The following is a 144,179-nucleotide window of genomic DNA, read 5'->3' on the forward strand; positions in this document are numbered from 1 at the left end:
GTTACAAACATAATAGTCTAGTAGGTAGAAGGGGGGGTCTGTGCACCCCCCCTGAAATCAACTTCTAATCAGTCTCTATATCAGAAAAAATGCGTAGAAAACGATTAGCTATGTTAAAAAATTCAAAAAGTGTCCCACGTATCATTTTAATGCAAATTTATGCAAATTAGTGTCGCCATTACAGAAAAATACAATTTTCACTATATCTCAACCAATACTGCAGATAACTGCACAAATAAGATATGTAGACCCATTATGAGGGTCAAGGATAATTACAAAAAGAACTCAAAGATAAAGTAAATGTATACATGGTAACATGTTAACCTGCAAATTCTTAAGTGCCTGTAATACCAAGAATTTGATTTGTCACTATATCGAGTTCAACGTTACACATTAAGAGGGACTCTTGATGGCAATTTTACCATATTGGTGCTATATTTGTGACCAAATGACTTTTACCACATCCATCATCCATCATCCTCGCTTTCAATGAAATCATCAAAGTCAAACTCGTCCTCTTCTTCTTCCTCATCTTCGCTGTCTACCTCTTCATGATCTCCACAGTCCAGTCGATCAACCAGAGAAGCTGGTAGGACAGGACCACAGGACCACACCGGTTCCAACAGTCCTTCATCAGTCAGCGACTCAGCGTCCATCCCTGTCCTTCACTGTAGGGTTTTGGCTTTTGTTTGAGGGTTCATGAGCTCGCTTGTGCAGTGCAACTTTGCGCTCGTCTCCAAGTCTTCTTTGCCAGCTATAACCATACTGAGGAATCGGATGAGGTCAGCAGGTAGGAACCTCTCAGAAGTGAGCTCCTTGTCGTTGACTGTTGGGGGCCACGGAAGGTCTTTGGACTCATTGAAAGCCTGTAGAATATTGCAACGAAGAAGGAGAGCGACGTCTTGGTACTTTTTCGCGCTTCCGAGAGTGTAAGTTCGTGCAATATCGTCAGAAACAGTTATTTACGAACTGTACACAAGCCAGAATGAAATTGCATCAATTTTGTCATGATCGACCTTTGTGTAGGAGACATGGTCTTTGATTGGGTCCTTGTGTGGGCGTTTCAGCAATTACACAGAGCGATCGTTTGAGTTCTCATATCCATTCCTTTTCAATTCTTCGACAAAGAGCAAGCGCAATAGGCTATGAGCCAGACCCCCCAAATTGACTGGTCGGTACCATACAGATGGAGTAAGGCTCATTGTGATTTTTAGCAAGATATATGTACCCAGATATGAAAAAAAAAGTGATAGCAGTGTATAACTCTCGGCCATCTCTGTGTTATCACCCGAAATATTATTATACGCCTGCTTCGCTTCGCCAAAAAATGTGTTATTTGCTAAAATTGGAATAAATATGTTTTTAAGGACCACAGAGTGCCGAGATCGAGATCGAGATCGTATTTGTTCGAGAGATCATGATAAACCTAGAGTGTGGAGCAAGTTTGCATGCATTGTGAAATATAATGTAGCTGATGTTACAAACCTACTTTAGGATACTAGCTAATACCAAAAATTACACTGAGATACCAAAAGTAGTAGACGAATAAACCTAAAATGTTCAAAAGCTATGTTTCGTTCCAAAATATCAAAATTAGGCAGGTATGGTTGAACATATTTTGAACTTTGCCAAAATATGTGCCCCAAACAACCACCATATTACAAAGTAATGATATATTCCAATGCAGTGGTTCCTTGCGAAGATTTTGAGGGGTCAAATGTTACTCTGGGAGTTTTCATTTTTGAAATATTGACAAAAATGTACAATGTGAATTCTGAACTCGAAGCGATTTCGACCACTTTTTCACTAAATTTAACATATTTTTTGTCATTATATCAATATTTTGATAAATAACCCCCACAAATGTTCTATATTTCTATTACTATATTAGTTGGCATCCAGTATGCAAATTATTGGCACTCTGTGGTCCTTAAAAACATATTTATTCCAATTTTAGCAAATATCACATTTTTTGGCGAAGCGAAGCGGGCGTATAATAATATTTCGGGTGATAACACAGAGATGGCCGAGAGTTATACACTGCTATCACTTTTTTTCATATCTAGGGACATATATCTTGCTAAAAATCACAATGAGCCTTACTCCATCTGTATGGTACCGACCAACCCCCTTGGCTCATAGCCTACAACGAAGATAACTGTAAGATGTCATTGTTTTGGACGACATGAGTTTGAATGTGCTCCAGTAGTGCGACGAATGCTTTCTGGTTGGTGGCCGACACGCGAGCATGCTCGGTACTATTTGCTTCTTCGGCTTTATGAACCCTGCGCTCGTAGTTAGCAAATGCTGTGCGGAAAGATCTTAAGCATGATGGATGATGTTTGGCCTCAACAGCAAAGAGATCTTTGCCTTTCACTCGTCGATGAAGTTGAACCAGACCCATTTTCTCGGCCCGTGATTCAATTTGCTCCCATGCATTTTTTTTGTTCTTCCAAGATGAGAAGACTTCAGGTCGCTCAGTTTTGCGGTTTCCACCTTTAATCTCCACTTTGTCACAGAAAATGCACTGGTGGGAAGTTGGGTCCACCGGAAGACAATCTACGAGGGGAGTGATTCCTCTGCGAAGTTGATGCTTCTGGTTGTGTATCATCTCCCAGTAGATTGAGGTTAGCAGTAAAGCGCTGATGACACCGATGGTGATACCCAACACTTTCCAAATCATCAGGAAGGGTTGCAGGTATCTGATCGCACACTGATTGCATGCGATATGGAGACTCATGTGATTGGCAGAGACGTCGGTCCCGGATCTTATGAAGCTGCTGTAATTTTTCACTTGCAGTTCCTTTAACTTTACTGAGGGGTGTAAAACTACCATGATCAGACATGGATGGCACATGAATGATGCATGTAGGCAGAGAGTGCTCGGAAACTGCAGAATCGTTTTGCTCACGTTTTATTTTGGGCATGATCACAATACAGTGTGCATTCGTCTTTCATCATTGCTTACCTGGAATTTAAAAGAAAAGGTACGTATAAGTATTAATTACAGATTTGTAGGCCTAAATTTACTCGGCCATATAAGTTTCTAAAAATTCAAATCGTGAATCGCTGACCTACCGATGAAATAGGACCCCAAGCTCAGCCTAAGTCATCTGATGCAACTTGTGCAACCTAATCCTATCAAAATTTTATGAAACACCTAACAGTATTTTTTGCTTGTTTGTTTGTTTTGTTCCTTTTTTTTTTCAAGTTCTGTGACCCTCAAAACATGGGTCTATGGACTTTCTTTGTGCGTTATCTATATTATAATAGCCGTAGATGATTCTGTCTGTCTGTCTGTCTGTCTGTTGGGCATCTGTCTGTCTGTCTGTCTGTCTGTCTGTTAGGCGTCTGTCCGGGGTGTGGCTTACTCGGTTTTCAGAGTAGCTCCACCCATTCTGGGAGTGGCTTCATATAATTATAAACAAATATCCACCATTTTATTAACTCGCATAGCTTTGAGGCCTGTTTTGTAGGCCCGTGGTGTCTTTCTCTCTCTCCCAGTTTTATTTCAAATCAAATTCGATATATCATTTCATTTTTCACATTCGCTAACATAGTGTTACGGGTCACGGACAAGATGTTACTTTGGGCCGAGCGGATGGTCAACCGCGACCGTTACAGGATCCCCGATTAGCCCGACTCCCCCAACGTTGACCAATCGCGCCACAGGTATTCAATCGGGAAACCTCTAAAGCGACCGAATGTAAAGAGGAAGAGAGAAGAAGACAGAGTACGGAGGAATAACAGGATTTATTATACACACAAGCAAAAAGAAGGAGCGATCAAAGTTATTTAAAAGCAATGGATGGAAGAAGCAGCCACACAGTGAATCGTTAGCTTATACTATTCAATTTACTTGAAAACCCCAGGACAACATTCAAGACAGACGACGTTCACACTTACACGGGGGATATTGCAGGCAGGTATGGCTTGAGGATGGATGGTTGTTTTGGGAGGCAATGGAGGGTCCAGCGTGGATTGCTGCCTGGCGCGTCCTTTTCGTGGCCTGCGGCCCCTTAGCTGCCCCCTTAGCTGCAGCGCAGCTGGTCACACGATGGCTCGCACACACCTGCTCGTTCAGGCGTCTTCCTTCTCCCCAGCAACAACGAGCGACAGCAAGCAAGAGGACGGGGTCAGAGCAAGAGGGTGGAGTGCGTCCCGCGGCGGCTTATATTGGTTTCTCACCGAACCTTCGCGCACTTTCTCGGGGGTTCCCGCTCCACCCTCTCTTAGCCAAACCCCTTGTTCTGAGTTGGATGAGCGGGGCCGACTTACTCCTCCCCCCTATGACGAGGGGGCGACCCGTCTTCTCTAGCCACTCCCCTTGTTCGTAATGGCCGCAAATGGCGAAAACCGGTCAGCAACTGCAGGTAAGGCGCCGTCACGTTGCACAGCAGTTCAGTACTGCAATAAACGGTTGCTGTCAAAGCTCAAGTGGGGGAATCCCTGGCACTTGAGCTGCCATGGATCATCGGAGGGGCCTACGCTTTATTTCGTTTGATGCAATGCAGAGTCAATCTAGTGGGAAACACATATTTAGCCTACATAGAATAAGGAAATAAACTATTTAAAAAGATATATCGTGGCCTGTGTGTAAGTTTCATGGAATTAACTAGGAGGACGGCTGCGACCATTATTTACATTACGAGTGTGTTACACACAACAAAACCATACTTTTCACATTCGTTACACTTTCTCCAAAATTGTTACACTTCTCAAAACCGTTACACTTCTCAAATTCGTTACACTGCACCCTCCTTTCTTCAGGCCCGTGCTCGGGCCTACAAAACTTTAACTTAGTGTGACACGTAGGTGTAATTCCCTCTACAATTAACCTGACCCTGAGTGTGACGATTTTAAAATACAAATAAGTATGTCCCCCTATTGCATTGCACCCTGTCTAACAGACTCAAGCCCACAGCTAACCGAATTACGGAATTGTTCTCAAACTATACATTTACGGTGGGGAGCATTATTTACAGTAACGTTATTTCTTATTTACAACGCAACCTAGGACCTGTGTTTTTTTTTTCTTTTTAGGGAACAAGAAAAAGAAATTCCTGTTGGGAGGGAGGAGACAACACGCATTGCATCGATGCACCAGTACCAATACCACCAAAGCACCCAAAAGCACCACCAAGCACCACAAAAGCACCAAAAGCACCACTCGATGCACAGTCACTGTAGTGAAATCGTATTCGTACTGAACCCGGGGGTGATGCTCGCTGCTCGTTGACACCGCTAGGGGCGTGACTATAAGACCCGCTGCTGCGGACGGTGCTCCGAGACTTCTCCTGTGACACGTTACATCTGGTAGACTCGCTAACGGTACGCCAGCATAGAATATCCAGCTTGCTTGCATTGAATGTTATGAATGGTCCCATGTGATGCCACATCGTATACTTATTGCATTTCCTGCATTACAGGATGATGTCATGATCTAAATGGAATTAAATCACAAGTTGGACTAAAGTTGTGTGGACCTGATTGGTTTTCCACAACAGTCACCACTGTTCATAATAAACACAACAAAACAACTGGTGGTGGTCTTCTCTTTCTCTGCTGGGCCGATGTTCTTCCCGACGTCTTCTGGCTTCATGCGGCCTACTTGGAAATAATAAAAAGCACAACTTGTGTTCATTTTTATTTAGGGCCTCAGGGGCCAACTAAGGGTGGTCCACCTGTTTGGCATAGGTGCCGCCTTACCGAGGTCCGCAAGCAAGATTCCCTGGCCACTATGGCCGGTCTCCAACAGAGGTGCCCTGCCCCAGAACCTGGGGTCCATCAAGTGGTACTTGGCCGCAGAACAGCGGCCCATAAAGTGGTACATCAACGCAATGCATGCTGGTTCTGAGAATCTCGTGTGCACAATGGCCATCTCACGCACGCTCCCTCGGCGCCCAATGGCGCACAGGTCCTCAAGTGGGAGACAAAAGGGGGGAAGACAAATGAGCGAGGGGTAAGGTCACAAGGGTACACGTCAATAAAGGCAATGCAGGGTGAAGTGCGTACGGAGAGCGAAGTGAGAAAAACTCGTCCCTACCGTACGTCACCCCCCCTGTCACCTACACTACCCTTGCTCTTACCCCATATTTACAACAATTTACACCTTTACAAATCCGTCGCTACTGTCACGTCTTCCCCTTATTTCCCAGACCAAATTCGTCTCCACAATCCCACTATCCAAAATTTGCCATCATCAATTCATCATCAATCCTCATAAGGAGGAAGAGATGGAACATCAAGCACAATGTCACACCCACGTCATGATGCATCTCACAATCCAAAACATTTGCATCAAAAATAATTAAACATGGCATGGTGCGGAGTACCTGTCACCTCAGGTGAGTGGATGCAGATGGTGCGAGGAGACTCCAATCCTAACTATCCTCTAAATGACTTTAACACACTTTACACTACCCAGGGTCTTTCCCTGCCAATCCATTGGCCAACTTACACTATGGGTTCTAAAAACCAAATTCCCATTGACCAAACTGTGGTGCTTCTCAATTTGGGGTCTCACTCCCCCGATTCATCTCCCGGTGCCCTTGCACAATTTACGGGCTGTGACGTGTAGCTCTCCCAGCAGGTCTACCCACCTGCACACCTCCCCCACTGCAGTTGCCTCCCGAGCTTACCTGCTCCTCACCCTAACCTATCTAGCTGGGGAAGGCCCCTCCTGGCTCTGTCACCCCACTCGGTGCCCTCTGGCACTGGGCTACCCGGGTCCGTCCTCCGGATCCTCGGGCCCCATCCACAACAACTACTACCGGCTCCCAGAGCCCACCTGCGGCCTCACCTGGCCGACATCCTCACAGTGGTGGAGTGCCCAAACCAACTACACACACGAACAGGCTACACGCCCAGCCATTTCCACAACACTAATGCACCCATCCAAACATCATTCTTCCAACCACACCACAGATGCCAATATCCAACCACAATTTACCTATACCCTCTACCTAACACTTACACTACCCGCCCCGGGTATTCGTGATGGGGGTCCACTCTTCCCCCATTCACACCTTCGCACCATCCACTCCACTCCACAATTTCCATCATACTCACTCCACGACCATCCATTCCAATACTCCATACCATTTATTCCATACACCTGTTCTCCATTCACCTGTCGTTGCACACCTGTGCAATCATACCTGGTGCCACCTGCACCCTCCTTTCTTCCTGGACCATTTGGTCATCACAATACACATCACCATCACTCACTCATACACTGCTCCATCCACCTGTCCAGTTGCACACCTGTTCAATCCTCAAACACACGGCATCATCTCAGCTAACTACTCCCCTCTGAAACTTGCGCTTCCCAGTCGTCCCTTTAAACTATTGCGCTCCCTCGTCATTATAATCCACACTAATCTACCTGCGTCCCCACTACAGGTATCCTTTCACTAACTAATCTTAACGTTACCTAATGTCATCTTCTAGGTCCCTACACACAATATCCTAACCCCCCCCCCCCCCCGGGCTAGTTTTCACTGCCATACACCCCATAATCTATAGCGCATTTGCCCCCCCCCCCCCCCGTGAGGGATGACAGAGTTGCCATCCCACCACATCGGGGAGGTCCTACTATCAATTTGGCACACCAAATTTCAGCCAATCAAAAATTTTGCCAATCATCTGCCAATCACCGTACCAATCATCAAATTTTGCCTTTTTCTAATTTTGGGTCCAAAACACTAACCTCATCACTCGTCTCCTTATTAGATCCTCTCGGTGCGCCAATTCCCTTCTAAAGCTCGGCTTCGTACAGCCGAGCAATGAATGCGGATTGTTTTGTGCCAGCGGCTGGATACGTCCCGCATTCGGGGCAGGGGCGGGGGCTTACCCGGGCCGAGATCCCACGCACCACCTCGGCGTGGAGCCATCCAATGTCCCGATCTCGACCTGCCAGCACGTCTCAACAAAAAGTGGTCGCCATGACGACCCTTCCTATCGAGCTGCCCGCTCCGCCTAGTTGAGCACGGACGCGGCCGTTCCAAGCGAGGCCCAGCGTGGATCGCGTACGGCGGTCCTTTCGAACCCGCCGTGGCTCGGATCCCCGCTGGTTCTCGCGGCACGCGAAGCCCGGCACGCACCGAGGGCCCGACTCGGCTATAAGTCGCTCTAACCACTAACCCGGTTACCGTCGATGCCTCACCTGCATGCTTACACGCATACGCTACCCCTTTCTTGCTCATACATCCAGCTATTCCCATGCTCCTCGTCATTGCACCTTCTCTTACACACCTCGGTACACTCATTCCGCTCACAGACTTGGTCACACACCTGACCACCGAACACTTTTGCACACACTCGTCGCTCGCACACCTCACCAACACACCTCTTCGCGCCCCCTTCTCGGTCACCTCCTCTGTGACTATCACAGGTGTGCTCTCACTCGCACACCCAACCACGTGCCTCACTACCAACTCAAGTGTGCATTCCCACACACGCTCTACCATTCCAGGTGTGCATCCTTCCATGCCAGGTGTACATCCTCGCTCGCCTGTCACAACTAACTCACGCTCCGTGCCACTCTCACTACTTTCACCTCCACTCTCGGTCGCGCACTCTCCCTTACTCTCGACAGCGCACTCTTTCCTCATGCACCTGTCCGTTACACACCTTTCTCGCGCACACTCTTGCGCACACTCTCCCGTTACACCCTCTGTAACACTCACCACAGGCGTGCATTCCCCCTTACTCTTGACAGCGCACTCTTTCCCCATGCACCTGTCCGTTACACACCTTTCTCATGCACACTCTTTCGTTACTTCCTCCGTAACACTCACCACACCGCGCTTCCATGTGCTCCCTCGCACACGCGCTACGACCGACTCACTCTCGACAGCACACTCACTGGTCGGCGCGCACTTTTTCCTCACACACCCCATGGTCGGGCATTCTCGCACACCTCTTCTTTCACACACAAGACCTGTCGCACACTTCACCAACGGCCTTTTACGAACACCCGGGTCCACAACAACCCCCAAGCCGACTGAAGCTCCCCTCACATCATGTACATTTCCGATTATATCGCCACTCACCTTGGCACCTCGTCTCCGCACCTCCTTTGCCACCAGCAACATCTTTATTTGGTTAGTGAGCATCACATTATGAGTTGAGCACCGACCTTGTACCAATTCCATTACCTCCTCCTGGATTTCTCTCTTAGTTTCTGTCCGTCTCTTCTTAATTTCACTCACCTCTTCTTCCACTTCCTCTAATTTTTGCTTCACCTCTTTTATTTCCCAGTGCGTCTCCTCAAGTTCGTCCTCTAAGACTACCTTGACCGTTTCTATGTGCGTCCTCACCTGCCGGTCGTTCGTTTCCATTACCTCTGTCACCTCGTCCACCCTCATTGTCAGCCCCTCACGTACCATCTGACATTGCCTCTGTGTCGCTATCAAGTCATTTTTAATTTCTTTTTGTGTCGCCTTTAACCCTCCGAGTACTGCAGTGTTCCTTTGAACCTGCTCCACTAACTCCTTCTGTCCCTCCGTCAGCTGTTCCACCTCCTCCGTCAGGTCCTCTATGCCCCCTTGTAACCTCGCCGTATTATTTCTCACCTCTTTCTCCATACGCTTTTCGCCTCGCTTTACCTCCTCGCGTACCCCCGAGACCTCCTCACTTACGCCTCGTCGTATCCCCTCTTTCATCTCCTCCATCTCTTTGGTAGATGCCACCCTCATCTGTCCCAATTCATCCCTCTGAGCATCCAGTTTACTTTCTAACCCGATTTGCACCTCCTCTATCTGGTTCCCCATTCGTTTGATTTCCCGGGCAGATTGTTCCCCTATTTCCCGCAATTTGTCTTCCATCCTATTTTCTAACCCCATTAACCCATTTTTCACCTCTTTTATCCCATTGTCTAACCCCTCAAATTTTTTTTCTAATCCCTCTATTCTACTCCCTAACCCTCCGATCTGGGCCCCCATGTCCTCCCTCAATTTCTCGCTATTGGACCCCATGTCCTCCCTCAATTTCTCGCTATTGGACTCAATCCTTTGTTCTAACCGTTGGCTATTGGCCCCCATGTCCTCCCTCAATTTCTCGCTATTGGACCCCATCCTTTGTTCTAACCGTTGGCTATTGGCCCCCATGTCCTCCCTCAAATTCTCGCTATTCTGGGCCATAAGGGCCTTCATTTGTATAAAAAAAAGGTTCAAATCCACCAGCGGCGCTGCTACGGTTGCGGGCGCCGTGGCCATGTGCGAGGCGCCATTTTGCGCGCCCGTAACCTCGTGCGCGAGGCCGCCATTTTGTGCGCCTGATACTCCCTCAACCACATTGCCATTGCTCTCCTCCTCCCTTTCCTCCACATACATTTCCCCGAGGTCCTGGGTTACCCCTAACCCGTCTATCTCCCCCACCGACATCCGATCGCCTTGATTGTCCATGGCGCGATCTCAAAATTCGGGTTTTATAAAACAACGCAATTTCGGCAGCTCGTAATTTTGACCAGACTTTTTTTTTTTTTTACATGTTTTTCAAATTTGGTTCGGACCTCGTATCCCACTCCTAGACACCAATTGTTACGGGTCGCGGACAAGATGTTACTTTGGGCCGAGCGGATGGTCAACCGTGACCGTTACAGGATCCCCGATTAGCCCGACTCCCCCAACGTTGACCAATCGCGCCACAGGTATTCAATCGGGAAACCTCTAAAGCGACCGAATGTAAAGAGGAAGAGAGAAGAAGACAGAGTACGGAGGAATAACAGGATTTATTATACACACAAGCAAAAAGAAGGAGCGATCAAAGTTATTTACAAGCAATGGATGGAAGAAGCAGCCACACAGTGAATCGTTAGCTTATACTATTCAATTTACTTAAAAACCCCAGGACAACATTCAAGACAGATGACGTTCACACTTACACGGGGGATATTGCAGGCAGGTATGGCTTGAGGATGGATGGTTGTTTTGGGAGGCAATGGAGGGTCCAGCGTGGATTGCTGCCTGGCGTGTCCTTTTCGTGGCCTGCGGCCCCTTAGCTGCCCCCTTAGCTGCAGCGCAGCTGGTCGCACGATGGCTCGCACACACCTGCTCGTTCAGGCGTCTTCCTTCTCCCCAGCAACAACGAGCGACAGCAAGCAAGAGGACGGGGTCAGAGCAAGAGGACGGGGTCAGAGCAAGAGGGTGGAGTGCGTCCCGCGGCGGCTTATATTGGTTTCTCACTGAACCTTCGCGCACTTTCTCGGGGGTTCCCGCTCCGCCCTCTCTTAGCCAAACCCCTTGTTCTGGGTTGGATGAGCGGGGCCGACTTACTCCTCCCCCCTATGACGAGGGGGCGACCCGTCTTCTCTAGCCACTCCCCTTGTTTGTAATGGCCGCAAATGGCGAAAACCGGTCAGCAGCTGCAGGTAAGGCGCCATCACGTTGCACAGCAGTTCAGTACTGCAATAAACGGTTGCTGTCAAAGCTCAAGTGGGGGAATCCCTGGCACTTGAGCTGCCATGGATCATCGGAGGGGCCTACGCTTTATTTCGTTTGATGCAATGCAGAGTCAATCTAGTGGGAAACACATATTTAGCCTACATAGAATAAGGAAATAAACTATTTAAAAAGATATATCGTGGCCTGTGTGTAAGTTTCATGGAATTAACTAGGAGGACGGCTGCGACCATTATTTACATTACGAGGGTGTTACACACAACAAAACCATACTTTTCACATTCGTTACACTTTCTCCAAAATTGTTACACTTCTCAAAACCGTTACACTTCTCAAATTCGTTACAATAGTTTTAGACTCGGTTGAAAAAAAACGGGAAGAAAATCCAATGAAAGTTGCCGTTTATAGAACGAAATGAATTCTCAAACGCCTGTAACTTCAAGGCCATTGAGTCTCTCTCACTCCTTTATCTCCAATCTAACACCATATGATTTCATTTTTATCGATGGTTTTAGACTCGGTGTCAGCAATAATTGAGAACATTCCACACACGCGGGAAAATGCAGAGATATATTTTTAAAAATCGCGTCATGGTGTATCATACACCGCCCAACATGACAACGACGGCAACGTATCGATACATATTAAAAATTCGATATATCATTTCATTTTTCACAGTCGCTAACATAGTTTTCGACTCGGTTGAAAAAAAACGGGAAGAAAATCCGATGAAAGTTGCCGTTTATAGAACGAAATGAATTCTCAAAGGCCTGTAACTTCAAGGCCATTGAGTCTCTCTCACGCCTTTATCTCCAATCGAACTCACCATCATGGTTTTAGACTCGGTGTCAGTAACGCGGGAAAACGCAGATATATATTTAAAAAAATACACCATATCACCGCCCACAGCCAACAAGTATCATACACCGCCCAACATGACACAGACGGCAACATTTCGACATTATCGCTTTTTCTTTAAACCGAGTGAACCGAGCCGAACCGAATAAATTCACCGTTTACTTTTGATGACAGTCGTCACAAAACGACATATATTTCTTTGTTTTTATTTCATTCAACATTATTAGCCGGAAGTAAAATATGGTTCAGGAAATTACCGAGATATTTCTTCGTTTTTTTATTTATTTGTTAATTGAAATGAAATTGTCATTGAAATGTTTAATTTTCACAATGTAATTTATTTGTCATTTGATGATACACTTCCTTTTGATACAATTGATACACTTTCGAGACACTTCCTCTTGACTCGTGACAATTCATGCGTTGCGTGGAAACTTCCATTTCCAAAATGAATGACACAGTCGATGAAGAACGCAGACTTGAACAGGATGCAGCAAGAAAACGAATGAGAAGGGCGAACGAGTCCGTCGTCGAACGTCAATGCAGACTTGAACAGGTTGCAGCAAGAAAACGAATGAGACAGGAGAACGAGACAGTTGAGGAACGTGAACACAGACTCGCACAGGATGCTGCTGCAACAACGATGAGGAGGGAGAACGAGACAGTCGAGGAACGTGAACACAGACTCGCACAGGATGCTGCTGCAACAACGATGAGGAGGGAGAACGAGACCCTCGACGAACGTGAACACAGACTCGCACAGGATGCTGCTGCAACAACGATGAGGAGGGAGAACGAGACAGTCGAGGAACGTGAACACAGACTCGCACAGGATGCTGCTGCAACAATGATGAGGAGGGAGAACGAGACAGTCGAGGAACGTGAACACAGACTCGCACAGGATGCTGCTGCAACAACGATAAGGTGCGAGAACGAGACCGTCGATGAACGCCAACACAGACTCGCACAGCATGCTGAGCAACAAAGACGTTGGAGTGCTCAGCAAACATATACAACCGCAGCCATAATGAATCCGGCCGAAGTATCCGATAATATTGTTCAAGAGCATAATTGCGGTCCAATGACGTCACCATGTGTGTACTGTTCTGCACACCATTTCACAAATGAATCAACAGGACAAGGGGATGGATTTACACTGTGTTGTTCCAAGGGAAAAGTTAAATTGCCTCCACTATTTGCCGTACCTGCTCGACTGCAACAACTTTATCAGGGCGACGATGGAAAATGTCGCAACTTCCGAGACAATATCCGGAATTACGATTCGGCATTAGCTTTTGCATCAATGGGTGCTCAGATCTCATCTCCTCCAGGAAATGGACCGTACTGTTTCAAAATCCACGGTCAAATTTACCATCGCTGTGGTCCATTACATGTACATGGACAAGCACAATTTGCACAATTATTTATTTTGGATACAGCTCAAGCTACAAAGGAACGTATGAATCGACCTGAGAATCACAGATGTTTGCAAGAATTGATGGCAGAACTGCACAACATACTATCTGACGTTAATCCTTATGTCACATGTTACAAGACTATGTTCGAGCATGAACAGGAAGAAATCAGGAAAGCTGTCCTTGAAGATCGCCTCCCTTCTATAGGAATGAAATAGGAATGAAAACTGCCACCTGCACTCTTGACCCCATCCCCTCCAGCTTTGTCAAAGCCTCCCTCCCTGCTCTCTCTCCACTTATCATTGCAACAATAAACTCCTCCCTGTCTACAGGCATCGTCCCACCTTCCCTCAAAATTGCTGCTGTTACCCCCATTCTAAAAAAACCTGGTCTAAACCCTGACACCCTAAACAACTTCAGACCCATCTCCAACCTACCATTTCTGTCAAAAGTTTTGGAACGCGCTGTAGCCACTCACCTCAAACATCATCTCTCTGCCAATAACCTGTATGAAACATTCCAATCCGGATTCCGCTCCAACCACAGTACTGAAACTGCTCTCCTCAAAATCACCAACGACCTTCTCCTCTCCTCTGACGCTGGCAACCTCAACATTCTCGTCCTCCTCGACCTCAGCGCTGCCTTTGACACCATCGATCACACTATCCTCCTCACCCGACTTGAATCCACCTTTAACGTTACCGGCACTGCCCTCTCTTGGATTAAATCATACCTCTCTGACAGATGCCAGTTCATCTCCATCAATAACTGCAAATCCCCCACTGCTCCCCTCCCCCAAGGTGTCCCCCAAGGTTCAGTTCTTGGCCCCCTCCTCTTCGTCCTTTACCTGTCCCCCCTCGGTCACTTAATCCGCCGTCATGGTCTCCAATTCCACTGCTTCGCCGATGACATCCAGCTTTTCATCTCCACCAAGTCCGTCTCCACCGACACCCACTCTATCCTGACAAACTGCATCACTGAAATAAAATCCTGGCTTCAAATCAACTTCCTCAAGCTTAACTGTGATAAATCTGAAATAATCATCATTGGCCCAAAAACGCTCACAAAATCCACCCATAACTTTGCCCTCAACATCGACGGTATCCCAGTATCCACCTCCCCTCACATCCGGAATCTTGGCGTCATCTTTGACCAAACCCTTTCCTTCAACAAATACACTAAACAGATCACAAAGTCGGCCTTCTTTCACCTGAAAAACATTGCCCGTCTCCGCTCATCCCTCTCCTCCACGGCTGCAGAAACCCTCATCCACGCCTTCATCACCTCCCGTCTGGACTACTGCAATAGCCTCCTCTATGGTTCACCCTCAAAAATCACCAATAAACTCCAATACATTCAGAACTCCACTGCCCGTCTACTCACCCATTCCCGGACCCGTGACCACATCACCCCCGTCCTTTACAAGCTTCACTGGCTCCCCATCCCCCAGAGAATCCAGTACAAAATCCTCCTCTTGACATACAAAGCCCTCCATAACCTGGCCCCATCCTACCTGGCTGACCTCCTCTCCAGACACACTCCCACCCGCAACCTCCGCTCTGCTGGTACCAACCTCCTGACCCCCTCCATCCGGACCAAATTCAGATCCTGGGGGGACAGGGCCTTCTCCATCGCTGCTCCCACCCTCTGGAATTCACTACCTCACACCATCAGAGACTCCTCCTCACTCACCACATTCAAAACATCACTAAAGACCCACCTGTTCAACACTGCATTCAACATTCAACCCACAGCATTTAACCCCTGACTAACTCTTCTCCTTCTCCCTCCTTTTGCTTTAAATATTTCCCTATTGATTCTTGTCTTTTTGCAATTGTTGTTTTCATGTATTGTTATGCATTATGTTTGCCACTCTGTCAAAGCGCCTTTGGGCTTCTGGAAAAGCGCTATACAAAATAAATGAATTATTATTATAATTATTATTATTATTCTACCTTGGAAATGCATTTTCGTCGACTGTGTGCAGACGACCAAAGACGTTACAACATACCAACTGCTGATGAAATTGCTGCTGTCTTCGTTAGTGGACAAGATGGTGAACCACCTGCAAACAGGGATTTCCAGGTTCATTTGCATGACCAGGGCTTACACAATCTCTCTCCACTTTCCTCTCACATTGATCCCATGACATATCCCATTCTCTTTCCACATGGCGAGCCTGGATGGATGATAAACATGCCTCACCAGCGACAGACTGCGGTTCGAAACAAGGTAACTCATCGTGAATTCTATGCCTACCGACTGGCTATTCGAAATGAATTCAGCACTATCCATTCTTCGGGGAAATTGTTCCAGCAGTATGTTGTCGACGGATATTGCAAGGCAGAAGCAAATCGACTGCAATACTTCAAACAAAATCAGGAAACCTTTAGAGCCATGGAATACAGAGGACTACTGGACCACGTCCAGAACGTTGCTGCTGATAACCAACGTCCTGTCGGTCGTATCGTCATTTTGCCGTCGAGTTTTGCAGGGAGTCCAAGAGCTATGCAGCAGAACTACCAAGATGCTATGGCCATTGTTCGCAAATTCGGAAAACCAAATCTTTTCATCACGTTCACGTGTAATCCAAAATGGACAGAGATACAAGGAAACATCGGGCAACACCAACGCGCTGAAGGCAGACCAGATTTAGTGGCACGCGTGTTTCATCTGAAATTAAAAGAGTTAATCGACGATATAACGAAGAAGCACATGTTGGGCAAAGTACGTGCATTTCTATACGTCATCGAGTATCAGAAGCGTGGCCTCCCGCATGCCCACATATTACTCATGCTGTGCCAAGAAGATAAAATTTGTACCGCTGAAGACATTGACAGAATTGTTTCCGCACAAATTCCTAATTCAAATGAGTCACCAGAGATCCATTCCTTGGTGAAGTCTCACATGATACATGGTCCGTGTGGCACTTTAAATCGCCATTCGATTTGTGTGAAAGATGGAGAGTGCAGTAAAGGCTTTCCAAAAGCGTATGCTGCAGAGACACTTGCAAGCATAGATGGCTATGCCCTTTACAAGCGTCCCCCAAATGGACCCACCATAACCGTTCATGGAACCGATGTTGATTGCCAATATGTGGTCCCATTCAATGCTTATTTACTGAAGAAGTACAGAGCACACATCAACATTGAGGTTTGCGCAAGCATAAAGAGTATAAAGTACTTATTTAAATATGTGTACAAGGGACATGACTGTGCCAGCATCGAAATTCGAGAGCGCGGGAGAGTGGAGGTGGACGAAATAAGACCTATTTGGACTGCAGATATGTCAGTGCCCCAGAGGCAGCATGGAGACTGATGGAATTTGAAATGCACAAACAGTCCCATTCCATCACCAGACTTGCGGTACACTTACCTGAATTGCAGACTGTTGTGTTCAGGGATGGTAACGAGGAAGAAGCCATTGTACGACATAGGGGTACAACACTTACAGCTTGGTTTCAGTTAAACCAGAGAGACCCTGAGGCACGAAGTTATCTGTACCATGACATTCCAAAATATTACGTATTTGAAGATGGACGAAAGACATGGAAACTTCGACGCCGGGGCGGCAACAAGGTTATCGGACGCATGGTTTCGGCAAGCCCTATGGATATTGAGCGCTTTCATCTTCGTGTACTCCTGCTGCACTGCCTTGGTAAAACATCATTTGAAGATCTCAGAACCGTAGATGGAGCAGTTTGTGAAACATACAAGGATGCAGCCAGGAAATTACATTTAACAGAAGATGATACAGAATGGGACAGGTCCTTAGCTGATGGAGTTATCTTTGCCATGCCACAACAATTGAGATCTCTTTTTGCAACCCTATGCATATTCTGCACACCAACAGACACGTCGGCACTGTGGGAAAAATATAAAAACGACCTTTGCGAAGATTTTGTGCACAGCGGCCATATCTTGGAACAAAGTATTTTCATGGCATTGCGAGAAATACATTCCTTCCTCCTGAGACATGGACAGACCTTGGAAGCATTTCAGTTACCAGTACCTCCAGACACTGTTGAAGATCTTTCGAGCGATGATTATCAGTATGTACCGGGAGATGAACATGAAAAAGGTGAAAACAACAGACAACTACTAAATGATGACCAAATCAAAATTGTAGATGAGGTCCTACAGGCCGTTCATTGTAGGGACCAGTACACAGGCAACCGGTTGTTTTTCGTTGATGGACCGAGCGGAAGTGGCAAGACCTTTCTCTATAATACGCTTCTGCACATCTTGCGAGGCCAGTGTCGTTTGGTTCTTCCAATGGCGTACTCGGGCATTGCAGCAACATTGCTAGCAGGGGGCCGTACATCGCACCATCGATTTAAATTGCCAGTGCCCATTTTGGAAAACTCCACATGCAACATATCACCTACGAGTAAAGATGCAGATGCTCTAAGGAAGGCCAACCTATTCATTTGGGATGAAGCACCTATGGCTCCAGCATATGCTTTAGCGGCTGTTGATCGATGTCTCCGGGATGTAACCAGCAACAACATTCCTTTCGGTGGAAAGGTCTTACTTCTTGGTGGGGACTTCAGGCAGGTTTTGCCCGTTGTACCTCGCGCTGCACCTGCAGCAATCATCACCACATGCATCAAGCATAGCAAGTTGTGGCCAAAGTTCAAACAGCTGAACTTAAAATCAAACATGAGAGCTAATGACGACGAAGAATTCTCAAAATGGTTACTGTCGGTTGGAAATGGGACTGTGGAAACAATTCCTGACTCAGATTTAATACGACTGCCTGATCGTATCTGTGTAGAAGACAACATTTCTTTAGCAGAGGCTGTTTTCGGTAATTTGAACGAAATCCATTCAAACTATGATGCGCTGGCACAACGAGCCGTGTTGTGTCCAAAGAATGAATCCACATTTGTGATCAACGATGAGATACTGGATGCATTTCCTGGGGAAGAAAAGACGTACTTCAGCGCTGATTCCATTGTCTGTGATGACCCTGAAGAGGCACTAAATTATCCTATGGAATTCCTAAATCAATTAACTACTTCTGGAATGCCATTGCACAAACTTCGTCTCAAAGATGGTGCTGTCATCATGTTACTCCGTAACTTTGATCCGAAACAGGGACTGTGCAATGGTGCAAGATTGGTTGTTAAAAGATTGTTGCCAAACATAATAGATGGAGAAATAATTTCTGGCAGTCACAAAGGAACACGCACATTTATACCCAGGATTAGTATTGCACCTTCCGATACAACACTACCATTCGTACTCAAACGCCATCAATTTCCAGTTCGTGTGGCATTCTCTTTCTCAATAAACAAGAGTCAAGGTCAAACATTACACAAAGTTGGGATTTACTTACCAGAACCCGTCTTCAGCCATGGCCAATTATATGTTGCATTGTCGCATGCTAAACGATTTGAGGATGTCAAGGTAAAGGTAGTCAGTAATGGCCAACAGGGAAAAATTGATGGCCACAGTGGAATCTTCACCCGTAATGTTGTTTACCCGGAGGTCCTGCAGTGACACCATTCAGGCAACAAAAGGAGGGCACGAAGGAAAATAGTTAATTACTCCGACACATTTAGTTGCGGTGATTGAAAAATCACCGGACCATTGTTGCTGTTTTGATGCTTTTTACTGCTGTTTTGATGCTTTTTCACTGCTGTTTTGATGCTTTTTCACTGCTGTTTTGATGCTTTTTCACTGCTGTTTTGACGCTTTCCACTGTTGTTTTGATGCTTTTTCACTGCTGTTTTGATGCTGTTTCACAGCTGTTCTGATGCTTTTTTGCCGTTTTTTTAAATATAAAAATCTCATTTCAAAAAAAAAAATTCCAAAAAAATCTCAATGATGACATATAATTCACCGAAAACGTTGAAGCAACCGCATAATATTACGGTGATGTTTAACTCTGAGTGAGAATAGTTCTAAATTTTAAAAACTTTCTTCTGATATTTGTGATTTATTTCAAACAAACTGTATTTCCCATCTACACGGGCATGTATTCCTATTAACGTTATGTAAAGTACATAAATTGTGTGGATTACATCATTTGTGGATGTGATCAATTATTGCCAGTAACCATTTTATATAACTGAATGTGCAGGTGCAGCATCTAACTCAATATGTCGAAATGTCACACACATCCATGCCCGTGGGATTCCCACGGGTGACCCCGCTAGTGTGTAATATTGGCCAAGATATGCCAAAAAATTAATTTTTTGCTGATGGCGGCCCTTATTTGCATATTATGACGTCATGGAGACATCTGGTCACTTTAAGAATTGTTTAATCATGATCTTTGACCCTCAAAATGGGTCTAGATGTCTTATTTGTGCAGTTATCTGCAGTATTGGTTGAGATATAGTGAAAATTGTATTTTTCTGTAATGGCGACACTAATTTGCATAAATTAGCATTAAAATGATACGTGGGACACTTTTTGACATTTTTAACATAGCTAATCGTTTTTTACGCATTTTTTCTGATATAGAGACATTGATTAGAAGTTGATTTCAGGGGGGTGCACAAACCCCCCTCCTACCCACTAGACTATAATATGTCTATATCTATAAGTATTTGCTTTGGAGGCGTCTTTCTTGTGGTACGTTAGGTAGGCCTACTTTATCACAGCTCGGTGCTCCAATTTCTCCATTTTGACTGAACATATGGGGTTTCCCTACTTTGAGTCCACGCTCTGAAATACCTACAAGCAGAAAGATAAAGTCAGCATTGTTCGATCGTATTCAATGAACCTACGCCATGATCGTGCCAAGTCTCAGTGTCTCACTCCCGCTTTGTTGAATCTCGCGAGAGTAGGAAAAGAGTACAACAACAATTACAACATCAGGAAGCTGACCGCAGGATCATGACATATGATCCGGTAACAACACATCTTTTCCTTTCAGCAAATATTGCTGGGATATCAAAGGTAAACAAGAACTATGATGAAACAATATGGCAATGCTTCTTTAGATAGTGTTGAGCATTCAATTCAAATCAAAACAATATAATTCACTTCAATTGGCAAATACAATTCCAAGCTAATTTACCAGGTTATTAAAATGGCAGTCATCTTTGTGTTAATTAACACTGCACTTATTAGTCGGATGACAACTTTATATCTCTTCAATTAATCTGGCATGCTTATTGGAGATCCGAGTACTGTGTCTCAGAGCTAGTACAGGCATTTGCTCCTGCACCTGATGTTGCGCGAGCACCTGCTGGGTGGCTGGTCCTGTTTGCTCTCCTTGCGGTGGTCGCCGTTCCAGCTCCCCAGCAGTCAACGACAACTCCTCAATCACAAGCCACCTAGCCTGCGCTGGGAAACACTCCTTGGTAGCCAAGAGATGTCGCCTGTTTCTTCGAAAGATTCGTCCATCATCAAGCTCCACCTCATATGATCTGGGACCCACCATCCGCAATATTCGGCCTTGGTCATCCCAACGGCCGTTGTTCCTCACACGTATGGTTTCCGTTTTTTAGTTCTGACAGCTCCTTGCCTTTGATAGATCGAGGCTCAGGGCGCTGCAACTCTGGCTTCCAAGCTATTGTTGGAAGGCGGGTTCGGTTCCTTCCCATGAGTAGTACCGCCGGTGACCATCTGTTTTCTAACGGGGCATCTCGGTAGGCTAAAAGAGCCAAATATGGATCCTCTCCTCGCTCTCTTAAGAAGTCTCTTCACAATCTTGACTCCACTCTCAGCCATACCATTTGATTGGGGATAGTAAGGGCTTGACATGATTTGCTCAAACTGCCAGTTTAGTGAGAACGTCTTGAATTCAGCACTGCAAATTGTGGTGCTCCATCACTCACCACTTGGCTTGGGATCCCTTGACATCCAAAGATAGACATAAGGTGGATGATGACCTCCCTGCTAGTCTCTGACAATAGCAAGGCTACCTCCTGGTAGTTAGAGAAATAGTCCATCACCAGCAGATATGGCTTACTGGCTGTGATGAAAATCAAAGATGTCCACACCTACTCCAATCCTGAAGTTTAATGCACTTGAATTTGACACATCTACAGAAAGGTATAAAACATTATGAAGCAAGCATTCTCAACCATCATAAGACAATGGCAACCATCATAATGCAATGGCGAGTACACGACATATTTGTTTATCATTCTTACCAAACTTGAAGCCAGACTATGCAGAAATGAATCCCTTCCTTCCAACAGGTGTTTATATAGAGAGTGAACAGACGCGTGTGGACGGGTCATGGAACTGCATCTTTAATGAGTGGTCAGGGAGGAGGGGCACTGCTCGGAGATGTATTTCTTTGTTTCATATCACACTGGCATAGTAAAATATGTCACACCCCACCTTGACCCAGGCTTTATTCGGCCTTTCATGCGGCTGATGTGGTTCTGCACACTGAGCACTGCGGTGTTTCAAACACACATCACAGCAGCTCACATAGTCATCAATCTGACCATTCATGTCTGGCCAATAAATGGCCTCCTGTGCCCGTTGTTTACACTTTTCCTTACCCAGGTGACCCTCGTGAATCCTGCCAAGCGTACCACTGCGCATGCTAATAGGAATAACGATTCGCTGGCCTTTCAGAAGATCTCCATCAACTTCACTCAGTTTGTCCTGAAATGTGGTGTAAGGCTTCGGACACTGCATACTCGGGTCTTTGATATAGCTGATCACCTGTTGCAAGATGGTATCCTCTGCAGTTACTCCTGCTAGCTCAGCCCACTTAGCCCCATAAACTGGAAGATTCTTTCGGGCCATGCAGACATGAACTTCTACATCTGTTTCATTCTTCCTGCTCACTGCCTCTGTTAAGCAGGCACGACTCAGTGCATCTGCAACTACCAGGTGTTTTCCCAGTATATATTGCTACTGCAGTTCATACTTTTGCAGATGTAGGAGAAGTCTTTGAAGGCGAGGTGGCGCTCCCCCAAGAGGTTTGCCTGCTATTGTAATGAGAGGCTTATGATCTGTTTCTGCGAAGACTTTCTCGCCATAAATGTATGCATGGAATCGTTCACAACCATACAGAACACCAAGCATTTCTTTTTCAATCTGTGCGTAATTAGTCTCTGCCACAGTCATTGACCTTGAAGCATAGGCAACGGCTAGCCAATGTCCCTCTTTCTCCTGCAGAAGTACTGCTCCGAACCCATTCTTGCTGGCATCCGTCGACACCTTGATTGGCCTTTGTGGATCATAGTACTGTAGCACAGGCTCCTTTGTCAATAGCTGTTTAACGTCCTGCCACTCCTTGGCATGCTCGTGGTTCCACTGCCAATCTGTATCTTGTTCCAACAACGATCTGAGAGCGGTGGTGCGGGCTGGCATGTTAGGCAAGAACCTACCGACGTATGTCACCATCCCAAGTGCTCTTCGCAATGCATCTCTGTCCGAGGGTGTGGGCATCTTGGTGATCGTTTCCACCTTAGCTGGATCCGGTTGCACTCCCTGAACTGTTATTCGATCTCCAAGATACATAATCTCAGTCTGCCTGAAATAACACTTACTGTATCCAGGTTGAGGTGAAGTGCCACCTCCACTAAGCAATCCAGTACTGTCTCCAACCGTGCATCATGTTCCTCAGCTGTGCGTCCCCACACAATCAAATCATCTATGAACACTTGACACCTGGCAAATCTTCCAGTAGCTGGCAAGGTTTCTTGTGAAACACTTCTGGAGCAGACGAGATACCCATAGGCATGCGAAGATAACGATATCGCTCACATGGAGTATTGAAGGTTGTCAATTTGGATGAGTGCTCATCTAATTTGATTTGATGTAACGATACTGCTGCATCCATCTTCGTGAAGAACTGCGCTCCCGCAAGCTCACTCAAGATTTCCTCTTTGGTGGGCAGCTGGAAGTGCTCTCTTTGAATCTCTTTATTCAAGGCTTTGGGGTCAATGCACAATCTTATTTTCCCATTCGCCTTTTCTATTATGACAAGTGAGTTTACCCACTCTGTAGGCTCACTGACCTTGATAAATCCTTCTTGCTCTTGTCTGTCAAGCTCTGATCGGAGCTTCTCCCAGCAGGCAAAAGGCACACGCCTTGGTGCATGGATAACTGGTTTTGCGTCCTCTCACAGTTGAATCGAGTGCACACCCGGAAGGTATCTTCTTCCAGTAATTGGTGCGTCTGTTGCACCTGCTCCCTGAGTGTAGTTGCTCTTGACTGTGAGCATAAGGACTCTGTGGCTACCATGTACACCCGTTTCACAAGACCCAGTCTGAGACAATCTTGGCACCCCTGTAGTGCAGGCTGGCCATCAGGAACAACTTCCACGTTGGTAGTGAATGACTGCCTCTTGTGCTCAAGCTGCATGTGGCATATACCTAGATTAGGTATGGGTTTGCCATTGTATGCTTTCAGAGTCACTGGGCTCCGCCTCAGATATGGCTTGGGCTGCAGACGCTGATAGTCCCTATTACTTCTAATAGTGGTGTCAGCTCCAGTATCAAGCTTAATGCGTACCTGGTATCTGTTTATCACTACCGGCACGATCCAGGCACTTTGTTTCTTTTGAGTGAGACACAGCTGTCTTAGCTGGTACTGATGTTACTGTCCCAATGAACAGATCTGTGTCATTGTCATACAACTCCTGTTCTACCACATGGACAGTTCCTTTCTCCTTCTCTTCTCCTTTTCGAGTGACACTGTGCCTGAAAGTGATTTGGCTTCTAACAGATTCGACAAAGTTTGCCATAAGCTGGGCAGTTGCGTGCTGGGTGTTGCATACCACATTTTCCACAGTTACCCCCTTGCTTATGGCTATGACTGCTAACAGCTTTTATGCCCCTGACTCCTGGTTCTGTCTGCTTCCTGATTTCTTCTCTTTTCGCTTTGTGCCAATGCACAGCATGTACCTGTGCAGAGTGCTGACTAGAGGACAGAGCTCGAAGCTGAGTTTTGCTCGCCTTCACTGCATAACAAATATCCAGAGTCTTCTGTAGGCCAAGGTTCTCTTCCCTCCAGAGTCTCTACTTCACTCGTTCATCAGACACCCCAAACACGATCATATTCCTGAGATTTTTCTCTCTCTGGTCCCCGTACTCACAGTTGTCCAGCTGTGTTCGCAAATCCTTGACCCAGTTGTCAACAGTCTCCCCATCACGCTGACCACATTGCCAGAACTTGTATCTTTCAAATACCTTGTTCCGTCAGGGCTCACAGTATGTATGAAACTTCCGGAGAACCACTTCCCAATCATCGGGATCCTCCTCTTCTGAAAATATGAAGTTCTTTTGAATATCATGCGCTCAGCGCCAGCACAGTGCAGCAAAATGGCGACTTGCGTTTTCCTTGACTTTTGGACAAACTCTGCAGCAGCATGATACGTCCGAAAAAGCTGCTCCCAGCACCTCCAATTCTCCACCACATTCCCCGTTGTAAAGGAGAAAGTTTCCGGTGGTTTAAACGTATTCATTTTGCCGAGTTCATACAGTACGTGGTTTCTGAACTTCTGACACCATGTTGCGATCGTATTCAGTGACCCTACGCCATGATCATGCCAAGTCTAACTCCTGCTTTATTGAATCTCGCGAGCGTAGGAAAAGTGTACAACAACAATTACAACAGGAAGCTGGCCCCAGGATCAGGACATATGATCCGGTATCAACACAAGCATGACCTGTCATAACAGCAAGGATAGATATTTGTACACTATGACTTTCATCATCCAACCATAACTACAAGTAGGTTTCAACACAAACAAACAGATCACCCCTCGGCCCTTGTACCATAAACCGCCAAATTCAGCACTGTACGGCGAAGATTCGGGTCCGCACGGCGAAGATTCGGCTCCGCACGGCCAGCATTCGGCTCCGCACGGCCAGCATTCGGCTCCGCACGGCCAGCATTCGGCTCCGCACGGCCAGCATTCGGCTCCGCACGGCCAGCATTCGGCTCCGCACGGCCAGCATTCGGCTCCGCACGGCCAGCATTCGGCTCCGCACGGCCAGCATTCGGCTCCGCACGGTCAGCATTCGGCTCCGCACGGCCAGCATTCGGCTCCCCAAGGCCAAGATTCATCTCCGCACGGCCAAGATTCATCTCCGCACGGCCAAGATTCATCTCCGAACGGCCAAGATTCATCTCGGAACGGCCAAGATTCATCTCCGCACGGCCAAGATTCATCTCCGCACGGCCAGCATTCGGCTCCGCACGGCCAGCATTCGGCTCTGCACGGCCAGCATTCGGCTCCGCAAGGCCAGCATTCGGCTCCGCACGGCCAGCATTCGGCTCCGCACGGCCAGCATTCGGCTCCCCAAGGCCAAGATTCATCTCCGCAAGGCTAAGATTCATCTCCGCACGGCCAAGATTCATCTCCGCATGGCCAATATTCGGCGCTGCACGGCCAAGATTCGGCTCTGCACGGCGAAGATTCGGCTCCGCACGGCCAAGATTCGGCTCCACACGGCCAAGATTCGGCTCCGCACGGCCAGCATTCGGCTCCGCACGGGCAGCATTCGGCTCCGCACGGCCAGCTTTCGGCTCCGCACGGCCAGCATTCGGCTCCACACGGCCAGCATTCGGCTTCGCACGGCCAGCATTCGGCTCCGCACGGCCAGCATTCGGCTCCGCACAACTAGCATTCGGCTCCGCACGGCCAGGATTCAGCTCCGCACCGCCAAGATTCAGCTCTGCACGGCCATGATTCGGCTCTGCACGGCCAGGATTCGCCTCTGCATGGCCAGGATTAGGCTCTGCACGGCCAAGATTCGGCTCTGCACGGCGAAGATTCGGCTCTGCACGGCCAGGATTCGGCTCTGCACGGCCAGGATTAGGCTCTGCACGGCCAAGATTCGGCTCTGCACGGCGAAGATTCGGCTCCGCATGGCCAACATTCGGCTCCGCATGGCCAACATTCGGCTCCGCACGGCCAGCATTCGGCTCCGCACGGCCAGCATTCGGCTCCGCACGGCCAGCATTCGGCTCTGCACGGCCAAGATTCAGCACTGCACTGCCAAGATTCAGCGCTGCATAGCTAAGCTGAAGCAGATATCTTGGACTGGAGTTAATGAAAAGGATTACTCAAGAGATGGACGCAATGTGTACAAGGAGTGCAACAAACAACACCCGAGAAGTCCGAAAGCACGATTCCTCCTTGGACAATATTTGTGCGTGCATACTTCTCCAAGAAGGAAGCGAGCTCTGTGGTGAATGGCCTGGAAGCATTTCCTTTGAACACCAGAATTGAGATGAAGCTAGGCCAAAATTAGCTGTGTTTGAGTGGTGGTGATAGCAGAGAACTTTATAAACTGGAACTTTGCTAGAGATGAACCACAGACGTAGTCTGCCATGTGAGCACTTTTGATGAAGGTCATATTCCAGAATGAGATAAGGCCCTGTTCCACAAGCAATTTCTGATACATCGACACCATGACACACAGCGGCATGTCGGTCGGGGTTACAGGATTATTCAGCACTTTTGTGGAGTTAACTGCACAATAACATTATTCGAGAAGCAGAAATATTGCGAATGCAGATGATAAATCATGCTGCTTCAGAAAAAGGTTGAACAACAATAAACTTGAAGGACCTGAGCTGCACTGATGCCTTCTAGACCATGATCCCATGGTCGCCAGAGACCATGGCCCCATGGTAGGAGACCATGGTCCCAAGAACATTTACATCTTTAGATGAGAAAGTAATTTTTGTTTCCAGGAAGCATGCTGGTGAGGAAGAATAGGTGGATGGGTGAGGGTTCAAAATCAATTTATCCTGTTTCGAATTTATTACCACTTTTTGAGGGGTTGTCAGGATGGTCTAGAGGTACACATACTCAGCTATAAACTGTCGTCCCGATATTTCACAGGCAGGGTGATTCATCAATGTGTGTGTCATCCCTCGGATAGATGTTAAATAGCCATCCCAATTGGTGACATTAGTTGGTGGCCGTTAAGGATCCCACGGTACAAGATCCCACACGAAGAGTAGACGAGCTATTGCTGGCATGCTCAACAAATTGCAATTTCCTGCCTTGACTACTGCTGGGAAGGCAATGGCAAATTCCTGCACTAACTTTAGTCGAACGTCAAGCCTGGCCAGCCGGTTCGTGAAAGACTTGGGCCAAGCTTCCACCCAGCCAAGCCCTACAAGAACGTGAGAATAATTGTGGCCATTAAAGAAGAATGCTCGGATATCTTTATGCATCGAGGGAGCAAAGTCAGCCAGGTGTATAATTGCAAGGAAAATGTTTCTATTAGCTTGTATGGAGTGTTCGTCGTTCTAAGTTCTAAAATTGCGAACGAGTTATAGTTCGGACTGCAGAAGGGACACAACAAACAAAAAAGGAAGACCCACAAAGCAAAAGCGCAATTATTTCCGAGTTTTAATACCTTGCAAAAATATTGACTCAAAGACTCAAAAAACCAAACCATTTGGCCACACGTACGATCTTGGTCAAAGATGAACACTGACCAGCCAGGTGTCATGAGATGAAGGTATAGATAGCCGGGTCTCCGATGGCCAGATCGTTTACCTTGGTCTTATGGTCCACTGCAGGTCTTTCGTCATTCCACTGATTTGTCACTCCACTGATTTGTCACTCCACTGATTTGTGGGAGGGCATTGAAGATGAGTAAGCACAAAATCAGTGTTCATCTCTGATGAAGATATAACCGAGTCTCAAACATTGGACATTGGGCCTTGGCCCCATAGTTTGTTCAAAATGAAAAAATAACTGCGACTCCAAAACATTGGACATTAAGGCATAGCCCCGTAGTTTGTTCAAAGTTTAAAAAAATAACCGTGTCTAAAACATTGGACATTGGCCTTGGCCACATAGTTGGTTCAAAATTTAAAAATAAGAGTCTAACACATTGGGCATGGGCCTTGGCCCCATAGTTTGTTCAAAATAAAAAAATAAGAGTCTAACACATTGGACATGGGCTTTAGCCCCACAGTTTGTTCAAAATTAAAAAATAACCGAGTCTCAAACATTGGACATTGGGCCTTGGCCCCATTGTTTGCTCAAAATTAAAAAACTAACCGAGTTTAAAACATTGGACATTGGGCCTTGGCCCCATTGTTTGTTCAAAATTAAAAAATAACCGCGTCTAAAACATTGGAAATTCGACCTTGGCCCCATAGTTTGTTCAAAATTAAAAAAAAAAAACCGTGTCTAAAACATTGAACATTGGCCTTGGCCACATAGTTGGTTCCAAATTTAAAAATAAGAGTCTAACACATTGGGCATGGGCCTTGGCCCCATAGTTTGTTCAAAATTTAAAAATAAGTCTAGCACATTGGACATGGGCTTTGGCCCCATAGTTTGTTCAAAATTAAAAAATAACCGACTCTCAAACATTGGACATTGGGCCTTGGCCCCATAGTTTGTTCAAAATTAAAAAACTAACCGAGTCTAAAACATTGGACATTGGGCCTTGGCCCCATAGTTTGAAATTTAAAATGAACTAAGTCTAAAACATTGGACTTTGGCCCCATAGTTTGTTCAAAATTAAAAAAATAACCACGTCTAAAACATTGGAAATTTGGCCTTGGCCCCATAGTTTGTTTGAAATTTAAAAATAACCGCGTCTAAAACATTGGAAATTTGGCCTTGGCCCCATAGTTTGTTCAGAATTTTAAAAATAATTCGGTGTTGTCTGCATCTTCTGCCCTGCGGATCTCACTATTGTGGTGATTATTGTACATTAATATAATTATGATCCGGATGCAATTGCACCTGCTCACAATATAACCACACGCGCTATTGTGCATTGACTTAATGCAATAAAGTATTTAAATATATAAAAAAGACTTAATTAGCACCTCTCCACATAATTTTAGGTCTGGAAAAGTGGGGTTGGGGCAGTTCAGAACCAATTAAGGCATTGGTGAAAAAAGTTGAATATGAATTAGTCCCTCCCCCTCTTTTCCAACATGACCAATCAATCATCCATCCCATATTCCCCAAGCCTCCCCCTACTCCTTATCTACACTACACCTTCCTCTCTCTCCACCACCTTCCATACAAAAATGTCCATTTTAACTACAATGCTGAGACAGGTGCTGTGGAATATATTTTTTTTAGGATGAGTCAACATCATGTCAAACTGGATATCTGTGATCACCCACGACTTGCCCTTGGCCCGTGATAAAAAAACAGCCAAAAAGTGACGTTATTCTGGGCCTTGTAAAAAACGACAATGTAATTGAACCCACTGTCTGCAAGCTCACTTCGTGCTTTTGAGGAAACAAAGGTGGTGGGTAATATTCAATGCACCGATCTGTCGGATTTCATGCACTCATGACTGCCCGTTTCAGACCATCGGTCCTGCCGAAGCAGTTACCGGTGCCCAGAATAACCCCGGGACAAGTGACCACCATATCGCAGGGAGTGGTGGTGTTTCGTGTGCAGCCTGTGGCTGTTGGATGCATCAACTCCTGGGGGTGCGGCTGTGCTGCTGATGCAATGCCCTTTGTTACCAGTCAGCTGGTCCTCATTTTGCCGACTTGGAAAGGATAGCAGGTGAGTCAACCCAGCTGGTGTAAATTAAACAGAATAACAGGTGCTTGAACTCAAGACCCTGAGATCTCAAGCTAGCCACCTTAGCAACCGTTAAGCCAACACCAGGCTAATGCATTTCAGAGTCACGTACATCGAGAGTCGAGACAGGAATTGGGCTGAAGTGTCACCACCATAACCGCAGAGAAATAGATCGAATCAGGAATTGGGCTGAAGTGGCACCACCATATCACAGTGAAATAGATTGACCCAGGAATTGGGCTGAAATCGCACCACCATAACGCAGTGAAATAGATCGACCCAGGAATTGGGCTGAAGTGGCACCACCATAACCGCAGTGAAATAGATTGACCCATGAATTGGGCTGAAATCGCACCACCATAACGCAGTGAAATAGATCGACCCAGGAATTGGGCTGAAGTGGCACCACCATAACCGCAGAGAAATAGATTGACCCAGGAATTGGGCTGAAATCGCACCACCATAACGCAGTGAAATAGATCGACCCAGGAATTGGGCTGAAATCGCACCACCATAACCGCAGAGAAATAGATCGAATCAGGAATTGGGCTGAAGTGGCACCACCATAACGCAGTGAAATAGATCGACCCAGGAATTGGGCTGAAATCGCACCACCATATCACAGTGAAATAGATTGACCCAGGAATTGGGCTGAAATCGCACCACCATAACGCAGTGAAATAGATCGACCCAGGAATTGGGCTGAAATCGCACCACCATAACGCAGTGAAATAGATTGACCCAGGAATTGGGCTGAAGTGGCACCACCATATCACAGTGAAATAGATTGACCCAGGAATTGGGCTGAAATCGCACCACCATAATGCAGTGAAATAGATCGACCCAGGAATTGGGCTGACATCGCACCACCATAACGCAGTGAAATAGATCGACTCAGGAATTGGGCTGAAATCGCACCACCATAACGCAGTGAAATAGATCGACCCAGGAATTGGGCTGAAATCGCACCACCATAACGCAGTGAAATAGATCGACTCAGGAATTGGGCTGAAGTGGCAGCACCATATCACAGTGAAATAGATTGACCCAGGAATTGGGCTGAAATCGCACCACCATATCGCAGTGAAATAGATCGACTCAGGAATTGGGCTGAAATCGCACCACCATATCGCAGTGAAATAGATCGACTCAGGAATTGGGCTGAAGTGGCACCACCATATCACAGTGAAATAGATCGACCCAGGAATTGGGCTGAAGTGGCACTACCATATCGCAGTGAAATAGATCGACCCAGGAATTGGGCTGAAGTGGCACTACCATATCGCAGTGAAATAGATCGACCCAGGAATTGGGCTGAAATCGCACAACCATAACGCAGTGAAATAGATCGACCCAGGAATTGGGCTGAAATCGCACCACCATAACGCAGTGAAATAGATTGACCCAGGAATTGGGCTGAAATCGCACCACCATAACGCAGTGAAATAGATCGACCCAGGAATTGGGCTGAAATCGCACCACCATAACGCAGTGAAATAGATCGACCCAGGAATTGGGCTGAAATCGCACCACCATAACGCAGTGAAATAGATCGACCCAGGAATTGGGCTGAAATCGCACCACCATAACGCAGTGAAATAGATTGACCCAGGAATTGGGCTGAAGTGGCAGCACCATATCACAGTGAAATAGATTGACCCAGGAATTGGGCTGAAATCGCACCACCATATCGCAGTGAAATAGATCGACTCAGGAATTGGGCTGAAATCGCACCACCATATCGCAGTGAAATAGATCGACTCAGGAATTGGGCTGAAGTGGCACCACCATATCACAGTGAAATAGATCGACCCAGGAATTGGGCTGAAGTGGCACTACCATATCGCAGTGAAATAGATCGACCCAGGAATTGGGCTGAAATCGCACCACCATATCGCAGTGAAATAGATCGACTCAGGAATTGGGCTGAAGTGGCACCACCATATCACAGTGAAATAGATCGACCCAGGAATTGGGCTGAAGTGGCACCACCATATCGCAGTGAAATAGATCGACTCAGGAATTGGGCTGAAATCGCACCACCATATCGCAGTGAAATAGATCGACTCAGGAATTGGGCTGAAATCGCACCACCATATCGCAGTGAAATAGATCGACTCAGGAATTGGGCTGAAGTGGCACCACCATATCACAGTGAAATAGATCGACCCAGGAATTGGGCTGAAGTGGCACTACCATATCGCAGTGAAATAGATCGACCCAGGAATTGGGCTGAAATCGCACCACCATATCGCAGTGAAATAGATCGACTCAGGAATTGGGCTGAAGTGGCACCACCATATCACAGTGAAATAGATCGACCCAGGAATTGGGCTGAAGTGGCACCACCATATCGCAGTGAAATAGATCGACTCAGGAATTGGGCTGAAGTGGCACCACCATATCGCAGTGAAATAGATCGACTCAGGAATTGGGCTGAAATCGCACCACCATATCGCAGTGAAATAGATCGACTCAGGAATTGGGCTGAAGTGGCACCACCATATCACAGTGAAATAGATCGACCCAGGAATTGGGCTGAAGTGGCACTACCATATCGCAGTGAAATAGATCGACCCAGGAATTGGGCTGAAATCGCACCACCATAACGCAGTGAAATAGATCGACTCAGGAATTGGGCTGAAGTGGCACCACCATATCACAGTGAAATAGATTGACCCAGGAATTGGGCTGAAGTGGCACCACCATATCGCAGTGAAATAGATCGACTCAGGAATTGGGCCGAGTGTCACAACCATATCGCAGAGTGATGTAGATCGACCCATGAATTGGGTCAGTGTCACCACTGTATCACAGTGACGTAGATACACTAGGAATTGGGCCGAAGTGCCGACACATAATACAATGGTCTCCACTGCTTTTCGGAAGGTGCAGTTGGATCTTTAACGTCCAACAGCTAATATTAGCAGAGGGGACACTCGACTTAATGTCCCTCCCAAGGCAGACACTTCGGTGCGACACCACGCCCGAAAAAGAGCCAAGATGGATGTTTACAATCGGGTTGGGAATTAAACCCAGACAAGACAGCTCAAAGGTGAGTACACGACTCGAGCTCTACAAGGTTATTAATTCACAATTCATTTCATTTATACTATACAAGGTGATGCCGAGGAGTATGGCGGAGACCGTCACGGGAATACCTTGTACTTATTGTTGGGAAATATCAGGTGCGCCCACGTTGTGCGGACAAACCCCACCGAGTCGAGGGCCACGCGGTCAGGAGAACCTCGTCCCTTCTGGTCACACTGTGCCTATCGGCCGGCCTCGAAGACCGAAAAAGTGACTATGTCACCCTAAAAAATTTTACATTTCGGTTTAAATTTAAAAAAATTTCGGGTGACACCGTCACAATTTCGGTCTTCGAGGCCGGCCGATAGGCACAGTGTGACCGGAAGGGACGAGGTTCTCCTGACCACGTGGCCCTTGACTTGGTTTGTCCGCACAATGTGGGCGCTTTCAGGATGAACTTTAGCCGGGGAGCGTTTGGGCGCCCCGGTCTGATACTGCCGCCCACGCGCAGAACAACTTGTGAGTGCACGTGGGTCCCGGCGGTCCCACTGGCCTAGCGCTACCATGTTTAGACAGCGAACTCCGTCCCCGGGCACCACGTCTGACTCTCTTATTCAGGGAGCATGGCGACGTGGGCACGGTAGGACACCCGCGGAGCCCCGGCGGACCAGGGACGCGCGAGCCTACGCGTTAGCGTGCTACGGCGGAATCAACGGCTTCGGTCACGGCCGGGCCGATACTCGGCCCGGTCGCCCGGAAATTAACTGGTTCGACGCCCGCGCTAGAGAGGTCGCGGGCGACTGAGATGTATTAACAAATAATTAATTAATTTGAGACGTCCGATTTCTAGTGTTTGGAAATTTGGAAGAGCTTGACCCTAGCCTTTCCCTTGCGAGGGCAAGGAGGAACTTAACACTTGACACTTAAGCTTAGTTTGAAGTACACCCTGCCAGCGCTCCCGGTGGGACGGCAGGGCAACCAGAAGGGACGAGGTTCTCCTGACCACGTGGCCCTCGATCTGGGAAGCGAGAGGCGTTCCATTAGTGGACGCGCCCCTCACGCCCGACTTTTGGGCGGCCCCGGCAACCCGTTTGGTTTGACGTTCCGTGACAGGCCCCGCACCCCCACCTCCGGGCCGACCGGAATGAATCCCGGTGTCCCGATCCGAACCTTCAGAGCGGGCCGGCTGGGGAGTGCCAAGCACCCCGTACCTGCACTTTCCGTCCCTGCGGTCCCAAATACCGGAAACACCCGAATACCACTTTATTCGACAAAATGAGGTGCGGCCTACAGCCTTAGAAAACCAACCCTAAATAAGTCAATACCTCCAACGAGAGGGTGGTGGGAGGGTGATGGGAGGGTGATGGGAGGGCGATGGCAGGGTGATGGGGGAGGGTGATGGGGCAGGGTGATGAGAGGGTGATGGGAGGGTGATGGGAGGGCGATGGCAGGGTGATGGGGGAGGGTGATGGGGCAGGGTGATGGGAGGGCGATGGCAGGGTGATGGGGGAGGGTGATGGGGCAGGGTGATGAGAGGGTGATGAGGGAGGGTGATGGGAGGGTGATGGGAGGGTGCAATAATCCGGTGCAATAATCGAAAACCGATTCAAAATGGCCCCTAGCTATGATTTTCCACGATCACATTTTATTTTCACCACTTCAAATCGACCGAATTTCACCAAATAAGATACCACATTCGATGCACTGATGTCATTTTTACGGCAAAAGTGAAAACAGATTTTAATTTGGAAATAAAACGAAAGCGTGCACAATGGACCCATTCGTGCCGCGGTGACGTCATCGCGCTTTCATCTTAAAAGACATTTGATATGTTCATATTTTGATATAAGCCTTAGAAAACCAACCCTTTTGAAGTCAATACCTCCAACGACACAGGTGCGCATTCGTGCCGCGTGACGTCATCGCGCTTTCATCTTAAAAGACATTTGATATAAGTTAATATTTTGATATAAGCCTTAGAAAACCAACCCTATATAAGTCAATAATGTTTGTTGTTGCACCAATAATAATGTTGCACCATTCCCGGCTTGTAATGTCGTTCTGGTCCGATCTGTCAACAACGTTGGCCTGGCCCATCAACATTTCAACAATGGCACGACCTGCTGTATTTTCAATTCTTGAGGACGTCCCCCACGTCTCAGTGGTCTTGGGAAGGCGTCACCTGAGGCAAAGGTATCAGAAACAGCTGGCATCCAATCATCGGCCCAGCCTGGAGGTCCGTCAGCACTTCACCTTTTGGCGTTTTGATTACAACTGTTTCACCAACTCCTGCTCACCTTCATATAAAAGTACGTTGCTTTGCATTGTGGGAAAAATATTGCACACAAGTGTAATTGGCTACGTTTTCTCAATAATAATGGGAAAAATTTGTACATCATGTTCCTGATAGGTCTCATACAAGGTTTTTATTCTTTTTATAATTATTTGCTGGACCAATTTATTATTTATTTATTATTTATTAATATTAATTTATTATTTACTATTGTCACCTGTTCTTGTGAGTTGGTACATTGGTTCTCTATAAGTGACGATTAAATTCAAGTTAAGTATGTAGGTTCAACTAATACATTTGGTGCAATAATATATTCCGTATAAAACAAGAATGACTGCACTGTGGTCACAACCTGCAACATAATCCGGTAACTAACGGGCCGATTGGGAAATGCGCATTTAATGCGTTTTAAAATAATTAACTCAACACCTCTCATCCATGTCAGCCTCTGCCACAGTTATGTCAGAATGAGCCGATTCATACAACGGACACGGATTATTTAACTTTAACCTAAATATGGGCTGTTGAAAAATTCCATAACGTGTTTTTTTTTTAGGGAGGCACCTATGCTGACAACCTTTAATAAGCCTTACTAATATTTTTTATTCGACATATGATTAGACTTTTCGGGGTACCTCATCGTGAGTAGACCCAAACAAAGCCAATGGAAATCTGACGCAAGAAACCTGGGCAGTGTATAGTCAGCGGAAGGGTACATGCCTAATGTGTTAGGCCCACCAGAAAACCAAGACGGCGACCATGTTATATCATCTGGGTGTCATGGTGGGTGGAGTCAAGCGACAGATATGGGTGGAGTCTAACAGCTGTCCGACCAATGAGTGTACATGTCATAAATCTACCCCAAACAACAACCACGCAGAGCTCGTGTAGACCTGCGACATATGTAGTTTCAACCCCCACCTCAACCATTTCCTTAATCCCCAACCCCTCCATGACCTCTCTCTAATCACCTTTGTCTATTTTCTCTCCTCCACTTCTACACCCTTGTATTCCTTTCCCAAGCCACCCCCAATTCTCATGTTATACTGTGTTCTTCGCTCATATGGAGCACAAGACTGCGGGGTAGCGTCATTGGCTAAGGGCACGCTGTGCTGCCCTCTGCTGGTTAGGGCAGAAATTTGGAATTTGTTCAGGGTGCCGGCGATAGCTCGCCTACTCTTCACGAAGAGTGTGCACGCGATGTGATTTCTGCCCAGTGCTCTTAATGTCAAAGTGAAGCGATTCACAGAAGCGCGGGTAAACGGCGGGAGTAACTATACGCACCATCCTCATACCGCCTTGAGATGCAAAATTAATGTGGACTCCCGGTGCTCCTCATTTTACCTGCACTGTTTTCCATCGGTGCTAGGTTTGAGATTGCCCGGAGCATTCGTACTGTATATATACTGTATATGGGACTGGCATAAGCTTATGGGTACCCCAATTTAGAATAGGCACACCGTATCCCTGTGCATCGTAAGAGCGTGACCAAGGGTTGGCGTCAGGAAGGGCATCCGGCCATAAAAACATTGCCTCAAACAGGGAACCATGGTTGTCATGGGGCCCGCAAGGCTAACCCCCGCTCCAGCGGGGAAAACGGCCTTAAAACGATCATTCATTCATCTATCTATAATTCCAGTAATCTCTGTTTGTACGTTTGTCTGTGACCGCTGTTTCTCGACAACCACGGGTCCGATATACTTTTAACTTGCCAGGTATATTGCTGGGGACCCGAGGATGTGCCTTTTCAAGGTTTCATATTAATCGGACAATTACTTACCGAGCTATGTCCAAAAAACGATTCAACCAATCAGAGAGCAGCGAACTATCGCGTGTGCCGAACGTGGCGGACACACTCTGCCTCGGATGGCACATTTGAGAGCGTATTCATTTATTTCACGTTTGCAAACTATGTTGCCGCTATGTTGGCGTTAAACTATGTTTTAAAACTAATAAAAACCATTTCATCTAAATAGAGGGGGGGGGGGGGGGGGGATTGTCACTGTACTCGCAAGCCGTTCGCCTTGGCGTTGCGAATGGACCAACACATTTCATGAACCAAACCATTTCATGTAAAGCGTTCGCCGTTCGCTTTGGCGTTGCGAATGGACCAAAACATTTCATGAACCAAACCATTTCATGTAAATAGAGGGGGGGATATAATTTTAGATATAGATATAGTACGGGCATGCCCTAGTCTATCTATAATTCCACTAATCTCTGTGTGTGTGTATGTTTGTATGTTTGTTTGTGACCGCTGTTTCTCGACAACCACGGGTCCGATATACTTGAAACTTGCCAGGTATATTGCTGGGGACCCGAGGATGTGCCTTTTCAAGGTTTCATATTAATCGGACAAGTAGTTACCGAGCTATGGCGATTTAGCCGTTCGCCGTTCGCTTTGGCGTTGCGAATGGACCAAACCATTTCATGTAAATAGAGGGGGGGGGGGGGTTCTGTGGTCGTTGCGAATGGACCAAACCATTTCATGTAAATAGAGGGGGGGGGGGGATTGTCACTGTACTCGCAAGCCGTTCGCCGTTCGCTTTGGCGTTGCGAATGGACCAAAACATTTCATGGACCAAACCATTTCATGTAAATAGAGGGGGGGGGGGGGATTGTCACCGTACTCGTACCCACGTACCCACGTACGGGCATTGCACCCACGTACGGGCATGCCCTAGTTCAATAAATGCCGACAAGACGGGACGCCAGTCTAATGTCCATCTGAGGGAAGACGCACACATTGATGAATTACCATACTGTGAAACACCTGAATGACAGTTTATAGCTGGGTTGTGATTCAAACACAGGATAGACAGCTTAAAGGTGAGTGCGAGTACCTATCCCGTCACCCTACACTATGTTGAACTCCCTTTAAAGGTCTACAATTCCCTCTTAACCAAAAATTTACATGATGAACCCAGTCGAGCAGCAGTCAAATCCACCAGTTATCTGGACATGCACAAATAATACTAATAACAATAGTTGTCAATGTGAACCAATGCAAGAACAACAGTATCCAAAAATCGCACCCGTCTCCGAAGGAAGTGGTTCAGTTTGGCATTTTAAATATGAAATAGGCAAAGCCTAGAAACGAACCACACCCTTTAGAACTACCCTTTATAACCCATTAGAATTACCCTTTATAACCCATTAGAATTACACTTTTGAACCCATTAGAATTACCCACTACTAATGAGATACCCATGCTGCGCACGGGTGGGAGGCCAGAAGCAAACAGGCAATGCAGATACAGTGAATGCTAAAGCATGAAACCAATAAATTCCACATTCCTGTAGCACCTTCAGTCGCCCATCAGACATGGACAGCAAGTTCGTGAAGGACTTCCATGAAAAACGTACCCGTTCGCAAACAAACGGGTGCGTTCACGTATAGAAACATCGATCGTGGGTCCGTGGCGGATCTGCATATGGCGATCCGCAAAGTTCACGTTCAGGAAGTGGAAACCATCACGGCATGTCGTCATTCACTTGAACTCGATATCTCTTTTTTTCATTCCAAACAACATAACTCCAATCACAAATTAATCACAAAATAAACTTTTAACAACATTGTTAATGTTTCCTTCATTGTAAAAACTACCAAGTCAACAGTTAAAAGGATTTTGAGCCAAAAGGTGTTACGGCCTTGACAAGATTGATGGAGACAGCGATGTTTGCTTATACACCGCCCAATTAGCTACGTGGAATTCTCTCATGTAGGGATTAAACCCATGTCGTTTGAACTTTGGCCAAGGTCATTATTTACTTTTAATGATGTTTATATACGAATCAAAAAGACGATAATTGGTTTTGGGTCGTCCTTTCCACATATCTCGTGGGATTGTGAGTTGGAGAGACAGCCGTGATGGCGGGGAGGGGGTTGGCATTCTATCAAGCAGGGATTCAACCCATGTCCTTATAAAAGGTCTTTGTCCGAGGTCACCGAGTCCGATCGGTGCAGCTGTGCAGTGCAACAGTGCAGTGCAGCGATCGGTGCAGCCGTTTGTGCGGCACCTGGGAAAATAACGTTATGCGGGAGTCCAAACCTGAAAATGCTGGAGGCCAAAGCTGAAATTGGAAAAACAATATAGGTTATTTTACTCCAGGAGATCCCAGGATTACCCACCCAAAATATCGTTGTGATCGGTACAGCCGTTTTTGCGGTACCTGGGAATGGACGGACGGACGGACGGACAGATAGATGGATGGACATTTGGTGAATTATAGTAAGATAACCCTTTAGAACCCATTATAATTACCCTTTATAACCTATTATTATTACCCTTTAGAAAGCATTAGAATTGGCCATTATAACCCTTTAGAACCCATTAGAATTACCCTTTAGAACCAATTAGAATTACCCTTTAGAACCCATTAGAATTACCCTTTAGAACCCATTAGAATTACCCTTTAGAACCCATTAGAATTACCCTTTAGAACCCATTAGAATTACCCTTTATAACCCATTAGAATTGCCCTTTATAACCCATTAGAATTACACTTTCGAACCCATTAGAATTAAACACACCGAGTTAAAAAGATTCTTCATTTTTGACGGATGGATGTATGAAAGGACATGGCCAAATATTGAGGCAGGTTCACCACTTAAAAATAAAAACTGATAAAAAGTCCCCTTTTCCTTGCAGTGCAGCTTAGTATCCGAATGTGAACAGGCCATATGCGCATGATGCGAACTACAATTACGCAGTCAACAGCAGTTTGTGGTTTCCTCTACAAAGTTTACCCCCACCCCAACAATTCTGCCAACCTTACACTGGATACATCACGATTCTCCGACGGAGCGACCCCTCTCACAGCGCATGCATGCAGCAGCATAGCGGGGACCAAACGTGTGGTATTCAGAAGTTTTTTGAAAAATCTTTCCGTGCTTTAAGAACCAGCAGTAAGCTGCACACCTCCCGGTGCTGCGAATTGCATCCTGCTTAAAATATCATTTAACCCCCTTGGTTCAGGCAGGAGGTACTGAAGTGCAATGTCCAGGTTATGATTGCAAACGCGCTATCAATTTTGCATCACGCCGTTTATATCAGGTAACCGCTCGCGAACACATCGCTTTCGAACTCAAGCTGCGAACAAACACTGGCTTTTCCATGAAGCTCAGCTGGAGGCTACCTGGATAGTCCACGAGAAGGAGCAGGAGCAACACATTAGTTTGGACAAACTATTATACCTGTGAGAAACAAAGACGTACAGGAGGTATCAGTGTTTGGGAAACTTCCAAGTTTGAGGTGGTGGCAAAATGCAAACCGAACACTTTCCCCATCTAGAGGTCAAAGAACAACTTACCCCACGCAGTGTTTACGTCTATAATTAAATTGAAATTAATGGTTTAAAGGTCGTATAAAAAAAAGAATTTGTAAGCTTAGCACTGTTGATGCAGTCTTATACACCACCTCATTTAACATGCCCAAGTACTGAAAAACTGGAGGTTTTTGGAAGCAATAAGGGCATTTGTGTACTACAGTATTCAAGGATATAAATTAAACAGCATTCAAGTACAATTGAATAAAATAAAATAAAGATTTTAAAGGTTGTAAAAAAAAAAAAAAAAATCCAGAAGTTTACCGCCGTTGATGCAGGGTCTATTACACCACCTTATCTAACACGTTACATGCATTCTCTGCACCTGTTTTTTGTCCTTTATGATGTCTTAAACAGTAAGTTTCCTGTTTGGAATGATTTTCAGTTTTGTTTGACTGCCAGGCAGAGTAAAAACAATGATTTCACTCCTCTCTGCGTAAGTGCATTCGGGACGAATTCAGAGCCAAAGTAATGCTAAACTACAGTTTTGTTTTCCGATTATTGTTCCGATTCATGTTCAACATATAACATTCAATTGAAATCAAGTTGTTCCTCGATCATAAACTGACATTTATAGACGGGCGGACAGACAGACAGACATGAAAAAATTGGTTAACCCCGCTTTTCGCTTCACGTGCATTTTTCACTTCACGCTTTTCGCTTCAATTTGACATATACGGTAAAAACCGGTCTGTGTAATACTGTAATATGCAGGACATTTCAATAAAGTTGTGACAACACTTGACTGGTACCAGAGAGGTCATGGGTCCAAATCTGGCTGAAGATCACGATAAATGATTTGGACTCTAAATTTATGGAAACAGAAGTATTCGCTTAGATGGGCAGTAGAAAACTAGCTCGCTTGCAAATGACCGTCAGGGAAATGACCTTCTTATTTGTCCCCTCGGGAGGTTGGGGAGGAAGATAAGGGAGGGGATGGCTTGGCATGAGCACCAAAACAAACCAAAATTTTTTTTTTTTTAACTATCGAGGGTCAAAAACTAGCACAAGTTACATTGGAATTTTCACATTTAACCTCAAAACTACATGTTTGCTCCAATCAAATCGCAAGCACTCACTGTCCGACACAGTTCTTCCGGTGCGATGGAAATCCAACAATTCAAGTGCAACAATGCACAAGTGCAACAATATTCTTGCATGCCTGAATATGCAAGAAGGGTGACAAAATCCCCCTTTGGATCGTGACCTCCATCATCAGATGGTCATATGGGCAGCAAAATAAAATTATGGTGGGTTGGCTGCAAACGGCAAGATTACTTTGTAAATAATGGGCAATTATTGGGAATAAAAACGGTGAGATGAAGCATGTACCAGTGCACATGAAACATCCACGATTCAATTAGCACGAAAGGCCAAGGGAAACAACAAAATCTAATTTGACATATATTTACAATGACACAGCAAAAAATATAAATGAATAAATATAAAAATTAAACAATGCAAGTGCTTTATTTTCTCAAAAACGATTCTGCAACAGGCAGTTTCCAAAGAGGTGTGACAATCCGGGATGTCAATTGCTCAAAAGCACGTTAAACCCGGGATTTTCAAACACGAAATGAAAGTTATCGATTCATAAATGTTTCAACACAACAAGATCTGTTCTCTTTTGAGGTGCACAAAGATCGAACATGATGAAGGTAACCAAGCATTTTACAATTGCTTTTTGTATGCTTTGGAAAATCCTACTGCGTAACCTCGAGAAAGAGAGCAAAGAAACAACGAAATGTGAAAAGACTGCAGGAGAATATATATATATATACTCCTGCAGTCTTTTCACATTTCGTTGTTTCTTTGCTTATATATATATATATATATATTCTCTCCCACATTGAAAAATATGGCAAGGAAGCTGGTTCTCTGAGGAACAACAGAGGGTGGAGCACCTTGTCATCCAGGCACGCCTGCCCAACCAGCTCTGCCTGCCAAACGTCTGCCATGCTGGCTCTGTCTTCAAACCAGATGGCAGTACAAACCAGGCCTTCAAGGGCTTGCTGACAAAACCGCCACCTCCGGCAGTCTAAAGCAATTGATTGCGCCACAAGGGCCGGGGCATTTCTCCACAAAACTACGCAGTGTAGAAAATGGGTTTGCAAAGTTGGTGGTACACGGATCAAACATACCCTTTTAGAAGTCCACAGGAAAAGAAGGAAGATGCGTCATAACCGAGGATGGTGGAAATCAGCAGGGGTGGGGGGGGGGGGGGGGGGGGAGGTAGGGAGGATGGGTGGTGGGAGGGGTGTGTGTGGGGGGGGGGGGGGGGGGTGAATGAGGGTACTCAGACTTCTTCAGAAAAAAGTCCAATTCAACGAGTCCGATTCAGATAGAAACTCGAAAATAGGAATAAGAGAAAATAACCTGAGAATAATTCAGGATTGAAGACTTTCCCATTGGAATGCCAAAAGCTTGAGCATCCCAAGCAAACAGCTCCATCAGTAGTCAAATCGTTCGTCATAATGTAGAGCAGCAAGTTGAGCTGAACATTGTGCACGGATGCCAGTCAATGTCGAAGTGAACGCCAAGACGTCACTGTTTGCACAGAATTAGGTTATGGAGAAGGTCAAAGGAATTTCCATCGGGCTGCACACTGACCAGTTGACCGGAATCCTTCAGCACCTCCAGAAAGCCCATAGAATCGAGCTGGACCACCGATGCTTCTGGACCCTGTTGACCACCAAGTCGCACCCGTGCACCACTGCCAATATAGGGAGGTTGAAAAAAAACATTAATATTCAGGAGGTGAAAAGCATTTATTACGACAGAAATATAATTCGAAACAATTATGAGCAGTTATAATAACAGACAAAACAGGGAAAGGTAATTTGGCTCAAAAAGTGCCAAACAAAGGATTACCATGTTACCAGCCCACCATCCTCCACCTTTTTGTTTATTGTATTCAACATCTCCAATGCCAGTTCTGCTGTTTGTCGAACGACAATACTGCAATAACATGCCAACCCTTCAAAAGCAAACCTGTGCAGCCATCGAGAATAGTAGAGTGGCAGAATCCCGTCGGGCCCTCGAGATTGGAAAATCTCCACCAACTGCTCCAGGCTGCTCACGGTGCCAGCCACCAGGTCCTCGACTGCGAGCGGGGAGAGTGCTGTGCCATGCTCCTTGTTGTGCCAGCTCACAGCTTCATTGATGCTTGTTGTAGGGCGAGAGTTACTTACGTTCACTCCGCAGCCTGCGTGGGACGAGACCACATGACTCACAAAACGGCTTCTCAGAAAGCCGTTCAACCGCGAGAGGCATCGGTACAGTCTCCAGTTGGAATCCCTCAGTTACAAGCAAATCCATTTGGAGAATATTTTAAGCAAAAAGCTGTTAAAGGCTGTGGCCCATATGTTTTGCTGAAACATCCAGCTGGATGAGGACCAAATGTCCACTTGGCAGATTTAATTACAACCACAGAGGAGTCGGAGGTTGGACCCACCAATTGCAGCGTGGAACGTCGAATCCATCAAGGACGTCGTCACCAGGACTCCTCCGATTTTCACTGTGCTCCCGTAATACACATCATTCGGCCATTTTATCTTGAGTGCTACATCCTGGAAAGCAAAAATCCCACCACGCCAAGTTGTCTCATCCTGACACCCTCTGATAAGCAATAACTTCTCCAGATAATCGAGCTAAAAATTTCCATCATTAAATTGGCAGAGACAGAGACAATGAAAGGATCGACAAATTTCAGCATGCATGCATATTAAAACTTTGCACAACTGCCTCTGCTTCAGAGAATTTTGCTGGAAGGTTTATGAACTTGCATGGAAACATCACGGCGCTCGGTTAACACGTTTCCAAAATGTGAAGATTTGGAGGCAAAAAAAAAAAAATCGTTTGGCAAATTCCAATATCTAATGGCAGCCCTCAGGCTATGCTGATGCCCTCGACAGGGAACTCGCCGTCTTGGGAATTGTTAAATTATCTACGGAACAGACAATCAAAACCAGACGCCTCCCCCTCCCCCAAAGCCATTTAAAAACTAGAGCTTCCAGGGAAGCAGAACTCAACTGAACTGACTGGACAACTTTAAAGTAGGTCAGTTGTCTGGACGTTAAAGTCTTAACGTCGTTTCGGGGCTGAAAACAATATGGCGGCCTATGGCGGCCATTTTGTGACGGATTGGGTTGGAATGCAATGGCAACCGTCCTTGTGTGGTCAGGGTTAAACATTCTAAGTTTGATCAAAACCTGTTAATATTTGTGGACGCTAGAGTGTTAACGTCGTTTTCATGACCAAAAACAAAATGGTCGCTTAAGTCCGCCATTTTTCAACGGATCGGGCTGAAATGTAATACCAACCTGGTCCTTGGGGTAAAGATGCTGCATGTCAAGTTTGATCAGAATCGGTTGGGATTTGTGGACGCTGGAGTGTTATCGTCGAAAAGTTAACGGACGACAGACGACAGACGACGACGACAGACGATAGAGGCCGGAGGGTTCAGTATGTGATGAACTCAACTGGATGAGTTGTCCAGTTGGCCAGATGAGTCCAGTTGAGTTAAAAATGAGATTTTGAATTTGGCCTCCAAACTAATCCAGGTCCAGAGAGAACCGGGCTAACAATGCCCAGGAATTAGGCAAGATCAAACCTCACCTCGTATCCCGGGCTCGTTCTCACAGCTTGCACGACCGCCAAGGCCACGAGGTGCTGCAGGAAAGGCAACCGTTGGCCCAGCCGGGAGTTCAACGGTATGGATAAATACAGAGTAAACATGGCACTGCCAACAGGACTGAGCCATACATTTCCTGCACGGCCTGCCAGCAAATAAGGCAAACAGCAACGGAAGAATCGAGGGGTTGGGGAGGTGGGTAGGAAAGGATGTGTAAAAAAGGGGGGGGGGGGGAGTGGAGAAAGGAAAAGGCAAGGTTGTAAGAAATCACAAAGGTTCAAATATAAAATGGGGCAGGTGGTGGTGAAAAAACATAAAACATTTATTTATTTATTAATTTTGGTTTGAAAATTCACACACACATCCACAGGAGACAACACTGGACTCGACTTCAAACACGGCCACTGAGCTTGGTAGACATGACTTCACTTCCCAGAGCACTCTGGGTACCATCAACGCGATCTTTTTATGACCTCACTTTCCTCTCCACACTCAGCAGGGCAATTTAGAAGGAAATTCCAACTCAATCCCCATGGATGCTAACCAATGAGGTTTGCTGATGCTCTATTGATGCAATATGCACAAATTCTGGGGGAGTCAAGCAAGGAAGCAGCACGCACCGTTATTAAAGTCTTTGGTATGATTCCGTTGGGGTCGTAATGACAACCATTATGCACAGAATCCATTTTTTGTAATCCAGAGCAGAAATAAATAAATAAATAAATAAATAAATAGTAATAATACAGACAGCAAAACATCCCAAAAAACAATTACATTACTAAGGTACGCCTGGGAGCCCAATTTATATCCCGACTAACAGCAACGTGAGTGATTAGCAACTCACAGCACTCAAAAATGTGATTAGCCCCCTCCCCCAGCTTGAGCCAAAGATTCAAAACGGTTTGATATTGTCCTGTCATCTGTGATTAACACCTTAAAGGTCCACAGACACGGAATCTCACTCAAAATGCATTTGATGTCATCCAAATGAGTCTTTTTATGGTGAATTCAAATATGGCATTGTTTTTTTGTATATTCACTCTGAAACATTAAAAATGAAAGAAAACCGAACCACTTGGGAACGCCCCTAAAAATTCTGCCCCATACCTCAAAGCCGATGACGTAATCCATGTGACGTCACCTCCAGAACGCAGCCTGCTCGCAAGCATGCTCCACGTGCATTTGCTTGATACAAATCAAACACTTATTTTAACTCCAATTTACATTCTGTTTCCACTTTTAGTGAGAAGTAGGGGTCTGTGCAACCATTCATTAACTTTATTTGGTGCAAATCGGATAATTTTTAGCCGAGTTACCTCAGACCGTGAGTTGTTATTTATCTAATTCACACATAGTTGAATATGTGCAGGCCTCTCCACGGAGCGACCTTACGGGCTTGTCAACGAGGCGAGGCGTGACACACATGTGTCTCAGCATACCTCAGATCAAGATCAAGCAAATCAAAAGTAGAGTTCGTACAAATTACACGGAACGGATCGCGGGCCGAAGCATAGCGAATTGAGATGGCATGGACTTCGTTCTGGAGGTGACGTCACCGGTCATGTGACCTGCGGTTCGCTGAACTCCACTTTTTTGAGGGGCGGGGCATAGCAAGTTGTGAAAAACACGACAAATGTTCAAAATATTGGTCTAATTATCCTATTGTTGATTTTAAAAAAGAAGCATGGGTGATTTCTTCACTAGGAAGGTCAAATTAATATATAAATAACCAGAAACTTTTGAATTACATGGGACCTTTAATTCCGAAGCGCGTAACCAAAACTGGCGATTGGTCTGTCGTGTGCGGGTGAAGGAACCAAAGTGCTTACCTCAGACGGAAGTCACACGGGTTGATTCCCGAAACCCGCGAACAAATAAACACGACACAACAAATAAAAAATGCCACCATAATGGTTCAATGAAAGAAATGCACAGAATAAAAATGAAAGGTGAGGTAGACTAAAATTCTCGAACGTGAGGATCCTCCAGTCAGACGCTAATATGAACAAGGGGGAAGAAAAAATAAAATAAAATAAAATGTTTGATTGAGTCAGACGGTGCTCAGCTCTGGTCCCAAAATGCTTCCAAAGGGCTTGGTGGTCGTTGCAGTCACCCGCACGGGAAACGCTCTAACAATGGCGCCGAAAACGACCAGGTATGAGCAAACAATCCAATGGCCCTTCCTTGCTTCCACCGCCAAATGAGATGCGGCTTCCAGCTCCCCAGAAAAGCACCACAGTCGAACAACACCCTCCCCCTCCAACGTTGCAAAGGTTTCACAAAGCTCCGACACGTCTCCTCACAAGCGCACCCAAGACAACAGTGACTGCTCAAGACGAAAGCCAGAACTAGAGAGAGCGAGTGAGAGATTCTTCTTCTTTCCTGCTCGAACCTTCCCTGCTCTCTGACGTCACCCGACCAGTGGCTGAGCTCCGTCGAAACGCCCCATGTCCTCTCGACCAATGACAAAGCTTGGGGCATGGCCCATGACCCTTTTGAGGCGGAGTTTAGCCGTTGATCGAGAATGTTCGGCTTCTGTCAGAAATTCTGCCGGTTATGGTGGGTGAATGGGCAGTTTTGCATGGCTGGCCTTGTAAATGTAAAAAAAACAAACAAAAAAAAAAAAACGTGGGGAACAGTCACAGGAGGCAATCACAAACTGGGGGGAAACTACCTTAATTAACCCCCATCTAAATAACACTGCTCCACCCGCCGTGTGAAGACAAACAACCTTGAGCTCCAGTTCCCCTACTTAATACATCGAGATGTCTCCCACGCGTCCATGGCCCATGCCATACCTATACAATCCTGCCTCCACTATGGTGTCATCCTCTACCCCCACAAAACCACCGTTTAGAGGCCATTTTTCCCCGCAAGGCGGGGGTTGGCCTTTTTCGGGCACCGTGGTTGTTGTTGTTTTTTGGTCCCCTTTTTGAAGCAATGTTTTACGGCCGGATGCCCTTCCTGACGCCAACCCTTTTTGTCGCCTTTTTACGACAAACAGGGAATTACCAGTGAACTGGTACTCAATTAGCCGACCTCGGAAGGATGACAGGCTGAGTCAACCCCCCTAGCGTTAATTCAGCGATCGACTGGGATTCGAACCCAGGATCCTAGGATCCTAAGCTGGCACCCTAGCTGCTAGCCCAACACCAGGCTCCTCTACCCCCACAAACGTAACAATATATTTAACCATTTAAGATCAAACAAATCACATTGACTTTCCATCAATAAATCACCTCCCTCACCCCCTTCCTCCCCAACTCTCCCTCCAAAAAAACAAGACTGCTGCAATGATTATAATGCTTCATTCCATCGTGTGCTGAATTTGATGGCTCCTGGTCTGGAGGATTCAATAAAAACGTATTAATGAATCGCCATGTAATCGCCGTAACTACATGAAATACAAGTCAGATAAGGATTCTTTAAAAGGGTCCTCTGCATATTATGTACCCAGATCAAATTATATATGGAACATTCATACAAACCGATTCACTGCAGTCAATAGTCACCCACCTCGACCCTTTGTCTGCTGTGTCGCAACCACCACCAATCCGTCTGTAGGTAATTGATGTTCCAACCTGTGCAGCGGGTTTTTCCAGGATAAGCACACAATACACCACCTGCAATTACGTAAACATTGCCACGTTTAAAGGGTTAATCAGGTGTCAAGGCTCACCCGTCAAATAACTCCATTGTGCTGCTGATCACTTCGGCGTACAGTAGCAGCTGACCGAGGTGCTGTGATCGCAGCAAAGTGAAGTACTTCTTCGGGTCAAAGTGCGTAGGTTGAAAATCATCCATTTCCGTGACCACAGGGACAGCAGATGACAAGGAAATGGCCGAGCCTGGCTCACAGGTAGCCATAAACTTCAGACGAAGCTTCTTGCCACAGATTACCTCTCCGGTTTCAAGCTTTCCACCCACACATTTGAGGAAGGTCGATTTTAGCCTCTGGGTGATGAGAAACACAAAGAAAGTCAGAGTAGGATTCGTCCAAAAAAAAAAACTAAAACAAAAAAAAACTCACCAACTTCCATTATTGTACATCTTCAGGATGATCATGTGATGTCTTTTTTAATAACTGGAAATGGAATTGTACAATCTTGTATTCTTCATAGAAATGAAAACGATGAAAGAAAGAAATAAGAACGGTTCCATTTTAAATTAAATATTTTAAATAATGCGCTCAGGTACATGCAGGACAGAGAAAAATCGCCACCAGACCAATTTATTTGTTAGTCTGCTTCAAACCCCACACTTCCATGGCATTGGTACTCATTTGCTGCATCTTTGCTTCACGTTTCAAAAAACGAGCTGGAAAGATGACAACAGTACATTGAAGGCATGCAAAAAAAAAAAAAAATTGGTATCAAGTGTTCATGTTCATTACAAAAAACCACCTTTAGGGGCCATTTTTCCCCGCAAGCGGGGGTTGGCCTTTTTCGGGCACCGTGGTTGTTGTTGTTTTTCGGTCCCCTTTTTGAAGCAATGTTTTATGGCCGGATGCCCTTCCTGACGCCAACCCTTTTTGCCGCCTTTTATGACAAACAGGGAATTACCAGTGAACTGGTACTCAAATTAGCCGACCTCGGAAGGATGACAGGCTGAGTCAACCCCCCTGGCGTTAATTCAGTGATCGACCGGGATTCGAACCCAGGATCCTAGGATCCTAAGCTGGCACCCTAGCCGCTAAACCAACGCCAGGCTTTATGAAATGTTCATTACAGACATATAGTTATACCTTAGCCCCTTAGCTGGAGTGGCCATATGCCGAGTTTGGGGTGATTTCCATTAAAAAACAAAACAATACAGACAGATAGGTAGGCAGATACTACTGTTGCTTTATGAAAGATGGCAAATTGTTGAGGCCCGGATCACTGGTCCCACACCTCCTGACACAGAACCACGACCCCCTCCCCCATTCCCCCCCCAACATGGCAGATGTGTCCAGCTAGAAGAGGCTTCCCTGTTTTGGTTTTCGTGTTAGAGGAAAAAAAAAAATGTTCCCATGTATACAGGATATACAGTCACGTGAAAAAGTAAGTACACCCCATGTAAAGTTTTGACTTTTTCAACATACAGCTATTTGATCTTCATTTCAACAATATTGATAGATAAAAGTGATATAATATAACAAATATCATGAAACATTTACATTTTGTAGTCTATTGTATAATTTAAATTAACATGAATGGAAATTTCACATGTGGAAAAAGTAAGTACACCTCATGAAATGTTTAAAAAAAATCTTTTTAACATATGTGGACATATCAATATTTGATCTTCATTTAAACTATCTATAGATAAAGGTGATCTAATGGAACAAAAAACAATGAGAAATTGACTTTGCAATAACTTATTCAACAAAAAATTGTTGCACAGCATGCACAATTACATGCACAGCTCGTTTAAAATCCCCCCACAACATCTCGATGGGATTTAGATCCAGGCTTTGACTTGGCCATTCCAGAACCCTCCATTTCTTTCTTTTCAGCCATTCCTTGGTGGATTTACTGGTATGTTTAGGGTCATTGTCATGTTGCAAGGTCCACCTTCAGTTGAGCTTCAACTTTCCAACAGATGGCCTCACATTATCCTGAAGCACCCTCTGGTACAATGAAGAATTCATCGTGGATTCTATGATGGTGAGCTGCCCAGGCCCTGATGCAGCAAAGCTGCCCCAAACCATAATATTTCCACCACCATGCTTTACAGTTGTAAACTGTAAAGCCTAGGTGTTCATTGGCAAACTTTAGTCTTGCCCTGATGTTCTTTCTGGACAGCAAAGGTTTCCTCCTGGCACACCTCCCATGTAGATCAAATTTGTGCAGCCTCTTTCTAATGGTAGACTCATACACTTTGACATCAACAGTGGCAAGAGCTACCTGTAGGTCCCGTGATGACATTCTGGGGTTCTTAGAGACTTATTTCAGCCTCTTGCGGTCTGCTCTCGGGCTGAACTTGCTGGGGCGGCCTGGCCTGAAGAAGTTGGCAGTTGTTTGGAATCTTCTCCACTTGTAGATGATCTTCCGGACAGTCGAATGATTGATTTCCAATTGTTTGGAGATCTTTTTAAATCCCTTCCCAGACTCGCAGGCATCTATAACCTTCTTTCTGAAGGGCTCAGAGAGCTCTTTTGATCTAAGCATGGTGACGCCGCACACTTCAACAACAAAGAGCAAACCAAACTAAATGTCTGAGGTTTAAATAAGACAGGTTCCTCCAATATCCTCTCTAGCAATGTTCTAATCATTTGCACTTGAGCTGGTGCACCTGATTCTAATTTTAGGTATTTTAAGTAGTGATAAATGTAGGGATGTACTTACTTTTTCCACATGAAAAATTTGCATTTATGTTCATTAACATTATACAATGGACTACAAAATGTAAATGTTTCATGATATTTGTTATATTATATCACCTTTATCTATCAATATTGTTGAAATGAAGATCAAATAGCTGTATGTTGAAATATGTTGAAAAAGTCAAAACTTTACATGGGGTGTACTTACTTTTTCACGTGACTGTAAAAACTGTAATTTCACTGCGGCCACAGAGCATTTTTTTTTTTTTGTATACAAGATTGAGGCTCATGTAAGAGCTAACATTAATCACACAAAAAAACAAGCAGACACATAAAAAAAAACGTGTGATAAAGAGAGCGGGAGACAAGATGGGGAGAGAGAGGGAAGCACACAAGTACAACAGTAGAGAACGGGGACATCGGGAGATCTGTGGGAGGGAGAGGGCATGGGCGAAGGAGGCATGGGAAGGGGGAAGAGGGGTGGGAGAGGTATAAAACACATGGACACTGCTAGGACTTTCAGGAAAGAAGTCGGTATTTCAAAAAAAGTGGATCTGGGGTGAAATAATTTTCTCAGAGTGCAGTGCTTCAATAATGGCAGACTTCCGGCAGAATATAAAGGAGTGAAGCAATTCACAGAAAGTTTACACCACCAAGTGCAGTGTGTTGGAACAATAGTGAATGAGTGAATCAGGTGTGATACTCTCTGTTTGGCAAAGCGGGGAGTGCTGCAACACACAGCTACGATTCGTCTTATGCAGTACTAAAAGGAGTACCAGGCATTCCCTGCTGTGTTCTAATCCTGTTGGCATTTTGAAGAAATCAAATTTTGATTTTTGTTTCTTTCTATTTTTTTTGTGGGGGCCTCAAACACTTCCCTACACCCACCAAGGAATGGAGTAGGGGATCATTACCTTCGCAAAAGCGGAAGGTTATGTTTTGATCGCTGTGTATTTATTTGTATGTCTGTGTGTGTGTATGTTAATCGCATAACTCAAAAAGTATTCAACCGAATTGCATGAAATTTGGTGGGATGATTGGTTATTATACGGGACACATTTGATTAGATTTTGGGAAACAGATTTGCTCAAATTCTGACTATTTTTAACTCGATCGTATTTCACTCAAAGTTATGAGCGACTGAAGAAGAAGATGTCCATCCAGGACGTCATCACTATAACGCGATCTCCCGCGATCATTTCAACCTCAAAAAAAATTATAATTGCAGATTTGACAATAGATGAGGCATATTAACAAACGAATGAAACAGATTTGCTCAAATTCTGACTATTTTTAACTCGATCGTATTTCACTCAAAGTTATGCGCGACTGAAGAAGAAGATGTCCATCCAGGACGTCATCACTATAACGCAATCTCCCGCGATCATTTCAACCTCAAAAAAAATTATAATTGCAGATTTGTCAAGAGATGAGGCATATTAACAAACGAATGAAACAGATTTGCTCAAATTCTGACTATTTTTAACTCGATCGTATTTCACTCAAAGTTATGATTTGTATGTCTGTGTGTGTGTGTGTGTGTGTGTGTGTGTGTGTATGTTATTCGCATAACTCAAAAAGTATTCAACCGAATTGCATGAAATTTGGTGGGATGATTGGTTATTATACGGGACACATTTGATTAGATTTTGGGAGCAATCGGGTCAAAGGTCAAGGTCAAGGGCAAGTACAGAACAGTAGCTGCGGCGAAGGTATGCGCTCTACCGAGTGCCCGTTCTAGTTTAATATTATGTTTCATACAGCAAGGTTCGAGGACTTCCGAGGACTTTTTCCTCGAGGACTTCCGGTCCCTCGAGCGACGGGGCTTGCTTCGATCTCTCCACGGCATCAAAGTTTGAGTGTTTTCCCGTTCGTTTCTTTGTCAAATTTCCGCTGCGTATTTTGTTGTGTATGTGTTATTGTGTGTTTCTATTTGGTTTTGGTTTTGTAGTTTTGCAAATTTGTGTGTAATTAGTCGTTTCTTTGTTCGCGCCTCGTGCGCCTCGTGCGGCCTGGTGTCTCGTGTGGCCTCCTCGTCTCGACTTGTGCCCCGCCCCCTATATCTCGTTTTTCTTTCACCTCTGCTCCTGCTTTCTCAAATCCACGTTCTCACTTAGAGACCATTCCCAGATTGTTTTTCATAGTTTTGTTTAAATATTTATTTAAATATATTTAAACCGCAGCCGTGATGCTGACGCCCCCCCCCCCCGCCCCCCCGAATTTCCATGTTTTAAACGTTTCCCAGTGTGTACCCTGGATAAGAATAGGTACGCCGTATCCCTGCGTGTCGTAAGAGGCGACTAAGAGGGTTGGCGTCAGGAAGGGCATCCGGCCATAAAAACATTGCCTCAAAAAGAGAACCATGACAATTACAACTACATGTGGGCAGGGTACAGCCCGAAGTAGAGATCGGTTTCTGAGGTTTGGGACATGGAATGTAGGGACAATGACAGGGAGATCAGGAGAAGTGGTGGAAGTATTGGTCAGAAGAAGAGTGGACATATGTTGTGTGCGAGAGACGAGATGGAAGGGAAGTGGTGTGAGAATGGTGAAGGGTAGGCAGGGACAGAAATACAAGTTTGTGTGGCAAGGGTGCCTGGAGGGCGTGAATGGTGTTGGTGTCCTGTTTTCTGAGGAGTTTGTAGACAGTGTGGTGAGTGTGACTAGAGTGAGTGATAGGTTGATGATGGTGAAAATAATGATTGGAAAGCTCTTGTGTGAACGTCATCTCGGGATATGCTCCGCAGGTTGGTCGAAGCGATGAAGAGAAGGACAAGTTCTGGTGTGCGATAGAGAAGCTGATGGAAAACGTGAAAGATGAGGAAGTTGTTGTGGTAGGAGGAGACCTAAATGGACATGTGGGAAGGAGTATGGATGGTTTTGACGGAGTTCATGGGGGTTACGGATATGGTGTGAGAAATGGAGAAGGTGAAAGGATTTTGGAGTTTGCTGATGGAGCTGATTTGTTGATTTGTAATACTCAGTTCCAGAAAGAGGATAATAAGCTTGTTACATACACGTCAGGTGGGTCGACGACAACCGTTGACTACCTGATGGTGCGTAGGCGAGATAGGGGGCACCTCCGGGACACAAAGGTGATCCCAGGGGAGGAGGCTGTTTCACAGCACCACTTGATTGTCTGCGACGTAAGGGTGAAAGGTGCGAGGAGAGCTCGGCGGGTGAAGTACCAACCGAGAATGAAGGTGTGGAGGTTGAAAGAGGTGACAGTAAGGGAGGCATTAAAAGAGAGGCTGAGTTGGGTCGAGGATGATGTGGTTGAGCTTGAACGTGGTTGGATGTCAATGAAAGCTAGTCTGTTGGGAGCCGTTGGTGAGGTATGTGGATGGACAAAAGGACCACCGAGGCACTCGGAAACATGGTGGTGGGATGATGAAGTTGGAAAGAGGATTGACGAGAAGAGGAAGAAGTTCAAGGAGTGGCAGAAGGCGAAGGGTACGGGAGCAGAAACAGCAGAGCATGAAAGTTATAAGGCAGCCAGGAAGGCTGCAAAGAAAGAGGTAGCAAAGGCGCAGGAGGAATGTAGGAAAATGTTCGGAGAACGCTTGGATTCGGAAGAGGGTCAGAAAGCAGTATTCAGGATTGCAAAGCAGATAGCGAAAGAGAGGTGTGATGTGATGGGGGTGAGTTGCTTGAAGGATGAAGTGGGACAAATCGTTGTCGACCCAGATGGAATTAAAGGAAGATGGAAAAGATATATGGAAATGCTGTTGAATACAGAGAAAGAATGGGATGGCAACATGGAGAGTAACCCAGTTTTAGGACCGGCAGAGAAGATAACTGAGAAGGAAGTTGAGGAAGCGATAAAAGCAATGAAGGGTAGAAAAGCGGGAGGGCCGACGGGAGTTGTGGGAGATATGTTGAAGGCAGCAGGAAGTTGGGGTGTGAAGAGAATGACAGAGATCTGTAATCTGGTGGTGAAAGAAGGCCGCATTCCAGTGGATTGGGAACTGAGTACCCTCGTCCCTCTATACAAGGGGAAAGGTGACCCTCTGGAGTGTGGCTCGTACCGAGCGATAAAGTTATTGGAGCATGGAATGAAGGTATTGGAAAGGGTGTTGGAGAGGAGGATAAGGAAGAAAGTGAAGATCGACGAAATGCAGTTTGGATTCATGCCAGGAAGAGGAACGACAGACGCGCTTTTCATTGTGAGGCAGTTGCAGGAGAAGTACATGGAGAAGAGGAAGAAGTTGTTTCTTGGGTTTGTTGATCTGGAGAAAGCATTCGATCGGGTTCCACGCAAAGTATTGACATGGGCATTGAGGAAGTTAGGAGTGGAGGAATGGTTGATCAGAGTAGTGATGGCAATGTACAAAAGAGTGCGCACAGCTGTAAGGACGAAGGACGGGAACAGTGGTGAGTTTGAGGTGAAGGTGGGAGTGCATCAGGGGTCGGTACTAAGTCCACTACTATTTGTAGCTGTGATGGAGGTGCTGGCTCAGAACGTAAAGGAGGGTTTACCGTGGGAGTTGTTGTATGCAGATGATCTGGTGTTAATTGCGGAAAGTATGGATGGACTGAAAGAAAAGATGAACACGTGGAAGGAATGTATGGAGACAAAAGGTCTGAAGGCGAATATCGGAAAGACGAAGGTGATGGCAAGTGGTAAAGCATGTGGTGAGGTGGAAAGAACTGGGAAGTGGCCCTGTGCTGTGTGTAGGAAGGGTGTCGGAGTGAACTCCATTCAGTGTACAATGTGCGCTGAGTGGGTTCATCAAAAATGTCGTGGTCTGAGAGGGTCATTAACCAGTGTGGCAGCTACTTTCAAATGTAAGGTGTGCACAGAGGGAGCTGCAGATGGAGGAAATGTTGAGTTGGATCTTGGAGACGGCGTGAAGCTGGAAGGTGTGAAAACATTTTGCTACCTCGGAGACATGCTGAATGGAGAAGGTGGATCAGACTCAGCAACGGTTGCTCGAGTGAGATGTGCATGGAAGAAGTTTCGGGAATTGAGTGGCGTGCTGATGATGAGGGGAGTGTCGTTGAAGCTGAAGGGAAAGGTGTATGCTGCATGTGTGAGAAGTGTTATGATTTATGGGAGCGAGACATGGGTAATGAACGTAGAGCAGCAACGAAGGTTGGAAAGGGTGGAAATGCGAATGGTTCGACGGATGTGCGGAGCTTCGTTGAGAGAGAGGAAGACAAATGATGAATTGCGAAAGATGATGGGAATAGAGCCTGTGATTGATGCTGTGAAGAGGAACAGGTTGAGATGGTTTGGTCATGTGTTGAGGAAGGATGAAAGTGACTGGTTGAGAAGAGTGATGGAAATGAATGTAGAAGGAAGTAGAAGACGGGGAAGACCGAGAAAGACTTGGCTAAAGATGGTGGAAGAAGAAATGCGGGCAAGGGGGTTAACAAGGAGAGATGCAGAAAATAGGGCAAAATGGAGAAGATTGTCATGGGGACCGCAAGGCTAACCCCCGCTCTCGCAGGGAAAAGGGCCTTTTAAAATTCATGTTGTTGTTGTTGTATACAGCAACAAATGCATAGGCACTAGAGAGTCATTAAAAAAAAATCCCAGCTTTATTTTTCTGCCTAAAACACTCCCCGGCACGCATCTCTTATAGTGGAGTATTTGTCTAAACATGAGAGTCCGCTACATACGCGCAAAACTTCTGAGGATCTCAAAGATAGAACGCACACCAAAACATAAACCTTTACAGAGGTGGACAACGACAATGACAAGGAGGAGGAGGACGATGACGAGGAGGCAGAGGATAATAAGGAGGACGGCGATGACAAGAAGGAGGACGAGAATGACAAGAAATAAGGAAAAGAACGACGACAATGAAAAGGAGGAGGAGGAGGACGATGACAAGGAGGAGGAGAAGGACGATGACAAGAAGGAGGAGGATGACGACGACGAGGAGGAGGAGGAGGAGGAGGAGGAGGAGGAGGAGGAGGATGACAAGAAGGAGGAGGACAACGATGACAAAAAGGAGGACGATGACAAGGACAAGAAAGAAGGAGAAGGACGACGATGACAAGGACAAGAAAGGAGGACGACTACGACAATAAAATAAGGAGGAGGACAATGACGAGGAGGAGGGGGAGGATGATAAGAAGGAGGAGGACGACGATGACAAGAATGAGGACGACGATGACAAGAAGGAGGATGACGATGACAAGGAGGATGACGACGATGACAAGGAGGAGGAGGACGACGGCGATGACAAGAAGGAGGAGGACGACGATGAGAAGAAGGAGGACGATGATGACAAGGACGAGGAGAAGGACGATGACAAGAAGGAGGAGGATGCCAGTGATAAGAAGGAGGCCGACGATGACAAGGAGGAGGACGCCAGTGATAAGGAGGACGACAATGACAAGGACGAGGACGATGATGACAAGGAGGAGGAGGACGATGGCGATGACAAGAAGGAGGAGGACGACGATGAGAAGAAGGACGATGATGACAAGGACGAGGAGAAGGACGATGACAAGAAGGAGGACGCCAGTGATAAGGACGACGATGACAAGAAGGAGAAGGACGACAGTGACAATAAGGACGACGATGACAAGAAGGAGGAGGATGACAGTGATGAGGAGGACGACGATGATAAGGAGGAGGACGTCAGTGATAAGAAGGACGACGACAGTGATAAGGAGGACCACTACAGTGATAAGGAGGACGACAGCGATAACGAGGATGACGACAGTGATAAGGAGGATGACGACAGTGATAAGGAGGACGACGACAGTGATAAGGAGGACGACGACAGTGATAAGGAGGACGACGACAGTGATAAGGAGGCCAACGACAGTGATAAGGAGGACGACAATGACAAGAAAGGAGGACGACTATGACAATACAAGGAGAAGGAAGAGGCCGATGACAAGGAGGAGGACGACGTTGACAAGAAGGACGACGTTGACAAGAAGGATGACGTTGACAAGAAGGAGGACGACGATGACAAGAAGGACGACGATGGCAAGGAGGACGACGATGGCAAGGAGGACGACGATAAGTATGAGGACGACGATGACAAGTAGGAGGACGACGATGACAAGTAGGAGGACGGCGATGACAAGTAGGAGGACGACGATGACAAGAAGGATGACGACGATGACAAGAAGGAGGAGGACGACGATGACAAGAAGAAGGACGACGATGACAAGAAGGAGGACGATGACAAGAAGGAGGACGACGATGACAAGGAGGACGACAAGAAGGAGGACGACGATGACAAGGACGACGATGACAAGGAGGACGACGACGATGACAAGAAGGAGGACGACGATGACAAGGAGGAGGACGACGATGACAAGAAGGAGGACGACGATGACAAGGAGGACGATGACAAGAAGGAGGACGACGATGACAAGAAGGAGGACGATGAAAAGGAGGAGGACGAAGATGACAAGAAGGAGGAGGACGATGACAAGGAGGAGGACAACGATGACAAGAAGGAGGACGACGACAATGACAAGAAGGAGGAGGACGACAATGACAAGAAGGAGGAGGACGACAATGACAAGAAGGAGGAGGACGACGATGACAAGGAGGACGATGATGACAAGGAGGACGACGATGAGAAAGAGGAGGACGACGATGACAAGGATGAGGAGAAGGACGATGACAAGAAGGAGAAGGACAAGAAGGAGGAGGACGATGATGACAAGGAGGACGACGACGATGACGAGAAAGAGGAAGGAGGATGACAATGACAAGGAGGAGGAGGACATCAATGACAAGGAGGACGACGATGACAAAGAGGACGACGATGATGACAAGGACGAGGAGAAGGACGATGACAAGAAGGAGAAGGACAAGAAGGAGGACAACGATGACAAGAAGGAGGAGGATGACACTGATAAGAAGGAGGACGACGATGACAAGAAGGAGGACATCAATGATAAGAAGGAGGAGGACGGTGATAAGGAGGACGACGGTGATAAGGAGGACAACTACAGTGATAAGGAGGACGACGATGACAAGGAGGACGATGATGACAAGGAGGAGGAGGATGACGATGACAAGAAGGAGGAGGATGACGATGACAAGGAGGACGACGATGACAAGAAGGAGGAGGACGACAGTGACAAGAAGTAGGAAGAAGACTGTGACAAGATGGAGGACAAAGATGACAAGGACGACGACGGTGATAATATGGAGGAGGACGATGGCAAGATGTATGAGGACCACGACTACAAGAACGATGACGACAACACGAATGAGGAGGATGACAACAGGAATGAGGAAGACAAGACGGAGAGGACGATAAGACTGAAGAGGGCGAGGACGACAAGAACGAGGACAATAAGAATGAGGACAACGATGACAACAAGACCTTGGAGAAAGATGACGACAAGAATGGGTTGGAATACATTGTGACAAAATTTTTGTGGAAAATAAGCAGTGAAATCCAGCAGAATTATCTCTCTCACGTATGCACTGTATAAGGCTCATGCTCAAGCTTGTACATGCATTCGAGTAAAATCAAGGGCATTTAGGACAAAATCAAAAGAAAAAGGAAATGGGATTCAAATCAGTGCTCTCTTTGTTACACGGCAAACTCGCAAACTGTTAAGCTTATTGGACCGGTCAAATAAATTCAATTTATTCCTTTGCCTAAGAGTTCACGGTAATGCGAAAAAGCTAGCAAATGAAATTGACATTGGGGAAATGGTTTGTGTTTAAGGAAGAGACACAGCAAAATCAGGTTAAATATATTCCAACACAGCGTAATGAAAACACAAGGCAGAATACTCAAGTAAGCAACGACGTTACAAATTGTATTAGAAACGTGACGGAACCTTCTTTCTTGCATGCAAGGAAGTGCAAACAAGGAGGAATGAGTTGACCAAGTTTGCCTTTCACAAAATGTAAAAACGAGACGAGGTCTAAAATTTACTGAGGCTTCAGCACAGACTATTGAATTTTGAAATGTGCGAGTCGTAAGTATGGTTCGACATTATTGGACTGCAAGCATCTGACTTGCTATTGATTGACACTCCTGAGACTAAATCCCCTTGGGTTTTAACATCTTACGATATTAAATAACTAGGAAAAACACCCGTCCCAAGTTATGGGAAAAGCGAGCAAAAGCATCCCCCTCGTCTTTCTCTCCCCCCTTCTCTCTCTCTCCCCTCTTCAGAACCCTCCAAACTCCACTCTCTCCCCAGTCCCATCTCCATATGTCCATGTCTATCCTTTTTAAATGGCTTTAATTGCCTTTTCAGTTTTTTTTTTTTTTTTTTGCACTTTCACTATTCAGTTGGGTACTTTTTTTTGATACTTGATGAACCATATCGGTACTCATTACTGACGAGTGCCCCAAACTAAACACAACACAGAGCATTATAAACACAAAGTTAAGGCTTATGGTACGTCCGATGAATTATTTTCAATAAGGGAATGGGGAACGGGAGCATGTCGAAACGGGATACTAAACATGAACGGATCAAAACATTAGGCAGGATATCTATGGTGTGCTCCAGGCATAAATGTGAAATGCACAAACCTATGGTGCGGTGCATAAGCACAACCTCGATTGATTCTGAAAAAAAAAAACGTGGGCGATGTATAAGCACAGTCTCAATTGTTGCCAAAAACAAAAAAAAACAAACGTGGGTGGTGCAGAGGCACAGAAAGCTGGCTTGATGGCTCGATGCCTTGGAAAAAAAACAACTCCGGATATGTAATGCAGCCAAAACATTGGTATTGCATATATCCATACATCGTGTTTATAAGGCTCAGACAGAATTCCAATTGCACTATGCCCTGAAGGAATTTTCTGATAGGGCAGAGGGCCGGAGCCTGGGCATACACAATCTGTGTGCCTCAGAACATCTGTGCCGCTGATGGGCTGCATCCTTTCCACATTTGAGGATGCTTTTAATAGTTGTGCCAGCCTTTTGCACTGAAGAGAAAAGTTGTCGGGAACTCATGGCGATTGTGAATATAACACTTCTGTTTGGAACAGTTTTACCTCATGTCCCACAGAGCATATTATTTAATTAATTGAGTATATATATATGTATATATGACTCAATGACTCAATTTATAACTCAATGGTAGATACCTTAATGGTGGTTCACCACTGATGGTATGAAATCGCATAACTGGCATATAACCGAAAGGTTTTCAGTCATAAGTGTATGCACGACTCGCTGCGTTGCCCTGATGAAGCCCCAACAGGGCAAAACCAGGTCGGTAACTGCGAGTTTTTTCATACACTTATGACAGTATCTGAACAAAGATCAAAATTATGCTCTGTTGGATGGTTCTTCCGAGAACTTGACAGGCAAAGTGTACGTACATGACGGTGACATCATTACGTGCGCCAACAGGCTGGAGAACTGAAATTATAATTTGATTGGTTACTCCCGGCCGCATTCAGGCGATTCCATATAATGAGTGGATACCAGAGATAATGTGCCGTGTGGCAGACGGTGCTTATCGCTCCCTTTAAGGTACAGCAATAGCTGAATGGGATACCTTAATGGCGGTTCACAACTGATGGTATGAAATCGCATAATAACTGGTGTATAACCGAAAGATTTTCAGAATCATTGTATGCAGGACTCGCTGTGTTGCTCTGATGAAGCCCCAACAGGGTGAAACCAGGTCGGTAACTGAGTTTTTTTTCATACACTTATGACAGTATCTGAACAAAGATCAAAATTATGCTCTGTCGGATGGTTCTTCTGAGAGCTTGACAGGCTAAGCGTACGTACATGACGTCATCAGACATTTTGCCAAGTCTGAGAGTCCCAAGCCCACTTGGAGTTTGCAAAAAAACCACCTAAAGGACTCTGACTGTGAGAAACAAGATTCTGTGGTCTGATGAAACCAAGATTGAACTGTTTGGCCTCAATTCTAAGCGTCATGTCTGGAGGAAACCAGGCACCGCTCATCACCTGCCCAATACCATCCCAACGGTGAAGCATGGTGGTGGCAGCATCATGCGGTGGGGGTGTTTTTCAGCAGCAGGGACTGGGGACTGGTCAGGGTTGAGGGAACAATGAACGGAGCAAAGTACAGAGATATCCTTAATGAAAACCTGAAACTGAGTGCTCAGGACCTCAGACTGCGCCGAAGGTTCACCTTCCAACAGGACAATGACCCTAAGCACACAGCCAAGACAACGCAGGAGTGGCTTAGGGACAACTCTGTGAAGGTCCTTGAGTGGCCCAGCCAGAGCCCTGACTTGAACCCAATCGACCATTTCTGGAGAGACCTGAAAATGGCTGTCCACCAACGGTCCCCATCCAACCTGACAGAGCTTGAGAGGATCTGCAGAGAAGAATGGCAGAAAAATCCCCAAATCCAGGTGTGCAAAGCTTGTCGCGTCATACACAAGAACACTCGAGGCTGTAATCGCTGCCAAAGGTGCTTCAACTAAGTACTGAGTTAAGGGTCTGAATACTTATGTCAATGTGATATTTCAGTTTTTTCTTTTTAATAAATTTGCAAAACTTTCTAAAATCCTGTTTTCTCTTTGTCATTATGGGGTATTGAGTGTAGCTTGATGAGGGAAAAAATGAATTTAAACGATTTCAGCATAAGGCTGCAACATAACAAAATGTGAAAAAAGTGAAGGGGTCTGAATACTTTCTGAATGCAGTGTGTGTGTGTGTATGTATATATATATATATATATATATATATATATATATATATATATATATATATATATATATATATATATATATATATATATATATCCAAAATCCAAAATCGAAAAATCCAAGACCGAGCGATCCTGCGGACCATCGGGTAGAAGGGCTGTATATGTTACAGAGCAATTGGTTGGTGAATAAGGGATGAGTAGGGATGCAAAGTTTTAAGGGGTAACCCCAATGGGAGCCGCCATGATCCAAAATTTAAAAATTGAAGCCCGATCGATTGTTCAGACTACTGTCTATTATTCATGTGTGAAGTTTCAGAACAATCAGCTGAGTGACAAGGGAGGAGTAGCAAAAATAGTGAAACGTTAATATACAACCGGATGGACCTCACAACCCATTTTATAAGTTAATCTCTTCGAGATCAGGATGAGATGACCAAATAAGGCAATTTTCTGCTGTAAGTCATATCTGTAAGTACAGGTATATCTGTAAGTCATAGAAAAAAGAAAGAAAAAAAACATAATCATGGTTTTGCATGGGGGAGGGGGCAGGTGATCTGAGATGGTGGTGAACAGCTGTCTTCAATAATTAGATTAAAGAGGATATGGGAGTTGGTTTCATAGGCGAGAAAAATGAGCAATAGATGGAGGTGGATGGAGATGAGCAGCGATTGTGGATTTTGGTAGTTTCACGAGAAGGGGGATTCTGGTGGACTGTTTTTATCCTGCTACCTGGGGTAGACAAATCACAGAAATATCAGAGGGTGCAAGACCAGAAAGGAGGTGGTAGAAGAGAAGGACCATCGACCTGTCTGTGATGGGAAAGAGATAGGCCCATAGACTCAGCTTCATCGTGGGAGATTCCAATATTCTTGATGGCCTTGGCATCCACGCTGTCAAGCTGAGCAAGATGTGAGGCAGAGGAGCATGCTCCAAGGGGAGATCAATACTCCATAAAGATGCAGATGAAGGTCTTGTCGGTGAATAGGAGTTCAGGTGTGCCAAGGAAGGAATTTGTATGACGGATGATGCGCACTTTTGGAAGCCAACTTAGAAATTTGGTTTGCTGAAGAAAGATCATGGCTGATAGTGAGATCCAAGAGTTTGAAAGTATTGTTAAGCAAGCAGATGGGAGGGTTTGTTTTCTGGGAGGGAGAGAGGGAGAGAGGGAGAGAGGGAGAGAGGGAGAGAGAGGGAGAGAGGGAGAGAGGGAGAGAGAGTAAACGGGGTATTTATGCCACAGAACCCGCAACAAATATCAGAAAAATTGTGATCTGGGGGTAAGACGACGGAGGTCGTTTGAAGAGGCTGTCGATTTGACATCTGGTAGTGAAAGCTACTTGGAAGCAATCAGGCTGAAAACCTCTGACTGTTGACAAAACGCCCATAGCTATGGGAAACTTGACTGTGAGGACTATTCAGGGGTAGCAACTCAAGTCGCAGAGAATTTCGAAGAAATCGCTTTTAGTATTCGAGGAATAAATGGTAGTAGATGGATGGGAACTTGGAAGATGCATCTTAAAATTGGAGAAACTGCGATTTATTTGGGAATGATGGATGGTATTCACCAACCCAGGCTCACGATGATGCTTTGTGGAACAGCAAAGAAAGCATTAGCAGAATGGAAGCCAGTCAATGAAAGACTTGCATGCACACGCAAAGACTCTAAATACAGCAAATTGAAGGTTATTCAGTGCTATGCACCAACAAATAATGCAGAAGAACAAGCTAAAGTGTATTAATATGAACAACTGCGATCTGTGATTTTCTTCATTACAAGATATGATATAGTTATGGGGGACATCAATGTGAAAGTTGGAAGGAATAGAGGAAAAGAGCTGCATGGGAAGCCAAGGTATTGGAGATTTCTTACAGATTTTTGTACTGAAAACAACCTAATCAAAATGGGAACTTTTTAAAAACAAAGATATACATTTGCAGGCAAGGACATCACCAGATGAAATTACAGAGAAAAAAACAAATAGATAGATCACACTGCCATGAATTTGAAATTGACCTCATCCATGAAGGATACTAGAGCCTGGAGAGGCACAGATGTATGAAGTGACCATAATCTAATGATGCTGAAGTTCAACCTGAGTCTATGAAAACAATATTTTAAACGTCAGATGGAAGAAAATTAGCAACTAGAAAGCTGAAGGAAAATGAAACAGGGAGTGAAATTAACTTGAAGCTGAATAACACGTTTGGGATACTAGAAACACCCACTCTCTTCAGGGGCATTGGCAAGTCGTCTTGGGGTGGTGGTGGGGAAGGACATTTGCCCATGACCTGAACATGTATGTAAAATTTGGTGGAGATAGGGCCAGTCCTATTTTTTTTCTATGATTTTGAGAAGTGCACGCATCAGATTGAAGGAGGGAGAAGGCGGAAGACAATGGACATCCATAGAAAGACCAGAAATGCAATATGTGATACAGCAAACAAATCTTAGGATTTGAAAGAAGTTAAAAGAAAGAATGGATATCAGATTGGTTCTGGAACGTTATTGATGAATGAAAAGATATAAAACAACATATATATACTAAACATCAAATCCAGACAATAAGAAACGATATCAAAAGCAATATAAGAAAAAATAAATAAAACGACATTCTGACGTCGACAGTTAAGCCTCTTACCACATTATTACACCATTATACATACTTGTACCAAGTTTTAAATCCCTACAGCCGTTAAGTTATCGTGGTAACGAAAGAATTTTTGCCTAACATTATCTCCAACTTTTTTTTTTTTTTTTTTTTTGTTTGTATACAAGGTTGAGGCTCGTGAAAGAGCTAACATTAATCACACAAAACGTCAAGCCGACAAATAAAACATATAATAATGGGAGTGGTAGACAAGATGGAGAGAGAGGGGGAAGGACACAAACACAACATTTGAGAGCAGGGAGATCTGTTGGAGGGAGAGGGCTTCTGGGGGAGGAGGCGTGGGTAGGGAAGTGGGTGGGGGAAAAACTCTCTTCCTCACTCGCCCTGCACTGCCCTCTCTCCACCTCACCCCCAGGAATACCTTTGGCTACGGCTTCCCCTTCGCTCCCACCTTTTGTTCATATGTGTTCTGTACCGTCCTCCAAACTGTGATGACTCCATTTACATCTCACTGCCTGAGAATATGGACTAACTTCTATCCACTCATCCCAACTCTTTCGTCCTCATATGTGGTGATTTCAGCTGTCACCATGCCAGTTGGCTGGGTGTGGGTACCTCTTTCAGCAGCATGGCATCTTAGCAAAGGACTTCTGAGACTCATTGGGACTGACACAATCTGTCAATTTCCCGACCCGGATCCCGGTCAACGGAGCATCTTCTCTTCTAGACTTTGTCATGACAAACTTCCCTGCAAATGTCTGCTGCTCTTCTTCTGCTCCAATCGGCTCTTCTGATCATGTGCTTGTTAAAGTGGACATCTCTCTGACCATTCTCAGAGAACCTCCTCAGCGTCGACGAGTCTGGCATTTCACTCAGGCCAACTGGCACGGTCTTCAAGCAGCCATCAAGCATCTGGACTGGTCTCCCATCTCTACCGCCTCTGACATCAACTCATCCTGGGAATTCTTCCAAAGTAAATTGCTATCTCTCATGCACAGATTTATCCCATCTCGTCTTCAATCGTCATACCCTTCCTCCCGTCCATGGTACACGGAATCTTGTGGTGAGGCTATTGCCCAGAAACAACTTGCTTTCGTCTCCTGGAAAGCAAATCCAACTGAAGGAAATCTCAGTTCCTTTCACAAAGCTCGGAACAAGTTTGTGTCTACCCCCAGGAGAGCCAGGAAACACGATCTCTTTACTCTCAATACTGAACTCTCAAACCTGTCTCCCTCCTCCAAATCCTGTTGACGTCTGGTCAAATCTGTTTCTGGTGTTTCTTCCACCCTCCATCTTTACCTCAAATGGCCACACAGCTGACACCACACGTGACAAATCCGAATGCCTCAACTCTGTGTTTGCCTCAAAATCTTGTGTCCCAAACCCATCTCTCTGTACCCACCTTACCCAGTCAAACCCAGCTGCTCCTGGACTCTGTGTCCTTTCCTCCTGACAAGGTGGAAAAGTTTCTGTCAAACCTCAACTCTGATTTTGCAATTGGAACAGACGGCATCAGCCCATAGGTCCTAAAATCCTGCTCTTCCGCTCTTTCACACCCTCTCTCAATTCTCTTCACCCTCTATTTTGCTCAAGGTCATCTGCCATCTGCTTGGAAATCAGCCAGCATTACGGCTTTGCACAAAAAGGTGCAAAAACAGATCCTTGCAACTAAAGACCAATCAGCCTGCTCCCAATAATCAGCAAGCTCATGGAATCTATCATCGATTCTGACATCAAATCCTTCCTCTTCTCCAATGGCTTGATCTCAAATCATCAATTTGGATTCAGACCACGTCATTTTACTCTGGACAAGCTGCTTCTGCTGTCTCAACAATGCATGGAGGAGGTCCTCAAAGCCAACCAGGAATTCAGAGCTGTCTCCCTTGACATATCTCATGCCTTTGGTATGGTCTGGCACCCCGCCCTGCTCACCAAACTCCCCTCTTATGGTATCCATGGAAACCTCACGCATGGCTTGCAGACTTCCTTTGTGGTCGCAGTCAACGTGTGGCCCTGAATGTAATTCTCTCATTTCCCCCTTCCTGTTCAGGCTGGAGTTCCTCAAGGCAGTGTTCTGGGTCCTGTGCTTTTTCTGGTCTTCATTGATGATCTCTCCGACTCTCTGGAAAATCCTCTCTATCTCTTTGCTGATGACTCCACTCTCTGCCGCTCCATACCTCATCCCTCAGATCGGCAGGCAAAAGCCTCCTCACTCTCTGCAGACCTGGACAATATCACAAACTGGTCAAACAAGTGGAACACGTCTTTCAATCCTGACAAATCTCACACTCTCACTTTGTCTCTCCGAAAAGACCGTCTGGACAACCCTCCCATTCCTTTGTTCTAGCTGATCCACGAGCTTCAACACTGTATCCAACCAGAACGGCACTCGCCGATTGATACGCCTCCGCCCGCATTACTACATCATTAGAAATACTTGCACCAAGTTTGATTTAAAGGGGGGGGGGGGAGTAGGAAGAGGAGGAAGAAGATGAGGAAAAGGTATAATTTCCAAACCATGGCAATATCTTTCATGCATCACAACAAAATGGAGGTTCTAAAAAGTGAAATTTTAAAAAAGCTAACACATTAAGATACTGTTTTGTGGTTAATGAAATTGCAGACATGAAAATATATTCACAAATTTAAAAAGTGCAAACAAGAGAAAATGTCCACAATGACAAAACAACAAAAAACAAAAAACAAACAAACAACAAACAAACCAAAAAAAAAAAAAAGACAAAAACGACAACCAAAAAATATATGACCCTCTTCTGGTGAAGACTCCCTTTAATGACATATGTACTTTATTGATTACAGGGTCTATTTAGGCTCCTTTTAATCATTGATAAATCATTTATTGACAATCAAAGCAGATTCATCAGAGCAGAATACGAGTACAAACTGATGTCAGGCCTCTCTCGCAATCGAGACCTGAGGTTCATATTTTCCTTTGTGATGCAACAGTGCCACCCCCTGGCTGTAGTGGTCCAGAATTGTATTTTTTGGTTTTGCCCCTTCTAAAATCATGGAGCAATTAATCCCCCATGATTTTATTTCTTCAAACATCATTCATTTATTTCTTCAAAAAATTTATTTCGTCAAACAAATTAATCCCTTTCAAACAAGATATTCAGATTTTCAACTTGATAAAAATTGCAAATATATATTTTTAAATATTTATCCATTGTCACCTGGTTGATGGAGTAGAGAAAAACAGGTGTATGATGAGGGGTTTCGCTTCCACCACAGCTTAGCTCCAACGTGGTCAAAATTTCAGAAAGGACACTGTTGCAGATTTTCACAGAATAGTTGTCATGGCAATGCATCGCAACCTTGTGTAGACAAACAAGGTCAACCTGCAAACAAAACACATTTAGTGAAGTTGGGAAATAAAGGGAAACAGTAGACTTGCATATGGTTCCATGGTTTGAACCCGTGCATAACTAAGAATAGTGTGCCTTGGATCAACGAGATCATTTATACATGTCGACAGACATAGAAAGTATAGAGGCGGCAAACAAAATAACTATGCCTAAAGTCAATCTGGATGCAGTCATATCAGTTGAAGGCAGACATGGTCTAAATTTCGATGACTTCAATCAAAAGAGTGGATGCTCACCTCGCTCGAGATGACGGCTCCACCATTTGCCCAAGTCTGGTACACGATGACAGCCTCTTGTTCCGGGCCGTCCAGTCGAGCCCAGACCTCAGCATCATGCATGCCAGAATCTCCATTGGTGTCCACTCGGAAGGTTGTCCCAGTTACAGGTGCTGTGAATGTGACCTCCGGGCTTCCTCGAATACTGAACCGAATCCTCTGATGACAAACACAAGCACAGTAGAAGGTATCGGAATCAATCCTCAGTGATAGGCCAAATACAGTATCATAAATAATTTAAAGTAAAAAAACAAACAGTAAATAAAATTTAAAACATTGGAAACGGAAAGGATCCGCACCTCCCTCTTCCTCCAAAAGCTTGCAGCAATTTACCTCAACAAAGGAGGGCTGCTGATCAGCCTCTGCTCTCCCAGTCACCACAGTCAAGTGTCCGTAGGTGAACGAGCAGCAGAGAGCTAGCACCCGTCCATTGTGAGCAAGATACGCAAACACGTGCTCCCTGAGCTCTGGCTCCTCCAGCTGCTCTGTCGATGCCAAAACGAGCAAACGGGTGTGTGCAGGCCATGGATCTTTTGTAAGCATCATGTGTCGCAGTCGATATATGGTGTAGCTATTTGGTGTAAGGCATTGTCCCAATGCTTGGGCTATGTTGGTAAACCTGGGCACAGGACCCACCCTACTGTGAAGATATGGTATCATCTATATCTCTAAAGTTAGCCAATTTAAATGGTAACTGAGACTCAGAATCTTCAGCAATCATTTATCACAAGAACCTAATGCTGTTGCCCACCTGTCCTCTGCCTCCTTGGTCTCTTTCCCAGTGTAGACCAACACATTCGGTGGCTTGCAAAGCATTGTATCACCTGCCACAGTATCCAATGGAATGGAAACCAAAGTCTCCAGTGAGTCCTGTCTCTCAGGCAAACGATGGGCTTCGTCCAATGGGAGTTCGACAATGTTGTCCATCGAGGCAGATCGGAGTGACTCGATGGTGCTGCTTTCCAGCTCAAGGCATTCGCAGCAGCTCGCCAAATGCAGAGGGTGATGACACCCAGGTGTTTCGCCATTGTCCTTGAGAACTCCTGCTTCCTCGATAGTCTGAAAGAAAAAAAACCCCTATGTACGTGAGTCAGAGACTACTGCTCCTCCTCAAGCAAATGCATTGCCACTTCTTGTTTCCCAATGACTCCATCATGAAAATGACATCAGACAACTAGGATTCGGAAAAATGAACTGGACTTTTCGCGCAGAGTTGATTGGCAGGCTTGTCTGCACAAAAAAGTTAAAAATTAGTCTGAGCCACCCTCTGACCAGCATGGCAAACAGATTTCTCTCCACTCTCTCCAAATTGAAAAGTTCATGTTCTAGAACGTTGCTTTTAAAAATTGCTCACACTAATGACCTACATCATGTGCCCTCTTAAGTATATATGATTATGGTTCAAGATAGACAAAATGCAACACTATTCACCCAAAATTGTCCAATTTGTGTCATTAAAAAAAAAAAAAAAACACCTTTAGAGGCCATTTTTCCCCGCAAGCGGGGGTTGGCCTTTTTCAGGAACTGTGGTTGTTGTTGTTTTTCGGTCCCCTTTTTGAAGCAATGTTTTACGGCCGGATGCCCTTCCTGACGCCAACCCTTTTTGCCACCTTTAACGACAACCAGGGAATTACCAGTCAACTGGTACTCAAATTTGCCGACCTCGGAAGGATGACAGGCTGAGTCAACCCCCCTGGCGTTAATTCAGCGATTGACCGGGATTCGAACCCAGGATCCTAGGATCCTAAGCCGGCACCCTAGCCGCTAGCCCAACACCAGGGACTGGTGTTGTGTCATAGACAAAGGTAAAATTTCACACATACCTCTCCCTCCCAGCCTCACTCCTCACATGCGCCAAACACCCCACCCAACCACTGCCAACCACCCCACCCCAACACCACTCCCTCATATTTAAATGAGGCATCGCTATAATAAAACTAATGAGTTCATAGAACACATGGCCCCGCTCAGTTTTGAGAAACAAGGACATCGGCAAAGGGCAAATTTTTGAGCGGAAAATTTGATTGGTCATGACAATGTAAAATGCCGTTGTATTTTGGCTAATAACTGTCAAACGAAACGTTTTTGAAAGCAATAGATTAACCCCACTTTCACTTCGCTTGCATAGGGTAATAAATAAATACATCATAATCGAAACATTGTCTGCACAGTGGCCGAATGCAGAGAGCACAACTTGTATCCCAGAGGTTGGAAGTTAAAATTTAACCACAGGAGCAGTATTACGGATTTTGATTCCATGCTTCTGGAAAACGAATTCTCACCAACAATATAATATATACAGTCATGTGAAAAAGTAAGTACACCCCATGTCAAGTTTTTGACTTTTTCAACATATTTCAACATACAGCTATTTGATCTTCATTTCAACAATATTGATAGATAAAGGTGATATAATATGACAAATATCATGAAACATTTACATTTTGTAGTCCATTGTATAATTTAAATAAACATAAATGCAAATTTTGCATGTGGAAAAAGTAAATACAACAAGATGGAATCGTCAGTGCACAAGAGACAAGCGGCAGAGTACACGAGGAGAAGAAAGAAGGAGGATCCAAAGAGAGGACAAAATGCCAGTCAGAGTTATTTTATTGGCCGTCTCGTGATGTCATCGGCCCTCTCCACCAATGCCCGCAGGTCACCACTACCTTGTCCAGCTCTCCACCTCTCAGCGCGCAGTCCGCCTTAGATGTCATCGGTGGTCCTTGCCAATCGGCGCGCTGCTTCCTCCTCGGCCTTCCCTCCACCAATCAGCGGGTAGCTTCTTGCTCCTGCCTTCCTGTTGGTCAACTCTCGCTCAATCACTGCCCTTCTGGGTGTGGCTCTCGGCCTGCCTGACCTTCGTGGTGAAGTAGCTGGTGGTATGCCATCGGAAGTGCTAAGAACTGGCTGTCGGTTGGTTTTTGTTATTTACTGTAATTCCAATGGGCACTTCCTGCGCTAGTGTATATTGCGGTGCATATTGCGGTATTGCGGTATTGCGGTTCCTGCGCTAGTGTCTAAAGGATAAATTACATAGGGTAAGACATACAGGGATAATTTATCCTTATTCCCTAAGCTAAATAACATGCCCCGCCCCCTCGTGACGGGGACAGATATACAACTTCATCCGACATCCGGGCTAAACAAATACTTATTACATGGGGTGATTCTACCCGACATCCGGAGCATGTTAATTTATACATCCTACCTGTTCGAAAGTATCTCTACCCCACCGACATAACATTATATTGCTAGAATGCCAACATAAACTACCTGTTGCTTCGCTGACAGATCAATTAGTCGTCCTGTTTGCCAAAAAATGCTATATTGGTTCATTGTATCTGTATAGAGTCTATATATCATGATAAACTCGACCAGGATATGCAAACATTTCATCAGTTTATGAAGTGCCTTCAGGTCCATTATTGCTCCGTGGCTGATTGTGGCTACGTCATATGCCCCGAGGGCAGTTTGCATTCTCTTAAGATAGCCGATCAATCTCCCGTCCTAGTCCCCAGAGCAAGCCAGAAATTCCTCACATCTTAGATAATGTGCTGTTGCCTTCATGAAGCCTGCACCTTGGAGTTGTCAATATAAATGTTATTGTTCTGCACAAACAGACCCGCAGCACAGCGCCAGCCAAACAGATCCTCCATGTCGATTCGCTGACGGGTTTAATCAAAAGACATTGGCATTTCCCAACTCTCCCCCCCCCCCCCCTCCACCAGTTCACCCCACACCCTCCTCCCACCACCCCTACCCGCTATGGGCTGGACAGTTCACGTTTTTTTATCCCACTGATAGGCCAGAATGGATCAGGAATAAAATTGGCTTGCTCTTTTCAATTACCCAAGTCATCCACCAAGTTTTGTCAAAACTCGAACACAACTTTTTGAAATATCATGCTATACATCGTTTTTGGCCCAACCTCTCAATGGTGAAGATGTGCTTAAAAATTCTCGGATCCGGATTCAGCTCTTCACCAAAATTGAATCAATTCGTCCTTGTCCAAAACTCATCCAAATCCATCCACAATATTTTTAGATATCCTGCTTACAGACAAACAGACAGACAGGGTTGAAAACATAACCTTCGTCCACCTTTGGTGGCGGAGGTAATTGCATGTTATTAAAAAAACAAGACCGAAAATCAAACAGCGGCGTAGCCATAGTACTCCACTCGCTGCAATGTACAGCTGTCCATGTGTAAAAACATATGACAGGTTGGACCGCTTCGACGACAGGTTCGACCGCTTCGAAGACATGTTGGGCCTGTACGGCATATCTATATTATAATAGCCGTAGATGATTCTGTCTGTCTGTCTGTCTGTCTATCTGTTGGGTGTCTGTCCGGGGTGTGGCTTACTCGGTTTGCAGAGTAGCTCCACCCATAGCTCCACCCATTCTGGGAGTGGCTATAAACAAATATCCACCATTTTATTAACTCGCATAGCTTTGAGTCCTGTTTTGTAGGCCCGTGGTGTCTTGCTCTCCCCCAGTTTTATTTCAAATCAAATTCGATAAATCATTTCATTTTTCACAGTCGCTAACATAGTTTTAGACTCGGTTGAAAAAAAACGGGAAGAAAATCCGATGAAAGTTGCCGTTTATAGAACTAAATGAATTCTCAAAGGCCTGTAACTTCAAGGCCATTGAGTCTCTCTCACGCCTTTATCTCCAATCTAACTCACCATATGATTTCATTTTTATCGATGGTTTTACTTTTAGACTCGGTGTCAGCAATAATTGAGAACAATCCACACACGCGGGAAAATGCAGAGATATATTTTTTTAAATCGCGTCATGGTGTATCATACACCGCCCAACATGACACCGCCGGCAATGTGTCGATATATATTAAAAATTCGCTTTTGCTTTTCCGTTATGATATATTACTATTTCGTTTGATGATAGTCGTCACAAAAACGTCAACAATGATGCCGACATATATTTCTTCGTTTTTATTTCATTCAACATATTAGCCGGAAGTAAAATATGTTTCAGGAAATTACCGAGAGATATTTCTTCGTTTTTTTTATTAGTTATGTGCGCATACACTTTAAATAGGTTTATTTGAAATCTTTAATTTTCCACAAACATTCCACACACGCGGGAAAATGCAGAGATATATTTTTTAAAATCGCGTCATGGTGTATCATACACCGCCCAACATGACACCGACGGCAATGTGTCGATATCTATTTTAAATTCGATATATCATTTCATTTTTCACAGTCGCTAACATAGTTTTAGACTCGGTTGAAAAAAAACGAGAAGAAAATCCGATGAAAGTTGCCGTTTATAGAACGAAATGAATTCTCAAATGCCTGTAACTTCAAGGCCATTGAGTCTCTCTCACGCCTTTATCTCCAATCTAACTCACCATATGATTTCATTTTTATCGATGGTTTTAGAGTCGGTGTCAGCAATAATTGAGAACATTCCACACACGCGGGAAAATGCAGATATATTTTTTAAAATCGCGTCATGGTGTATCATACACCGCCTAACATGACACCGACGGCAACGTGTCGATACATATTAAAAATTCGATATATCATTTCATTTTTCACAGTCGCTAACATAGTTTTCGACTCGGTTGAAAAAAAACGGGAAGGAAATCCAATGAAAGTTGCCGTTTATAGAACGAAATGAATTCTCAAACGCCTGTAACTTCAACTTCAAGGCCATTGAGTCTCTCTCACGCCTTTATCTCCAATCTAACTCACCATATGATTTCATTTTTATCGATGGTTTTGGACTCGGTGTCAGCAATAATTGAGAACATTCCACACACGCGGGAAAATGCAGAGATATATTTTTAAAAATCGCGTCATGGTGTATCATACACCGCCCAACATGACACCGACGGCAACGTGTCGATATATATTAAAAATTCGCTTTTGCTTTTCCGTTAAGATATATTACTTTTTCGTTTGATGACAGTCGTCACAAAAACGTCAACAATGATGCCGACATATATTTCTTCGTTTTTATTTAATTCAACATTATTAGCCGGAAGTAAAATATGTTTCAGGAAATTACCGAGAGATATTTCTTCGTTTTTTAAAATTAGTTATGTGCGCATACACTTTAAATAGGTTTATTTGAAATCTTTAATTTTCCACAATATAATTTACTTGCCATTTATCATTTGATGATTACGAGACAAATTCCTCTTGAGGATCGTGACAATTCATGCGCTGCGTGGAAACTTCTATTTCCAAAATGAATGAGACGCTCGATGAAGAACGCAGACTTGAACAGGATGCAGCAAGAAAACGAATGAGACGGGCGAACGAGTCCATCGACGAACGTCAATGCAAACTTGCGGGGTCACCCGTGGGAATCCCACGGGCATGGATGTGTGTGACATTTCGACATATTGAGTTAGATGCTGCACATTCATTTTTACAAAATGGTTACTGGCAAGTCATCAGATCCAGAAATGGTGTAAAAACCACCGTTTAGAGGCCATTTTTCCCCGCAAAGCGGGGGTTGGCCTTTTTCGGGGACCGTGGTTGTTGTTGTTTTTCGGTCCCCTTTTTGAAGCAATGTTTTACGGCCGGATGCCCTTCCTGACGCCAACCCTTTTTGCCGCCTTCAACGACAAACAGGGAATTACCAGTGAACTGGTACTCAATTAGCCGACCTCGGAAGGATGACAGGCTGAGTCAACCCCCCTGGCATTAATTCGGCGATCGACCGAGATTCGAACCCAGGATCCTAAGCCGGCACCCTAGCCGCTAGCCCAACACCAGAAATGGTGTCATGAACACAATTTATTTACGCACAAGCACAAAAGCAAGACGGGCCGATTTCCGATTCCGACGGGCCGACGGGCGAGACGGGCCGATTTCCGATTCCGACGGGCCGATTTGGAGCAAGAAAAAGAACGAGACGGGAGAAAAAGGAGAGAAACGAGACGGGGAAAGCCGATTGGAGAGGCGAGTGAGGCGCGATTGGAGAGGAGTGTGAGGCGCGATTGGAGAGGAGTGTGAGGCACGATTGGAGAGGAGTGTGAGGCGTGATTGGAGAGGAGTGTGAGGCACGATTGGAGAGGAGTGATTGGAGGGGAGTGTGAGGCACGATTGGAGAGGAGTGTGAGGCACGATTGGAGAGGAGTGTGAGGCGCGATTGGAGAGGAGTGTGAGGCGCGATTGGAGAGGCGTGTGAAGGATTGCAGAGGAGAGGAGTGTGAGGGATTGGAGAGGTGAGGGATTGGAAAGGAGAGGGATGTGAGGGTTTGGAGAGGAGAGGAGTGCTAGGTGGAGAGAGGAGAGTGTCAGGTGGAGACAGGAGAGTGTCAGGTGGAGACAGGAGAGTGTCAGGTGGAGAGGAGTGAGGGGTCACATATTATGTGAAATAACTAAATTCACACCATTTCTGGATCTGATGACTTGCCAGTAACCATTTTGTAAAAATGAATGTGCAGCATATAACTCAATATGTCGAAATGTCACACACATCCATGCCCGTGGGATTCCCACGGGTGACCCCGCTAGTAAATTATAATGTCGGTCGGTGGAGTCAGCCGTCGTATGCCGTCGCACCACGTAATGACATCATAGACGTAATGACGTAGCGTGACGGACGGACACAAAACTGCTGCTACTTTAACATATAGAAGATGATATATTTTAAGCTCCAGTAACTTTGCAGTCACTACGAAGGTATTAGTGCTACGATTAGATTTACGATAATATTAAGGTTACGTTGTCATTATTCTGAAAATGATATTACTATTTTAAAAAAACCGAGGCCAATTCCTTACTTCCGCGGTTATTAGTACCGTACACCGCTTATCATCGATTGATTCATGAACCATACACCACTTCACTCTAGACACTTTGCAATAACGACAAAGGGATTGCAGTGTTTCGATTACATTTACTATATTATTAGTATTAACGCTATTATTATTATTATGAAAACAATACTACTGTATTAAGAAACCGGGGCTAATTTGTCCAAAGCGGCCTGAAGGTGAGGCATGAAGGCAAGCCTAAGGCCTATACGTACTGTGTCATTGGAAGATCCGTAACATCTATGATTTAGATATTTGATGATAATTTTAACAATCGGTTTGTTTGTGTTTCACACTAAATGAAAACGTCAAGGTAGAGCATGGCGATTGTGATACATGGCAGGTTTGCCGATATGTCCGGCCTGAACGGCATAGGAATCAAAATGGCGGAGTGTGGAGTCAGCTGTTGTATGCCGTAATGACAGACGTAATGACATCACCCTGTCATGTGACCAGATCCTCAGCTCTGATTGGTATTCGTTTGAGGGGACATACGTACAAACGGACGGACAGACATTGTTCTAGATGGCTTTGCCCTATGGGCTACGCCGTACATATTGTGTGTTTCACTTTTATTTTACATCCACATTGACACCCACAGATAGCAACCTGCACTTCACAAAGGTATTGCATGTCTGACTTTTGATTAAACCAGTCAGCGAAGCGACCTGCAGGCACGCATAATTTATGCCGACGCGAAAAGGAAAACATTTTGTTTCCTAGGAGACATGCTGAATGGAGAAGGTGGATCAGACTCGGCAACGGTTGCTCGAGTGAGATGTGCATGGCAGACGTTTCGGGAACTGAGTGGCGTGCTGACGAGGAGGGGAGTGTCGTTGAAGCTGAAGGGAAAGGTGTATGCTGCATGTGTGAGAAGTGTTATGATTTATGGGAGCGAGACATGGGTAATGAACGTAGAGCAACAACGAAGGCTGGAAAGGGTGGAAATGCGAATGGTTCGGTGGATGTGTGGAGTATCGTTGAGAGAGAGGAAGACAAATGATGAATTGCGAAAGATGATGGGAATGGAGCCGTTGTTGAGGTATGTGGATGGACAAAAGGACCGAGGCACTCAGAAACATGGTGGTGGATTGATGAAGTTGGAAAGAGGATTGACGAGAAGAGGAAGAAGTTCAAGGAGTGGCAGAAGGTGATGGGTATGGGGCAGCTCTTCTGCCACCAAAGTTATAAGGCAGCCAACAAGGCTGCAAAGAAAGAGGTAGCCAAGGCGCAGGAGGCGTACAGGAAAATGTTTGGAGAACGCTTGGATTCGGAAGAGGGTCAGAGAGCGGTATTCACGATTGCAAAGCAGATAGCGAAAGAGAGGTGCGATGTGATGGGGGTGAGTTGCTTGAAGGATGAAATGGGACAAATCGTTGTGGACCCAGATGGAATTAAAGGAAGATGGAAGAGATGTATGGAAATGCTGTTGAATGCAGAAAATGAATGGGATGGCAACAAAGAGTAACCCAGTTTTAGGACCGGCAGAGAAGATAACTGAGAAGGAAGTTGAGGAAGCAATAAAAGCAATGAAGAGTAGAAAAGTGGGAGGGCCGACGGGAGTTGTGGGAGATATGTTGAAGGCAGCGGAAAGTTGGGGTGTGAAGAGAATGACAGAGATCGGTAATCTGGTGGTGAAAGAAGGCCGCATTCCAATGGATTGGGAACTGAGTACCCTCGTCCCTCTATACAAGGGGAAAGGTGACCCTCTGGGCTGTGGCTCGTATCGAGCGATAAAGTTATTGGAGCATGGAATGAAGGTATTGGAAAGGGTGTTGGAGAGGAGGATAAGGAAGAAAGTGCAGATCGACGAAATGCAGTTTGGTTTGATGTCAGGAAGAGGAATGACAGACGTGCTTTTTATTGTAAGGCAGTTGCAGGAGAAGTCCATGGAGAAGAGGAAGAAGTTGTTTCTTGGGTTTGTTTATCTGGAGAAAGCATTTGATAGGGTTCCACGCGAAGTAGTGACATGGGCATTGAGGAAGTTTGGAGTGGAGGAATGATTGTTCAGAGTAGTGATGGCAATGTACGAAAGATCGCGCACAGCTGCAGGGACGAAGGACGGGAACAGTGGTTTAGTTTGAGGTGAAGGTAGGAGTGCTTCAGGGGTCAGTACCAAGTCCACTGCTATTTGTAGCTGTGATGGAGGTGCTCGCTCGGAACGTAAAGGAGGGATTACCGTGGGAGTTGTATGCAGATTATCTGGTATTGTCATGTGGAATTGTCATGTGGATTGTCATGGGGACCGCAAGGCTAACCCCCGCTCTAGCAGGGAAAATGGCCTTAAAATGCATGTTGTTGTTGTTGTTGTCTCAATGATACTCCGCACATCCACCGAACCATTCGCATTTCCACCCTTTCCAGCCTGCGTTGCTGCTCTACATTCATGACCCATGTCTTGCTCCCATAAATCATAACACTTCTCACACATGCAGCATACACCTTTCCCTTCAGCTTCAACGACACTCCCCTCATCATCAGCACGCCACTCAGTTCCCAAAACTTCTTCCATGCACATCTCACTCTAGCAACTGTTGCCGTGTCTGATCCACCTTCTCCATTCAGCATGTCTCCGAGGTAGCAAAATGTTTTCACACCTTCCAGCTTCACGCCGTCTCCAAGATCCAACTCACCATTTCCTCCATCTGCAGCTCCCTCTGTGCACACCTTACATTTGAATGTAGCTGCCACACTGGTTAATGACCCTCTCAGACCACTACATTTTTGATGAACCCACTCTGCACACATTGTACATTGAATGGAGTTCACTCCGACACCCTTCCTGCACACAGCACATGGCCACTTCCCAGTTCTTTCCACCTCACCACATGCTTTACCACTTGCCTTGCTTGACTGGTTGAGAAGAGTGATGGAAATGAATGCAGAAGGAAGTAGAGGACTGGAAAGACCGAGAAAGACTTGGCTAAAGGTGGTGGAAGAAGAAATGCGGGCAAGGGGAAGGGGAGATGTAGAAAATAGGGCAAAATGGAGAAGATTGTTGTGGGGCCCGCAAGGCTAACCCACGCTCGAGCAGGGAAAATGGCCTGAAAATGCCTGTTGTTGTGTAAGCCTTTTAACACACCCCTCACCACACTCTTCCATGAGCCTTGATCTTGCATAGAATAAATAAATAAATAAAGGTTGGATGCAATCAATGTGGATAATGTTATGAACATCATTGCATGCCTAAGGTTAACAGCTTTCGCATTATGTTAGGATGGACAATGCATGGCTTAAGAGTTCATCTATTTACGACTTTGAAAAGGCATTCCTCTGGTAAAAACGGGGTTTTTGCTTCAAACACCCTCACGGGCATATTTGAACTCGAATTGAATTTCCGGTTTTGCTAGTCTCTGGAAAGGTTGAACACTCGACGACAACAAACTTGGTGAAAATATGATCAATTTTGAGTACCTTATGGCATTTAAGGAAGGACGGTTATTGGGATCCTCATCGTCTTTCCTTCAAAGCTTCGAGCGGCCTCACGGGTTTATCTTAACTCGGATTCAAAAAAGTGCTGCTTGAAAGAACACAATGCGTTTTTGACCGCTCGCCATTACACAAAGCCACGACAAAGGCATGAAAATCTGGAACATCCGTCGGAGTTATTTTCATTTTCCTCTGCAGGATTGTTTCATTGTCAGTTAATCCATTATAATCACCTGCTTCACGAATGCACACACAGTACCAGTGTTTTTGTGGGAAACAAATTAGGCCTGGTTACTCTACGTCGAGTCCGAGGTCTTGCCAGAGTCGAGTCCGAGGTCTTGCCAGAGTCGAGTCCGAGGTCTTGCCAGAGTCGAGCCCGAGCTCTTGCCAGAGTGGAGCCCGAGCTCTTGACAGTGGAGCCCGAGCTCTTGACAGTGGAGCCCGAGCTCTTGCCAGAGCGGAGCCCGAGCTCCTGCCAGAGTCCGAGCCCGAGCTCCTGCCAGAGTCCGAGCCCGAGCTCCTGCCAGGGTCCGAGCCCAAGCTCCTGCCAGGGTCCGAGCCCGAGCTCCTGCCAGAGTCCGAGCCCGAGCTCCTGCCAGAGTCCGAGCCCGAGCTCCTGCCAGAGTGCGAGCCCGAGCTCCTGCCAGAGTCCGAGCCCGAGCTCCTGCCAGAGTCCGAGCCCGAGCTCCTGCCAGAGTCCGAGCCCGAGCTCCTGCCAGAGTCCGAGCCCGAGCTCCTGCCAGAGTCCGAGCCCGAGCTCCTGCCAGAGTCCGAGCCCGAGCTCCTGCCAGAGTCCGAGCCCGAGCTCCTGCCAGAGTCCGAGCCCGAGCTCCTGCCAGAGTCCGAACCCGAGCTCCTGCCAGAGTCCGAGCCCGAGCTCCTGCCAGAGTCCGAGCCCGAGCTCCTGCCAGAGTCCGAGCCGAGCTCCTGCCAGAGTCCGAGCCCTAGTTCTTGCCAGAGTCCGAGTCCAAATCAGAGTCTTCCTAAAAGTGGACTGGAGTCTGGAATAAAGTCCTGCATCACTGCTGTGTGCACTGCCCTCATCAGTTCCCAGTGAGGGTGTTCAGCATAGATGGGAACATTTTCGATGATAAATTTTCGATCTCTGCATCTCTGCACTCCGTGGTGAAAATGCAGAGAAGCAACGTGTTTTCTTCACTACAACCTGCCACTGCTTGAGTGCCAGTACGAGATAACTCAACACCGATATCTGAGCACTGCCAGACTCTGCGAAACTAGACTAAAGGTGAACCCAAACGCAAAGACAACCTCGACGCTAATCTATCCCTTGATACTTGATGCTCCGATTTGTGATTTATAAAGTCGGTAATTTCAGAAGACAAAATATTCTTCTTTCACGATTAGCTGTGACAACGTACCATGACTTCCGTATTGTTTGTGAGTTACATCGCGGTACGATTCAACTAAACGGCGATTAATTTTCGAATTTCAACAAATATGCCCAGTCGATGCGTTCTTGATGGTTGTAGTTATCCAAACTGAGGTGGTTTCATGCTACAACAATGGCCGAAAGATCCGAGGGTTGCCAGAAATTGGATGAGGTTTGTCCGAAATAATCGTGTGGATCGGGCCTACAAAATGTTCGCTTTTGTGCTCGGAACATTTTACAGAGCACTGTTATGAAACAAAAGAGATGGCTCGAGCTTGAGGTTATCCGCCATGATTGAGAGTGGAAGCCACTCCCACAATTAAGTAGAAGAAACAGCCATTGCTCGAAACTAAGACAATCCGGCACCACTCCCCCCTCCACAATACTCAATCAAACATCACCGCTCCCCCCCCTTCCCCCACCCCCCCCCCGCAATGCCCACCACCATCCCACACCCTCCACCCCTCATAAATCCCCCATCAACCTTCACCTGATCTAACAATACCAACATCTACCCCACACTTCCCCTGCCCCATAGCACCACTCCCCCCTCCACTGGGGTGTGACATAGCAAGGCACGAGGACAGAATGAAACTGGACGATCGTGTAACATACAGGACAAGTTGGAGGAGAACGGAGGAAGATTATCTATAAATTGGCTCATGAGAGGGATAAGGATAGCATGTACATGAAGGGGGGGGGGGGGGGGGAGAGCAGTGATCAAGGATGGGGGCGGGAGGACAACGACAGAGGGGGGTAGTATTGAAGGTGTAGGAAGGATATTTAAGAGCTGTTGACCTGGGAAAGAAGAAACGGCGAGCTGGAGCTACCAAAATTATGTTGAGGGGAAAGTGGAGTTGGTGGAGACCACAGAAGAGGAAGTGCAGATGGCATTAAAGAGGATGAAAAAGAGAAAGGCACCAGGCATTGATGAGGTGTGTACAGAGATAATTGCAGCGAGAGAAGTTGGAGTGAGTCAGACAAAGAGGCTGTTGTATGTATGTATGCATGTATGTATGTGTGTATGCATGTATGTGTGTATGTGAGGGTTTGATCCTGGAGGAGGGAAGAGTTTTGGTTAGTCCTGGGATGTCGGAGGAGTTCAATGTGAACTTTGGTTTGAGGCAGGGCAGCTCTCTTAGCCCGCTCATGTTCATCATGGTGAAGGAGCTGGTAAGCAGGAAGGTGAACATGAGGGGTATTCTGGGGTGGATATTGTATGTGGACGATCTGGCTGTTGTGGTGGAGAGTGGGTGGGAGATGCAGGAAATACTAGGGGAGTTGAAGGAGGCATTTGAGAAACATGGGCTGAAGCTGAGCATGGAGAAGACGAAAGAGACGTGGGTCGGGCAGCAGAGAAAATAAATGAACATCTGGTTAGAGGGGAAGATCAGACAGGGAAATAGGTTTCAATATCTGGGAGGAGTAGGGGGACAGTGACCGAGGAAGGTAAGGCCAGAGGCAGAGGTGCAGAGGAGAATTTAGGTGGGTGCGAGTGCATGGAGGAGGGTAGAGGGAGTAATGTCAGACAAAGATTTCAAGGAGATTGAAAGGAAAGGTTCTGATGTATTGTGTAATGCCAGCCTATCTTTACTGTCTGCAGATGGTGATACTGATAGAGAGACAACAACAAAGTCTGCAGGTTTGTGAGAACAATTGGGTCACGAGGGTTGCAGGAGTGAAGAGGGTGGATAGCTGGAGAATGGATGAACTCAGGGAGGGGATAAATGAAATGCCGGCTGAGATGAGCTAGAAACTATTGGTGTGGATGGGGAAAGATAGAATGGCAAAGAGAGTGGATAGGGTGAGGGAACAAGGTAGGAGGAAAAGATGCAGACCTCGGTTGATGCATGTCAATGTCTCAGTCTGTAAAGCAGTCTGTAATGCATGTCGATGCCCGAGAGGTTTGGGCGACGATTAGAGAGATTACTGAGACAGTGAGGCAGAGCTTTCTGCCTCTTCGTCTGATATCTGTCTAGTTTAATGTATGTATCGCTGGCAAGGTTCCTTTTCTTATCAAAGGAGTTGATGGAGTTTCTTGATGCTTAAATAATGGAGGAAGAGTAGTCTGGAAAGCTTTCTTCTTCTTCTTTGTTATATTGTAGCTCGTTATACAAATTCCACTCATTATGAAGAGTTTTGGGAAAGTTTGGCAAAATATATTCACAATGAAAGTCAAATAATCACTTGGAAAAAGACCAAGTGCGATTGGAACCGAACCCGGAAATCGATCCGCCAAACAAAAAAAAAAAAAAAAAAAAAAAAGCATGCAGGTTTTATTAAACATTGGCTCTAGCAGCGAGACCCCACTCGGAGAGAGAAGGAGAGAGGAGAGAAAGAGAAGGAGGGCAAGAGAAGGAGGGAAAGAGAAGGAGGGCAAGAGAAGGAGGGAAAGAGAAGGAGGGAAAGAGAAGGAGGGAAAGAGAAGGAGGGAAAGAGAAGGAGGGAGAGAGAAGGAGGGAAAGAGAAGGAGGGAAAGAGAAGGAGGGCAAGAGAAGGAGGGCAAGAGAAGGAGGGCAAGAGAAGGAGGGCAAGAGAAGGAGGGCAAGAGAAGAAGGGCAAGAGAAGGAGGGAAAGAGAAGGAGGGCAAGAGAAGGAGGGCAAGAGAAGGAGGGAAAGAGAAGGAGGGAAAGAGAAGGAGGGAAAGAGAAGGAGGGAAAGAGAAAGAGAAAGAGAAGGAGGGAAAGAGAAGGAGGGAAAGAGAAGGAGGAAAAGAGAAAGGGAAAGGGAAAGGGAAAGGGAAAGGTATGGATGGTGTGAGGGGGGAACAAAATCCTGGACTGGAGCATAGGATTCTGGATCAGAATCATGTAAGAAATGTTATCGAAAAACAAAAATAAGACAAGGCATGACAACAAAGCCGACAAATACTGTCATTGCACCTTCATGCCCACAAGAGTACGCAACAAATATAAACACGCGTCGATTCTGTCGTCTGCTTCTCGAGCCACAAAATCAAAAAGAATTCCATCTCAGCAATCATTCCACTCCTTCTCTTTTCTTGGTAATTACCTTCAACTTCATTGGTGCAGATCCTTTCACGCGCCCGAGAATTCTCGCCTTGTGCTCGAGTATCATCCCAATCGCAGACTGGTTAAAAGTTAAAGGAGAGCGAACGTTCGATTTGCGAAGGAGTTTCCCTCGCTCAGACCGTTTTATAATGTCCAATTTAATTTCTAACGTCAGGGTCTCATGTTTCTTCGATGCACGAACATCACTTGCTCGTCATAATGATGTATTATGCTTCGCTGACATTCCATGGGTCACAAAAATACCGCGCAGAGATTACGGCGCAGTTTATTTCTGCGGAGAAGTTTTATAAAGGCCCCCATGAAAGAGTGTCAACACGTTCACCAAAAACTAGTGCAAGTTCTTAAAAAGCGTTAATGTGAAGAGCGAAAAAGTGTGAAGAGTGTGTTCAAAAAGTATCCGACCTTTATTTTTCGTGCGTTAAAAAAAAGAAGCTAGGGAGGCGTTGATTGGTGCACGTATGTAGGCGATCCTAATGCGCACGCGTGAATTTTTTCCCACCTGCAGAAGCTGTCATTCGACGGCAGACCGCCGATGAGTGAGGACATGTAAGTGAGCGCCGTCGGATTTTCGTTTTTGACAAAATGACGGAAAAACTTGAACAACGCTACTGCATCAAATTTTGTGTTTCATCAAACTTGCATCAAAACTGCAACTTGGTTTCTGGGTCGTACCCATAAACCCAGGACTCATCGCCAGTGATCACTGTGTTGAGGAAGCTGGGATCGCTGTTCAGTCTCCAGCATGTCCTGTGCGATCTCCAAACGGAGTTGCTTCTGCTCAATCGTTAGCAGCTTTGGTACGAACTTCGCTGAGATTCTCCTGAAGCCCAAATCCTCCTTCATAATGGAATGAACGGTGTTGAATCTTGCGGATCGTTTCCACTTGGGAATCGCCAAGCTTTACACAAAATTTGATGCAGTAGCGTTGTTCAAGTTTTTCCGTCATTTTGTCAAAAACGAAAATCCGACGGCGCTCACTTACATGTCCTCACTCATCGGCGGTCTGCCGTCGAATGACAGCTTCTGCAGGTGGGAAAAAATTCACACGTGCGCATTAGGATCGCCTACATACGTGCACCAATCAACGCCTCCCTAGCTTCTTCTTTTTTTACGCACGAAAAATAAAGGTCGGATACTTTTTGAACACAGTAGTATATAGAAAACTCCCTGTATAGCATAAGAGGGTGTGGCATGTGTACCGAAATGAAGAAGAGGCCGCCAATATGGCTCTGTACAATGCTGATTAACATTGCATTCTATAGTAACCAAAAAAGCCTCCATGTCCTAAATTTCAACGGCTTCTTATTACAATGTACTGTATAAGGGTAACTAAAATTTACGGATTTTTTTTCTTTCTTTAAAATCATCCAATAAAAATCTTAATTTTAATTTAATCATTATTGGTTTACGAGTTATCAAACAGAATGACCACTATATTCGTCATGGGTGTGTGTCTGTCTGTCCGCAGCATAACTACCCGATGATATCATCCAATCTTGATGAAACTTGGGTGGGAGGTTGATATCATGATCTGGTTGTGTCCTGCCTAGAGTGGGCGGAGCGACGCCCGAAAAAGATGTCTTTTTAAGGGGTAATCGAGTTCAAGCTACATCTTCTCCGAGGGAGTTGGTGGAATCTGACAGGGGTTTCGGTATTTGGTTAGGCCAATGCCACGTGTCTAACCCCACGGAGCTCGATTTTTCATTTTCGCCCCAAGGTCAAGGTCACAAAATTTAGAAAAGTTGATTTTTGATGGTTTTATTACATTGTTCGCTTCTTGATAGGGTGAAATGTCGTGCATGATCTTATATTATCACATACCTCATGAAATACAAGTTTTCCAACAAATTTCAGAATCTTCGACCTTTGACCTTTGAAGGTCACAAAGGTCTAATTTTAAAAGTTGTCGGAATCGAACCGAATTTTCGGTATTGTGTAGCTAACTAACCTCATAACTGATTATACATTATTTTCTATCTCATTTCAAGGTCAGTTACCTTCGTTTTGACTTTTGACATTTCCAGGCCAGCACCACACATAATTACATACAGCTGGCTCTTAAAGGCCTGCGCACGCAGCGCATTGGGGCCCTTTGTAAATAGGCATGTACACCGCATGTCGGGGGCCGACACCTGCCACGTGGGCCCCCGACCCCCCAGTCCGGGCCTGTTTCGGTTATAGTCCGTCCTTTGTCATTGAATACCGCTCGCTCGTGAACCATCGTGGTGTCCTGACTCGTCTTAATTAAAATTGAAGTACAGGAGGGCCTTACCGTTTGTGGGTTTCCCCTTCGTGGATTTGTTCTTATCCTCCTCTTCCTCTCCCTCATCTTCCCTTTAAAAGGCTTTCAATTTGAGGCAATATTTGTGGATTGTAGTCGATGCACTTGAATAACCACAGGTTGGCAAACTATTTTCCACATTTATTCACCAAATTAACATGGGCTGTCAACACAATAGCCCCCTCAAACCATCCAACATCATCATCATCATCATCATCATCATCAAGGCATCTGGTCAATATCGTCATCGCATTATGGGATCACGTTTATAATAATTATTATCTATATATTAAAGGTGGGTTTCATTATCTTAATAATTCAAGAAAATAAACTATTTTATGTTCTTAATACAGGAAAATAATACTTGGTGTTATGTTTGTAATAACTTTCATTCATGAATATAAATAGCACAAAACAATGCATAAACGTGTTAATTAAAAGGTACAGTTTAAGTTATTGGACAAATTTTAACGTTGAAGTCCCTAACCCAATTTTTCCCATTACCCCATAATTTTGCGCATCACGGATTTGTGGTTCACGGGGATTTTCAAGAATAACCCCCACGGCCTCCTGTTTTACCGGAACACTGCACGAGGTTATCGTATTCTATGAACTCTAGTTTATTGTGGCAACAGCGGTGCATGAAGCCACAACCCCCCTCTCCCCCCTCATCATGCTTAAAATCAAATATAATGCCTCTATTTCCTGTTTATTGCTTTGCTTCATAGTTTTACTGGATCTACTTTTTCCACGAGCTGTTGTATTTTTTTATTTTTTTTTGATAATTTCATTCACAAAACCGTCGACCTCACCTCGGCCTGGTCCTCAGGCCTATTGGCCAAAATCACTGCAGCAGTGGTAGATCTGCAAACACCTTCACCAGAAGGCTCACGATCAAGCCGACAGGGAAAGGTGGGCCCCGGCTCTTTGAGTACTTTGCCTGAGTCTCCTTCACATTTACTTGGCATTCCTTGTAAGGCAACAGCTAGAATTGACAAAATGTACATGTTAATAAGTCAATATTACCTTATTTATGCATTTCATGGACTTTTATGCAATTGTCAAAATAAATCTAAAGTTTTCTGGGATAGATTTGACTCTGTGAAGGAGAAACACCTAACAGTGTGCGCGCATGTGTGGTTTGCTATGAGAATGGTGAGGGTATAATTGGTGGCCAAACCCAAAACAGTGCTCTCACACTATCACGATGTAAATAAAGTTTCCATAAACTTGAACAAAAAAACATTTGAGAACCTATCGAGGCTGCATTATTAGCAACAATAATTATCAGACTCGGTGGTATAATGGTTAGAGTGTCTGCTACGAGTCTGGGGGTTGGTACCGAGAGTACACCAGGAAGTGAAATGGCACCCAGAGTACCCAACATGACAAGTGGTACCCAGAGTACCCTGGAAAATAAGGGACACCAAGCAACAGCTTCCACACAGGTGTGGCCCATGTGTTAATTAAAGCGAAATGTGGTGGACAGGTTGGGTGTGTGACAAGGATGGATCAATTCGATTTTGGTGAAGATCCAAATACAATAATTTGTTATTTTTTAAAGTAATTCTTCACCATTGAGTGATAGGGCCAAAAACGATACACCGTGGGACCCTGCTATTTTCGGGGGATACGTTCCTGGAAAATCCCACGAATTGCGAAAACACGAATAGGGGGGTCATTGTTGCAATGGAAAAAGGGGGGGGGGGGCGGATAGGTTCCCGAGTTGCGAAAATCCACGAATAGAGACGACCAAACCGCGAATGGCGAGGCAAAATTCACAAAAGGGCGAGGCAAAATCCGCGAACGGTGAGGCAAATCCCAAGAATGTCAACAATGACCCGCGAAGGTCAATGAAAGTCCCGGAAATGGTGAGACAAAACCCACGAATGTCAACGATAATCCACGAATGTCGATGATCATCCCGCGAATGTACAGTGCATTCAGAAAGTATTCAGAACCCTTCACTTTTTTCACATTTTGTTATGTTGCAGCCTCATGCTGAAATCGTTTAGATTCATTTTTTCCCTCATCAATCTACACTCAATACCCCATAATGACAAAGAGAAAACAGGATTTTAGAAAGTTTTGCAAATTTATTAAAAAGAAAAAACTGAAATATCACATTGACATAAGTATTCATACCCTTTGCTATGACACTTGAAATTTAGCTCAGGTGCCTCCCATTTCTCTTGACCATCTTTGAGATGTTTCTACACCTTGATTGGAGTCCACCTGTGGTAAATTCTGTGCTGTCTTTCCCTCGTGGTCCCCTGTGCTGTCTTTCCCTCATGGTCCCCCTGTGCTGTCTTTCCCTCGTGGTCCCCCTGTGCTGTCTTTCCCTCGTGGTCCCCCTGTGCTGTCTTTCCCTCGTGGTCCCCCTGTACTGTCTTTCCCTCGCGGTCCCCCTGTACTGTCTTTCCCTCGCGGTCCCCCTGTGCTGTCTTTCCCTCGTGGTCCCCCTGTGCTGTCTTTCCCTCGTGGTCCCCCTGTGCTGTCTTTCCCTCGTGGTCCCCCTGTGCTGTCTTTCCCTCGTGGTCCCCCTGTGCTGTCTTTCCCTCGTGGTCCCCCTGTGCTGTCTTTCCCTCACGGTCCCCCTGTACTGTCTTTCCCCCGCGGTCCCACTGTGCTGTCTTTCCCTCATGGTCCTCCTGTACTGCCTTTCCTCGCGGTCCCCCTGTACTGTCTTTCCCTCACGGTCCCCCTGTACTGTCTTTCCCTCAGGGTCCCCCTGTACTGTCTTTCCCTCATGGTCCCACTGTCCTGTCTTTCCCTCGCGGTCCCCCTGTACTGTCTTTCCCTCGTGGTCCCCCTGTGCTGTCTTTCCCTCGCGGTCCCCCTGTACTGTCTTTCCCTCGCGGTCCCCCTGTACTGTCTTTCCCTCACGGTCCCCATGTGCTGTCTTTCCCTCGCGGTCCCCCTGTGCTGTCTTTCCCTCGTGGTCCCCCTGTGCTGTCTTTCCCTCGCGGTCCCCCTGTACGGTCTTTCCCTCGTGGTCCCCTGTACTGTCTTTCCCTCGAGGTCCCCCTGTACTGTCTTTCCCTCGCGGTCCCCCTGTACTGTCTTTCCCTCGTGGTCCCCCTGTGCTGTCTTTCCCTCGTGGTCCCCCTGTGCTGTCTTTCCCTCGTGGTCCCCTGTGCTGTCTTTCCCTCACGGTCCCCCTGTACTGTCTTTCCCTCGCGGTCCCCCTGTACTGTCTTTCCCTCGCGGTTGTCAGCTCTTTCACGAGCCTTGATTCAGTATACAAAAAATTCAATTGATTGGACTTGATTTGGAAAGGCACACACCTGTCTATATAAGGTCTCACAGCTGACAATGCATATCAGAGCAAACACCAAGCCATGAGGTCGAAGGAACTGCCTGCAGAGCTGAGACAGGATTGTGTCGAGGCACATATCTCGGGAAGCCTAGAAAAAAAAATCTCTGCTGCATTGAAGGTTCCCAAGAGCACAGTGGCCTCCATAATTCTTAAATGAAAGAAGTTTGGAACAACCAGGACTCTTCCTAGAGCTGGCCGCCTGGCCAAACTGAGCAATCGGGGGAGAAGGGCCTTGGTAAGAGAGGTGACCAAGAACGCGATGGTCACTGGCTGAGCTCCAGAGATCATGTGTGGAGATGGGAGAAACTTCCAGAAGGACAACCATCACTGCAACACTCCACCGATCTGGGCTTTATGGCAGAGTGGCCAGACGGAAGCCTCTCCTCAGTGAAAGACACATGAAAGCCCACTTGCAGTTTGCAAAAAAGCACCTACAGGACTCTCAGACTGTGAGAAACAAGTTTCTGTGGTCTGATGAAACCAAGATTGAACTGTTTGGCTTCCGTCTGGCCACTCTGCCATAAAGCCCAGATCGGTGGAGTGTTGCAGTGATGTTTGCCCTTCTGGAAGTTTCTCCCATCTCCATACAGGATATCTTGAGCTGAGCCAGAGTGACCATAGTGTTCTTGGTCACCTCTCTTACCAAGGCCCTTCTCCGCCGATTGCTCAGTTTGGCCGGGTGGCCAGCTCGAGGAAGAGCCTTGGTTGTTCCAAACTTCTTCCATTTAAAAATTATGGAGGCCACTGTGCCCTTGGGAAACTTCAATGCAGCAGAAATGTTTTTGTAGGCTTCCCCAGATCTGTGCCTCAACACAATCCTGTCTCTGGGCTCTGCAGGCAGTTCCTTCAACCTCATGGCTTGGTTTTTGCTCTGATATGCATTGTCAGCTGTGAGACCTTATATAGACAGGTGTGTGCCTTTCCAAATCAAGTCCAATCAATTGAATTTACCACAGGTGGACTCCAATCAAGGTGTAGAAACATCTCAAAGATGATCAAGAGAAATGGGAGGCACCTGAGCTAAATTTCAAGTGTCATAGCAAAGGGTATGAATACTTATGTCAATGTGATATTTCAGTTTTTTCTTTTTAATAAATTTGCAAAACTTTCTAAAATACTGTTTTCTCTTTTTCATTATGGGGGTATTGAGTGTAGATTGATGAGGGAAAAAATGAATTTAAACGATTTCAGCTTAAGGCCGCAACATAACAAAATGTGAAAAAAGTGAAGGGGTCTGAATACTTTCTGAATGCACTGTAACTCTCCACGACTGGGTCAGCGTCTTGCACCCTGTCGGCAATCGCCCGCATGTCATGCAGCACCTCGTCCAGGAACTAAACTGAGGTTGGACCTCAGCACCTTTTCCCCATCACTGCCCACCTCCTCCTTCTCGGAAACCTTTGGAACGGCCACCAACCCGTCCTCGGTGAGCGGGTTTAGGGCACGGTTCAGCATCATGGTTTTCAGCATGAAGCCCCTCGTCTGCGTGTTATCCTCGATACATATTCTGAGAGTCTTCTCCATCCTATCAATATGGACATTCCGGATATGGGTGACCACCTCCGTACTCAATGTAGCGCTCGCTGAAACTCTCTCATGAATCGCCTTCTCCTTCTTCCATATGTAGCAAATGGTGGATTGGTTGACGCCATAATGCCTGCCCACAGAGGCTGCACTCTCTCCTCTCGAAAGCTGGTTGAGCAGTTCCAATTTCTGGCTCAAGCTCATCACTTTATTCTACCTCTTGGTGATCAACACGTCTCCGGCAATGGTCTTGCGCTTGGGAGCCATGATTGAACGATGAGCAGAGCAAGAGTCAAAAATGCAGGTCAAAGCACCGGGACGAGAAGAATGATCGAGATGCAGGACACAGTCTGTATATGTAGGAATGCGAACATTGTGTGTGGCTGTGGGAGGGGGGTGAATACCCTGAACATTTTTTGTGGGGGATGTTATCGGATTATGCCGGATTGAGCATATCTGCTAATTTCAATAATAAATTTAATGAAGCGTTTGCATTCTACAATTCGCAGGGTTGACATGTTTACGCACCTGATGGAACATCCCCCGACGCATTTTCATTGTGTAAGATCTTTGATGATGCTTTACCATAAATTGCAAACTGTAATAGATTTAATGAAGCGTTTGCATTCAACAATTCGCGGGGTTGACTTGTTTTTGTAGCTGATGGAACATCCCGGGAAGCGCTTTCATTGTGTAAGATCTCTGATGATGCTTTCCATAAATTGCAAATTGTAATAGATTTAATGAAGCGTTTGCTTTCTATTGTCACCTTCACCGGGATTAACACCCCTGGTGACGGATGGCCAACTGAGCTTTCACTCCGAGGCGTTCACCCAAACTATGGCGATGCCTTTTACACGCGTGAGGGTGTAGTGGAGGGCAGCGAGCTTACCTGGAAGGACGGACATGGCACGGGGTTATCCAATTTCCACAACAAATAAACGGACAAGACAAGGCATTGAAATTCAACAAATAAAGGGTTTAATAAAATTAATGCCAGGATAACAAGAATGAATGTACGGTAAAATCTAATTCCTAATTGGGGCACCCCCACACGGACTCATGAAACAGACACAGGGAGAAATAAAATGAAGAAAATAAAAATGTGTGTGGTGCGTTTGCCTGCTACTCCGCTCTGGTGTCCTTGACCGCCCGGGGTCGTCAAAGATCCCGCGTCTCTGCGCGGGAAAACGTGTTGGCGCCAAGTCCGCTCACAGCCAGCCACCGCCGTGAAGCGAACAGGCCCTCACTCCCTCATCGTCCCTCCTGCTCGGCCGCACCGCCCCACCGTTCCTCAAGGGCGCACACAGCACCACCGCCACGAGCCAACACCAAGGAGAGTGAGAGAGAGAAGAAGAGAAGGATGTGCCTGCCTTCACTCGCAGCCAGGAACAGAGGGATCGGAAAGGCGACTGCTCGCAGCGGAGGCCAGCACGGAGAGTGCACGAAACGCGACCGCCTATAATGCCAGCCACGAACCAAGAGAGTAAAATGTGTCTGCTTGCGATCAAAGCCAGGACCAAGAGAGCTGCGACTGTTCACTACGAATGTCTGAACCAAGGGAGCAAATGAACCGTGACTGCTTGCAATGACAGCCACGAACCAAGAGAGTATCTGCGACCACTCGTTACGCCAGCCACGAACCAAGAGAGCTGCGACTGTTCGCTAAGAATGCCTGAACCAAAAGAGCAAATGAACCGTGACCGCTTGCGATGCCAGCCACGAACGAAGAGAGAGAAAATGGCAGGACGTGTGCTTTTTGTCCCTTGTGCTGGAACGTTCTTTGATGACGTCAGCGCACGCTCCAATCAGCGAGTGCCATTGCATCGCTCCATGACCAATCACCACCTCTCGGGGCAGGGCCTCACGGCCCTTCTTGCTGTGCCTTGCGATGACTCGGCTGGTGGCATCAGAGGTTGTGTTCGAATGTCCAGATCCGGTCGGTGGTTATGTTCTTTAATTTTAGGTGCTGATCGCATGGCTGGTGTTGCAAGTGTCATAAGGAACAAAGGGGAAACCAGAGGCAATTTACACAGAGAGAATTTAACCTTATACCCTAACTAATGAGCATATCTGCACCCCTCGCATGGAGACAAATATACGATCTCACCGGACATGCGGGCTGACTTAGTTACATCGAGGTGTCTACACAGCATACGGAGCACACTACCCTATACAATCCTACCTGGCCTAAGGAATTCCATTGCCTACTCCCCACAAACGTAACACTATAATTCACAGGGTTGACTTGTTTTCCAAGCTGGCGGAACATCCCGCGAAGCTCTCGATTATAGTCCGGCTAAAATTTGCTGCCGCAAAAGCCATGAAAACGCAAATCACACAGCAGTGAATGTATAAGCAGGTCATGCTTGCGGCTCGTAGATGTTTTTTTGCGTATGTATATCCAGCTGCTTTGTACATGACTGGTGAAAGATGGGTTTTATAAATGTCAAGCTAACGGCTCATGAAAAAAGGTTTTTTTGCACCCCTGAAAAATCATGAATTCACGGAATACAGGCGCGAATAGGGGAAAAAACCCCGCGATTTTGCAGAACACGGCCGCGAATAGAAAAAAAAAAAACTGCAAATTCGCAGGACACTTTTCCGCAAATAGAGAAACAAGTCGCATTTAATCAACCGCGAATACAGGGAACCATGAATAGCGGGGTCCGACTGCATTATACCATGATGTGTCAAAAAGTTATGGACAGATTATAACAAAACAATGTGGATGAGTTGGTTGGTTAGGCAACAAGAAGAACAAGCAATTAGATTTTGGCTCAGGTCCAGATCAAGATCGGCCTATCAGTGGGACACAAAAACTGTTCACCCTGGTGGAGGTATGCACTCTACTGAGTGCTGTTCTAGTCTCCATATGTTATGGCCTTCTCAGTCAGCAGATCTGAACCCAATCGAGCATTTATGGGATATTCTGGAACGACACTCGAGACAGCATTTTCCACCTTCATCGAACAGGTGCGACTCGATTGACTTTCTCGTGGAAGAATAATGCCACATCCCTCTTCCAGAGGCTGATGCACTCTCTGCCATGGTGCATATAGGCCGTACTGGCCGCACATGGTGGCCCAATGCCCTATTAAGTGACATTTACATTGCCTTTTCGTTTTCACCCCTCAGCCCAAATTGGGCTAAGGGATATTGTCGTCACGGGCGTCGTCGGGCGTCTGTCAACTTTTGGTTTCCGTCAATTTCAAGGAGAACGGCTTGTCCGATTAAATCCATGTTTGCAGTGTGTGTTGGGGTTGAGTAGAGGAAGGTTCCTTTCGAAAATGGGCGGGCTGCGATTTTCAATATGGCCGCCACGGCAGCCATCGGGGCGTCCGTCAACTTTTGGTTTCCGTCAATTTCGAGCAGAACGGCTTGTCCGATTAAATCCATTTTTCCAGTGTGTGTTGGGGTTGAGTAGAGGAAGGTGCCTCTCGAAAATGGCCGCGCTGCGATTTTCAATATGGCCGCCACGGCAGCCATCTTGTAATTGGTTTCCGTCAATTTAGAGCAGAATGGCTTGTCCGATTAAATCCATTTTTGCAGTGTGTGTTGGGGTTGAGTAGAGGAAGGTTCATGGGCACGCTGCGATTTTCAATATGGCCGCCACGGCAGCCATCTTGAAATTGGTTTCCGTCAATTTCAAGCAGAACGGCTTGTCCGATTAAATCCATTTTTGCAGTGTGTGTTGGGGTTGAGTAGAGGAAGGTTCCTTTCGAAAATAGGCATGCTGCGATTTTCAATATTGCCGCCATGGCAGCCATCTTGAAATTGGTTTCCACCATGCATGGGCTGAGGGGTTACGCCCGCTTTGCGGTGCTATTTATTACCTCTGCCACCGAGGGTGAATGGAGGTTATGTTTTCACACCTGTCTGTTTGTCTGTCTGTTTATTTGTCTGTGAACAGGATATCTCAAAAAGTTGTGAACGGATTCAGACGAAATTTGGTAGAGAGGTAACATATGTGACAATGAGGAGATTATTAGATTTTGGTGAAGATCCGGATCACCTCAGGGCAGTCACACCTGGGTTAGTCTCGCCTAAGGGCTGTCACACCTAGGTTGGTCTCGCCTCAGGGCTGTAACACCTAGGTTAGTCTCGCATCAGGGCTGTCACATCAAGGTTAGTCTCGCCTCAAGGCTGTCACACCTAGGTTAGTGTCGCCTCTGGGCTGTCTATAACCTAAGCAGTTGCGAATCAGCAATAAGCTGCCATCCCAGCATTTCATCTGCAGGGTGGGGTATAATATAAATATGTGCCGTCCATCAGAAGGCCATTAAACTGGAGGTTCTGTCGGCTGACATTCGACATCTCAATGTATCCTTCACGAAGAGTGGGCGAGTAATTGCCGGCACCATGACCAAGTTGTGAACTTTTGTTATAAACTACAGGGCCATTGAATTAGCGGCAGAGCAGCACTCCCAGCAAAATGATGGCAAACTGCGTCATGTGCTGCATACCAAGCAACCCCCCCCCCCCCCCCCCAAAAAAACCGTCGCAACGTCAACAGATATGCCTCCTTCCCACATTATTACATATTGTTACTGATCGCGGTTTAGATGGTATGATGGGCCGAGCGGATGGTCCAACCGCGACCGTTACAGGATCCCCGACTCACCCGATTCACCCAGAACTTTGGCCGGATCGCACCGCAGCTATTCAATAGGGAAAAGACAAAGGCGACACGGATGTGAAGAAGAAGAAGAAGAAGAAGACAAAAAGGTTGGAAATACTACTAAATTTATTCCTACTATTTACATGCTCAAAGTAACCAAGGAGAAGGAAAGATAATAAAATAATATACAGAAGAATCAGAGACACAGTGCAATTATTAACTTATACAAGCTTAATTAACCCAGGGACAAGACACACAGAACAAACTCACGTACACAAGAAGGGTGGAGGAAAGGAATGAATGCTGGAAGGAGGAATGGGAAGGTTCAGCTGGGGCAGATGGTTCGGGCTTGATCCCGCACGGGACGTCGGCTGGACCTCGACGGCCACCGATGCCACCGCTATCTGGTCCCCGCGGGGTAACGGGTTGGAGCTGCCTGGTGGAGTCAACGCTGCTTGTGGAGCCAAAGCTGCTTCTCTGGCTCACCTCAGGGCGCGTCTGCCGTCTCTGGCGCAACTGCTGGTAATTGACCTTGAACCTTCTCTCTCTTGGCCCTGGTATCTCCTTACCACCGACAACTCAACGTCAACCAACGCAACCACTGACCACTCGACGCCACCACTTCTCACCACCGACTTCTTACCACCGCAACCAACGCAACCCCTGACCCTCCTCTGACGACCAACTCACGACTCACTCTGACTCCGACTCTCTCAACGCTTCTTGCGCGCGCGCCTTTATAGCGCCTCTAGCGATCAAGCCGCCGGCCTTCAGGACACGCCCATCGGTGTGCTCACCTCGGCCCTGGTTGGTCAAGTGGGGTTGGCTCACTCCTCCCCTCTATGACGAGGTGGAGACACGCCTTTCTTCTCCGACCCTGCCTCGTGGTCAATGGCGGTTTTGGAGGGGAGGTAATTCGGCAATCGAGGCCCGGCAATGACGGAAGGGGGTGTAAAAGGAAATGGAGATTTTGGGGATGGGAAGGAAAGGGGATCTATTCTCTTTCACTGGTGCAATGGAGTACTTCAATTAATGGGAGACACAGCCTTACTCTAAAACACAGAATAAGAGATAACTATCAAACAGGGGTATTCTATTATTTGGCTGACGTGTATGCTTGTGGACTAATTATGGGATGCCCTTTCACCTTTACACAGCTCCGGAGGCAGGGGGGCGCAGAATAAACAATAATCATCACCAATTTACCACAATACAACACAATCAAAAAAATACAGGCCTCATATCCGCAACAATATACTTGTACCAAGTTTAGTCAAAATCACATCACTGGTGCTGTGTCAATCACATTGCTGTGTCAATCCTGTGGATAGGTTTCTATATTTGGAAAGACAAGGGTGTCTGGAGAAAAACAAGGTATGTCTTGTGTTTGTGTGTTTGTAGTTTTTGATTTATGAAAGTTTTAAAATATGGTCCATAGGCTGTTGGTCTCGGCTAGATGCTAGCCCGCACAGTTTCCGGCTAATAAAGTTGTCGAAATGAAGGTTTTGGTTAATGTTATGAACATCATTGTGTGCCGAAGGTTATAAGCTTTTGGTTGATACTTGATATTAGTTATGTTGGCAGGACGATGGATGGTTTAGGAATCATTTATGACTTTGAAAATAATTTCCTCTGGTAAAAATGCTTCGAATCCACTCACGGGCTTATTTAAACTCAGATTCCATTTATGTTTTCGGTTTTGGTAGTCGCTGAAATGGATGAATTACTCAACTACAACAAATTTGGTGGAAATCCGATAAATTTTGACTAACTTACAAACTTTAAGGATTTATCGTGGGAAATGATGACCAGTACAACGTTAAGTACAACCCTCTATCAGTGCAGCCCCGGGTACTCTTGCCAGTAATTAATAACAAGGTCAAAAATAACCGTCCGGTGAATAATAATATGGGACTTTCGAAATGATGTATGAATGCTAAATGAGGCCTTTTGCACATGCTCTGTGTGCACGTTTTCAGTGACTCAGTTTTGTTCGCCAGGCACTTTCAATCTGCTGTTGCCAGTGCAAAATCTGTAATTAAAATAGCCTTTTAAACATAATATTCAGAATTTTGATGAAAGAGTGACAATTTCAAAATGGTTAACCATAATCTTTGTGTTCCTGCATGCAAATTGGACTCGCGAGAATAGAGGAATACGAGAAATATCCGTGGATAAGAGGTGTCAAGTTTGTACCATTCCCTGTTGGTACAAGCTAGCAGAGGCATTGGATATAACACGCGCGAGCACACGCGCACACTTTTGTTAAACAAGTAGATGCAAAGATGTAGTACAATTTATCTTGTGTCCCCAAAACCAACCAAAAACATAGGGGCAATAGCCCTGGCGCTCACCTGGTAGAATAAACAATATACTACAGTGACTTTAGGTATTTTAAACCAATTTCAATGGTTGCTAGAAGACAGGGCAGCATGTAGAATCATACTAACATCTATCTATAATTCCAGTAATCTCTGTGTGTGTGTGTGTCTGTCTGTGTGTTTGTTTGTCTGTGACCGCTGTTTCTCGACAACCACGGGTCCGATATACTTGAAACTTGCCAGGTATATTGCTGGGGACCCGAGGATGTGCCTTTTCAAGGTTTCATATTAATCGGACAATTACTTACCGAGATATGTCCAAAAAACGCTTCAACCAATCAGAGAGCAGCGAGCTATCACGTGTGCCGAACCGTTAATGCAATGCAAGCGTTAATGCGTTAATGCAAGGCTTTTCGTTTTTTTCCCTCTTCTCTTTCTACTTTTCCTTGCGATTAAATTGCAAACAGCCAAAATACGTTGGCGCTAATTGAATAATTGGCCATTAACACTAAAATAATCGTAACTGCGATATGCCAACTTCCGGACAGTGCAGCCTTCCATGTTGTTGTTGTTTGCAGCAGCTGTTTGCAGCAAGGGAAGGCTTTTCTTTTTCCCCCTCTTCTCTTTCTACTTTTCCTTGCGATTAAATTGCAAAAAGCCAAAATACGTTGGCGATAATTGAATAATTGGGCATTATGTTTTACAACTAATAAAAACGAATTTGCGATTCATTCGCTTTCCTGCGCGTTTGTGTACGCGATGGCGATTTCTTTACCAAACTCCGGAAGCCGTTCGCTTTGGACCAAACCATTGCATGTAAATAGAGGGGGGGGTTCTGTGGTCGTTGCGAATGGACCAAACCATTCATGTAAATAGAGGGGGGGGATTGTCACTGTACTCGCAAGCCGTTCGCCGTTCGCTTTGGCGTTGCGAATGGACCAAACCATTTCATGTAAATAGAGGGGGGGGATATAATTTTAGATAGATATATAGTACGGGCATATATATAGTACGGGCATGCCCTAGTAATCGTAAAACTTTAAACAAACAAACCCGAAAAAATACCTATTTTGGGGGGGAAACGCCCCCCCCCCCCCCTTCGCACCTCCCCACAGGGCCCGTTTTTTAAAATGCTGTGAACAAACTTTGCTACATCACGGGTGTTGAAGGTTGTGGTCAATTTTCATCGAAATTGTGCGTGTAGTTTCTAAGAAAAAAGCAAATACCGTAAATCTTCGACTGTAACGCGCAATTTTTTTTTTTTACCCAAAAATCTTTTTAAAGTTAGAGGTGCGTACTATACATAGGTCTAATTTTTTTAAAGTTTTTTTTTCATATTGAAACGATCGTCGAGGTCTTCGAAAACGGAAGTAGCAATACTCAAAGAATAACAACAAAGAATAGCTAAATGTTTAATATAGAATATATAATCTGTAAGTTGACAATCAAGAAGTAAGTAAGTAAACCAGTGTTCTATTAAGTGTTCATTTTAATGTCTGGCAAGTTCAAAAGTTATTCTACTAATGAAAAAAAATTATACCAGTAATTGAATTGACGTTGGAAATTTAAAAAAATTTGTTCGACTATTTTGTGAGTTGCAATTATGAACACAGTGCCATACGAAGGCGTAGCAGGAGTTCTCACTCAAAACCATTAAATTCAGTATCCGACTCGTCCATCTCATTGAAGAGATGAAGAAGCTCCTCCAGATTTGCTCCTTCCATGTCATTGTCCAGGTCGTGAACATAATTTTCATCGCAGTCGGATTCGTCGCCGTCTGGTGCATTGGTGTCGCCATCCGTCCAGAGAGCATCGTCTTGGCTGCCGTCCATTGCGTTTGAAATGGAGCACTTGATGAAGCCCTTCTGGATGATGGCAGGATCAAGCTCGTTCCAGACTTTGACGATCCATTCTGTGGTGTCTTGAAGCGTTGGTGTGCGCATGCGCCCACCTGTGGTGAAGGTGTGCTGGCCTTCAAGCAGCCATGTGTTCCAAATGAGGCGCAGCGCGTCTTTCACTGGTGTGTTGACGGTGACGTCGAGTGGCTGCAGTATCTTTGTCATTCCACCAGGAATGATGGCGAGGTCTGTCTTATCGGTGACGAGATTTGTCCTGATGGACTGCATGCGGTGGCAGCGGAAGGCGTCAAGGACAAGAAGCGAGCGCTTCTTCACAAGCCCGCCTGGTCTCTTGGCCCAGACCGTCTTGAGCCAGTCGAGCACGAACGTGCATGCCGCGCAGAAATTTAATGCCTTTCGGCATCGTCTTCCGTTTGAATATGATGTACGACGGCAGTTTAGTGCCGTCAGCCATGCAGAATAGCATGACAGTGAAACGCGACTTTTCTTGTCCGGTAGTCGCGATCGACACGGACTTTGCGTCTTTGGCCTCGAGCTCGGGATGTGCGGCCGCATGATGACCCATTTTGCTCAGTCTGATGTTCACCTCAGATATTCCGTAGAATGCGCACCCAACACCTCTGTTGCCATGATGTTCAGCGTATCAAACAATGTTTCGTTTTTGAGCTGCGGTGTATGATCGTCGTCGAGAACTCATGGTTAATTACGGTAAGAAAACTAGTGGAAATAGAAGTCGCTGGTAAATCTTATGAACAACTGAACATCGTGATTGATACGATTTACGACTGTCGTAAATTTACTTCCTTGACTTACCGTGATATTCTTTCATTAGCGCCGCTCTGTTCAACTATTACGAAATTGTGGTCGACAGTCGTGGTTGAGATGGACTTCGCCGTTTTTGACAGATGTAATAACATGCTTTATTCCGATCTTTTATGGCGTAGCCCATAGGGCAATGCTGTCTAGAACGGCGTTTGTCCGTCTGTATGTATGTATTGTTATGTCGGGGGGTGGGGGGGGGGAGGGGAGGGTAGAGGAATATCTAGAACCAGGTAGATCTGCATAGGTAGGTACTCGACTGTCGTGATAGGGAATCTACCTGTAATAAGTTCTGTGTGTAGCCCGGATGTTGGTATAAGGCGTATCTGTGTCCCGTGGGGGCAGGGCGTACTAAGTAGTGCAGGGATTATGGGTAAAATTCCCTCGTTTGTCGTCCCCTGTCGCCAATCCAGTGTCCCTTATGGCAACACACTAATATAGGTCCTTTGTGCACAACAGTAATTAAATTCCCTCCCCTTACAATGACTGACCAGAAAAACCAGCGGGAAGCGGCTGCATATAACGCCACCATGGAACCAAACATCGAGCAAGGCTGGGAGCCACGCCCAGGACTGTTGATGGGCCAGGGGGAGGGGCAAGCAACACCACAGGGCGCCGATTGGCAGAGAAGTCGAGGAAGAGTGATTGGTCCACAGGAGGGACAGAGAACTGCCCTGTGATTGGAGGGAAAATAAGGACTTGTGGTTGGCCACGAGGATGGCATGACATGGGGGGGGGGGGTGGGAAGCACTCGGCGAATGGAAGGACACCAGCGCGGTGAGAAGATTCTAGAAGACGAGGGTAACCGCGCTGGTTGGAGGAAAGGAGGGCCGACGTGACACCACGAGTGATAAAACTGCTGGCTCACCGGCATTTATTGCTTCTTCCCTCCTCCCTCTCGTGCTTCCCTGGCCCTTTTTGTTCCTGGATGTCTCTCTCTTCCCGTTCTCTTCTCTTCCCTTGGCATCGTGCATTTGACTGTCCCTTCGTTTTGAACCTGTTCTCGTTCGCTGGACGTCGGAAGGACGGTGGAGGGCGATCGTGCGAGCGGGGCCTACCTGATGGCGTACGCTGGCCTAGCAGCGCGGAGCGAAGGTTGTTCGCGCCGAGGACAAGGCAGTTCCCACCAACACCGGAGCTGCGTCGGACGACGCGCTCGGAGCATGACTGACCCGACATTACAGCCAGATAAGCTCACATCCATATCAAATACACGATGGGACAATTATTATTTTATTCACTCTCCCTTTGTCTCGTTTCTGAAGTGAGTTGTGAGGACGTCCCGATTTAGGACATTTATTTATCATCACATTTCCCTGTCTCGATCTTTATTTCGAATAAACCCTTGTATTATTTTCCATTTCTTTTTAAACCCGTTCTCGTTTGAGTTAATCACTTTCCAGGTTGAAGACGCTGGCACACGCGAGCCGAGAGGTAAGCGCTTCCGCTTCTTCCTCTTCCTTCTGTGTTTTTTATAGTCGAATCCGTAATTGATCGTCGCCTCAAGTAAAGCCGTTCGGTCACCCGCGGTCCTACGGTATTAACCGAGGGATCCGCGCGACAGTATGTATGTATGTATGTCCCCTCAAACATATACCAATCTAGTCACATGACAGGGTGATGTGATTACGGCGGTACGGCGGCTGACTCTCCACACACCGCCATTTTGATTAATATGCCGTTCATGCCATACATATCGTCGAACCTATCATATATCACAATCACCATGTTCTATGTTCAGTGTGAAACATTTTTCATGTCTTTACATTTTTCATTCAGTGTGAAACACAAACAGATTGTTAAAATGACCATCAAATATCGAAAGCATCGGTGTTATGTCTCTTCCAAGAAAACGGTACATACCCAACCCTTGTAGGGTATAATCTAGATTACAGTAGATCTTCCCTCAGTTCTGTAAGTAAAACTTACCTCACGGATGTCTGGTTTCCTCCAAATTTATTTGTTTAATGTTATAAACAGCATTAGCGACTGTTTAAAAAGCTAATCATGCATGTTTGTGGTTTATAATATTTTACAAGCCCGGCTACGCCGCTGTTAGACTTTCGGTCTTGTTTTCATTTGAGTGCTGAAATGGGGGTGCATATTATATATGTCTATAGATTTTTACACCGCGAGAAAAGTCCAAGTTGGGGGTGCGCATTATACACAAGGGCGCGTTATATTCGAAGTTTTACGGTACCTATTTTGGGGGTCAAACCTGGACCCACTTTGACCACCCCCAACCCCCCCCCCCCCTCTCCCATATACCCCCCTTAGACTTCGATTTTCTTTGTGCCGTGAACAAAATTCGGTACATCATGGGTGATGATGGTTCTTGTCAAGTTTCATCAATATAGTGTTTGTAGTTTCAGAGGAAAAAGCAAATTCCTATTTTGGGAGGATCAAACCTGGGTCCACTTTGACCCCAATTTTTTTTAATGCTGTGAACAAATTTTAGTCACAACATAACAAATATAATTTGTGCCAAATTTGGACACAATACCATCAGCTGTTTCGGAGAAGAAGTTGCAAGTGTTTACGGACTGACGGACGACGCGCCATCGCATAAGCTCCCCTGAACTTCATTCCAGGTGAGCTAAAAAAAAAAGTAGATCGGAAAGTTCCCCAAATCTTTCAGTGTGCAGAGGCACACCCATTTTTCGCAGGTACACTTAAAACAATTTTCGGCTTCTTTCAGAAGCTTTGTGAACCATTTTATATTACAATCCTTATCTGGTATGCAAGATACATGTTCAGCCTCCCCGATGGACTTCATTGCTATGGGTTTCTGTGCAGGCACGCCCCGAGCATTCTGGGGCAGATTGCATCATTTCAAAGTCACGTATTCAGTAGTGTGCAAGATCATAGATGGGACTCGTAATAAATAATAATAATAAATTGTAATAAAATCAATGAAATATCAACTTTAAATATATAAGAAATATATATTTAAATATAAATATATATATTTCAAAACAAATTATATTTGTATAATTATATTTCAAACAAATATAGATTCAATTTTCTAATACAATTCGAATAAATCAACTATACGCCCCAGGCGTATGCATGCGATTGCAATGCATGATTGACATGACAATGAGAACATTTACATAGCGATTAGGGCGGGTCAAAGTTCACACTGAGCCAATGTGCTGTCACATAATGTAGGCCCGACATTACATGAGACTTGAGGACATTAGGTGAAGAACCGAATATCGGCAATTACGACCTCATTCTCAATTTGATTCCGGTGAAAACATTTGCAAAACAAGTGAGTCGTAAGCCTACTTATCTGAAGATATTCAAAGTATATTTAAATATAAATAGGGCATTCACATTCATTTTAATGCAATAACATAAATGGGGCAGCCGGATATCCGTGTCCATGAAAAACACCCGGATATCCGTGTCCGTAAACACCCGGTCCCTGTAAATTGATTGAGCTGCGAAAGTTGATTGATTGGGTACACTGAAGTAGTATAGTGTGAGGAATTTCTTAATCTTCTGTACATCTCTTTCTGTTGTTTTCGGTGTTAGTAGCCCACACTTTATTTCACGTGGACTAATGTTTTATCTTCTGTGGCGTTTGTTAATTGTTTTCTTATTATTCTTTTACAGATTTGTTGCAAGATGTCATCTGTCAAAGAACGGAATTGGAATGATGACTGTGTTCGCTTTGGCTTCACCTGTGTGAAAGAAGGAGATGGAACTGATAAACCCCAATGCATGCTTTTCAATTTGGTAATGAACAATGGAAATTTGAAGCCATCAGGACTGAGAGAGCACCTCCAAAGCAAACACAGGGATCATGTTGACACCTCCATTGATGCTTTCAAGATGAAAAGACTTCGTTATGATCAGAAAGCAACTCTTTCATCGCATGGCTTTGTTCCCACTGGGAAGCCTCTTCTGGAAGCCTCCTACAAAGTTTCGTACATGATTGCCAAGGAAAAGAAGCCCCACACAATCGGAGAAAGCCTAGTGAAGCCCTGTGCGTTGGAGATGGTTAAAATTGTGCTGGGGGAGGATGCTGTGAAGCGATAGAGTCAGTTGTCCTTGTCCAACGACACTGTACGCCAGAGAATTGGAGACATGAGTCAGGACATAGCAACACAAGTTTGTCAGCGAGATTAAAAACAGTCCTGCAAAAATTAGCATGCAGCTAGATGAATGGACTGACATTTGAAACCACTGTCAAATGCTCGTATTCGTCCACTACGTTCATGAAATGAAACTCAAGGAAGAATTTTTATTATGCGAACGACTCTAAACAACAACTAAAGGAGCTGATGTGTTCAAGTTGATTGAACTGTTCTTTGATCGCCATGATTTAACATGGGATTTGGTTGGGTCTATTTGCAAGGATGGAGCTCCTGCCATGATTGGCAAGAAATCTGGGTTCGTCGCTCTGGTCAAGGAGAAAGCTCCACATGTGTTGACCACACACTGTGTTTTACATTGCGAAGCCTTGGCGTGCAAAACATTGTCAAAGAAACTGAAAGAAGTGATGGTAATAGTCGAGCAGACAGTCAACTTTATTCGTGGACGGGAATTAAATCATCGGCTATTTCAAAAATTCTGTGATGAGATAGGGGCGGAACACTGTGTTTTACTGTACCACACAGAGGTACGTTGGCTATCTCGTGGTCGTGTTTTCCACATGTAGTGGAACTTCGGGAAGAAATTATTGAACTCCTCAGGCATTAACAATCCCCTCTTGCGAACAGCTTTGAAGATGAGCATTTTATTGTTAGCCTGGGATATTTGGCCGATATTTTCGGTCACCTCAATGACTTGAACATGTCGATGCAGGGAAGGGATGTGGACATTATTCAAGCCAGGGGAAAGTTAGTGGCATTCACAAAGAAATTACCTATTTGGAGTCGCCGTGTTGAAAGCGGAAACATGGCGAACTTTCCAATCCTTGGCGATATCCTTCTTGATGGAGAAGATGAAAAGGCATTGCCTGGGGAAACACTTCAAGAAGTCAAGGACCATTTGAAAGTCCGAAGTACCAATTTTGAGGGTTACTTCTCAGATATTGATGATCTTAGCACGGAATCCGTTTAGATCCAGAACCCTTTCTCGTTTGATATTTCTACGACGAGTGACAACGATTTAGTGAAAGATGATTTGATCGAATTCCAAGAAGATCAAAGAAACAAAGCTGATTTCGGAAAGGCTGGGCTGGATTTTAAGCAGTTTTGGTGTGAGCAGATAGCGGCTTACCCGAGCTTGGCGAAGAGGGCAATGAATATGTTGGTTCCCTTCACAACTACGTATCTCTGTGAAACAGGTTTCTCTGCATTATTGAACCGGAAATCAAAGTGGAGAAATCGACTTGATGTGTCCGATGATATGTGAGTGGCGTTGTCACGAACTGTGCCCCGATTCCATATTCTAATTGCACGAAAACAGCAGCAACAATCTCACTAGATTTAGTAAAACGGCTTGCATAAAACCTGCATGTTTTAGTTTAGTTTAGTTTGTTTTGTTTCTTTGATAACAAGCAAAGAAATAAAGAGAGATAAAATCCTAATGATTTTCTTTCCTGTTCTGTTCCTAATTATCCATATGTAAAACGAAGCTATTGAGATATTTTAAGGTCACACTGGAACCTAATGGGACTGGTAATCAGGCGCGGATCCCCGAACTTGGCCCACTTTCTGGGTAATAAGTTACCAATTTTCATCCAAAAAAATAGGCAATTAAAGTAAAAACACCCCTCAGAATGCACCACAGAGCACTTAGAAATCCAAAAAATTCGAGGGGGACATGCCCCCAGTCTCCCCTAGCTATGTGCACCTTGGTCAGTCAACAGTCTGGCGAAGGGGGTATGGGGACATCATGCGTGATCCGTTGGGGGTCTTGACAGGGGAAAAGGTTAAGAACCCCTGCATTAGTTAGACAAATACTTGAGGTAATTGATGGGTCAGAGGTTGTTGACAGGCAGGGAAATGCGGACAAGGTATACCTTGATTTTAGGAAATCTTTCTATTTGATAAGAGTGATTCCATGGCAAACTTGATTGGTTCAAGTTTCTTGGAAAACCGTAGGCAGTGAGTGAAGATTAGTGGTGCGTTATTTGATCCTTCGACTTCAGTTCAGGGAATATTTTCCCTTTTCTCACTGCACTCAGTGGGGCATTTCCTAAGGAGAAATTTCCTCCTCCCCATGGATGCCAAGCCATGGTGATTGCACGTGTTCTTAACCTTTTTCAAATGCTGAGCATCAAGGAAGCAGCACGTACCATTTTTAAAGTCTTTGGTATGACTCGGCCGAGGTTTGAACCGCCTACCACCCAAACTCAGAACAGATGCTCGAACTATCACACCACTGAGTCTGGCCAATGTTTGTCACGACATGAACAATTCATTCATGGAAGGCAAAAGCTTCGGTATGACCCAGTACATGAGCAATCAATAAAATCCCTCTCCCATTACGAGATATTGCATCTGAGCTGCATCAATAGTGTCTGGCCTTTCAAACACATGATAGTCAGCAAAGAATGCTCACAATTTAGTCTTGTGCAAAACATCGGATCAAACCCAGTGCTACAATTACAAACATTATATAACCACAGTGTCACATGACATTCAGCACTGATGTACAGTGCAAATGCACAGTGCTTAGGGGGAACGTGCATAATAGAGGTCCTTATCGACCAACAAAGAAAAAAATTAAAATACTATTCAACCTCATTGTAGATTTGGATAATTTTTTTTTAAGATAAATAAAATACAAGATAAACAGCTCTGGAATCGCCGAGGAAACTTCCCTGGCCCACCTAGTTTATCATTTTTTATATAAATGACATCTTTGTCTCCTGAGCAGCCATGTTAGATTGTTTGCCAATGGCAACTGAACAAAAAGTAATCATACTTCACAGAGGATAGCGGTTCACTCGATCACGACTTGGGGAAGAGTCAACTGTGAAAATGAAAAACTCTCTCTCTCGGATTAGTGTATAGGGTTACATTTGACACATGTCGTTCAGTCAGAAGTCATGCCCAGATGCCTTCCTCGACAGCTACCAGTGTAAAGCAATGATTTTCAGCTGGCTCAGGAATTAGTAAGCTCACATCCAGAACTACACTTTTGTGGTTGTCTTTATCTTCTCAGTATCATGTTTATGCCAAGCATCACCTGGAATCACCATATTCACTCCACTCCATTGTCCGTCTGGTTGGAACAAGTCTCTTCGGAAAGTCTGGCTGTAAAGGGGCACCAATTTGATTCATACAGCTGCGTGAATAAGTAAATGTATTTTATTTGCCAGATGTAGGGTGCCCCTTGAGGTGAACTTTTCCAGAGCATTACTTGGTTCCTCCTAAGAACACAAGGGTAGTCCAGCATGCACATGAGTTTTTTTGAATGCCCCTTCTTTTCTATTGTTCGACATTTTCTGCAAGCTATGGAATGTAACTTCTTTTCTATACTTTTCCACATGGCACATACCACATAAAGGGGCCTTTTCTATGCCCCTGGAATTTTTCCAAAGAATAAATGAATGTACATACTACATATATATATATATATATACCTGTCATGGACAAAAATATTGGCACCCTTGCACTTTTTTCAAATAATGCACCATTTCTTCCAGAAATTTGTTGAAATTAAAAAAATATTTTGGTATCCACATTTGTATTTGTTTGGTTTGCAAAGATTTATCTTGGCTTATTCCCAAAAAAAATTTGCAAAATTTATTAAATCTTAACTTATTCCACACAGAAATCTTAAAATGGCCCGAAAAATATTATTGGCACCTTTTAGAAGTTGTTAGAAATAATTAGATTTCAAGCAGGTGATTCTCCTTTACTTTGGAATTGAACTCACCTCAATATCAAAATCACTAATTCAACCAGTTTAGCCCTGGTGTTGGGCTAGCAGCTAGGGTGCCGGCTTAGGATCCCAGGATCCTGGGTTCGAATCCCGGTCGATCGCTGAATTAACGCCAGGGGGATTGACTCAGCCTGTCATCCTTCCGAGGTCGGCTAATTGAGTACCAGTTCACTGGTAATTCCCTGCTTGTCGTAAAAGGCGACAAAAAGGGTTGGCGGCAGGAAGGGCATCCGGCCGTAAAACATTGCTTCATAAAGGGGACCAAAAAACAACAACAACCACGGTCCCCGAAAAAGGCCAACCCCTGCTTTGCGGGGAAAAATGGCCTCTAAATGTGGTTATATATTTTATAACCAGTTTGAATCGAGAAACGGAGTCATTCTGCTGTTTTGTGTCACTGTGTGTACCGCAATGAGCATGGAGAAAAGAAAGAAAACAAGATAATTGTCTGAGGAGGTCAGACACAATATTGTAGTCAAGCATGGACAATCTCAAGGCTACAGGTCCATCTCCAGAGACCTTGATGTTCCTGCATCCACCGTACACAATGTTATCAGGAAGTTTAAGGCCCATGGTACTGTAGCCAACCTCCCTGGACATGGCCACAAGAGAAAACTTGATCGAAGATTGCAGCGAAGTACAGGTTAGAATCAGGTACATCAGTAAGAGCACTTCCCAGAACATTTCCAATTCAACTCCAGCAAAAGGATAATCCTATACTGAAAGATACTTACAAAGAAGAGCTTGCGCTTCAAAACCCAACTCAACATCCAAGACATTCTGCAAGAAGGCCACACCCAGGTGTACAAAAGCCTCCTCCGTTACCTCTGCTAGCATGCAACAGGGGTCTTCAGACTTGTAGGCCAACAAGGTACAGTTAATGGGCCAATTTATTTCCTAGAAGAACAGAGTAACATATTGTTTAAAGTTTCAATCTGAAAACATACAACAAAATGAGATTGAGCATTTTATTGTTTTACACAGATAAATAGGTTCCAAAAATGATCCGATTTAAATCTGATGATATAATTTGGAAAATCACCTCAAAAGAAAGTGTTTGTGCATGACGATGTCAGAAGTGACAAGACAAAAAAAATCTGCACAAATAAGAGGGCATCTGTCCCATGTCATAACTCCTATATTCCACCACTTCATGCATCGTCACCAATCTTTGTCGACATAATTAACTAGAACGGCACTCGGTAGAGCGCACACCTCCGCCAGGCTGACCAGTTTATGTTTTGTATCCCACTGATAAGCCGAATCTCGATTCGGACCTGAACCAAAATCGAATCGGCTTGTTCTTGTCACCTAACCAACTCGACCATCAAGTTTAGTCATAACTTGTCCATAACTTTTAAAATATGATATTACATATTTTGCCCGATGGCAAAATGGTGACAAATCACTTAAAAATTAAATAATTATTGTATCCGAATCCATATTCAGATCTTCACCAAAATCGAATCGATTAGTCTTTGTCACACACCCAATCTACACACCAAGTTTCGTCCAAATCCGTGCATAACTTTTTAAGATATCGTGCTATACGTCAGTGTTAGCCCTATCATTCAATGGTGAGGAATAACTTTATAAAGAATTCTACTAGCCAGATCTGTATCTTCACCAAAATTGAACCAATTCTTCCTCGTCACATACCCAACCTCTCCACCAAGTTTCGTCCAAATCCGTCCACAACTTTTGGAAATATATTTACATACCGTATATCGTTTTTGGCCCTATCTCCCAATAGTGAAGATTAACTTTGAAAATTCTACTAGCCGGATCTTCACCAAAATGGAATCATTTTGTCCTTGTCACATGCACTACCTCTCTGTAAAATTTCGCCCGAATCCATCCACAATTTTTTGAGATATCTTGTTCACAGACAAACAAACAGACAGACAGACAAATAGACAGAGGTGAAAACATAACCTCCATCCACCTTTTGTGGCGGAGGTAACAACATATTGCAAGTCAGCTTATAGCATTTACATTTACATGGGACTGCACCATTTATTCCGTTCAGCCCAGACAAAAGCAAACTTTTCTCAAAGGGTTTGCCAAGTCGGATGCCATCAATACAAGGCAAACCATTTTGTTGGATGTTTTTTTTTGTTTGTCGTCTTCTTCTTCTTCTTCTTATTCTTCTGCCTCTTCTGCCTCTTCTTCATGGCCTTCTAGTCCACAAATCCCATACCACCCCATTACCCATCCTTGACGGGTTTATCAACCAAGCTGAATCACCAAACTAGAATCATTCTGGTGTTTTCAATATTCAGAAGCGTGAAACAATACAAGAGTACAAAAACATACTTGCTTGTATACAGACTGACACAGATAGATTTCCTTCATATTGTTTTGATAGGTGATAAGCTAATGACATCACACATGACCTTGCATTCACAACACAAATAATGTGATGCAGTAGGGTCCAGAGGCAACTGACTATATTGCTTCTCAAGCATTGGTTTTAGTAAATAGGGCACAACCTTTGGGTAGCAGGTGAATGTAGAGCACGAATGTCCAGCCTCGAGCAGAAAGGTGACAAGCTCTGGATTAAAGATCCCAGAACATAGGTCTGCAGCTTCCCAGCCACTTATGTCCACGCAAACCTGAGAAGCAACATTTACTATAAGTGGACATAATAAGTGATGTAGTTACTGTACTCGGCCACACAGTTGCCGTATGCAGGCATACGAAGTGGAGCAGTTGCCCCACACGGCCGCACCAAGCGGTGCGGCTGCCCCACACGGCCGCACCAAGCGGTGCGGCTGCCCCACACGGCCGCACCAAGCGGCGCGGCTGCCCCACACGGCCGCACCAAGCGGCGCGGCTGCCCCACACGGCCGCACCAAGCGGCGCGGCTGCCCCGCACAGCCGCACAAAGCGGCGCGACTGCCCCGCACAGCCGCACAAAGCGGCGCGACTGCCCCGCACAGCCGCACCAAGCAGCGCGGCTGCCCCACACGGCCGCACCAAGCGGCGCGGCTGCCCCACACGGCCGCACCAATAGTCTAGTAGGAAGACTAGGTCCCCCTGCACCCCCCGGAGATATACTTCTAATCAGTGTTTCTAGATTGGAAAAAATGTGTAGAAAATGACTAGCTATGGCCCCAAGCTGAAAAAATGTCCCACATACCATTTTTATGCAAATTACTGCTGCAAATTTTATGCAAAATTATGCAAATTTTATGCAAATTTTTGATGAGGAGTAGAGTTGAGGGGTCTTTGAGGGCTTCATCGAGGTGCTCTCGGTTGCAAGACTGGGTCATTCTGAGAAGCACAGCAGGGTCAGAGATCATGATGTTCTCCTCCTCAGTGAATCTCTCCATCAACAGCCTCTCCATTGCCTCACACACTGTTTTGAGGCAAAAGAGGGACTTTGCGTAGGCCTTTCCACTGAGAACACCTTTGAGAGATCCACTTGTTACTAGTTGTGCCTCAAAGAGAATCTCTGCATATCCAGAACCACGCATCTTGTGTCCAGTGAGCATCCCGATGTAGTTCATGGATGTGTGGAAGGGTCCAATCGTTACTACATGACTAGCAAATTCATTTGGCCAGCGCCAGATGATGGGAAGGGCTTTCATGCAGACACCCAGATCAAATGTATTCAGGACCCATCTCTGACCCACCTCAGCAGTTGCTGCCTCGGAACGCTTCAGTAGCTCACGAACAACTGCGTTGTCTGTGATCGGTCTGTGCCTGGTGCCTGCATGGCATGGCAATGGCCTGTAGCCTGTGCCTGGGCTAGGGGGTTTCACCTCTGCAACTGGTTCTCCCCCACCCAGCAAATCAACAGTCGACTACTGCACGCCTATCCACCAACCGATCACAGACAACGCAGTTGTTCGTGAGCTACTGAAGCGTTCCGAGGCAGCAACTGCTGAGGTGGGTCAGAGATGGGTCCTGAATACATTTGATCTGGGTGTCTGCATGAAAGCCCTTCCCATCATCTGGCGCTGGCCAAATGAATTTGCTAGTCATGTAGTAACGATTGGACCCTTCCACACATCCATGAACTACATCGGGATGCTCACTGGACACAAGATGCGTGGTTCTGGATATGCAGAGATTCTCTTTGAGGCACAACTAGTAACAAGTGGATCTCTCAAAGGTGTTCTCAGTGGAAAGGCCTACGCAAAGTCCCTCTTTTGCCTCAAAACAGTGTGTGAGGCAATGGAGAGGCTGTTGATGGAGAGATTCACTGAGGAGGAGAACATCATGATCTCTGACCCTGCTGTGCTTCTCAGAATGACCCAGTCTTGCAACCGAGAGCACCTCGATGAAGCCCTCAAAGACCCCTCAACTCTACTCCTCATCAAAAATTTGCATAAAATTTGCATAATTTTGCATAAAATTTGCAGCAGTAATTTGCATAAAAATGGTATGTGGGACATTTTTTCAGCTTGGGGCCATAGCTAGTCATTTTCTACACATTTTTTCCAATCTAGAAACACTGATTAGAAGTATATCTCCGGGGGGTGCAGGGGGACCTAGTCTTCCTACTAGACTACAAGCGGCGCGGCTGCCCACACAGCCGCACTAAGTGGCGCGGCTGCCCCACACAGCCAAACCAAGCGGCGCGGCTGACCCACACAGCCAAACCAAGCGGCGCGGCTGCCCCGCACAGCCGCACAAAGCGGCGCGACTGCCCCGCACAGCCGCACCAAGCGGCGCGACTGCCCCGCACAGCCGCACCAAGCGGCGCGGCTGCCCCGCACAGCCGCACCAAGCGGCGCGGCTGCCCCGCACAGCCGCACCAAGCGACACAACTGCCCCACACAGCCGAACCAAGCAGCACAACTGCCCCACACAGCCGTACCAAGCGGCGCGGCTGGACTATGTAGTTGTACGAATCAGAGTGGTTATGCTAGGCAACCATATGAAGCAGAGCCGTTACCATGCACAGCCATACAAAGCAGAGCGGTTAAGCTAAGCAGCCATACGAACCTGATAGGTTATTAGGTTATCCTACACAGCCATACAAACATGAGCCTCGATCTTGTGTACAAAAAATAAATAAATTCATAGCACAGTTACTTGCCCTACGCAGCCATACAAAACCTACGGAGCCATACAAACCCAAGTGGTTACCCTACACAGCCATACAAACCCGAGCAATTACCCTATGCCGCCATACCAAACTGAGCGGTTACTCTATGCATCCATAATCCATATGAACCCGAGCGGTTACCCTACACAGCCATACACATCTGTGCGGTTACCCAACATATCTGTACCAACCTGTGCGGTTACAATACATAGCTGTGCGAACTTGCGCGTTTACCATACGCAGCTGTACGAACCTGCACGTTTACCATACACAGCTGTACGGTTACTCGATGCATCCGTACAAACCGAGCGGTTGCACAACACAGCCATACGAATCTGTGCGGTTATCCTATGCAGCCATACAAACCCGAGCAGTTACGCTATACAGCTATACGAACCTGAGCAGTTTCACAACAACCATACGAACCTGAGAGATTGCCCTACGCAGCCATATGAGATGGCGCGGTTACCATATGTAATGTAGACGTATGAAATGGCGCAATTATGATATGCAGACATATGAGACAGCACAGTTATATGCAAACGTACGAAATGGTGCAGTTATCATATGCAGATGTACAAACTGAGAAAGGTCATCATATGCAGATGTATGAGATGGCGCAGTTATCATATGCAGACATACGAGATGGCGGTTACCATATGCAGATGTACGAGATGGCGCGGTTATCATATGCAGACATACGAGATGGTGCGGTTATCATATGCAGACATACGAGATGGCGCGGTTATCATATGCAGACATACGAGATGGTGCGGTTACCATATGCAGACATACGAGATGGTGCGGTTATCATATGCAGACATACGAGATGGCGCGGTTATCATATGCAGACATACGAGATGGTGCGGTTACCATATGCAGACGTGCGGGATGGCACGGTTATCATATGCAGACGTACGAGGTGGCACGGTTATCATATGCAGACGTACGAGGTGGCGCGGTCATCATATGCAGACGTACGAGGTGGCACGGTTATCATATGCAGACGTACGAGGTGGCACGGTTATCATATGCAGACATATGCGGTGGCGCGGCTATCATATGCAGACATACAAGGTGGCACTGTTATCATATGCAGACGTACGAGGTGGCGCGGTTATCATATGCAGACGTACGAGGTGGCGCGGTTATCATATGCAGACGTACAAGGTGGCGCGGTTATCATATGCAGACGTACGAGGTGGCGCGGTTATCATATGCAGACGTACGAGGTGGCGCGGTTATCATATGCAGACGTACGAGGTGGCGCGGTTATCATATGCAGACATACGAGGTGGCGCGGTTGTCATATGCAGACATACGAGGTGGCGCGGTTATCATATGCAGACGTACGAGGTGGCGCGGTTATCATATGCAGACGTACGAGGTGGCGCGGTTGTCATATGCAGACATACGAGATGGCGCGGTTGTCATATGCAGACGTACGAGATGGCGCGGTTGTCATATGCAGAGACGTACGAGATGGCGCGGTTATCATATACAGAGACGTACAAGATGGCGCAGTTATCATATGCAGACGTACGAGGTGGAACGGTTATCATGTGCAGACGTACAAGGTGGCGCGGTTATCATATGCAGACGTACGAGATGGCGCAGTTATCATATGCAGACGTACGAGGTGGCGCGGTTGTCATATGCAGACATACGAGGTGGCGTGGTTATCATATGCAGACGTATGAGATGGCGCGGTTATCATATGCAGATGTACGAGATGGCACAGTTATCATATGCAGATGTACGAGATGGCGCGGCTATCATATGCAGACGTACGTGGTGGTGCAGTTATCATATGCAGACGTACAAGGTGGCACGGTTATCATATGCAGACGTACGAGATGGCGCAGTTATCATATGCAGACGTACGAGGTGGCGCGGTTATCATATGCAGACGTACGAGGTGGCGCGGTTATCATATGCAGACGTACGAGGTGGCACGGTTATCATATGCAGACGTACGAGGTGGCACGGTTATCATATGCAGACGTACGAGGTGGCACGGCTATCATATCCAGACATACAAGGTGGCACTGTTATCATATGCAGACATACGAGGTTGCACGGTTATCATATGCAGACATACGAGATGGCGCGGTTATCATATGCAGACATACGAGATGGCGCGGTTATCATATGCAGACGTACGAGATGGCGCAGTTATCATATGCAGACGTACGAGGTGGCACGGTTATCGTATGCAGACGTACGAGGTGGCGCGGTTATCATATGCAGACGTACGAGGTGGCACGGTTATCATATGCAAATGTACGAGGTGGCACGGTTGTCGTATGCAGACGTACGAGGTGGCACGGTTGTCGTATGCAGACGTACGAGGTGGTGCGGTTGTCATATGCAGATGTACGAGGTGGCGCGGTTATCATATGCAGACGTACGAGATGGCGCGGTTATCATATTCAGACGTACGAGATGGCGCGGTTATCATATGCAGACGTACGAGATGGCGCGGTTATCATATGCAGACGTACAAACTGAAAAAGTCATTCCAAGTTCTATTTAAATACAGTATTAAAGCGCGGCGTTACGCGCGCTGCTTGCGAGCAAGGAGGAAGCGGACAAGCGGTAACTTATAAGCGTCTTTATTTCAGGAGCTCACTGTAACACTGGCGCGCCGCGCGCTCCGGGCTGCGCGCCCGGTGTATATCATGAGGCCACGCCTACCCCTCGGGCGTGGCCACCGCCCACTTGGTGCGCGGAATGATGTCACCACGCCAGTGGGCTTTTGTGTCCGCCACAGTATTGTTTTGCAGCCTTTCAAAAAAAGTATACGAATCAAGGTTCTGCTACAGATAAATAAGTACACGGGACAATCAATTTTGGAACAGCGCATAATTCCACGATGTCCATAATACGATGCCCGATCCCCTGGAGTTAGCAACACTTCCTAAATGGCGCACAGCAACAAGCCACGAATTACAACAATAATGATCATTACGAGTTGTCATGGTGATGGAAGGAACCATCCGTTAACGTGAGAATTAACTAATCACCTTGGGTTTGATCACAGCCAGGACGCGGCTGCCGGCAGCGGCGAGTATCCCGCGAGTTTCGGTTGAGAGAGCGCCATTGACGGCCGTTCCATATCTGCAACGGTTCTGTGGAAGCGCCCAGGCCCCGCCGGCCCCACAGAAGCAGAGACTTGCCTCTGGAGCCACGGCCTGCAGGGCGCGTCGGATGAGAGCAGCTTGAGCGGACGAACAGTAATACAGCCGATAGTAAAGATAAGCATAGCAGAGGGTGAGGAGCATGATGATTGGGGGAGGGAGGGATTTCGAAGAGAGCTGAGAGATTCGCAAATATTTCCGGCGGCGGCGGAGGAGGAGGACGAAGAGAGGAGGAGTTACCTCAGGAAATCAACAATACAGCAGCAGGAAGGATAGCCATCAACACTAAATCGTCGTTTTATATTTCAATCGTTTATTTTTTTTAAATTGAGGTATCTCAAATTAAATATTTCGCAAACCTATATTATACAAAATATTTGAGGTAATAGCAAATAAGGGACTGGATTTGGAAATTATTCCGAACGAAATAATATTGTGTGATGACCGCAGGTCTTGTCGAGCTAAAAAGATGCAGATGTACATCTACGCGCACCGCTTATAAAACTGCCGTCGGCTACACCGTGTAAAGACAAAGCGAAAGTGCAGGATGCCTTTTCTTCGCATTTCAGTTGAAAAATGGTTCCTTGCCGACGTTTCAAGAGGACAAATTCGTGTACATCACACTGTGAGCCTTTACCTTTTATATGGGAGTGGATATTAAAATATGGTAATAAACATTCCACGATTTAATATGGTGATATTGATAAATGATAGAGCATCTTCACCTGAGGGTGAAACGACTCAGTTTATAATTATATAAAGGGTGTGATCTCAAATTGCAATTAATTTACTCTTCTCTCTTATCGTCTTTTGTTTTTTTAATGTAATGCATAAACATGAACAGCTAATATTAATAACGGGATATTTCTGCTTGAAATAATACTGCAGCGAATGTATGGAGAAATTTCGTCCATTTATTACGTACGCATGCTCCATTTAGTTTGGGGCTGGTCCTCATATTTTCCTCCTGTGCTCTTGCGCAATCTCACGACTGGGTGGTGTGGCTCAGTCTGAAGGAGGTGATCATCTTCATCGCCATGAAGGTCTCTGCATGCTTTCTGATGTGACACCCAGGCCGTTGGGGGCACCTTACGAGCTGCCTGCTCCACCAAATTCTGGGGGGTGTGGAGGGGCTCACTGGCTCTCCCAAGTGCCCTCTCTGGATTGCAGCGTCTCGAGTCCTCACCCTGGGTACCCAGGCTGACCTCACAATTTAGCTACCCCTCTGGGCTCCCTGGCCTGCACCATGTCGGGTGTGAAGAGGATTAGATCACCTCACCACATACAAAGCTTTCATCCGCAGCTTGATGGAATACTGCTCTTCCCTCTGGGCTGGTGCTCCTGCCTCACACCTAGCTTGGCTTCACGCTGTATAAACCAAGGGTTTTAGAATCATTGGAATCTCCCAAGATGAAGCTGATTCTGAGGACCTTTCACTCTCTCACCACAGGCAGGGTTTTTTGGGATTTTTTTTTTTTTTTTTTTTTTGGTATATACATGGTCGAGGCTCGTGTAAGAAAGAGCTAACATTGATCACAAAAAAGACAAACTGACACATAAAACATATGATAAAGGAAGCGGAAGAACAAGATGGAGAGCAGGGACATTGGGAGATCTGTGGGAGGGAGAGGGCTTGGGGGAGGGGGAAGAGGCATGGGAAATGGGAAGGGGGGGGGAGAGGGTGGGAGAGGTAAAAAAAAAAAACACGTGGACACTGCTAGGACTTCCAGGAAAGAGGTCAGCATTTCAAAAAAGTGAAAAAAGGTTGGCGGTCTTTCTATCTTCTACTCAGCCAGCATGCCCAGCTGTGGCCCATATGGGTGCTATGTGGGCTAACTTGTGGGTCACAACTCCCAAGTGTGTCTCCCACAGTTGGCCCCAGCTGGATTTGTCCATAGGTTCCACCGTGGGCCAACTGGGCTAGGCTACGTGGGCAGGGCATGGGCTGGGGTGTGTACCTCTGATAGTTTGACGAAGAGAAGATCCGTTCACCCATCGCTGAGAGAAATGGCGACATCTATATATATATATATATATATATATATATATATATTGTAACGGTTTTGAGAAGTGGGTAACGAATTTGAGAAGTGTAACGGTTTTTAAGAAGTGTAACAATTTTGGAGGAAGTGTAACGAATGTGAAAACGTTACAATGTGAACGTTACAAAAGTATGGTAACACCCTGTTAATGTAAATAATGGTCGCAGCCGTCCTCCTAGTTAATTCCATGAAACTTACACGCAGGTCACGATATATCTTTTTAAATAGTGTATTTCCTTATTCTATGTAGGCTAAATATGTGTTTCCCACTAGATTGACTTTGCATTGTATCAAACAAAATAAGCATAGGCCCTTGCAATTTCCCCAAACATCTCCGCTCTCCAAAGTTCCTTTAAAAAGGGTGCGAGTTGTGTTCAATCCCGCAAGCCGCCATTGCCCATGTGCTAACCTCGGAGAAGAAAGGCGTGTCTCCACCTCGTCATAGAGGGGAGGAGTGAGCCAGCCCTAACAGCCAATCAGCACCGCGGTGAGCGACCCGGTAGGCGTGCCCTCGGAGCCGGCGGCTTGATTCCGCCCCGAGTTATAAAAGCGACTGGAAGGGACTGCTTCATTAGATGAGATGACCTGGGAGATGAGCGAAGAGGCGGCACCAAGAGGAGCGGTGAGATGCGAAACGCTCCAAGCCAAAGAGGAGAGGTACTCGGCAAGGAAACCAGCTTTGGAGAGACGTGCTGAAAGGAGGGAGACGGCTCCACCAGAAGCAGAGGAGCAGGTGTGCCGAACCAGCGCGTGACGTCTACAGCAGCGGATACGCGACGGAGGGTTTTCCCGCCAAAACCGCGAGGAATTGAGAGCTGCTGCCTCTGACCTTGCCTCCCTCTCAAGCAATCCACCTCAAGCCCTGCCTGCCTGCAATATCCCCTGTGTAAGTGTGAACGTCCTGTCCTACTCGTTGTCTTGGGATTAAATAAATTGAGTAGAATAAGCTTACGATGCACTGTGTGACTGTTTTTTCCATCCATTGCTTGTAAATAATTTTGGTCGCTCTTCCTTTTTGCTTGTGTGTGTATAATAAATCTGTTCTTCCTCCGTACACTGTCTTTTTCTCTTTTCCTTCTCTTTCGGTCGCTTTAGAGGTTTCCCGATTGAATATCTGTGGGGCGATCTGGTCAACGTCAGGTGGAATCGGGCTAATCGGGGAGTAACTGTTCGGATGCGGTAATACCAAACCGCTCGGTAAACTAACATCTAAAACCGCGTCAGTAACAATTGGTTGTCAGGAGTTGGATTCGGACCTGGGACTAAATTTGTTAGGCCCAAATTTTGGAACACCAATTGTGTTATATCTGTAACAATTGGTGTTGGGAGTGGGATTCGAAGCCCGAACCAAATTTCTAAAAGGTGTAGAAAAAAAAAATTTGGTCAAAATTACGAGCTGCCGAAATTTTGTTGTTTTATAAAACCCGAATTTTGAGATCGCGCCATGGACAATCAAGGCGATCGGATGTCAGTGGGAGAGATAGACGGGTTAGGGGTAACCCAGGACTTAGGGGAAGAAAGGGAGGAGGAGAGCAATGAGGTGGTTGAGGGTGTATCAGGCGCACAAAATGGCCCTCTCGCGCACGAGGTTTCAGGCGCGCAAAAAGGCGCCTCGCACGAGCGCGCGGTAGCCGAGCCCGCTGTATCAGCGGGCTTTAACATGCAGCCGTTTGACATGCAGCAGTTCATGGCACGGTTTAGCGAATACATGGCAGAGTCGAAGTGCGACAATGAAAAAAGAGCCAGGGAAATGGAGGAAATGGAAGACAGAAGGAGGGCTGATAGTGAGAGAATGGAAAACAGAATGGGGGAGCGACTAGGAAATCAAATCGGGGAATTAGACAAGAAATTTGAGGGGTTAGACAATGGGATAGAAGGGATGAAACATGGGTTAACGGGGGTGGAAATTAGAATGGCTGCCCAGGAGAATCAGATAGAAGGGATGAAACATGGGTTAACGGGGGTAGAAAATAGAATGGCTGCCCAGGAGAATCAGATAGAGGGGATGAAAAAGGGGTTAGAGGGGTTAGAAAACAGGATGGAAGGCAAATTGCGGGAGATAGGGGAGCAATCCGCCCGAGAAATTAAACAAATGGGAGAGCAGATAGAGGAGGTGAAAATCGGGGTAGAAACCAAACTGGATGCTCAGAGGGATGAATTGGGACAGATGAGGGCGGCATCTACAAAAGAAAGGGAGGAGATGCAAGAGGAGATACGACGAGGTGTAAGTGAGGAGGTTTTGGGGCTACGCGAGGAGGTAAAGCGAGGTGAGAAGCATATGGAGAAAGAGGTGAGAAATAATACGGCTAGGTTACAGGGGGGCATAGAGGATCTGACGAAGGGAGTAGAACAGCTGACAGAGGGACAAACGAAGTTAGTGGAGCAGGTTCAAAGGAACACTGCAGTACTCGGAGGGTTAAAGGCGACACAAAAAGAAATTAAAAATGACTTGATAGCGACACAGAGGCAATGTCAGATGGTGCGTGAGGAACTGACAATGAGGGTGGACGAGGTGACAGAGATAATGGGGACAAAGGACCGAGAGGTGAGGATGCACATAGAGACGGTCACGGTAGCCTTAGAGGACGAACTTGAGGAGACGCACCGAGAAATAAAAGAGGTTAAACAAAAATTAGAGGAAGTGGAAGAAGAGGTGAGTGAAATTAAGAAGAGACGGACAGAAACTAAGAGAGAAATCCAGGAGGAGGTAATGGAATTGGTACAAGGTCGGTGCTCAACTCATAATGTGATGCTCACTAACCAAATAAAGAGTTTGCAGGTGGCAAAGGAGGTGCGGAGACGAGGTACGGAGGTGAGTGGCAATGTATATGATGTGAGGAAAGCTTCAGTCGGCTTGGGGATTGGTTTGGATCCGGGTGTTCGTGAGAGGCCGTTGGTGAAGTGTGCGACAGGTCTGGTGTGCGAAAAAAGAGGTGTGCGAGAACGTCCGACCATGGGGTGTGTGAGGAAAAAGTGCACGCCAAGGAGTGAGTGTGCCGTCAAGAGTGAGGTGGTCGAAGCGCGTGTGCGAGGGGGTACATGGAAGCGCAGTGTGGTGAGTGTTACGGAGGAAGTAACGAGAGAGTGTACACCTGTGGTGAGTGTTACAGAGGATGTAACGAGAAAGTGTACGCCTGTGGTGAGTGTTACAGAGGGTGTAACGGGAGAGCGTGCGCAAGAGTGTGCGCGAGAAAGGTGTGTAACGGACGGGTGCATGAGGAAAGAGTGCGCTGTCGGGAGTAAGGGTGAGTGCGTTGTCAAGAGTGGTGGTGAGAGTAGTGAGAGTGACAAGGAGTGTGAGTTGGTTGTGGCAGGTGAGCGAGGATGTACACCTGGAATGGAAGGATGCACACCTGGAATGGTAGAGCGTGAGTGGGAATGCACGCTGGAATTGGTAGTGAGGCACGTGGTTGGGTGTGCGGGTGAGAGCACACCTGTGATTGTCACAAAGGAGGTGACCGAGAAAGGGGCGCGAAGAGGTGTGTTGGTGAGGTGTGCGAGCGACGAATGTGTGCCAAGGTGTTCGGTGGTCAGGTGTGTGACCAAGTCGGTGAGCGGAATGAGGGTACCTGGGTGTGTAAGGAAAGGTATGAGCAAGCAAGGGGTAGCGTATGCATGTAAGCATCCAGGTGAAGCATCGACGGTAACCGGGTTAAAGGTTAGAACGACTTATAGCCGAATCGGGCCCTCGGTGCGCGCCGGGCAGCTTCGCGTGCCGCGAGGACCAGCGGGGATTCGAAACCGCCGTACGCGATCCACGCTGTGCCTCGCTTGGAACGGCCGCATCCGGGCTCCACTAGGCGGAGCGGGCAGCCCGATAGGAAGGGTCGTCATGGCGACCACTTTCTATTGAGACGTGCCGGCAGGTCGAGATCGGGACATTGGATGGCTCCACGCCGAGGTGGTGCGTGGGATCTCGGCACGGGTAAGCCCCCGTCCCTGCACCGAGTGCCGGACGCATCCAGCCGCCGGCACCAAAGAACCTGCGTTCATTGCTCGGCTGTACGAAGACGGGCTGTAGACGTGAATTGGCGCACCGAGAGGATGTAATAAGTAGACGGGTGATGAGGATAGTGTTTTGGCCCCGAAATTAGAAAAAAAAAGCAAAAATTTGATAATAGTGGGTAGAATTGGCAGTAAATGGAAAATTTTTGAATTGGTTGGATTTGGACGAACAAAATTTATAGTGAGAGACCCCCGATGTGGTGGGATGGCAAATCCACCATCCCTCACAGAGTGGGGCAAAGGAGCTATAGTTTATGGGGTGTATGGCAGTGAAGACTAGCCCGGGTGGGTTAGGATATTGATAGGGATCTAGCGAAGATGACATTAGGTAACGTTAAGTTTAGTTCGTGACTGATACCTGTAGTGGGGACGCCCGTAGTTTAGTGTGGTCGATAATGACGTGGGAGCGCAATAGTTTAAAGGGACGACTGGGAAGCGCAAGTTTCAGAGGGGAGTAGTTAGCTGAGATGATGCCGTGTGTTTGAGGATTGAACAGGTGTGATTGAACAGGTGTGATTGCACAGGTGTGCAACTGAACAGGTGTGTGGAGCAGTGTATGAGTGAGTGATGGTGATTGTGTATTGTGATGACCAAATGGTCCAGGAAGAAAGGAGGGTGCAGGTGGCACCAGGTGTGAGGGCACAGGTGTGCAACGACAGGTGAATGGAGGACAGGTGTATGGAATAAATGGTATGGAGTATTGGAATGGATGGTCGTGGAGTGAGTATGGTGGAAATTGTGGAGTGGAGTGGATGGTGCGAAGGTGTGAATGGGGGAAGAGTGGACCCCCATCACGAATACCCGGGGCGGGTAGTGTAAGTGTTAGGTAGAGGGTATAGGTAAATTGTGGTTGGATATTGGCATCTGTGGTGCGGGTGAAAGAATGGTCTTTGGATGGGTGCATTAGTGTTGTGGAAATGGCTGGGCGTGTAGCCTGTTAGTGTGTGTAGTTGGTTGGGCACTCCACCACTGTGAGGATGTCGGCCAGGTGAGGCCGCAGGTGGGCTCTGGGAGCCGGTAGTTGTAGTGGATTGGGGCCCGAGGATCCGGAGGACGGACCCGGGTAGCCCAGTGCCAGAGGGCACCAAGGGGTGACAGAGCCAGGAGAGGGCCTTCCCCAGTTAGTTAGGTTAGGGTAAGGAGCTAGGTAAGCTCGGGTGGCAACTGCAGTGGTGGAGGTGTGCAGGTGGGTAGACCTGCTGGGAGAGCTACACGCCGCAGCCCAGAAATTGTGCGAAGGCACCGGGAGATGAATCGGGGGAGTGAGACCCCAAATTGAGAAGCACCACAGTTTGGTCAATGGGAATTGGTTTTTAGAACCCATAGTGTAAGTTGGCCAATGGATTGGCAGGGAGAGACCCCGGGTAGTGTAAAGTGTGTTAATGTCATTTAGAAAGTAGTTAGGATGAAGTCTCCTCGCACCATCTGCATCCACTCACCTGAGGTGACAGGTACTCCACACCATGCCATGTTTTGATTATTTTTTACTGTGCAAATGTTTTGGATTGTGAGACGCATCATGACGTGGGTGTGACATTGTGCGTAATTCCATCTCTGCCTCCTTATGAGGATTGATGATGAATTTGGTGATGGCAAATTTTGAAGTAGAGGGATTGTGGAGACGAATTTGGTATAGGGGAAATATGGGGAAGACGTGACAGTAGTGACGAATTTGTAAATGGGTAGATTTTGTAAATAGGGGGTAAGGGCAAGGGTAGTGTAGGTGACAGGGGGGTGACGTACGGTAGGGACGAGCTTTCTCACTTCACCCTCCGTACGCATTTCGCCTTGCATTGCCTTATTGACGTGTACCCTTGTGACCTTACCCCTCGCTCAATTGTCTTTCTTTTGTCTCCCACATGACCTGTGCGCCATTGGGTGCTGAGGGGAGCGTGCGTGAGGTGGCCATTGTGCGCCCGAGATTCCCAGAACCAGCATGCATTGCGTTGATGTACCACTTTATGGACCGCTGTTCTGCGGCCAAGTACCACTTGATGGACCCCAGGTTCTGGGGCAGGGCACCTCTGTTGGAGACCGGCCATAGTGGCCAGGGAATCTTGCTTGCGGACCTCGGTAAGGTGGCACCTATGCCAAACAGGTGGACCACCCTTAGTTGGCCCCTGAGGCCCTAAATAAAAAGGAACACAAGTTGTGCTTTTTATTATGTCCAAATAGGCCGCATGAAGCCAGAAGACATCGGGAAGAACATCGGCCCAGCAGAGAAAGAGAAGACCACCACCAGTTGTTTTGTTGTGTTTATTAAGAACCATGGTGACTGCGCACCGAGTGGTGCTTTGTGGTGCTTGTGGTGCTTTTGGTGCTTTTGGGTGCTTTGGTGGTATTGGTACTGGTGCATCGATGCAATGCGTGCTGTCTCCTCCCTCCCAACAGGAATTTCTTTTTCTTGTTCCCTAAGAAAAAAACAAAAAAAAAACACAGGTCCTGGGTTGCGTTGTAAATAAGAAATCACGTCATTGTAAATAATGCTCCCCACCATAAATGTATAGTTTGAGAATAATTCCGTAATTCGGTTAGCTGTGGGCTTGAGTCTGTTAGACAGGGTGCAATGCAATAGGGGGACATACTTATTTGTGTTTTAAAATTGTCACACTCAGGGTCAGGTTAATTGTAGAGGGAATTACACCTACGTGTCACACTAAGTTAAAGTTTAGTAGGCCCGAGCGCGGGCCTGAAGAAAGGAGGGTGCAGTGTAACGGTTTTGAGAAGTGGGTAACGAATTTGAGAAGTGTAACGGTTTTTAAGAAGTGTAACAATTTTGGAGGAAGTGTAACGAATGTGAAAATGTTACAATGTGAACGTTACAAAAGTATGGTAACACCCTGTTAATGTAAATAATGGTCGCAGCCGTCCTCCTAGTTAATTCCATGAAACTTACACGCAGGTCACGATATATCTTTTTAAATAGTGTATTTCCTTATTCTATGTAGGCTAAATATGTGTTTCCCACTAGATTGACTTTGCATTGTATCAAACAAAATAAGCATAGGCCCTTGCAATTTCCCCAAACATCTCCGCTCTCCAAAGTTCCTTTAAAAAGGGTGCGAGTTGTGTTCAATCCCGCAAGCCGCCATTGCCCATGTGCTAACCTCGGAGAAGAAAGGCGTGTCTCCACCTCGTCATAGAGGGGAGGAGTGAGCCAGCCCTAACAGCCAATCAGCACCGCGGTGAGCGACCCGGTAGGCGTGCCCTCGGAGCCGGCGGCTTGATTCCGCCCCGAGTTATAAAAGCGACTGGAAGGGACTGCTTCATTAGATGAGATGACCTGGGAGATGAGCGAAGAGGCGGCACCAAGAGGAGCGGTGAGATGCGAAACGCTCCAAGCCAAAGAGGAGAGGTACTCGGCAAGGAAACCAGCTTTGGAGAGACGTGCTGAAAGGAGGGAGACGGCTCCACCAGAAGCAGAGGAGCAGGTGTGCCGAACCAGCGCGTGACGTCTACAGCAGCGGATACGCGACGGAGGGTTTTCCCGCCAAAACCGCGAGGAATTGAGAGCTGCTGCCTCTGACCTTGCCTCCCTCTCAAGCAATCCACCTCAAGCCCTACCTGCCTGCAATATCCCCTGTGTAAGTGTGAACGTCCTGTCCTACTCGTTGTCTTGGGATTAAGTAAATTGAGTAGAATAAGCTAACGATGCACTGTGTGACTGTTTTTTCCATCCATTGCTTGTAAATAATTTTGGTCGCTCTTCCTTTTTGCTTGTGTGTGTATAATAAATCTGTTCTTCCTCCGTACACTGTCTTTTTCTCTTTTCCTTCTCTTTCGGTCGCTTTAGAGGTTTCCCGATTGAATATCTGTGGGGCGATCTGGTCAACGTCGGGTGGAATCGGGCTAATCGGGGAGTAACTGTTCAGACGCGGTAATACCAAACCGCTCGGTAAACTAACATCTAAAACCGCGTCAGTAACAATATATATTGTGGTGCTGTGCACACACGACTCGATTGCCAGAGAGGTAGGCCACAACGCGTGGATACAAACAAGAGTCTTTATTACAAGCTCGCATATCAGCACTGGCCGGGCTCGAGCTTAGAGCCCGCATATATGTCCTGAGGCCACGCCTTGCCCCCGGGCGTGGCCGATCGGCCGAAAGGCGGGGCATGTATTTCAGTTCCCCGCCTGGACGCTCACGCCACCCACTGGTGCGCGGAATTATTGACCCTTGTGCCCACCACACGCGCCCCCCCAGAATTCCCGCGCACCTGAAGGGTGAGCTTGCGGGGAAGCCAGATGACCCGGCCGAAACGCCCCCTGGCGATGCGTGCAGGGCTGGGGGGTAGCGGGACGGCGGGGCTGGGGGGTGCCGGGGGTCTGACCGCCGGGGGGCGGCCTCGACGCGGAGGCAGAGCTGCTTGCGGGGGGTGGTCCAGATTGAGGTGGGCCGGCTTGAGGCGGTCCACGGAGATACGATCCGGGGCACCGCCGATGTCCACGGTGAAATGTTTGTCCCCGGTCTCCAGCAGGCGGAAGGGCCCGTCGTACGGGGGCCGTCGCGGTGCCCGGTGGGCATCATGCCGGACGAAAACGTACTCTGCCGTGCGAAGCTCCGGGGCAACCTGGGAGGACGGGCAACCGTGGTGTGCCGTCAGCATCGGGGTGAACCTCCGGGCGGTCTCCTGCAGGGTGGAGCGCTGTTGCGCCGCGGACCAAGGAGCCGTGGAGTCGGGGATAAATTCGCCCGGTACCCGCAGCGGTTGTCCGAAGACCAGCTCCGCCGAGGACGCGCGCAGGTCGTCCTTGGGCACCGTCCTGAGGCCAAGCAGGACCCAGGGGAGCCTGTCGGCCCAGCTGCCGTCGCGGAGGCTGGCCCGGAGCGCGGCCTTCATCGAGCGATGAAAGCGCTCGCACAGGCCGTTGGCCTGGGGGTGGTAGGCCGTGGTGCGGTGCAGTTTGACGCCGATCCCTTGCGCCACCACGCCCCAGAGCTCCGAGGTGAACTGGGGGCCGCGGTCGGACAAGATGTCCGAGGGGGCACCGAACCGGCAACCCAAGTGGCGATGAAGGCTTGCGCCACATCAGCCGCAGACGTCGCCGCCAATGGCACGGCCTCCGGCCACCGTGTGGTGCGGTCCACCATGGTGAGGAGGTGGGTGAACCCCCGCGAGGGGGGCAGAGGTCCCACCAAGTCGACGTGGACGTGGTCGAACTGACGCTCAGGCACCGTAAACGGGGCCAACGGGGCCTGGGTGTGGCGGTGGACCTTTGCACGCTAGCACGCGAGGCACGTCCTGGCCCAGTCGCGGACGTCCTTCCTGAGGCCATGCCAGACAAACTTCGCCACGACGAGCTTCTGGGAGGCCTTCGTGCCCGGGTGAGGCAGGCCGTGGATGGCATCGAAAACCGGGAGCTGCCAGCCAGGGGGCACGATGGGGCGAGGCCGGCCGAGGGAGACGCCGCACAGGAGGGCCGCACCCGCGACGTCGAACGGCACCTCGGTGACGCAGAGGCCCGTCACGGCGGTCCGCAAGGCCTGGACGCCAGGGTCGGCGGTCTGGTCCTCCGCCATCCTGGCATAGTCGATCCCGAGGTGGACCGCGTGCGCGACGGACCGGGAAAGGCAATCCGCCACAGGGTTGTCTTTACCCGTGACGTGACGGATGTCCGTCGTGTACTCGGACACAGCAGAGAGGTGACGTTGCTGCCGGGCCGACCATGGCTCGGCAACCTTGGCCATCGCGAACACAAGGGGCTTGTGATCAACGAAAGCCGTGAACGGGCGGCCCTCGAGCAGATGGCGGAAGTGTCGGACCGCCAGGTGGAGCCAGAGCAGCTCGCGGTCGAAGGTGCTGTAGCGGCGTTCGTGCGGGCGAAGCTGCCGGCTAAAAAACGCCAGGGGCTGCCAAGCACCACGCACCCACTGCTCGTGCACCGCGCCCACCACGTAGTCCGACGCGTCGGTGGTGAGGGCGATCGGTGCATCGGGCGCCGGGTGCGCCAGCATGGTGGCGTTGGCCAAGGCCAGCTTTGCGCCTGCAAACGCCGCGGCCATCGGCTCCGACCAGGCGATGTCACCTTTGCCCGGCTTCCCCCGGAGGGCCTCGTGCAGGGGGCGGAGGAGCTGGGCGACGCGGGGCACGAAGCGGTGGTAAAAATTGACCATGCCCAGGAATTCCTGGAGCCCCTTGATCGTGCGGGGGCGCGGAAAACTCTTGACGGCCTCCACTTTGGCCGGTAAAGGGACGGCCCCGTGCCTGGTGATGCGGTGTCCCAAGAAGTCGATGGCAGCGACGCCGAAGCGGCACTTTGCGGGGTTGATGATCAGGTCATGCTGGCCCAGGCGTTCGAAAAGCGTGCGGAGGTGGAGCAGGTGCTCCTCCCGGGACGCGCTCGCGACTAGGATGTCATCCAGGTAGACATAGATGAAATGTAAGTCACGCAAGACGCTATCCATGAGCCGCTGGAATGCCTGGGCCACATTCTTCAACCCAAAAGGCATCCGCAGGAACTCAAAGAGGCCGAAAGGGGTGATGACGGCCGTCTTTGGGACATCGTCCGGTTGTACGGGGACCTGGTGGTAGCCCCGGATGAGGTCCACCTTGGAGAACACGGTCGTGTTTGCCAACCGGGTGGAAAAGTCTTGGATATGCGGGACCGGTAGCGGTCGGGGTGGTGGCATCATTGAGCTGGCGGTAGTCACCGCATGGCCGCCATCTGCCGCCGGGCTTCGGCACAATGTGCAGAGGAGAGGCCCAAGCGCTGTTGGAGCGCCATACGACACCCAGCCGTTCCAGCCTGGCGAACTCCGCTTTCGCCATGGCGAGCTTCGTGGGGTCGAGGCGGCGTGCCCGGGCATAGACCGGCGGCCCGACCATGGGAATGGTGCTCCACCCCGTGTTTGACGGCCACCGCTGAAAAGGTGGGCCGCGTGAGGGCCGGGAAACTGGCGAGGAGGCGGGTAAACTCGTCCGCTGCCGGAAGCGTACAGTCTAACCTCGCCGGGACGGAACCTTTCAGCAAGCTGCTTGGCAAGCCGCTCGGTGAGCGCTCAGCGAGCTGCTCAACGAGCCGCTCAGTGAACAAGCGAGCGAGCTAAAGGTTTCGGCCTGGACGAGACGTCTGCGCTTAACGTCGACCAACAGCCCATGCGCACATATGAAGTCCGCGCTGAGCAGGGCCATTGGCACGCTGGCGGTGACGAACGACCATTGAAAGTGCTGCCCTCCGAACTGCAGTGAGAGGCAACGCTTCCCGAATGTGCGGATGGGTGTACCGTTGGCGGCAAGCAAAGCGGGGGCCCGGCCCGCGGCTTGCTTGTCGGACGCGGAGGCAGGGAGGACGCTTACCTGCGCTCCCGTGTCGCAAAGAAAACGGCGCCCGGACGAGGTGTCCGTGATGAACAGGAGGCTGCCGGAATGGCCGACGCTCATGGCCGCAAGTGAGCGCCGACCCGGTCGTTTCCCGACCCGTCAAAAGAACACGGCAGGCGGCACGTTTTAGCCTTGCGGCCGAACCTGGCATGGTAGTAGCACCAGGTTTGCGGCGGTGGCCCCCGCGGCTGCCGTGCCGGCGGTGGTGGTGGTGGCGGTGGCGGTAGTGGGCGGGGCGTAGCAGCGGCCATGAGGGAAGCAGGGGGCGCTGTAGCCTCCGCACCCGGGATCCACTACGGCAGCACCGTACACCGACCGCGTGTCGCAGGCCACGAAATACTTGTCGGCCTCTCCAGCCAGGGCGCGGGGTTCAGTTATTTTGGAACCGGCCAGCGCGAGGCGCACCTGTACAGGTAGCTGGCATAGGAAAAGTGCTCGGAATAAGAAATCCGGGCGCTGGTCTCCAAGCAGGGACAGCATGAAATCCATCCGGACTGATGTTCGTGTGTCGCCGAGGGCGGGAAGGTCCAGGAGGCGGTCGGCACGTTCGACCTCCGTGAGCCCGAACGTGGCGAGGAGGAGACGTTTGAGTGCCTCGTACTTGTGGTTGCCCGGCGGGCGCCGAAGGATGGACACGACGCGGGCGGCAGTGCCGGGCCCGAGGGCGGCGACCATGTGGTAGTACCTGGTCTCGTCCGCCGTGATGCCCCAGAGTTGGAATTGAGCTTTGGCCTGCACAAACCAAACGTCGGCTTGCACTTCCCAAAACTCCAGGAGTTTGATTGTGACGGCGTTGGTAGCCATGGCGCGTTCGGGGGTCAGCAACGGCTGAACCAATCGGGGTCACCAGTGTGGTGCTGTGCACACACGACTCGATTGCCAGAGAGGTAGGCCACAATGCGTGGATACAAACAAGAGTCTTTATTACAAGCTCGCATATCAGCACTGGGCGGGCTCGAGCTTAGAGAGCAATCGAGTGTATTCCAAATCTCACAGCATACACGCAGCCAGCCCCAGCACCCCGAGCTCTGTCCCAGCATGCCCCGCGCGGTCCCACCAACAACATCACCGCCGCGCCCCCTGCTGGTTGTCCCCACTGCATGTAACAACCCCACATGTAACATATGTTCATCATTTTATCACCCTTGTATTTTGTTTTAGTCTAATTTTTATCCCATCTCCTGCACAGCGTGTGTGTGTGTGTGTGTGTGTGTGTGTGTGTGTGTGTGTGTGTGTGTGTGTGTGTGTGTGTGTGTGTGTGTGTGTGTCTGTATATTTGTATGTATGTGTGTGTATTTGTATGTATTGTTACGGACACGACTTAGATGTTATGATGGGCCGAGCGGAATGGCCGCCGTGTTCGCACAAGTTACCCGATTATACTCGAACGTTGGCCGAGTCGCGCTACGCTAGATCAATGAAGGAAAGGACACAACGGCTAGGTTAAATGACACGACACCAGGGGTACGGTACTCAAGACCTCCGGAGGAGGTTATAATATTGCGGAAGGTTAGATTACAGGGATGAGAGAGACAGCATAGGAAGATAGGCACTTAGACACACTTATCTTATTCCCGACAGACCACAGATAAACGGGACAAAACTGACTCACACGGGGATTGATGGCAAGGAAAGGCGGGTATTCGATGGCTCAAGGTGCACCTTGGCTCAGGGGCAAAATCGACCCGGTCCGGTCCAAAGATGCGGGGAGGTCGCTCAGCGCTCGGAGGTCGCGACTTGTCTTTCCAAGCTGGGGGCGCATCTCACGTCACGTCCGGTAAGTGGCTGCGCATATCCGGTGGGGAGTGACACGCCCTCGGCTAGTTAGCTCCGCCCCAGATGGAATCAGTCCGCCCTTCTTATTGGGTGCGGGGGGGTTACCGGGCTCCGCCCCTGACGAGGAGCTGACAGCCAGCCCCTTCGTGGTAACCCCGTGGAGCGCATGGGCAATGGCGGCTAACCAAGCCGGAGTGAGGACGCACACTCCCCGCGCCGCGCCGCGCCCATCTGTTGTTGTAGTTGTTGTTGTAGTTGTTGTTGTTGTTGTTTCATGGGGAAGATGGGAGGAGGTATGGGGAGGTCCTAAACTCACTACTGGTGCCATACAATCACATTCTGGTGCAACGAAGAGTCAGAATTAATGGAAACGAGTCCTTAACTGACATAGACTAAGAATAACTAGCAAGATGTCCGAAAGTTGTCTACGTGAGATGCGGTGGACCTGGGCACGACATTTAATGGGGGAAAAAGGGGAAGGTCGGTTCTACAGAGTGTTATTTACAGGCAATGGGACTAGGGAATGGGGGATTGGGGATAGTCGGGGAGTATTGGGGAAATAGGGGAATATTTACAAGCGGATATGGAGGCCAAATGCCATATCTGCAACAGTATGTATGTATGTGTGTGTGTGTGTGTGTGTGTGTGTGTGTGTGTGTGTGTGTGTGTGTGTTTGTGTGTGTGTGTGTGTGTGTGTGTGTGTGTGTGTGTGTTTGTGTGCACATGTGTGCGTATGTGTAACCGGGTGGTAAAAATGTAAATACACGCCGGAAGGTTACATGATGCCGCGAGAGTTGGTGTGGGCCACGGGGATTGGGAACGGAAGTTACTTAAACTGCGTGGTCGTTGTAACCACTGATCTCTATACTTGTAACACAACTCGGTTGAGAGTGAAGAGTGTCAGCCATGATGTTGTGAATACTTGCACACGGGCCACGTGTGGTGCCATCCGAACGGGGGTGGTCGCCGGAGGAGAATAGCACTGGTTTTTTTTTGGGGGGGGGGGGGGGGGGGTTACCACAGTGTGATGGTGACCTTCTTTGTAAATTGCTGATTAAAATTCCACCAAAGTTTCAATTTTGCGACTCAACAGCAAAATCATTCCAGTTGAGTAACCCCGAGTGCATTTGTGTGTCCATGTTTACCTTGCAACAAATATTGGTACCAGGACTGGGGTCTGGAAAGTTGGAAGATCAGGACAAAGGCAAAAGTGGCGGCGGTGAAGACTGCACCCACAGGTGTGACAACGGAGAGTTCAGCCCAGGTTGCGGCAGATATGGACATACAGACGGACGGTGAGGCAGTTGGAGATCCAGCAGGTGTGCGGACGTGGGTCGGAGGGAAGATTCCACTGCATCCTCCATGGGGCCGGGGCAGCACAGGACCCAGTCAACGGGATAGTGGAGGATACTTCCACGGGCGAGAAATTTAGAGATCCCAAAGTGTATATCTTTCTGTGTTTGTTGTAATAGTCACTGTAGGTTGGTAGCCATTGCAAATTAATTTTGAAAAAGTCATTAAGAATATACTGGTGCAGTTATGGAACGTGTGCAGCAGCAGATATAGGCTATGACGACATGCCGAGATGGTTTCCACTTTCTAAACGTGAACTTTGCGGATCGCTATATGCAGATTCGCCACGGACCCATGATCGATGTTTCTACACGTGAACGTACCCGTTTGTTTGCGAACGGGTACGTTTTTCATGGAAGTCCTTCACGAACTTGCTGTCCATGTCTGACGTGCGACTGAAGGTGCTACAGGAATGTGGAATTTATTGGTTTCATGCTTTAGCATTCGCCGTATCTGCATTGCCTGTTTGCTTCTGGCCTCCAACCCGTGCATAGCACGGGTATCTCACTAGTTGTGTTAATTTGCTTTAATGTGATATTGGAAGTTTTAAAAATATACAACAACGTCAGGTGTCTGGTGTTTGTAGGTGTTTTTGCCTGTTTATATTTGTGTTCAATTCACCCACTTTCCCCGATGAAACACACATCCTGACATTTAAGGTTTGAAAGAGAAATTCAGGGCTATGTCAAAGGTGTAAAAGTTGGGTGAAAATTGAGGGAGGTTTTAAATTAATATATGCAATTGTTTATAATTCCTTGTCATGTGCAGGGGAATTCTGCATTAAATACAGTGGCGCCTATAGGTTCTCACGTTGACCCCAAGTTAAGGCAGAGTTTATCCGGATTGTGTGCAGCAAGTCAGTGAAGTAACACTGTGTCCGCTGGATCCCAGAAGATTCTGTGAACTCGCGAAGTAAGTACGCAAATACGGTGCTTGTATACATTTTCGGTTGTTTGAGGTGCCTTAAACGTACGTACAGTGCCTTCAGAAAGTATTCACACCCCTTGACTTTTTTTTCCATTTTGTTGTTTTACAGCCTCAATTTAAAATGCATTAGATTGGGATTTTTTGTCACTGATCTACAAATAATACCCCATAATGTGAAAGTGGAGGGTTTTTTTTGACATTTTGACAAGTTCATTAAAATTGAAAAGCGGAAATGTCCTGCGTCAATAAGTATTCAACCCCTTTGCTATGACACTCCAAATTGAGCTCAGGTGCATCCAATTTCATTTGATCATCCTTGAGATGTCTCTCCAACTTGATTGGCATCAACTTGTGGCCATGAAACTCTACCTATGAAGTCCAAGGAACTGTCGGTAAAACTCTGAGATAGAATTGTGAGGAGGCATAGACCTGGGGAAGGGTATAAAACAATTTATAGTTTTGAAAGTTCCCAAGAGCACAGTGAGCTCCATCATTGGGAAAAAGAGAGATCTCGCGAGATCACGGCGAGGTCACGTCTTTTCGAAGCTGTTCCATGCGCTCACGCTTTCGAAGCTAAGTGATATTTCTCAATTGTGTTTTTGTCGAGACTGTATCTATCTTTCGGTGTCTGTACCTACAGTGTATCTTTTTGGAAAATTTTCGGTGCTAATTTTTCGTACATGTATCACAATCGTCGGTTAATGCGTATCGAGTATTCTGCGGCCTAGTACTCGTAGGCTTCGGTTCGGCTACCGTACCGTCTCCGACCTTGTGGTTTTGTTTTTCTCTCAGCGATTCGTCGAATGTGCTGAAATTATTTTCGTTCTCTGTTTCGTCCCAGTCGTTCACCCCATACCTCCTTGATTAATATCTCTACTCACACAAAAAAAAAAAAAACCCCAAAAAATATTTCCTTCCCAGGTCTTATTCGTTTATTTGTTGTTCTTTTTGTTCGTTCGTTCTTCGTTCGCGATCACGCGATCACGTGGTTAGAAATGTATAATCTCTCCCCTGAACAACTATTTTCTCTCATATATTATAACACCCTTTTCTTCTTTTCCTACAAAAGGATGCTTTCGTCTTGCTCACCAAATCTATTCATTCCAAAAAATATATATAATACCATCTCTTACAGTTCCTCCTTTCTACATTCCCTAAACTATCCAGAACTCCACCCCTCCTCCAGTGTCCTCAAACGTATTTTTGACTCGAAGGTCTCAAACTCATTTTGCAAAAAATGTTCGTTTCCCATGAATTGTACACTTTTCAAAATCCAATCTCACCCCTCCCCTCCAAATCCTCCCCATCACCCATCCCTTTCAAATCTCCCCCCTTGCCCCTTCCCTCCCCTCCCTCCTAAACTCCCCCCACACCCCTCCCCTCCGAGACTCTCCCTCGCTCCTCCCCTCCTAGACTCCCCTCTCATCCCTCCTCCTCAAAGCATCCTCCCTGCTTCTTCCCCCTTCCAACTTTCACCTTCATCTCCCCCAACCTTCTGCCTCGCTCTTCCCCCTCCTCAAATAACACCTCACTGTGCCTCACCCAATCTCCATCAAACCTTTTGTCCGCCCCATTCTTCCCTTTCTCCAAGCTATTCTGAAATCTCTGTAATCTCTGACACACCTTCAACAGCTCTCCCTACCTCTTCCTCCTCTTCCACATCTTACCCTACCCCTCCCCCCCCCCCCTGTTCTGGACCCGATGCTCCCCCTTCCTCTTCATTAACGGTATGGACCTCAAACATCCGGGGCCTTCGCTCAAACTTGACTGACCTCTCCATACAGGTTGCTTCTGACAAACCAGATGTGATCTGCTTAACAGAAACTTTCCTCCTTCATGATGTCTCTGATGCCTTGGTATCTCTCCCAGGTTACTCCCTCCTCCGGTATGATAGACCTGAGCCTCGTCCTGGAGGTGGGGTTGCTATCTTTATAAAAAACTCTCTTCCTCACTCGCCCTCCACTGCCCTCTCTCCACCTCACCCCCAGGAATACCTTTGGCTACGGCTTCCCCTTCGCTCCCACCTTTTGTTCATATGTGTGTTGTACCGTCCACCAAACAGCGATGACTCCATCTACATCTCACTGTCTGATAATATGGACCAACTTCTATCTACCCATCCCAACTCTCTCTTCCTCATATGTGGTGATTTCAATTGTCACCATGCCAGTTGGCTGGGTGTGCGTACCTCTCTCACCAGCCATGGCTCTTTAGCAAAGGACTTCTGCGACTCACTGGGACTGACACAATCTGTCAATTTCCCGACCCGGATCTCAGTCAACAGAGCATCTTCTCTTCTGGATTTGGTTATGACAAACTTCCCTGAAAATGTCTGCTGCTCTTCTTCTGCTCCAATCGGCTCATCTGATCATGTGCTTGTCAAAGTGGACATCTCTCTGACCATTCTCAGAGAGCCTCCTCAGCATCGACGAGTCTGGCATTTCACTCAGGCCAACTGGCACGGTTTTCAAGCAGCCATAAATCATCTGGACTGGTCTCCCATCTCTACCGCCTCTGACATCAACTCATCCTGGGAATTCTTTCAAAGTAAATTGCTCTCTCTCATGCACAGATTTATCCCATCTCGTCTTCAGTTGTCATAGCCTTCCTCCCGTCCATGGTACATGGAATCTTGTGGTGAGGCTGTTGCCCTGAAACAACTTGCTTTCGTCTCCTGGAAAGCAAATCCAACGGAAGGAAATCTCATTTCCTTTCACAAAGCCCGAAACAAGTGTGTGTCCACCCTCAGGAGAGCCAGGAAACAATATCTCACCGTTCTCAAGACCGAACTCTCTTATCTGTCTCCCTCTTCCAAATCCTGGTGGCATCTGGTCAAATCTGTTTCTGGTGTTTGTTCCCCCTCCATCCCCTCCCTCAACTCAAACGGCTTAACGGCTGACTCCGCACGTGAAAAAGCTTAATGCCTCAACTCTGTGTTTGCCTCAAAATCTTGTGTCCCAAACCCATCCCTCTCTGTACCCACCGTACCCAGTCGTACCCAGCTGCTCCTGGAATCTGTGTCCTTTCCTCCTGACAAGGTGGAAAAGTTTCTGTCAACCCTCGACTCTGATTCTGCAACTGGTCCTGACGGCATCAGCCCACGGGTCCTAAAATCATGTTCTTCTGCTCTTTCACTCCCTCTTTCTGTTCTCTTCACCCTCTCTTTTGCTCAAGGTCATCTGCCATCTGCTTGGAAATCAGCCAACATCACCGCTTTGCACAAAAAAGGTGCAAAAACAGATCCCAGCAACTACAGACCAATCAGCCTTCTCCCAATTATCAGCAAAGTCATGGAATCCATCATTGCTTCAGATATGAAATCTTTCCTCTTCTCCAATGGCTTGATCTCTGATCATCAATTTGGTTTCAGACCTGGTCACTCTACTCTGGACATGCTGCTTCTGCTTTCTCAACAATGGATGGAGGTCCTCAACGCCAAACAGGAAATTAGAGCTGTCTCCCTTGACATTTCACATGCCTTCGATACGGTCTGGCACCCTGCTCTGCTCACCAAACTCTCCTCCTTTGGTATCCATGGAAATCTCCATGCATGGCTGGTGGACTTCCTCTCTGGTCATAGTCAACGTGTGGCCCTGAATGGGTTTCTCTCATCTCCTCTTCCTGTTCAGGCTGGAGTTCCCCAAGATAGTGTTCTGGGCCCTGTGCTTTTTCTGGTCTTCATCAATGATCTCTCTGACTCTCTTGAAAATCCTCTCTATCTCTTTGCTGACGACTCTACGCTCTGTCGCTCCATTCCTCATCCCTCAGTTCGGCAGTCTGTAGCCTCCTCACTCTCTGCAGACCTGGACAAAATCACAGACTGTGCAAACAAATGGAACTTGTCTTTCAATCCTGATAAATCTCACACTCTTACGATGTCTCTCCGAAAAGACCGACTGGAAAACCCTCCCATCCACTTTCTGAATAATCCTCTCTAAGAAGTTCTGTCACTCAAGCTTTTGGGTCTCACTATTTGCCATGATCTTTCCTGGGAAAACCACATTTCAAATCTGGCCTCCAAAGCCAGTCGCCGACTGGGCATCCTCCGTCGTGCGAAGTCCTTCCTTGGCACACCTGAGCTCCTCACCACATACAAGGCTTTCATCCGCAGCTCTATGGAATACTGCTCTCCCCTCTGGTCTGGTGCTCCTGCCTCACACCTAGCCCGTCTTCACGCTGTTGAAACCAAAGCGTTCAGAATCATTGGAATCTCCCGTGATGAAGCTAACTCCAAGGGCCTTTCACTCACTCACCGCAGGCAGGTTGGTGGTCTTTCCGTCTTCTACCGACTCCTCTCTGGCCTTGCCCCCCCAGCCCTCTCTGGGCTCTGTCCCCCAAATATTCCTACAGGTCGCACAAGATCTGCCTGCAACCCTCTTATGGTTAAACTGCCAAAATCAAGACTTTCTGCTCACCTTCACTCCTTCATTCCTCTTTTCTCCCGCCTCTGGAACAAACTCCCTCACTCTCTTCAATCCCACTGCACCCTCCAGGTCTTTAAAACAGCTGTTCACCACCATCTCTTATCCTCCCCCATCCAAAACCTTGATATTTTCTACCCCTGATAATTTCGGTCCCCTTGTGTTTTATACCTCTCCCCCCCGCCCTCCCCCTCCCACGCCTCCTGCCCCCAAGCCCTCTCCCTCCCACACTTCTCCCTGCTCTCAAATGTTGTGGTTGTGTGCTTCCCCTTCTCTCCCCATCTTGTCTTCCGCTCCCTCTTTTTGTGTGTTTTGTTTGTCTGGTTGATTTGTTTGTGAAATAAATGTGAGTTCTTTCACGAGCCTCGATTCAGTATACAAAAAACAAACAAACAAACAACAAAAAAAAAAAAGAGAGAATATGGAACTATCCAGACCCAGAAAGAATATGGAACTACGTCTGGCGGAAACCCAGCACAGCTCATCACCTATCTAACACCATCCCAACCGTGAAGCATGGTGGTGGCAGCATCATGCTATGGGGATGCTTTTCAGCGGCACGGACTGCAAAGACTTGTATGGATAGAGGGAACAATGAATGGAGCCAAATACAGGAAAATCCTTGAGGAGAACCTGCTTCAGAGTGCAAAAGACCTTAGACTGGTGAAAATGTATGTTCCAACAGGACAATAACCCCAAGTATACAGCCAAAGCAACATGGAATGGCTTCAGAGGAAGAATGTGAAAGTCCTTGAGTGGCCGAGCCCAGACATGAATCCCGTTGAGAATCTGTGGGAAGACTTGAAAATGTGCCATTCACCAAAGCTCCCCATCCAAATTGACAGAACTTGAGCAAATCTGCAAGGAAGAATTGGAGAAACTCCCCAAATACAGATATACAAAGCTGATGCAGATACAGTATATCCAAGAAGGCTCAAAGCTGTAATCCCTGCACACTTCTACAAAGTATTGACTCAGGGGGCTGAATACTTGTGTGCATTAGATATTTCTGTATTTCATTTTCAATATAATTGTAAAAAAATTCTGAAAACATATTTTCACTTTGTCATTATGGGGTATTTCGTGTCGATCAGTGACAAAAATTTTATATCTAATCAATTTTAATTTCAGGCTGAAACACAACAAAATGTGGAAAGGTCAAGGGGTGTCAATACTTTTTGAAGGCACAGTACATGTCGCTTTCATTAGGCAGGATCCTATAATCTGAACTTTGAGTCGAAATTCCGACAGCGAAAGCGAGCATAATATTTCTTAGAGATTTTTCGTTTGTTCGGTAGATGTCGCTATATGACCTTTTTTGTTTTTGCATTCCCACCTTTCGATGCTGAGCAGGTGCGCACACATGTTGAAGTTGCAGCCAAAGACTTGTACTTGGGCACTCTGATCCATCGTTTCCTCATCGTTCATTTGTGTACTTTAACCATATTCATGAAGCGTGTGGTGATATTGTTGGCCGTGCATTTCTCCGTGACTCGATTCATAAATTAAGCACGATGGGAAACTTTGCGATTGAATGAAGCAGTTGGTTGGTATTTTATGTATTAATTGCAGAAAACACGATTGTTGTGCAATTCTGTGTAGTGAAATTACATTAATTTTTTTGTATACAAGATCGAGGCTCGTGTAAGAGCTAACAGTAATCCCTCCCCTATCCCCCCCCAAAAAGCGCACACACAATCTTACTATAATTCACCAAATGTCTGTCCGTCTGTCTGTCCGTTTGAAGGTACTGTAAAAACTACTGAACCGATCGCAACGATATTTTGGGTGGGTAATCCTGGGATCTCCAGGAGTAAAATAGGCTATTTAGTTTTTCCAATTTCAGCTTTGGTCTCCAGCACTCAGGTTTGGACTCCCGTATAACATTCGCGTTCGCATAACGTTCATTGTGACGATGTTGTTTTCCTGGGTGCCGCACAAACGGCTGCACCGATCGCTGCACAGCTGCACCGATCGGACTTGGTGACCTCGGACAAAGACCTTTTATAAGGTCACGGGTCGAATCCCTGCTTGAGAGAATTCCAACCCCTTACCCGCCATCACGGCCTTCTCTCCAACTCACAATCCCACGAGATATGCGGAAAGGACGACCCAAACCCAATATAAACATCATTCGTATATAAACATCATCAAAAGTAAAAGTTTTCCCAATTTCAGCTTTGGTCTCCAGCATTCTCAGGTTTGGACTCCCGCATAACATTCGCGTTCGCATAACGTTCATTGCGACGATGTTGTTTTCCCGGGTGCCGCACAAATGGCTGCACAGCTGCACCGATCGCTGCACAGCTGCACCGATCGCTGCACGGCTGCACCGATCGCTGCACATCTGCACCGATCGCTACACGTCTGCACCGATCGCTGCACAGCTGCACCGATCGGACTCGGTGACCTCGGACAAAGGCCTTTTATAAGGACACGGGTTGAATCCCTGCTTGAGAGAATTCCAACCCCCTCCCCCCCATCACGGCCGTCTCTCCAACTCACAATCCCACGAGATATGCGGAAAGGACGACCCAAAACCAATATAAACATCATTAAACATCATTCGTATATAAACATCATTAAAAGTAAATAATGACCTCGGCCAAAGTTCAAACGACGTTTAATCTCTACATGAGAGAATTCCACATAGCTATTTGGGTGGTGAATACGCTAACAGATCGCTGTCACCATCGATCTTGCCATGGCCGTTACAGCTATCGGCTCAAAATCCTTTTAACTGTTGATTTGGTACAGTTACACGTATCGGGAATTTGGTACACATATCAGGAGTACATACGACATAGCGATTGTGAATGTGACACTCTGAAGCGTCTTTCGCTTCGCATCGCAGTGACGGTGAGCACCAATATGGCGGCTGTAAGATTAAAATCTGGCTTCAAGCCCCCTCACCACCCAAAGCCTTCAACAAGACAGATCTGGTGGAATACAGATCTGGTGAACAAGAATGTGACACAGCTGCACACCAGTCTCGGAGGCAGTCCGAGGAATACAGATCTGGTGAACAAGGACGTAACACAGCTGCACACCAGTCTCGGAGGCAGTCCAAGAATTACAGATCTGGTGAACAAGGACGTGACACAGCTGCACACCAGTCTCGGAGGCAGTCCGAGTAACACAGATCTGGTGAACAAGGACGTAACACAGCTGCACACCAGTCTCGGTGTGTCTCGGAGGCACACCAACAACTTCACCAAAATCTGATATTTTACCTTTCCATTTGGGCCTCCCAATTGAAGCCCCGCCCATAGGGCGGGTACCGTTGCTAGTACATACAATAAAGGGAGCGGGAGACAAGATGGGGATAGAGGGGCAAGCACACAAGTACAACATTTGAGAGCAGGGACATCGGGAGATCTGTGGGAGGGAGAGGGCTAGGGGGGAGGAGGCACGGGAAGGGGGCATGTGCACTTGGCAGGAAAATAATCAATGTTACTCATAGTTTGTGACAAAAGAGGGGCATGGGGATGGAAGGATGCAGGTGTTGTATCTATTGCTTCAAGCAAATGCAATGTGCTACAAAAAAAACCAAAATATATATACATACATCGCTTTTTCTTTTAAATAATTAATGTGCATATGTTATTGTTCTTGGGCTGGAAGGATAGCTGTGAGGTGTGAGTACTCGCCTTTGAGCTCTCTCGCCTGGGTTTGAAAGTAGGCCGAGGCATCAATGTGTGTGTCGTCCATCGGATGGATGTTGAGTCAGAGGACCCGTCTGCTAGCATTTGGGGGCGTTGATGGACAGGAAAGATCCCACGGCATCTTTTGTGAAGAGCAGGCAAGTTATTGCCAGCACCCTGAAGAAATTGCAATTTCAAACCAGTATGATATAAGGCCTACCCAGCCCGTTCCAGAAAGACTTAGGCCAGAACCACTCCCTCCAGCTGACACAAGAAGAAAGTTGGAAGATGTGAGACTGTTTATTAATAAGAAGAGCTTTATTTACATGAGAGTCACAGATATGTGCGCATTTGGCTATAAAGATCATCAAATGTCTCTGAGATTTAATAGCATGACAATGACCATTGACCATTGTCATCACTTTGTCATCACTTTGGAAGCTGTAGAATGACATTGTCATCACATTACAATTGCGAGAATCACATCATTACATTAGAAGGTGTGGACTGATGCCAACATCATTATCATCATCAGCAGCCCCAGGTGTCCTCACAGCCCCAAAGAAGACAGCCACTCCTACCAAATTCCCCTGGAGATCGAGTAAAGAATAAATGTTAAATAATTGTCTGTATTGGGCGAG

General features: G+C 46.6%; 2 protein-coding genes across 5 annotated transcripts; one reads left to right on the forward strand and one right to left on the reverse strand.

The window, feature by feature from the left end:
• Positions 1-42,572: 42,572 nt before the first annotated feature.
• HLCS (holocarboxylase synthetase) lies at positions 42,573-118,244 on the reverse strand. 4 transcript variants are annotated; one of them, XM_068135933.2, is made up of 14 exons: positions 117,933-118,244; positions 112,340-112,462; positions 110,582-110,744; positions 88,349-88,521; positions 70,344-70,651; positions 69,926-70,211; positions 69,554-69,751; positions 69,126-69,290; positions 49,099-49,373; positions 48,936-49,000; positions 45,404-45,564; positions 44,241-44,355; positions 43,778-43,991; positions 42,573-43,499 (listed from the first exon to the last, which is right to left on the reverse strand). In XM_068135933.2, the coding sequence occupies exons 1-14, from the start codon at positions 118,188-118,190 to the stop codon at positions 43,331-43,333; spliced, it is 2,673 nt and encodes an 890-aa protein (XP_067992034.2). In that variant the 5' UTR covers positions 118,191-118,244; the 3' UTR covers positions 42,573-43,330. The 4 variants fall into 4 exon arrangements, with proteins under 4 accessions (XP_067992034.2, XP_067992033.2, XP_067992036.2 ...); XM_068135932.2 differs by having other exon boundaries at positions 69,926-70,229; XM_068135935.2 differs by lacking the exon at positions 117,933-118,244 and adding an exon at positions 115,563-115,593 and having other exon boundaries at positions 69,926-70,229.
• On the forward strand, positions 49,685-58,639 carry LOC137440029 (uncharacterized). Its single transcript, XM_078768368.1, has 2 exons — positions 49,685-49,753; positions 57,772-58,639. Exons 1-2 carry the CDS (start codon positions 49,685-49,687, stop codon positions 58,552-58,554), a joined length of 852 nt encoding a protein of 283 aa, XP_078624494.1. The 3' UTR covers positions 58,555-58,639.
• Positions 118,245-144,179: the final 25,935 nt, after the last annotated feature.

The sequence above is a fragment of the Myxine glutinosa genome, chromosome 14 (genome assembly GCF_964187855.1).
Source record: "Myxine glutinosa chromosome 14, kmMyxGlut1.1, whole genome shotgun sequence".
Classification (NCBI taxonomy): Eukaryota; Metazoa; Chordata; class Myxini; order Myxiniformes; family Myxinidae; genus Myxine; species Myxine glutinosa.

Bases quoted from the DNA above. Each gene is read 5' to 3' on its own strand.
- LOC137440029 (XM_078768368.1), top strand. From the start codon at position 49,685: ATGGCATTGGTACTCATTTGCTGCATCTTTGCTTCACGTTTCAAAAAA. The intron at 49,754-57,771 runs GTACATTGAAGG...CAATAAAATAAG, and splicing joins GAGCTGGAAAGATGACAACA to GAGGAGGACAATGACGAGGA.
- HLCS (XM_068135932.2), bottom strand. From the start codon at position 118,190: ATGCTCCTCACCCTCTGCTATGCTTATCTTTACTATCGGCTGTATTAC. The intron at 49,374-69,125 runs GTGACAATGGAT...CTCATCACCCAG, and splicing joins TTCTCTACTCCATCAACCAG to AGGCTAAAATCGACCTTCCT. The intron at 43,500-43,777 runs GTTTGCTTTTGA...CTATATTGGCAG, and splicing joins TATTCTCGATGGCTGCACAG to TGGTGCACGGGTGCGACTTG.